The sequence below is a fragment of the Sciurus vulgaris genome, assembly GCF_902686455.1.
Source record: "Sciurus vulgaris genome assembly, chromosome: 5".
Taxonomy (NCBI): domain Eukaryota; kingdom Metazoa; phylum Chordata; class Mammalia; order Rodentia; family Sciuridae; genus Sciurus; species Sciurus vulgaris.
The window spans coordinates 176,824,499-176,946,394 of NC_136465.1; the positions used below are offsets into that span (position 1 = coordinate 176,824,499).

Sequence of the window (121,896 nt, forward strand, 5' to 3'; positions counted from 1 at the left end):
CCATAAGATGGTGGTAGATGCCCAGGTCACCATGGCCAGTGAGCTCCTGCTGGGGGGCTGTGGGGACCAAATCACAGCAACTCAGCTACCTCGGGTTGGGGAGGTGGTGGTCCCTTGCTTTCCATTCACCAGACAGGACCCAGAGGACAGGTCACAGTGCCAAGGGGATGCTGTTCAGGTCAACTGACAGATAACACTGTCCACAAACTTTCACATCCACCCCAAAGCCAGCCTGGCTGGGAATCGCCTTCCCTTTATGAGGGAGGAATCCAAGACTGGTGGGTTTTGAGTCATAAAACTGACCTGCCGCTTCACTTGTGCCATTTGGGATGCGAGCAGGGAGCCTGGCCAAATGGAGCTGAGCAGACTTCAGTCACAGGACCCATCTCCTGGACAGCCAAGAGTGACACGGGTTTCGAGGGAAGCCGGTCCCTGGTCGCAGATACACTGCTGCTTCGTTCTGCTCATAGACTGCGTTACCCGGGGCCAGTATTTCATTTTTTTCTTGGAAAGTTTGGGAGGTGGGTGGTGACATTTTCAGCTGCTATTTTCACGTGTCATTCTTAGTCACTGTGGGCAGCTTAGGAGCCGGCGAGAAGCCCTCCCACCGCCCTGGCTGGTTATTCCCGACTCTCCCACCTGCAGAAGAGAGTGACGAGCACACAGCCCTCCTCTGGGTCCCAAGATGGGGGCCGGAACAGCTCCTCCCAGATCAAGGGAGGACAAACGCTGGTCCCGAGTTGGAGCCCACCCCATGGCGATACCTGGCCTCTGTGAAGATCCATTGTGCAGCTCCCTGCACCATCTGGAACGTTCCTAAGCTTAGAAATAGCAAAGACAAGCCCCCGAATGTTCAAAATAGATGCCCAGAACCCAAGCCCTGAGGTTCATGCATGCGACTCATAAGGCAGCCCCTCAGGCTCCCACTCGAAGGCATTTATTTTATTTTGGATCTAATTTAACAGCCCGACCTTCTCACGTATGGCAGATTAAAAGCACCAGCGCATAATGTGTTGCCCCAGCACACCTGCTGTGGAAGAGATTAAAGCGTCACATGGCCAATTACTGCAGATGATCCTGAAGGTGCCTTCCAACCCCAGAATCTCGAATTTCCATAATCCTCAGCAGAGACCGTCATAAAGGAAATTCACACAGCGGATGCAGTTTTACACTTCATTTCTCAGTACCGAGCAAACCGAACATTTCCGCAAACATTATTTTAATTTCAGGAGCTTTTAAACACCCTCCTCTCATTTCTCTCAGCTTCCTTCTTTGTGTTTTGGGAAGAGAGTTTGGCTTCGTGAAGGGAGCCCTGGACTCAGGTGCCACGCGTGACCTGTAGGGTGTGGCTTTGGATATGTCACGTCACTCTCATGGGTTTGTCTTCTGAGAAGTGGAGACTCGCTTGTTCACGACATTTATTGAGCAACTGCAGGGTGCAGGGAGCCATGCCAGGCCCTGAGGATGTGGGGCAAGCAGCACAGACGGGGTCCGGGTTGCATAATGCTGTATTCCAGAGTGTGGGGCAGGAAGACAGCCGGTGCCCAAGCAGGCAGCTCAGCGAGAGGATTTCAGACAAGGCAAGAGCCGTGCAGGAAATAAAGCAAGTCAACAGGACAGAGGGAGGGGAGCTCCCTTAGACTTGGCAGTCAGCTATGGGAACTCTCAGGAAGACGGACCATGGGACACTATGAATGGGGACACAGGGTGAACAGGAGCATAGTCCAAAAACAAGAGATGGACCACGGGACACCATGTGGACAGGAGACAGGCCACAGGACACCATATCAAAGGAGGATCTCAGGACCACGATAGTGACTACACAGCTTACCAACAGAAACAGGCACCAGCGGCTCCCCCAAGAGTGCTGTCCCCGACCTTTCCAGTCCATGTCACAGCAGAAAGTCACGTGGGCGTGGCGTTTGGCCACGAGACCGCGGAAGGCAACGTTGGCATTGAAGCACCAAGTCCCAGGGGTCTTCTCTGTGTGGTCACATCAAGGTCAGCTGAAAGTCCTGCAGGGTCCTTTTCCTTGGCCCCAGGATCCCTCCTCTGCCATGTCCTCCCGGGACAGGATGCTCAGGAGGGTCCCCCCCAGGCCTTGCTGTGGCCCCTCTCCCCTCCCCTCCCAGCCTCCTTGAACTTGAGACACTGCTGTTTCTGTGGCTCCAGCTGCACGCAGAGCCCCCCAGGGGCTCGATTTGCTCCTGCTCACGTGAGTGGGTGTTAACAACCGCTGCGTGTGACCTCCTGCTGCAGAAGGAGCTGCACCGAGCTGTGCGGAGCTGCTCAGCCACGCGGCACAGCGGAGGCTGTGGAGTCCGGCCCGGGGGGCCTGACCCTCCCCCTCCCCAAATCAGCAATCCCCCAGATAATAGCCCCTCTCCTGTACCCTGGGGCCCTGTTCAAATCAGGTCAGTCCACACATGTGGACTGTGGTCATTCTGAGAGGCAAAAGTCCCATGTGCGAGCTCAAGGGCTCCCTCTTTCCCAGGAGCGAAAAAGGCAGAGCCCAGTGTCCATGGAAGCCAGGCTGCACCTGCCAGCTGGCATTTCTGGGACACTTTCAGTGAATCAGAAGCACCTATCAGGAGTACAGACCCCCGACTGGACAGAGGATCCAGCCCCAGTGGGTTGGAATAGCAGGAAGGGTCTGCCTAAGGCTCTGGTCCGGCTGTGCCATGGTCCCACAGGGCCAGCTGGGCAATGTCCCAACCGTGGTGTCCTGTGGAATGACTCATGCAGTGACCCAAAAGAAAACCAGGAAACGTGGCAGAGAATGCAGCTGCGGGTGTGGCACCTAAGGGGACATCTGAGTGGAGTTAAGGGTCATCCGCAGGCTGTGCCCACCTACTGCGCTCCTCAACCTGAGGCCAGGAGACAGCAGGGGTCCCAGGTCTCCACTGGTGCCAAGACAGGGCTGGGGGAGCTGCCCGGGCCTCCCCAGCCTCAGAGCCCAGCCCCTGGGCATCGTGATCACATGAGGTGCTGCCTCCAAGTCCCGCCCAGGGCTGCCCATACCTGTGGACATGGTATCTCCCGAGGCCAGGTCCTGCGCTGTCACAGGGCAGTGCAGGTGGGGCTGGGACACAGCAGGAGGGCATCTGCAGGGCTGTCTGCCTGTCCTCAGTGAGGCCGTCAGCAGAGTGGCGAGGCTCCCCCAAGACACCACGTGCCATACCCCACCGCTCTCCATCTCTAGAAATGCCACAGAGCACGTGTCCCCAGAGATCCACTCCCGGGAGCCACTGGGACCCTGGCTTTCACGGACACCGCTAGAATTCTCCTTTGCAGCTGGCGTGAGCGTGGAGCAATCCAATCGCTGTGAAAAGCCCCTTGGAGATCCCACGAACGCTGCACGTATGCCCAGCATGGCCCCCAGCCCGCACTGGGAGTCACACCTGAGAGCAGGGACACTTATGTCCACAGAGGCACAGTGTGTTCATGGCGACGTAGGTCATGATAGCCACCCAAGGAAACACTAAATGCCCAATGTGGTTGGAACGTGTACCCCAGTTGGTGTGCAGTGGAAACCCAACCCCCAGGGACTGGGGGTGCAGCTCAGTGGCAGAGCGTTTAGCCCTGGGCGCCAATCCCAGCATGCCAAAAAAAAAAAAAAAAAATCAAACCCCCAAATTCCTGTGTTAATGTTTCTGGGGGTGGGGACTTCGGGAGGTGATCAGGATTAGAGGAGGTCCTGAGGGGGGCCCTGCCTGCATTAGTGGCATCTTGGGAAGAAGAGACCAAGCTAGCATCTGCTGCCCTGACCAGGTGAAGCCGAGCAGACGCCAGCCCGGGCTCTTGGACTTTCCAGCCTCCAGAACTGTGAGCCAAATAAACTTCTATTCTTTATAAATTTCTGTTTTAGGCAGCTTTTTCATGGTTGTGACCAAAAGACAATACCAATTAGAGGAAGAAAAGTTGATTTTGGCTCACGGTTTCAGAGGTCTCAGTCCACAGAGGGCCAACTCCACAGCTCTGGGCCCAAAGGGAGGCAGAACATCATGGTGGAAGGCTAAGGTAGAGGAAAGCAGCCCAGGACGTGGTACTGGGAAGCAGAGAGAGCTCTGCTCACCAGGGGAAAAATCCCTCCCTGCCTCTAGTTACCACCTGGTTAATTCCAACAGGGGACTGGTGCTCTGACTAGGTTAAGCCTCTCATAACCCCATCTCTTCACCTCCACGCTTTGTTGCATTGCTCACATGAACTTTTGGGGGACACCTCACATCTAAACTGTAAAAATTACTTTGTCTCTGGTATTTTGTTATAGCAACAGAAAACGGACTCAGACGATGTCATTGATGGGTCAGTAATAGATAAGCCATGATACATCCATACAATGCACAGGATACAGAGAGACAAAAGAGTGATCTGCTGCTATAGGAAGAAATTAGATGACCCTCACAGAAGTCATGCCTGGTTCCTGCTTCTTAAGCAGAGGCAGGGGTGGGTGTACGTGGCCGAGTCAAGGCCTTACCTGCAGAGGTCAGGGAAGTAGAGACCCAGGTCTGCCCGACTCACAGGCCTCGACCACTGTCCTCAGAAGACAGAACGGTCTCCCACGTTGCAGTTTATGTACGTGGATCAACTCACATTTTGAAAACATTTTATTCCTTCTAAGGCACACTCCTCATTCTACCAATGAGAGAATGACCTTCGAACGAAGAATTCAGGTGTGCCCATGAATGCCAGGGCTGTGGCAGGGAACATCAACGGGGACCTGCCCTTGATGCCTGTAGCTGATGGGGACAGGAGATCCCAAGAAGAAGCCAATGGACATCAGCTGGCCATGGCGCTGGGTCAAAGCTCACAGGTGGAGAGACAGCACTGGGAGAGTCAGGCATGGGGCTGGGGAAGGCCCCTCGGCAGAGGAGAACCTGGTGGCCAGAGAGCCAAGGGGAGGGCACAGTGCAAAAGCCCAGGGAGGGGACAGCGTGGCATACCTCAAGGACAGAGAACAGAAGCCACAGAGCAGAGCTGGGGTGGACCGAGGCATGGGGCAAGCTAGGGTGGGAGGGAGGCCTGAGTCCACGGTGCCACGTCCTCCAGCCAGCCAGGAAGGCAAGCCTGGGCTCTGTGCTGTTCTCCAGGGGGACGTCCTGCCCCAGTCCCAGCTCAGCACTCAGGCCATGCCCTCCACTCACCACCTTCCCAGAGATTCCCTGCAGGCCACCCCTGTGAAGCTCTCCAGACCACTTGCTGGGTCCCGAGGACTGGTTCCATTTTCTTCACAGCAGGACCAATGTCCACGTGAGTCTGGTTCACCTGGCATCTGCGTTCTCTTCTCAGCCACGACGCTGGGCCGCGTGTAGGTCCTATTCTAAGAGCCAGGTCCCGCAGCGCTGAAATGGGACCTGTCACCTGACAGGTGCCCGGGACTGCTAACTGACCCACTGACCTGGCCACATACCTGAAGGAGTGGGTGGCCTTCTCTCCAGCTCCCTGGCGGGACGAGGTCACACTCAGCCAAGAATAGGATGGAGGCTGAAGAACCTGGCTTGAGGGTCAGTCCGATCCTGGCATTCCCGCTGCGTGACTTTGGCTGAGTCTTGGAACCTCGGAGCCTCTGAGGGGAGATCAGGTCCCTGTCACGCGGCCATGGGGGAGTCAATGCTGTCATGTTTGTAAAGAGCCCGGCCCTACAGCTCGTCCTCATAAGCAGAGCAAGGAAAACAGACATGCCCAGAGCAGTGCTCTGAAAAGATTTTAAGTGACATCTTGCTCTTTATTCTCTATAATTGTCACACAGAGAATTTAGAAATATTAGTCACACTGGCTCCAAGCTCCCTTCCCAGCCCACTGCTGCATCAGAGGCATGCGGTGGCATAGGGAACTGTCAACGGTTTGAGGTTAGAAAAACAGAGCGGCCTGCCCGCTCGCAGGTACCGTAAGCCGTTCTCTCCCGACTCCCGATAAAGGTGGTGGTGACTCAGCCAGGCATCAGTGATGGCTGCAAAAACATCTTTCCAGAAGGGCAATCACCTTTGTTCTAAGAGTTGACTCATTCGGCTCATTGTATCCTCCAGAATGCTTAGCAGCAGGTTTGCAGAGAATCAGTCAGGGGACAAAGTGACAGATCTTTCTGGGTCCCTCTATGGGGTGTGGCAGAAATTCTCTACTCCTCCACCTTTCTCTGCACCCAGACCTGTAGCACAGGCACAATGCTGCTCTTCTGGAAAGGGACGAGCTCTTCACCACCCCTCCCTCAGATCTGGAGGGACCACATCACTTACTTTTCCCAGCGTAATGTGGAAGAAGTGACAGTGTGATGGTTCCAAAACTTCCGGAACCCCTGCCTCCACTATGGGCACCAGCCTGAGCCGGCCACAAGACAGACATTATTGTTCACCCTGAGGCTCAGAGAAGTTCTAAGTTGTTGAGTGAGTCTCACACTTTGTCCTCCATCATGGTCCAGAGTCACGCAGCAGGGAGGTAAGACAGCAGAGATCTCTTAGCCTGAACTGGCCCAGAAATCCCCATCTAGGCTGCAGAGCTGTGAGACCCACAGAGACTCACAAAGCCCTGACTCCACCTGAAACACAGAGATGCAAAGGGAACCCGGCTTGGAACAGAAGAACCACCCAGCTGAGCCACAGACTCCTGAGGAAAAGGCATGGTCGTTGTGCTGAGCTGCGGGGCTGTTCCTTGGCACTGGCCAGTGGAACTCAGCCCCCAGAGCAGCCCAATGCAGCAGCTCTTCCTCCCGGAAGTGTGGTCAGGAGCAGCACCCCCAGCAGGCCCCCAGGGCTGGATGGCAGAGGGCCACACCTAGAGGGCGAGACCTGGCTTTTTCCCTGTACATAATGAGAATTTGCAGTCAACAAAGTTCCTTGTAAAACGTGAATTGAGGGGAGGAGGTTAGACCAGCCAGGAGGCTGTGGAGCTAGCCTAGGCAAGGGGAATCAGGACTGGGGCAGGATGGAAGGAATGGAAAGCAGGTAGAAACAAAAATGAAAGAAAGAGCAAGGAATCATGATTTTAACCTGAAGCTCCTCAAGCACACATTTCCAGGCCTGTCACTCCCAAATTTCTGGGAAATCTGCAAATCTTATAGTTATCCTAAGTTCTCCCATTTATGAATATTACCTTGTGCTGTGTTAATTAGCCCAATAAATGGACTAAGAAGGGATGTGACAGTTTAAGAAACCATCATTTAGGGAACTTCCTAACATCGTTATCACCTACCAGATCCGCTAGCAGAGATCACGTGGGTCTGTGGATCCTGAGAACGAGCAGGCTGACGTCATCCCACAATCCTGCCCTGCCCGCCCCTCGCCAAGCTTCCTCCGGAAGAGGAGCCTCAGAACCCAAGCCTCTCTCAGTCTTGATGGCCACCTTCTCCCTTGAAGGGTCTCCTTGCTTTCCTAAATAAACCTGTCTCTGCTGACACCCGCTGAAAACCTTCTCCATCACATACATCAAGGACCCACCTGTCCTGAGTCAATTCCCCCTTCCCTGGGGACTCCTCAGACCCTCTCCTGCAGAAGGGCCCTACACTAAGGCAAGCACCATGGGAGGGAGGTGGGGAGAGGCGAAGGACACGGAGTTGCCCCAAGCTGGAGACGGGGCTGGCCAGGGAGTGGCAGCAGGGATGTTGGTGATGGGAGAGCAAAAGGACGGGAAGCAGACCTCCACAGATTCAGAGAAGCCTTGATTCCCTCCCGGACTTGGGCACCGACGGGGCTCATTTTCCAGATGCGAAAATGGCCATCAGTTACAGAGGGATTTGGGTTTTATAGGGTACGATGAGGAAGGTGTAGTCACTGGAAGCCATGCACGTGCAGTTTGACAGTCAGGGGCTAGTAGTACAGGTTAGAACTTTAACTTAGGAGGGTGGGTGTAATAAGGTCGAAACTCAGTGTTGTCTGGGGAGACAGGAGTCCGGATCCCAGGGATGAGTACTCAAATCTTGCCCATTGCCTTTCTTTCTCTGGGATCCCTTGTTTCCCAGAGTTTCAATATTTGCTGTGCCTCCATTTAATTTGCCTTGGGGGAAGGTCAGAGTTCAGGACCCAGCATTCAGTATCCACCCCTTTCCTTCAGGGCCCCTTGTTATCAGGAAAGGATTTGCTGGCAGGTTAATCCTTGGCTAGTTTCCCCGCCCTCCTCCCGAGCTGCACCTCTCCCCGTTTTCCTTCAGGGGCTATCTTGCAGGAATATTATTTCCCATAACCCTTCAGGTGGGCCTTGGGCAGGGTGTCCAGTGGCTGGTGGAGCCCTTGGCCAAGACACGAGACATGGACGGGGACCACCTTCAGGCGGGATCATCACCTCGAGGGGACCCACACGGCCACCAGCCATTGTGCGTCCCCTCCCTCCTGGAGCACTTGGTGAGTGCCAGGCACATGCTAGCATCTGGAGGCACTGACCTCCGCCCTCAGACGAACCCCCGAGGTGGGGGTGAAGGTGTCGAGCGGGGGCCCCGGCCTCTCTCCATGATGCTCCAGCAGCACCCTGCGCCCAGCTGTGACGACCAAAAATGTTTCCAGACGTTGCTAGGTGTTCCTGGGGGGCGGAATGACTCGGGGTTCACAGGCCCAGCTCCCAGGTCTGTCTCTGAGCCACTGCTTCACAAGGACTTGCAGTGGGGACAGTTCATTCTACAAGGAAGAGGGCGGAGGAGCCAGCTGAACACTAGATTCAGAAGGCAAAGCGTTCTCAACGCCGTGGCCACGTCTTTTGAGCGAGATTCCCTGTTGGGATTACAGAGGAGGGCGGCTTTCTCCTTGCAAATGTGGGGATGCAGAATCGCACCTGCTCTGCAGCGCACTGAGGGGAGAGGCCCCTCCTCGCCTGGCTGAGGTTCAGCTGCAGCGGTGAAGAGCAGTCGGGTTCAAAGCCAAGCACTCGCCAGGTTCTAACTCAGCAGCGGCTGGCGAACAGTCGTGCACCCTCTGATGGCGGAGACTCCTCTGGGAAGCGTGTCGTCCGGCGCTGTGCCATGCGTGGATATCACAGAGGCCACGTGGCCCATAGGGCCACCATCAGGTACAGGGTCCACTGCCTTCCGAACTCGTTTTGCAGTTGACCATGTGGGTTGAGTGAAGAAGGTGGGATCCAGGGCGCTTCATGCCATCGAAGCGTGACCTGCAGCAGAGCTGGTCATCCAGTTGAGCCCCAGCCCCACGAGCCTCGTGTCACCAGCTGCACAGGGACGGGCTCCAGAGCCCAAGCTGGGGACGAACCTAGAGGGTTGGGAGTGGTCTAGCCCCGAAGGGTGGACAGCTGTTCTTCAAAGGACTTGTTCATCTCTGTCCTTTCTCTTTCTATCTAGTGACAATTGTTTCTCAATGTCTTTGTCCCCTTCTGTCACTGCATATTGTAGGACTCAACAGGTATGAAAAAAATGGTTAAGACATCTCCTGGGCTGGGTAGAGCTCACTGGGCTCGGTGGAGAGCTCTGGCCTAGTGCGTGCAAGGCCCTGACTTCCAACCCCAGCACTGCGGGGGGAAAAAAAGCTCATTAATAATTTCTAATTTGCACATTGAGAGGATAAAATTTGGATGTACTGAGTCAAATAAACCAAAGAGTAAATCAATCTCACTTGATTCCCGCCCCCCCATTTTAAATGCAGCTACGAGACAAGGTAAACCGCCTGTCAAAACTTCCTCATCGGCCTCTGCCTGGAATTTCTCTACAGGTGACAAACACGTTTCCCTCCCCCGTCAGTTAAGGCTAAAGGCCAAGCCTCGCGAGCAGAGAGCTGATTAAGAAGTCCGATGGTGGGACTCCATGTGTTCCCCCATCAGCTGGAACGATCTGTTTGCACTCCGCTCTCCTGGGGTCCCGAGCGGCCCCCAGCCCCTGGGCGTCTGTGCTCTCCCAGCACAGCCGGCGCGGTCCCTGCAGCTCTGACGGGACTCTCGATCTGTGGGGATGGCACCGCTGGTCCTTGCCACCAGTCATTCCACCAAGTAGGCAAAGCTCAGCACTCACAGTAAAGATGGAGACGAAGCTAAACAGGGGGAAAGGGCCCTCAGGAGGGGTCTCCTGCAGCTTCTCTCTGCTGATGCCGTCAGCCCTCCCTCGTGTTCACGGGGATCCCAGGGCACCCCCGGGGATCTGCCTTCGTAGGGCGGTGTCGGATTTCCACAGAGCCTGCGCACACGCCCATATGTTTAGTCATCTCTGGATGACTTACCATACAGAAGACACCAGGTGAATGTTGGTCAGTCGCTTAGGGACAACAGCAAGGAAGAGCCTGCGCTCACTCAACACAGGAAAAGTTTTTCTGCAACTGGTTGACTCTGTGGGTGTGGAAGTGGCAGAATCGGAGGGCAGGTCCCCATCTATCTGGTTCTAGCGGCCAACCTTACACGTGCACACCCGCGCCACCCTCCTCACAAGAAATCTGTGAAACTCACCCTCTGAGGAACACTGATTTCCCCTCCGCATCAAAAAGCTTGTCCAGCAAAACTCGGGCTCTCATCAAGAAAACTAGTCAAGTTGCAGAGAAATCTATGACTGCTAAATAAAATCACCCAAATTCAACCAAAACATGAGGGATTGTCTCTTGATTCTCCAAGTCATTGCCGAAGGACTATTTCCTCTTCATTTCTTTTAAGACTGATGGTTTTGTGGACCCCTGAGACATCCGTTTTACACACATACACACACACACACACACACACACACACACGTGCACGCACACAGGCAGACCGAGCTCAGGCCAGGAGGCACCTCTGCGGCTTCCCGGGACAGTGTTGGGACAAGCTCATTGCATGTGGAGGCTGGGACCTGGTGTTGGAGACAGCCACCAATGTAGAGTCAGGAGACAGCAAGCTCAAGGCAAGGAAAGCCACCTGACAGTCAAGAGAACATGCAGAGACAAGGGGAGCACCCAGCTCTTGTCCTCTCTGCCTCTGAGCCACTGATGATGACCCGGGACCAGTTGCTGAGTGGAACGCCCCCCTTTTCCATTGACCGAGAACTGGTGTCCCACCCATCCTTCCAAGCCCTGGGGCCGAGTGCCTGCTCCTGGCCGCTTGCTTCCTGCCTTTCCTCCTTCTATTCCATCAACAAACACAAGCCTGCTGTGTGCCAGGCACCGTGAGGCACTGAGGAGACCCAGACCTGAGATCAGGGAGGAGCACAGCAAAGCGGGAGAGATGCGCTGAAGGAGAATGGAGATGCCCCTGGGCTGGGGAGCAGCAGCTTCTTCCAGACGGCCACCTGGATCCTCGTGCTTGGCATAGGGCCTGGCCCAGAGCGGGTCCTGGTCAACAGGTTAAAGCGGAGCAGAGGTGAGGACCCGCATCCCGAGTCCAGGCAGGTGCAGCACTTTGCTGGGGGTGGGGAGGCACCCAGGGGAGGGAGGAGGCGAGCCTGCGGAGCTCCTGCCACTCCCACCTTGGAATGGAGACAGGATGAGTGAAGTGCGGGCTTTACTTCTTCCTCGTGCTGGGTAGAGTTCACCAGGAAACCTCTCCGGGTACATGTGAGCCTTCAGAGGACTTTAGTCACAAATTAAAGTATTTACAGGATGACCCAGTTTTTCTTTCTTCTCCCTGCCAACCTGAAGCTGTATCTTTCTGGGAATCTCTGTGTTTCTGCTGAACTTTAAGGCTCGTTGGTGTCGTGGTTGAAATTTCCTCCCCGATGGCCCTTTGCACTCCTGGCTTGGAAGCCTGCACCTTCTCTAATTTTCTGCCTTTTGGTATCACCTGGGTTCATCAGCTTTGCTGATTACCACCGCTCTGCACTTCATTTTCTACTTTGCTGCTCTCTGCTCTCCCCTGTATTTTTCTTTCCTTTATTAGGGGGAAGGTCAATTTGATCTTTTTTCCTTCTCCTAATTTCAGGATCATAGCTTAACTCCTTGACTTAGCCTGTTTCTATGACATGCACTCGGGGGCTATGAATTTCCCTCTAGGCACAGCTTTAGCTGCAATCCCACAAATTAGGATAACACTGTCATTTAATTCAAAATATTAAGCTCAAGTATCATTTCAATATCATTCAATTCAAATTCATATTTCCGTTGTTCTTTCTTCTTTGACTCACTGGTTATTTAGAAATGTAGTTTTTATGAGTGGGGAAACTCTAGTTATCCTTCATTTTTTGGTGCTGGGGATTGAACCCAGGGGCATTACCCCTGAGTCACATCCCCAGTCCTTTTTATTTTTATTTTGAGATAGGAGCTCCCTAAGTTGCTAGGACTGGCCTAAAATTTGTGATCCTCCTGCCTCAGGTTCTCTAATCACTGAGATTACAGGCATGTACCACCACACCCAGCTTCTCTAATTATCATTATGATTTCTGTTTTGATTGTACCATAGTCAAATAATGTATTCAATATGACTTCAATTTTTTAGACTTACTTTAGAAACAAATGAGAATTTTGTTAAGACATGTTACAGGTAAGACATGTAGCATGTTATCTACTTTTAGAAAAGTTCCTTGTACATTTGAAAAGAATGTGTCTGCTACAGAGTCCTCTATGGATGCACAGATATTTGGTCAAATATAATTCTGGGTGTCATTTTGAGGCTATCTTGGGTGAGATTAACATTTAATTCAGTGGACTTGGGGTAAAGCAGATTGTCTTTCATAGTGTGGGTGGGTCTCATCTAATCAATTGAAGGTTTTGAGTAGAACAAAAGCCTGATCTCCCCAAGCAAGAGGGATTCTCCCAGCAACTGCCTTTGGGCTTGAACTGCAACACTGGCTCTTCTCTGGGTCTCCAGTTGGTTATTCCACCCTGTATACTTGGGCTTGCCAGCGTTCACAATCACGGGGGCCAGTTTATTGCATTCACCCCTCTACACATACACGCATCCCTTTGGTCCCATTTCTCTGGAGAACTGTAATATGATCATGTTGTTCTGTCTTCTTCCCTGACTAGTTTTTTTTTTTTCTTTTGTTCAGTTATTGAGAGAAATAATTAAAATCTCTCTTTGGTCATGAATTCACTTTTCAATGTTTGTTTCTGTTGAGTCTGCATGTGCAGAGTGGCCACGTCCTCCTGTGAGCTTGAGTCTCTGTCGCTGTGAGGGCTCCTGCGTCTGTGGCAGCACACCCATGCCAGCCTCCTCTTGGCGGGTCCCCTGTGCACCTCTCTCCATTGCCGTCTTTCAGACCTTCTGCATTGTGCTGCTTCACTCTCCAAAGCAGCGTGTGGTCCGGGCTGGGCTTCCTCCCCAGGCTGCTGGTGTTTGCTTTTAGTTGGATCATCTATTCACATATACTGCAATTACTGACATAATTGGGTTTAAATCTACCATGTTACTACTCTCTTCCTAAGTGCTACCTCTTTTTATGTCCTTTTCTGTTACTTGGCTCTCTGATCGCCCCAGCTTCTCCCCAATTAGCTTGTTAGTGATACCATGTTTTCTATTTTCATGATCACTCTATATTATAACACGCAACCCCAACTCATCAAAGCCTAATACAAATCAGAAGGTTTCCCATTCACCAGTCTGCACGACAACCTTAGGATAATTTAATTCCATTGCCACTCCCAACCCAAGGTATTTTTGTGGTATTTGATTTGCTTATGAATTTCCTTCTTTCATTCCTCTGTCTGGCTTTCTACATGCTTGGCATTAATAAAATTTCTCGATTCTATGTCTTGTTTCTATTAAAAAACATTGTCCCTCCAAATATTGCTCTTGTTCTCCTTTCCCTCTTTCAAGGACTCTCTTACGTACACATATGTATTTGTCCATTTTCCATTACTATAACAAAATAACGGAGGCTGAGTGATGTAAAAAGAAAAGAAGTTTATTTAGCTAACAGTTTGGGAAGTCCAAGAACATGGCACTGGCCTGTGTGTGCTCTGGTGAGGTCCCCCGGCTGTGTCATATCATGGCAAATGACATCATGGCAGAAGTATGTTGAAGAAGGAAAGATCCCATGGCAAGACAGGAAGCCAGAGAGTAGGGAGGGGCCAGTCTTCTTTTTGGTCACACCCTCTCGTGACAACTGTTAGTCAGCTCTTCATTGCTGTGACCCAAATACCTGGCAAGAACAACGGAGAGGAGGAAAAGATGGTTTTAGTTCACAGTTTCAGAGATGCTGTCCAGGGTCAGCCAACTTTGCTGCTCTGAGACCAGCACATCAGGCTGATGGGCCGTAGTGGGGGAAGCTGCTTCCAGGGCGGCCCCCAGCCCATGCCGCTGCCACCCAGTCCGTCCATTCTCACAGCCCGGGCAAACCAGCTCAAGCCCTCCCATGCCATCACTTCTCCTCTGAAAATTCCTGCGCTAACAGGAGCTGGCGGAGGACGCCGCACATGCAGACGTGGCCAGAGCCAACCAGGGACCCACAGAGCGACATCTTCCAAGGGAGATGCCCCAACGACCCAGCCACCTCTTACTAGGTCCCACCTCTTAGAGGTTCCACCATCTCTCACGTGCCCCCCTGGGACCAACTCCCAGCATGTGTGCCCTGAAGGACACCCTCCAACCTTATCCCACACCATGGCAGCACGAGAGACCTCAGTGCGCCCGGCTCCGGTGGCCCCTGCTGGGCTTTGGCAGCATCCTCCAGCCTCTGCCCCTCTTGTGAACGGCCTCCTTGTGTGACAACACCCCCCAGGTCCTCTCTCAGAAGGACGCCTCTGATGACCTCGAGGGCCACCCTGTCAATGCAAGATGGTCTCATCTGCAAAGACCCTTTTCACATAAGGTCGCACGCACGAGGTGTGGACATAGCTTCAGGAGCCTTTATCAGCTTCCCAAAGCACCTTCCAGTCACTCCTGTCCAGCTGAAGGTCAGCTGTGTGGATGGTGGGACCCCTGACCCTCCTCCCATGGGCTCAGCATCACCTTTCTGTTGAGCAGCTGCTGTGCGCAGTGGGCTAGGTGCTCGGGGTACTGACCTAGGTAACACTCAGAGAGTCTCCAGACTTAAAGAGTTTATTTAAGAACTAACAGAGTGCTGGCTATGGTGGCATAGCCCTGTCATCCCAGTAACTCCGGAGGCCGAAGCAGGAGGACCACCAATTTAAGGTCAGCCTCAACTCTTAGGGAGACTCTCGGCAACTTAGCGAGACCCTGACTCAAAATTAAAAGTAAAGAGGGCTGGGGTGTGGCTCAGGGGTAAAGTGCCCCTGGGTTTCATCCCTAGTCCCCCCAAAAAGAATAAGGGTGCAGTGGGCATGGGCATGCCACTGTGGGCGGGGCTTGTTCCAGGAGGTCTAAGCCCAGAACACCTAAAGGCACAGTGAGGAGGCTATGTGACCCCTGCTACAAGGATCAACAGGGGCAGTGCCTGTCCAAGGGTGGACAGGCAGTTGCTGGACAGACAACTTTCCTGGCAGAAGGACGTCTGAGTATGGTGACGTTGGTCTCTGCGGGGGTCGTGGTTCGGGCACCGCCTCCAGGGACGGTTCTGCATGCGGAGCATGCGCTGACCCAGCTCCAGGCCTCACTGTTCACTGCGGCCCGGCGGCGCCCCCAGCAGCACGGCACCCTGTGCTCTCCTCGCGTTCTTCTCAGGCTCTGTCCTTTTAAACTTTCGTCAGCATTGACTGAGCCTGCTGTGTGTTGGCCCAGGCACAGAGGTGGACAGGACAGTTCCTGGCCGGAAGTCCTCCCGGGACTGGCTTCCTGGGTCTGTGTGGGGCCTGAGCATCCACGAGCCCAGGAGAAGCGCCGCAGACCAGGTGGAAGCCCGCGGTGCGCGTGTCCCTGGGAGGAAGGCCGCTGTGCAGGGCTGGCCGGGCTCCAGGCGCCCGGGTGAGCAGGAGCTGGGGTTGTGGGGACCCAGCGGCAGCCCTCGGGGCTCCTCCTCTCTCATCGCGGGCTGTTTCCTGCCCCTTCCAAAGCAGGCTCCCGCCAAGGAATGGCTTGTGCCGGCAGAGTTAGATCCGGAACTTTCCACGGGCCGAGGGTACCTCTCCTGGGTGAGCGTTGGAGAAGCGGCCTCCAAGGCATCCTCCCTTCTCCCATGGAGAGCAGCCTCCTGTCCTCCCCACTGGGGCAGAATCTCCAGGGACCTCAGGAGAGGTGGAGTGTGTTGGGTCAGGGTCGCAGAGAGCCACAGAGTCCTGGCATGATCCTGGACAGGATGCTGGGTTCTTGGACCTCAGCATCCACATTTGTGAAAACGAGACTGAGAGCGTCAGAGCGTTTGAAATCGGCACCCGCCCTGGGCGGCGGGTACGATCCAGAGTGCCTAGCCCAATTTTAACGACTTAGAAATAAATGGCGAGGTTTTGTGTTATGTGGGACATATTTATGCCAACAAGTCCTCGCTGTTCATCTGAGAATCACATTGAACTGTGCACCCTAACTGGCATCCCTCCCGCCGCGCACACACCAGCCTGTAAAGCCCTCAGTGCAGTACGGCGTGCAGGTGCCTCCACAGGACACGCTGCAGGGTGACTGAGGACTGATGGGTGGACAGATGACAGCAGCCCTGAGGAACTGCCGTGCCAGCTAACCAGTAAGTTCACTTGTTCCTTGTTATTAACTTACTGTGGTAGCCAGCTATCCATTACTGTGACAAAAGTCCAAGACTAATCAAATTATCAAGAAGAAAGGTTTATTTGGGCTCACAAGCATGGCGGTTTCAGTCCTCCTTGGTTGGCCCCAGTGCTTTGGGCCTGTGGTGAGGCAGCACACCATGTGGGGGAGCAATCCTTCCTCTCATGACCAGGAATGACGCAGAAGGAGGAAGACCTTCAAGGGCACACCCCACTGACCCCAGACCTCCCCCAGGCCTCACCAGCTCCCGGTGACCCCACACGGAATCCGAGCCTTCGACATCTGGCCTTTGGAGGACATTTCCAAACGGTCGCACTTAGTGAATAAATGTTAACAGCTGCCGGGTCCAGTGGGGACAAGGTCTCCAGGGTCCCAGTCACACAGAGCCAGGGCCAGGGCAGAGGTTCAGGGTGACCACAGAGTGCTCTGCTGCACGTTTCCAAGAAGGGGTGTCCACTGACGGGGACAGGTTCCCAAGGCCTGTCCACACCCAGCCACCAGGGACTGTCCCCAGGGCGGCCCACTCACACTCCCGCCCACTATCTGAAGGCCAGCTCCACCCTCAGAAGAGCTGACAGTGGGGAACTTGGTGACGAGGCTGTGTGAAGGTGCCGGCAGGGCTGGCCAGCATCCAGGTGGCCGAGCAGGACGCGGATGCCAGCTTGGAATGGGAGGAGCCATGACAGGAGCCCTCCCCAGCCAGGGCAGGGAAGGCGGCCCCACTGGAGCGGTGGCCAGGGGAGAAAGCCACCACTGTGCGTCCCCCAGGCCACAGGGACTCAGGGCTGCCAGATTCAGCAAACACAAACACAAGGTGCCTGATGAATCTGAATTTCAGGTAAGTGGATAATTTTTGTCTAAGTATATTCCTTGCAATATTTGGGATGTACGCATACAAAAAAGTATCGGTCACCTAAAACTCAAGATCAGCTGGGTGTCCAGCATTTTACCTGGCAACCCTAACAGGAAAGGCACAGGGACTAAAGATCCAGACCACATTCTCCTGCTCCCTGACCTCCTACCAGTGTCCCCACGGGTCCAGGGGAGGTGGAAGCCAGGGGTAAGGAGACCCGGGCCTGACAGTCTGCAGGGGTCAACCTCCAGGCGCAGGGAAGGGCTGTCCAGCAGAGCACATGTAAGGAGAGGGGCCACTCAAGGCCCACTGGGAATGGTGGCCGGAGGAGCCCCGGAGGAGGGCAGGGCCGGGCCTGAACATCATGGTAGGCTCCAATCCCTGGATCAGTAGAGGAGGGATTGTGTGAGACGAGATTTGTGTCTAAGATTCCCAAGATTCCTTCACATTTAATGTTCTTTGAATTTTTTAATGGAAACAAAAGAAACAGATGTTCTATTTAAAAAAAAAAAAAAAGTATGCTTCCTTGGGATCCTACCTTTATTAGTTCACCTCCTTTACTAAAACAAAATACCTGAGGCAGCCTAACTTTATACATAAAGGAGGGTCATGTAGCTCAGAGTTTTGGAAGTTGACAGTGCCAACAGCCTGGTGCACGCTGCAGTCACTCCAGAGCAAGGATGTCACCACACAGCAGGAGCCACACAGGAGGCCAGAGACAGGCGGGGGGCAGCCTGGCAAGCTCCAGCCCCAAGGAAGGCGCAGGACCAGGACCAGAGTGGCAACGCCCAGAGTGACAAGGAAAGGGATCCTGCCCGGGTCCTCTGCCCAGGAATGAAGGACCTTGTGGGAACTCACGGTGATGGAGCCGTTATGTAGAGCAGCATGGTGGTTCTTCACGAAGTCAAAGACAGATGGCAATTCCACCCCCACGTGCCACCCGAGAGCGGACAAGAGGGTCCTGGACAGCTGTCGGTACTCCGTGTCCATGTCCACATCCTCCACAACAGCCAAAGGTGGAAGCAAGCCAGCGGCAGGGCGTGGACGGACCGATCCACCCACCGCGCTTACAGGCGACAGAATGTTTCTCAGCCCTAGAGAGGAAGGACACTCCGACACATGCCCCACGGCACGGCCCGCAGACCTTGCGCTAAGGAAGCTGCTGCAAAAGGACGAAGCCCGCGGCCTCCAGCACGTGAGCATCTACCAGCCAGATTCATGGAAAGCACCAAAGAAAACAAAAGCCAAGCATCCAGCCATGTCCGGAAACAGAGTCCTCAGCACGGACCCCTGTACCTTAACGTGACCTAAAAGCGTACCCGACACTGAAAACCAACAGCCGCGCTTCCCCTCGATCTCCACACCCTCCCCGGCGTCTCCCCGACCTTCCCTGACAAGTGGGGATTAGGTGACTCCTTCATTTCCTTACTCACCTGTGTGGAAGAAAAAGGCACCTCCTTCCTCCTCCCATCCACAAGAGCTGGGAGACTGCCACTGTCCCATGGCCGTCCTCCAGCGGGCTGGGCTGCAGGCCGCAAAGTCACAGAGCCACACTCTGCAGTCTGAGGGCCTCCCGCTGAGCCGGGACCACCGCTGACCCCACCCGGCTCCCGTGCCCGCCAGATGCTCACTGAGAACCAGCCTGTTCCTACCTCAGAGAAATGTCCAGTCCGAAAGCCAGCCATGCCGGCACCCGGAGGAGGGGTGACATGAAGGGGCACCCAGGCTGGGGCAGGAGGCATCCGTCACCAGGGCTCAGGTGACACGAAGGGGCACCCAGGCTGGGGCAGGAGGCACCCGTCACCAGGGCTCCAGGTGACATGAAGGGGCACCCAGCCCGGTGGTGGGCAGCAGGCACCCGTCACCAGGGCTCAGGTGGCATGAAGGGGCACCCAGCCCGGGGGTGGGCAGCAGGCACCCGTCACCAGGGCACACTCATTGCTGGACCCGTCCTCGGCCTGCAGATTAAAACCACGGAGAAGCGTCTGCACACACGGTGGGCAGGTTCAATTTTAGGGAGAAAGTAAAAAGGAATACCAAGAGTTAAAGAGGGTGCGGCAGCTGGATGGCTGTCCCTGGGGGCAGGAGGGTAAGCCCGCCTGCCCAGGGACTCCACCTCCGAGGCCTGCCCCCGCGCAGGAGAAGCCTCCGACTCCTCGACTCCACAGAGGCTCTACTCCCAAGGCCCTAACGAAACCCCCCACGGGCCCGTCTGCAGGTGCACCGGGAAAGCCAGGGAGTCCACACTGGGACAACACGGGGATGAAAGGGGTCAGTGACAAACGCGGACCTCGCAGAGGAACCCGGAGGTCACAGGCCCAGTGAAAGAAACCCGGCTCAGTGCCGGTGCCTGCGACTCTGTCCCACACGACTCGGGGACACACCAGCAAATGGCTGTTGGCAGAAGGAAGCCTGGAGAAGCTTCTCCAGGACCCAGAGGAGCGGGAAAGGAGGAGCGGGCGGGAGGAGGAGGCTGTGGTTTCATGGCAGTTTCCAAGACCCGTCCAACGGCCGGCGGTGTGATTCAAACAGACTTGGTTTAGTCCATGTAGAGTAAACCTCAGTAACCATGCATGATTAAAATGGCGCCAGGGCAAAAGAAGAGGAAGTAAAGCAAACAAAAGACCCAGTGCAGTTTTTCAAAAGGTTTACTGGGCATAATGAACACACTGAAAACTGCATGTATTTTATGTGTGCGATTTGGTGAGTTTGGTGTCAATACAGTTTTTACAAGGAGAGAAAGAGAGAGGGAGAGAGGGAGAAGGAAAGGGGACAGGGGAAAGGGGAAAGGGAAGGGAAGGAAGAAGGAAGCAGGCTAGGCTAGTTCAGGGAAGATGGCTGAATGGGCTGAGCCTGATGCCTGGGCAGCAGAAGCGGAGGCTCTTTCCAAAAGAGCCCGCAGGCCGCTCTGCGCTGAGGAGCCTCTCTGTTAGGATGGGAGTGGGGGTGTGGAGCCCCCAGCCGAGGAGGTCAGGGCGTCAGGAGAGAGGGCCCTCCTCCCCACCGTGTGAGGAGGCGTCCCGGCCAAATGCCGTGTCGCCCTAGATCCCTGGGTTGAAGCCCGAAGCCCACCGCGGCTGTGAAGGGAGGTGCTGACGGCGGAAGTCGTCGAGGTTACCTGAGGTGGGGAGGCCGGCCCTGGCACAACACGTCCTCTAAGAAGAGGCCCAGGGGCTTCGTTGGCACTCTCCACCCTGGGACGCAGCAGGGCGCTGGCTGGCTGTGAGCCTGGAGGGGAGACCTCCCTGGTCCCGGCCGTGTGGCACCCATCTTGGACTTTCAGCCTCCAGAACCGTGAGAGAGAAATGTCGTTGCAGCCACCCAGGCTGCCATACTTTGTTATGGCGCCTGAGCGGACAGAGACAGATGGCTGACTTCCCCTCCACCACTTCCCTTCCAGCCCAGCACCACTCTCCTCCTCAGCCTGATCACCCACGGAGGGTGCAATGGCCGAGGTCACCAGTGACCTCTCACGGCCAAAGCCACTAGGTGTGTCGAAGCCCTGGACTGTACATGCCACTGCCCGCGGCTCTCAGGCTGCTCCCCAGCTGACCTCCCGCCGGACAGCGCCACCGCGAAGGCAAACTGCCCAACCCTCCCAGGCTCCTAAGTCCCATAAGCCAGGCTCCAGCTGCCCAGCTGCCCTGGCTGCTGGTCTGGGAGCCGCCTTTTCAGTCCCACGTCCAGTCTGCCCGCAGTTCTGAGGGCTTTGCCTTCAGGACGTTGCTCCCTCCTCGGCCATCACTGCCAGACCCAGCAACCACGGCCGCCGCTCCCACCCTGGCCCCTCGTCTGCACACGAGGTCCTTCCGGGCCTGCGTCAGCTGTTCCTCCTCTGCTCCAAACCCGGGACACTTCCAGGGACGCGGTCAGAGGCCAGCCCGCGCCCCAGCGCCCCAGCGCCCTGACCCTCTCTGCCCAGGTCTCCCCTCCGCCTCCTCCCTTCCCCGAGCACCTTGGGTTCCTGAGCCCTGGGCCACCACCTCTTCCCGCATCTCGGGAATCAGCTCCCTGCTCCAGTCCCCATCGCCATGTGGCATCCCTCGCCTGGACCCCTGCAGGCACTCCCAACGTGTCTCTTCCCTCCTGCCTCACGGCTCCGCTCCCACACCCACTGGCTCTGAGAACGTCCTGCCGCCCTGTGATCCCAGCGTCCCACTCTAAACCCTGTGTCCTTCCTCAGAACTCCCAGGACAGAGCCTTTGTCTTCAGGCTGTGACTTTGGTCCTATCTCCCTCCCGCGGCTTCTCCACCAGAACGGAAGCTCCCTGGGGACAGGGAAGTGTACCTTGGCCCCCTGCCCCCTGCCCCATTGCCAGCTGCCTGAGGTCTCACGGTGAGTGGAAGAGCCCCCAGCCAGGTCATTCCCTGCTGCTCCCTGCCTCCTGCCTGTGGCAGGTCAGTCACACACTTCCCTCCAGCTAATGAGAAAACTCCACCCTTCTTTGTCTTGCTAACTTCAAGAAACTCTTCTCTGGGGCCACATTCTTGTAGAAACTTTCCTTAGTTAGATGGATGGTTTACTCTAACATCCTTGAGTTCCTAGCGAGTGCCCAGCAGTGTTCCGGGGCACTGGGGGCTCTTTCAGACAGAGCCTGGACCGACGCAGGCTCACTAATTCAAACCAGTGCCCTGGTTCAGAAGCTCAGGGCGCGGAGCGGGGCAGGTGTCTTCTCAAGACTCTCCAGAGTTGGTTCACCCGTGGCCTATGTTTAAGAAGAGCCCATCTAGAAATTATAAGACCAGCTACGGTCTGTGCTGGCTTTGCCCCGGGTTGGGTGCTAGGTGCTACTCAGGTGGCTTCCTCACATCCTGTGCCCTGTGTGACCATAGGTCACATGAAGCTGGGCTTAAAAGCCCATGAAGCTGGGCTTAAAGGGTAACTTGCTCCACGTCATGAGCTGTAGGGACGGAGCCTCTGAGAGCTAGACGGGGCTCTGGGACCATCTAACACAGTGACGCCTGGGAGTCATGGGCATAGCTTTAAAAAACAAAACAAAAACAAAACAACACCTCACCTGGGGGTCCCCATTTGGACAGCACTGAATTCTGCTTCCTGGGGGATTCTCGTGTGGTGCCAAAATTGGGAACTTTACTGTGACTCTTTGATTTTTCAGAAAGGGAAATGGAGGCTGGGAGAGCCCAGTGGCTTGCTCGGTCACACAGAGCTCTTGAGGAGCTAGGATTGGAGCATGGGCACCTGGGGCCACCCAGCCAGTGTCCTCTCCAATGTGCCAGGGTTCCCAGGACACAACCCTTTTAAAGAGCTTAGTGGGGGCTTCCCTAACTGAAGGAATTAGAAACCTGAAGCGGCTGCCAAGTTTCAAGGCAATGTGACCCGGGAAGGGGTCACTGAGAAGAAGCAAGGCCTGGGGAAGCCCATGCCCGGAAGGGGTCTTCCCAGGAAACCAACCGAGCTACTCTCCAGCGCCATCTAGTGACGTGGAGGCGTGCGATGCAGGGTGACATGCCTGGACTGGGGCAGCAGACCCAAGTCCCCAGGCGAGACAGAGGCGGCATGGGGTTGCCCCGGACAGAGACGCAGACGGCCACAGGGTTGTCTTCAGGGAAGAGAGACTTGGGGAAAGGTAGAAATTTACATAAAAGCAAAACATTTCATTGAGAAAGAAAAGGGGTTCGGCCCTTCCTCTGCAGAGTAACGATGGATGCACCACGCGATCCAGCCGGTCCTCCTCTGGGTATGTGACCTCCAAAGAAATTGGAACAGGGACTCGCACAGATATTTATGGGCACCTGTTTAGTACAGCACACTCTTGATAGTCAAGAGGTGGAAGCCATCGATGTCCATCACAGGGGAGTCGATGAACCAACTGGCCCATCCCTATGTGAACGCAGATCACCCTTAAAACACCTGCTACCACCTGAGTGGACCTGAAGCCAGCCCCCAAAGGATGAATATTGCACGATCCCCCCAAAGTGCGCAGAATGGTGGAATCCAAATCCACAGGCACAGAGCAGCACCCAGGCTAGCCAGGGCTGAGCAAAGGGAATCGTGGGGAGTCAGTGATTAACGGGCAGAGGCTCAGCTTGGGCAGAGGCAGCATTCTGGAGATGGGTGGTGCAGAGGGTCGCACAGCAACATGAAAGTGCTGTGTCTGTGGGCAAATGATGAGTTTCTGTAGGGTATGTTGTGGCACAGTAAGAAAGAGAGCTGGGCGTGAGGCCCAGGGCGCACAGTCAGCCGCTGGGCAGCTCCTGGGTCGCCAGGCCTTCGCCCCTCCCCTGCCCGCGTATTCACCCTCCCGCAGATGCAAGACCACCCCACACCAGCGACTGTTCCAGGCTCTGAACATCTGATACCAGACAAACAGACAAAACTCCCACCCTGGTGGAGCCTCAGTCCAATCACAAGCCACACAGCAGGTGGATACTAGCGTGACAGGCGGTGGTGTCCCCTGAAGCCAGAAGAGTGGGACCAGGGGTACAGCCGCTACTTGAAACGGGGAGGGGAGGCTTCCTGGGGGTGAAATTTGGCAGGGGATCCTGCAGAGGTATGAGCCCTGCGGTGTCAGGGAAGTGTCTAGGCAGAAGACCCTCCAGGTGCCCAGACCCGGGCGGGGCTGGTGGCGTGGGAGTCGGGGAGAAGAGGCGCAGGCAGAGCAGAGACAGCCCCACAAATCACACAGGTCAAACCACACCGGCCTTGATCACCCTCGTGAGCACTGAGGCTTCCCCATGGGTGAGATGGGAGCCCCGGGGGAGTGAGCAGAGGAGGGCCATGACCCGACTTCGGATTTACCAGGTGAGTCCTGGCTACTCGGAGAGAATGGACTGGGGGTGGTGCAGGTGGAAGTGGGCAGACCAGCTGGGAGGCCCGAGCGGGAGCCCAGGTAGGAGCCGGTGTCCGGCTGGAGACGGGTGGCCCAGCTCTGGGTCTGCATCAAAGGGCCTTAGGTGTCCCGATGGCCCTGATGAGTGAGAAGGAGAGAAGCAGCGACCCACAGCGTCCGGACTTCGTCCTGAGCCCTGGCGAGGGCGGGCTGCCTGTTCAGCGAGGTGGAGAAGGCTGAGGAAGCGTGGGCTTAGGGACAGGAGGACTGAGATGCACTTTGGGACCTACTGAGATGAGCCATCCAAGGGGAGGGAGGTGGGAACGCGTGTGAGGGGGGCCGCCAAGCCCAGGGGCGCGCCCAGGATGCAACTGAAACCCCCGGGGAGCGCGCTGGATGGCCCCAGCTGAGCTGGAGTGGCCACAGCTCGTGCTGGACAGATGAAGAGGGTCTGCCAAAGCCCAGGGAGGAGCAGCTGGGAAGCAGGAGCAAAGCAGGACAGGGGGGCGTCCTACAAGCCAAGGGAGGGTGCTTCACGGGAGAAAGGCAGAGGGGGGAGAGGGAGAGACGAAGGTCCGCCAAGTGGCACGTGCTGATGGGGACTGGAGCTGACTTTGAGATCGGTGGCCGTGACAAGAGTGGCGTGGGTGGACACATGGGGCTGGGGTAGTGCTCTGGCTCCATCGTCCCTGTGTCCTTGAGAACCAGCACTCCTGGTGTGGAGGGAAAAAGTCACGTGCTGCTAGTCTGAGTGTCCCCAAAGGTTCATGTGTTGGGGGCTTGGTTGGGGGGTGGGTTGGGGGGTGGGTGGACCTTGGGAACTATGGTGTCTCTCTAGCAGGTTCTAGGTCAGTTGGGGGGTGACCTTGAGAGGGCTGCAGGTGTTTCTCATGGGACCCTGGTTAGTTCTCATGAGAGGATTGTTGCAGGGGCCCCAGCTGGGCCCCCCCAGCCTCTCTGGCTTCCTGTTTGAGATGCATCACTGGCTCCAGCACCTGCTCCAGCCGTTCAGGCCACCATGAGGAGGTGCACCCAAGGGAGAGCCTTTGCCAGAGGCTGCACTATGCTGTTTAGACCTCCAGCCTCCAAAACCGTGAGCTAAGTAGACCTCTTTCCTGTACAGCTTAGCCTGCCTCGGGTATTTCACTATGGTACTGAAAGCTGGATGCATGTGAGTGAGGCAGAAGAGGCCCAGGAAGCCCTACGTCCCGGCCTCCTGCTGGTGGAGACACCAGCTTGTCTGTTGAAAAGACACTCACTGACCCAGAGCTCTGAGCATCTCAAGTGCCCAGTGGGCTTCAAATTCACTTCCCACTAAAGAAAAAACAAAATTCAGGGAAACTGCTGATCCCAGGTATTAGGGAGAAAAATTATATGAGATAAGCTTGAATCTGGTTGTCATACCAGATAGCAGGGAACTACCACATGACCCCAAGGGTCTTGTCAAAAGGACTCAGCAGCCATCTTGATTTTCCCACTGGTGAGGAATGGGAAATTCAAACTTCAGAGAAGGTGGCCAATACCATGGATTGAAACCTATCAAATATGTTTAAGCCCAGGAGCTCACAGTGATAGTGAAAAGAAACTACACAGTCAACCTTGGAGAACGAAAGAGGACCGATCTGTTTTCTGTTATCTTGAAGAAAGAATCAGTCGTTTCCTACGTGACTAACCAGCAGGTACCAACAGGAGGAAGAGCTACGCCAGTCAGTGCACCCGGGTCTCGGCACTAAACAACGCCTGCCAGCATCACCGAGAGACAACCAGACCCTGCGAGCACTCTGACTGAAAAGAAAGAAAGCAACCGCTCCTGCCCGAAGTGCTGGAGGAAACACAGGACTGTGGGGCCAACATGCAGGGAACAGCAGCAGAGGAACATTCTGGAAGCTACCCCAGATGCACAGCCAAAGTCCAGACAGTGGAGTCCACTGGAGCGTCCATGCTCACTTGAGTGACGTAATGATTAAAAAATTCAATTTCATTTTCTCTTCTTCATGGAAATAGGCTCCATCTTTGCCTAAAAAGCACCTATGGGTTTGCAAAAGGGACCTCCTAAAGTCCAGATGCAGGTGGCCACTGGGTTACCTTTGAGGAAGCCCTCTGGACTCCCAGGGCTGCAGCCTTACCCACCGAGGCAACGCCCACCTGTCCAAAGCTCAGGCTGCAGTCCCTCAGCACCCGCCTCTGCCTAGGCCCACTTACCCGGCTAACTGCCCGCTCCGTCATACCTCAGCAACCTACCTTGTCAGGCAGGCCCTGGCATCAGCTGCCTCCCGCAGCCAAAGGGCAGAGGTCCCACCTCGCCTTTCCAGTCCAGTGACCTGTGTCCTGCGCCAAATCAGAATCCTGGAAGCGCTTCTGTGCCCTATGCGACGCCTGGACCCTCTCCAGGCCAGTCTCCCTGCGTGACACTTCCGAGATGCTGATGTACCAGAAGCCTCGCCAAGAGCCCCAGCAGCCAATCAGGTGCCAGCCTCTGCCTTGGTCCCGCCAGCCCCTCAGCTCCCACTCCAGGTTTGGGGGCACTGGCCCTCACCTTTCCCCAGAGCTCCTTCCCGGGACTCAGCCTGACCCTCAGTGCATCCACCCTTCCTGGTCTTCCTTTGGAAACACCTCTACCTTGTTCCTCCCAACCAGGTATCTCCAGATCCCAGAACTCAACCAGGACCTGGGGTGCAGCCACAATGTCCCCATTAAGCAGACGAGGGCTGAAGGAGGGCCTCCTGTGAAGGGAAACACCCCTCAGTCTGCCTTCAGGGTCTTTGCCCATGGGCGAGGCTGCCTGAGCCCTTGCTGTGATGTTTGAGATGCAGAGAAGGCTTATCAGTGGAGCAGCTAAGGACACGGGCCACGCCATTTGCTGTGACTCTGGAGAAGCCCCTCATCCGCTGGGAATGAGGCTGGACTCCTGAGGCCCAGGGCCAAGGTCCAGATCCTTGCTCTGCCTTATGGACGGGTGAGTCACTGGGGCTCTCCTGGATCCATTTCCTGATCTATATGACAGGGATGACATTGGCTGGCTTCCACTAGTGCATTTTTGTGCTAAATTGGCTAACAGAGAATTTCAAACAGTGTTTCAGACTGGGGGGTGTTGGGCCCACAGACTGTGTCCAAGGGGTGTCGACCATCGTCATCGACGTTGCCATCATCATCACTGGCACCACGATCAGGATTCAGAGGAAAGGGAAGCAGGGTCTGTGTGTCACCAAGCCGTGGGTCTTGAGTGACCTTGAGGCAGAGTGGGACTTGGCCGTACGCTGGGCCTAGCAGTAGCTGCAGGCACCCAATGGCCCTTCCTCTGTTCTCTGCGTTATTACAAAGGTTTTCTGAGCGTGGGAGTTGGTGTCAGCCAAGCTGCCAAGGTTGTAGGTGGAAACGCAGAATATTTACAAGCTCATTAAAGGCAGAGGTGGTTGAGGTTGAGTTCCAGGAAAACCGCCTCCCTTCTCACCTGCGCCCCTCCCCGCCCCCCATCCTGCCTCCCCAAGCTCTGAATGAACTATTTAGGCCCTAACAACCCTGGAGAGCCATTATGATCCATCAGGTGAAAAAATAATTTACTTTATAAAGTGGCGTGCGTGGTTTCCGCCATTGACTGTAACAGCAACAGAAAATCATTTCAGTTGGCTGAGTGGGTAATCGGCGTGCTCAACTTCTTAAGCCGGGACTTACACAATGGGGGAAACGGCCCCCTGGGGCCCACTGGGCCAGGCGGAGTAAATAGTGTGCAGGCCATAAATGGGCTGGGCATGCGCCAGGTCCGTCACTCGGACAGACATGGCATGATCAGAAACTGTCTTCTCCAGAGTTCCATGGTAAGGCAGGGGGCCTCAGGACCATGTCCTCTCCTCCCATCTGCCCCCAACCAGTAGAAGAGAAAGAGAAGAGCAGTGGCCCCAGGGTGGTGTGACCCCTGCCCATCCCTCCCATGTGCAGGAACACTAAAGCCGGGTAGCAGAGGGAAAGTCACCTGTGTTCCAAGACTTGCTCACGTGGTCACAGGATTGTGGTTGTTATGGTGTGGATGTGAGGTGTCCCTCAAACGCTCACGTGTGAGAAAGTGCAAGAACATTCAGAGGTGAAATGATTGGGCTGTGAGCGCGTTAACCCCATCAGTGAATTAATGCCCTGATAGGGATTAACTGGGTGGTAACTGAAGGTGGGTAGGGTGTGGCTGGAAGAGGTGGGTCACTGGGCTGCACCTTGGGGTATATATTTGGTGAGCCAAGCTTAGTCTTTCTCTCTTTGCTTTCTGATCACCACGCCAGCTGCTTCCCTCTGCCACACTCTCCGCCATGATGTCCTGCCTCACCTCGAGCTTTGAGGAACAGAGCCAGCCTTCTGTGGACTCAGACCTCTGAAACCGTGAGCCCTCGAATAATCCCCTCCTCCTCTACAGTTGTTCTGGTCAGATCTTTTAGTCACAAAAAGGCTGCCTGAAACAGTGGGTCTTGAGGAAAAGCCTCAGGGTTGCAATGGCTGGGTTGTTTGAAAGTATTTCAGGACCTGCCTGGTTCCGCCCAGCCCCGGGGCCAGCTTGTGTTGTCTCAAGGCAGACACTTCAAGGATTCCCAGGACAGGAACTCCAGTTGGGACCAACCAGATATCAACTTGAAGAACTTGTGATCTTCAGTGAAAAGAAGTAAGTAGGAAACTGTACGGTTTTGTACAGCTTTTTTCTTCTTTATACCCAGAAAGAAATGTGCCAACCTCTCAGTCATGGCTTTCTTTCAGAGACTGGATTAGGACTGGGTCTTCCGAACTTTTCTGAATTTCTAAAATTTTCTACCGTGAACATGCAAAAAATAATAATAATATAAGATCTTCAAAACCAAATCTCAATGTTCCCCTCCAGCCTTGTGTTCAAGGTCTAGTAACAGAAATCATGCCCAGAAAACACCGCGATCAGTTCACCTCAAGAAGGGGGACATCCCAGCCTCCAGAGATTTTATTTAAAATACAGGGGGGAAAGCAGGGAGTTGAGAGTCCAGGACGTCTGAGTTCTTGTTCTCCACGTAGCAGCGGAAAGCCCGTCACCGGCTGACGTGAAGTCTCAGTTCACAACCCTGAACGCAGCCGGAAGCTGGCCTCTCCCGCAGCAGGTGATGCCGGCTGCTTCCCATCGGTCACTCCACTTGCCCACCCTGCAATCTGCGAGGACACGGCCGCCTCTCCCAGGTCCAGGTGGCTCAAGCAGCTGGCAGAGCAGGGGCCTAGGCCGTGGTGGGGCCGGGGTAGGGAAGGCCTGCCAAGTGTCTCCTGAGCCAGATATCGGGAGAAAAAGAACCCCCCTCCTTTGGTGTGCTCGGGTGCTGAGGGTGATGGGTGCCCGCAGGGCGGCTGCTGTTGTCTGAGGATGAAGCCAGCGGAGTGAAACCAGAACGAAGAGAAGGAGAGACCCGGCCCTTGGGTGTCCCTTGAGCCTGCGCTCAGCAGGACTGAAGCTGCCCCAGCCCCTGCGCGACCCTTGCCTTCTGACCCAATTTCTGGCCTCTATGCCAGAGTGAGTTTGGGTGGGACTTCTATCCACTTGCCATGGAAACCTGACTGGGTGGCGGTACAGCCGCACTGCTTGGAAACGCAGGAAGGACCGAGCAAGGCAGCAAACCGGTGACCCGCAAGCCACATGCCAGTCACAGATGGCTTTGTTCCCACATGGGATTCAAACTTGAGCCAACACTTTAAAAATCTGGATTTCATTTAAAACTCTACGTTTCCAGTTTTGCTGAAACAAGTTCAGAAGCCCTGGCAGCACTGGGCCCGTGTCCTGCGGGGCAGTGATGGGCAGGCGCTGCGGAGGGGCTGTGGCCCCCGGGGGTTCTGCCGACTCCCCCACCCACCCGCCACTTCCCATTTTCTCATCCCGTGAGGCTGGTGCTGTTTGGCATTTGTAACTGCGCCTGCTGCAGTTTGTCTTCTTACGGAGGAAAACATTTCTCTGCCCGTGCCTCTGTCAACGGTGGTGTGGAGGACCCTGGGCAGGTGGCCTGTGCAGCAGACCACTGGCTCCGGAGCCCTGCATGCCCCGAGTGTGACCGGCATTAGCCAGTGAGGCAGTGGCGCAGAACCGAAGTCCAGCTCCATAGGTGAAGGAGAGGAAAGAGGCCCTGCCCCCGCTGCCGGGCAGCGCAGTGGTAAGCCTTTCCTGCCTCTGCCGCCCAGTGAGTCGCCGAGAAAGGCCCTGCCCCCGCCATGCCTCTCCAGACCCTTGTCACAGTGGGTGGGTGACCATCGTCTCTACCTCTCTGCACAGCTCGGGAACAGAGACTGTGTTCCCCTTTTATCCCAGACCTAGCCGTCACCAGCTCATTATAAAGGCCTGGTCCACATGTGGTGAGTGTGACAGGGCTCGGGGCTCCCGAATTCATTCACGCCGTGAGGTGCCCCAGCCTAACACCCAGAACAGGGGCCAGTTTGGGGTAGTGCAAAACCTGGAACCAGGGCCCAAACCCCTGGTTCTGCGCTCAGGGAAGCCGGAGGAAGCCATGGACCGAATGTGCCCCCATTCCTGTGTTGAAGTCCTGGCCCAGAGGGGGTGGTGTTAGGACGGGCCCGGGAGGGACAGGGCCACAGGGAGGAGCCCTCCTGACTGGGACTCCTGCCCCTATCAAAGGCTCCAGAGCACTGTCCAGCTCTGGCCACCATGTGGGGACACAGCCAGAAGCCTGCCACCTGCAAACCAGGAAGGAAGCCCTCACGGGCACCAGACCTGCTGGCAGCTGGAGGGTGGGTTTCCCAGCTTTCAGAGCTGTGAGGAACCAGGCCCGGCTGAGGCAGTTCTGCTGCAGCGGTGTTCTAATCTGCACTTTTTGCTGCTGTGCCTAAAAGAATCCGACCAGAACAGTTTTAGAGGAGGCAAGGTTTATTTGAGGGTTCACGGTTTCAGAGGTCTCCGTCCACAGCAAGCTGCCTCCATTCCTGGAGGCTCGAGGTGAGGCTGAACATCATGGCGGAGAGAGTGGCAGAGGGAAGCAGCTCGCGTGGTGGTCAGGGAGCGGAGAGACTCCCTGCTCCAGATTCAAAATACACACCCCATAGCTGCACCCCCGTGAACCACCTCCTCCAGCCACACCCCGCCTCCAGTTACTCGCATCAGGGGTTCATGCACTGATTAGGCTAAGGCGATGACCCAGTCCTTTGTCCTCCCAACCTTCCCTCACTGTCTCCCACGTGAGCCTTGGGAGATGCCTGACATCCAAACCCCAACAAGCAGCCTGAGCTGACTAAGGCAGGGAGGCTATGCTCCTGATAGGACCACACTGTCCCCCCTTCTCTTCTCCAGGCTCCTGGGACAAAATTAAAGACCCCCTGCCATGGCACACCAGCATCCACCTCTCTTCCTTCTCATGTGACCTCCTTCTCATGGAAACTGCAGGTCTCTTTTCTATCTCAGGGCCTTTGCACTCCCCGCGGCTCAGGCCCCCCAGGCCCCTGTCTGACCACCCCTCGCACCATCATGTCACCCTCTTGCTCCTCCACAGCTGTCGTCAACAGGTGTTGTCTGCTCCTGTATTGGCTGCACCCCCTCAGACAGAATCAAATCTCCACCACAGGGACCCATTCTGTCCTGCAGAAGTTCAATAAATATTTGTCCAGTGCATGAAAGAAGCAAGAGAGGACGAGCTGTTTCCTCTACAGTGCTCAGCGCTGTCTGATGCGAGTCGCTATGAATTAGTTGTTGCTGTGGACCTCCGCTGACGAGAACATTAACTCCACACAAGCCGGAAACTTCTCCATCCTGGCCCCTGCTGTACCTCGGCATCCAGAGCAGCGCCAGGCAGAGTAGGCCATTCATGAATAGTTGCTGAGTGTTGAATGACAATTGGTGAAATTCTATAATTTTATCAAATTCTTGGAAAGAAATGTAGATTCTAAAATAGAGCATGGTTCAAAGATGGCTCCAAGGTACTTCTTCTCAATGACTTGGTCCATCTACTGCTGCTGGGACAGAATAGCCCAGCCTGTAATTTATACAGAAAATAATTCACTTAGCTCGTGGTTCTGGTGTAGCTGCCCCACCTGGCCAGGACCTGCACGCTGCAGCATAATGCACTGGAGGTGAAGAGGCGGGTGGCCCACGCTGAGAAGGCGGCACAGGGGACGTCTCACCTGTACGACCTCTCACCACAGCACTAACCCATTCGGCAGGCTCCACCCCCAAACCCAGCCACCTCTCACTAAACCCACCTCCCAACACCGCTGCATTAGGGGCCCTAGCTTCCGACACCGGGATCTGGGGGGGTGCATCATTCCAAGCACTTCTCTCTCTCTCTCTCTCTCTCTCTCTCTCTCTCTCTCTCTCTCTCTCTCACATGCCATTCTTGGTTTTGCTTGGAATCCTTTCATTATCCTGCACTATGGATTTTAACAAACCATTTAATCCTTTCAGGCCAAAAGCACCCTCTATGAAATGATGCGCACAGAATGTCTCCTAACCCTCTGCACACTCCTAACAGCAGGGTCTGAACCATGCTCCAGCCCAGGTGCCCACTTCAGTCCTGGGCAGACCCTGCCCCTGTGTGGCTCTGGGCGTTTCCTGGGGCCTCTGCTCCTGCCCGGGGGTGCAAGACTCCACACAGGCATTTCCACAGCCGATCCCTGGGCCGGAAGTTCCACTGGCCTCTGAGTAAGGAAGGTGAAGCCTCCACCAACTTCACCAGCGTGGACATCAGTTGGCCCAGATCACACACATTCCAGGTGACGCACTTGCTTCACTAGTGGTCCAGCTGGTTTCTTCCTGTAGCCAACTGCCGTAGAGGGCAATGGGTCAACCATGCGGCCAAACCCAACGTTCCACAGGACAGAAAGAAGCCATCAGACTGGCTGGTCACCTTCAGCCTTTTGACTCAGCTTGACATCTAAAAGGCCTCACCCAATCCTAAATATGCTGAACGCCTAGAGCATTATGATTGTGAAAGGGAGCCGGGAGGGGCTGGATGTGGGTCCCCAGGTCAGGCCTTTGCGACTGGACGGGACTTTGCACCCCACTGGCTCAGTCCCAGACTGAACCTCCTGGGAAGGGCATGAGCGGCTGCAGGAAGCTGGGAGAGAGCAGGAAGGGAGCGCCATTCCGCTATGCTGAGGGCCTCTCCAGGAGGCCCGGATGCTTGGACTCCTCCGCATCGCTTTCCTCCCTGAAGGAAGTTTGCTCTCGTCACTTTCAGAGAAAGCAAGTCACACTGCACCTTAGTTCCCTAGGGTTGGCAGGTGTGAGGGCCACGGGCAGATGGGCCTGTTAGCAGAGTCCTGTCAGTCTTTGAAATGCCTTGTCCCAGCACCTGGCTCCTCCTCCTCTTGTGTCAGGAAAGGAGATGCTGTGGGACACCGGCAAAGGGGGGAGGAGGGATGGCGGGGCCAGAACACCTGTGCGGCCCTGACTGAGGCTGTTGGCAGTGACTCAGAAGGAAGGGGGCAGAGGTGGCCCCACGGCAGTTCCCTGGAAAGTGCCCTCCCTGCCCCAGGCCGGCCAGCTGTCCCAGGCCCTTGCTGCATGGGCATTGCTAGGCTTCGTACCAACGAGCAGCCCTGGTTCAGCACCCTGGGTTCATGGCTGAAGGACCTCGGGGGACACAAGCAGGGCACATTCCCCCGGATTCTGACTTGCTCTCGGCAGAGTTAGCTCAAGTGTGCCAAAGGCGTGTGGTGACGCCGCTGGCACCCTGCCCCTTCCCGTGGCCCATGTCTACACATGGAGAGCACCTAACTCAACACTGGCTGGCCTTCTGGGCCCCTTTTAAGTGGTGCCAGGGCTGGGGTGTGGCTCAGTGCTGGAGCACTTGCCTGGCATGTGTGAGGCCCTGGGTTCGGTCCCCAGGACGTCCCTCAACTGACGGCACGACAGCGGACACCAGCACATAGGCCCAGGGCGTGAGGGTGACCCCTGCAGACAACCGCAGGGCCATAGCTCCAGAGCCCCGCGGAAACTCGTGTGCGGAGGACGAGGGAGCGAGCCCTCGCGCGCCACACCTGTGCGGCTCACGCTGCCTGGGGGCTCTGCTGAGTGCTCGCTCGCGGTGCTGATCCTCTCTGTCTAGGTGCAGTGGAGACACCCCAAGAGATCCGTGTGGGCCGTGGTGGCTGCACGGGCAGGCACACCCAGGTCTCCACCAGGCAACGTCGTAGTGAGGGGACTGTTCATTCACCCATCAGTATGTCCCAAGCCCTGACTATGGGCAAGTCGTGGGCTGCCCTGTCTGGGGACAGAAAGGAGGGTGGATGGGCAGGTGATTCAAGGGTTGGGCTTCCCTCCCGATGCCTGGCATGGATGGTGGGAATGAAGTCCGCTCAGAAGTGGTTATGGTACAATGGGGAGCAATGGGGAGCAATTGCAGCCTCAGAAGTTCCAGGACATTTCTTAGAAGCACAAAGAGAGTAGGAAAGTGATAGAAATGCAAGATGTGGCACTGGCTCCCTCTGAGGCTGACTCTCAGGACCGTCTGGAAATCGGGAAACCCTCTGCACCAGGTTCAGTGTGCCCTCAGCGTCCCCTGGTCATGGGGTGCGTTTATCCAAATGCACTGTGTTTATTCGTCAGCTCGTGTGGATGCACTGTGCTTACGCTGCGTTAGATACGCTGTATTGATTACGGGTTATGGCGAGTAGATGCTGGGGCTGATTGTGTCAAAGTCGCTGAAACCAGGAAAAAGAACATTTTCAAAGCAGCTGCAAACGTAGAGACACTTAGCCTCAGTGACTCTCTTCCGGTGAGAATGAGTTAAGGCTTTGACTCAGCATGCATTAAACAAAGGTTTAGTGCTAGACTGTGCACCAGACCCAGAAGGAGCCCAGAGGGAAAGCTCAGGAAGCTGAGCGACCCCAAACCACCCGAGATTCTTACCAGTCCTCTGACCTGGCAAACTGCTCAACACCTCTTGCTCAGGTTCCCTAACCTTTTAGGGTTGCTGAGGGATGAAATGAACCATCCGTGTAAAGACGGAAAGGGCTGCATGAAAGTGAGATCGCCTTACCATCTCACCATCTCACATCAGGACCATGTGACTGGCACTGTCCTGCCACCTCCTAGCAAGCACGGGGGCAGGCAGGCCAACAGGCGAAGGCCCTGACCCAGCCAATCTTCCGGGTTGAAGGTGACGCATGGGAGAGCATTTCCTATGGTCCTGAGCAAGAGGCAGGTGAGACGATGCTTACCCTCACCTGGCAGACAGCAGTCAGGAGACGTGCTTGGGGTCTTTGGAGAAAGGGGTGGGAGATGCAGGTGGGGCAGGGAGAGGAGGCACAAGTGCCAGAAGACCTTGGTGTCCCAGAGTCTCCTGCCCCCTGCGACCCAGGGTTGGCACAGCACCGGTGCTCCGCCACCTGTGTCGGACTCCAAAGGCAGGAGCGTTAACCGGATTTGTCCTCCGAATGTGTGGGTTCCGATTGGCTTAGCTCAGGAAGCAGTGGAAAACCAGAAGAAGGTGTGGTGGGATCTGCTGTTGGGCGAATCGGAGGAAATGTTTCTGAAATAAAATAAAACCCCTAACAGGGTCACACACAGAAAAAGACAAAAGTGGCTCATCTGTCACTTGATTGCTTGCACGCAGGAGTTCAAGAACATCTAGGCAAGAAAGCAAGACCTCATCTTAAAAAAGAAAAAAGCCACCTACTTTTTTTATATAGTAAAGACTTTGCTGTGCATCTGATTTGTAATGATTGAATGTTTTCTTTAAAATTTTGATATTAGAGACCCTATAAGACAAATACATGATTCAGTAACCCACGAAGTTACCAAAGGCAAGGTACACTACTTTCAAAAGTATCTTCTGCTGAATTTGTTAAAAGATGTAATATTATACAGCATGTTAGATAAATAATTTTTTAAAATTCTAACTTTCAAATGAAATCCTTAAAGGATGGAAAATATTACAAATATATAAGCCAAATACCAAAGGGCAAATACTACGTACGTGAGCCCACATGTCAAGGTACTGGTCCTGGGCAGATCCATGAAGACAGAGACTACACTGAGGCTGCCAGGATGGGAGAGGAGAAACGGGGCTGGTGCTCAAGGGCACACACTTCCTGTTTGGAATAATAAGAAAGTTCTGGAAATGGATTGTGGAGATGGTGGCAAAGTGCCACAGGATCGTACACTTCCACTTAATACGTGTAAACACAGTGTTCTGGGCCAGGCTGCCAACTCCCATAAGGCCACCAAAACCAGAGGACATCACAGGAAAAGGAAACTGCAGGCCAAAGCCTCTGAATATAATGCAAAAATCTTCAGCAAAGAGAATCCAGCAATACATAAAGGATCATGCACCAAGACCAAGTGGGATTTATCTCAGGAACCAAGTGGGATTCTTATTCCAGGAATGGAAATTTGGCTTGACCTTCAAAAACCAAATAATGTAAAAAATATATATATATTTGTAGGATAAAGGACAAAAACCACATGCTCATCCCAATAGGCACAAAAAGTCATTTGACAAATCCCAAAGCCTTTCATAACAATGTCTAGCAAACAGGGAACACACCTGTGATCCCAGCTACTCAGGAGCTGAGGCAGGAGGGTCACAAGTTCAAGACCAGCCTGGGCAACTTAGCAAGACCCTGTCCAGAGAGAGAGGAGAGAGAGAAGCCTAGGCATGCAGCTCAGTATTAGTGTGCCCTGGGCTCAGTCTCCAGCACTAAAACAACAAAGTTCAGCAAACTCTGAGGACCACAAGGGGATCCCCTCAACTTGCTGGACTATCTGTGAAAACCCTAGCTACACCACACACGAGGACTCAGGGCAGGCGCTGCCCCTGGGGTCAGGCACAGGCAAGGCACCTTCTTGCCACTTCCATTCAGCATTTTACTGGGGTTCTAGCGGGGCCTTTAGGCCACAAAAAGACAAGGAAAGCATCCAGGCTAGAAAGGAAGCAGGGAGACTGTCTCTACTCCTAGGTGACATGACCTGGAGTGGGGAAAGTCCTGAGCTCACAGGACCTGAGGACTAAGTAGGCCAGCTCTCTCAGTATCGAAAATGGAGCCATCTAATGCCAGCAGCGAAAAATCTGGAAACAAAATGAAGAAGCCAATTCCATTACGACAACCTCTGTAAGAATCAAATGCTTAGACGTTTAACAAGAGAAGCCAGAAGTTCTACACTGAGAACTGCAAACACTGGGAAACACCAGAGGCCAAGCAAATGGAACGCGCTGACCCCTCGATGCCGCAGTGGACAGCACCCCCCACGCCAAGTCATTTTCAGATTCCGTGCGATCCCTGTCAAACTTCCAGCTTTTTCCCCCCATAAATCGACAAACTGGTTCAAAAATGTAGATGGATTTGGCAGGGACCCAGGAAAGCCAAAACAACCCTGAAAAGAACAAACTTAGAAGACCCACATTTCCTGACTCCGAAATTTAGTACAAAGCTACAGTAACCAAAACATCAAAATAGAGCTACAGCTACAAAGTAGAACTGAAGGTTGAGAAGTAAGACTTCACCTTCATGGCCAACTGATGCTGATAAGTGTGCCAAGACTACGCAATGGGGAAAGATTCATTTTTCCAGCAACTGGTCGGGGACTAGAAATTCACATACAAAAGAATGAAGTCGCAAGTCCTAAAACTATATAAAATTGTCAGAAGAAAATAGAAGAACTTTATGACATGGGATTTAGGAGTGATTTATTGGATACAAAACTAAAAACACAGGCAATAATAGAAAAAGTAGATAAGTTGGACTACATTAAAATTTAAAACTTCTGTGTATCAAAAGACACAGTCTTGGGCTGGGGATATAGCTTGGGCTGGGGTAGAGCGCTTGCCTTGTATTTTTTTTTTTTTTTTTTTTTTTTTTTTTGCAGTGCTGGGGATTGAACCCAGGGCCTTGTGCTTGCGAGACAAGCACTCTACCAACTGAGCTATCTCCCCAGCCCATAAATGTTTTTAAAAAAAAGACACAGTCTGGGGTGACAGGGCAATGTTGGGACAGGAGGAAATATTTGCAAATCAAATAGATGATAAGGCATAACAGTCAAAATACATAGAGAACTCCTACAGCTCAACAAAATTTTTTTAAATGGGCAAAGAAAGTGAATAGACATTTCTCCAGGGAAAACACACAAATGGCTAATAGTTACATGAAAAGACATTAGTTAGGGAAGCGCAAATCAAAACCACAATGAGATTCCACCTCACACTCATTAGCATGGCTACCATAAAAAAAAAAAAAAAAAAAAAAAAAGAGTAGTCAAGGATGCAGAGAAGTTGGAAGCCCGTGCACCTTGGTGGGAATGTAAAATGACGCAGCCCCTGTGGAATCATCATTGAGTCTCCTCAAAACCATAAACAGAATCACCATGTGGCCCAGCTAGTCCACCTCTGAGTGTAAACCAAAAAGAATCCAAAGCGAGGTCTGAAGCAGAGAGCTGTACAGCCACGTTCACGTCAGCACTAGCAATAACGGCCAAAGGTGGACGCAAGCCAAGTGTCCACAGGCGGATGAATGAATTAACAAAATGCAGTCCATCCACACAATGGAATACTACTCGGCCTTTAAAAGGAAGGAAATTCTGATACCTGCTGCACACAACATGGACATACCTTGAGGACACTGCTGAGTGAAACAGGGCCATCGCAGAAGGACGAGGCCTGTGGAATTCCACTGACATGAGGAATCACTCTGAGTCACAGACAGGAAGTAGAGTGGCGACCTCCAGGGGGCGGGGAGTTCAAAAGGGGTGGAGTCTCAGTTTTGCAGGACAAAAAGGGTTCTGTGGAAAGAGGGTGGTGATTGTTGCAAAATGGCGTGAACGTACTTAATGTCACTGACTATGTACTAAAAATGATTAAGATGGTAACGGTATGTTAGGTGAATTCTATCACGATTTTTTAAAATAAAAAAGGAACTACAGAAATTATGGCTAAATGAGAGCTTAAACTCTAAGGCTCTTGTAGGAAACATAGGTGTGACTCTGTAAGGCCCCCAAAAAGGAAACCCCAACTCTGTCCCATGGATGGACGGCAACCCCAATCAACCGCAGGAGGCGTCACTTGATGCAAACCGCAAGAGGTGTTTATTCCAGCGCGCTGGGACCCGACTCGTGACTCACGCAGGAGTCCAGGAGTCGAGTCCCTAGCAGAAAATCTTGTAGGTTTATAAAGGCAGAAACCACACATCAGGAGGGGTCGCACATGAAAGGGGGAAAAGGGGGAACAAAGCTGCCAGGAAATTCCAAAGGGGGTCTGGGTTTGCTGACAACATGTTTCACAATGTTTTACAACAGGGCGTAGATTCTGGTCAATAGTTTCTGGTAATCCTACTGTTTGAGCACTATCTGGCTATCAGGCTCAATTTACTCTTTGACTCTCTGTTTGGGGCTGTTTCCTGGAACAGCTTTAAGGGCTTTGTTCCCATTACTGGGAGGGAGACCTTAGGGAGTTGAGATAAAACAGACAGCTTAAAAAAAGTCCATTCTTTCAACTCTTTGGGACCATGGATTACACAATGGTGTCTTACTATGACACCAAAAGCATGAACTACAAGATTAAAAGTAGATAAATTGAATTTCAACAGAATTGAAAACTTTTGTGTTTCCAAGGAAACCATTAACAAAGTCACAAGGCAACCCCCAGGTGGGGGGAAATATTTGCCAATATCTGATAAGGGACTGGCATTCAGGACACAGAAAGAATCTCTACAATCCCACCAAGACAATCCAAGTTTTAAATGAGCGAAGCATTCGAATAAACATTTATTCAAAGAAGATGTACAGCCAGGTGCGATGGTGCATGCCGATAATCCCAGGCTTGGGAGGCTGAGGCAGGAGGATCATGAGTTCAGGCCAGCCTCAGCAAAAGCAAGGTGCTAAGCAGCTCAGTGAGAGCCTGTCTCCAAATAAAATATAAAATAGGACTGGGGGTGTGGCTCAGTGGTTGAGGGCCCCTGAGTTCAATTCCCGGCACCCACTCACCACAAAAAAACGATGCCGTACAAATGGTCAATTAGCACACGAAAGATGTTTAAAACCATCAGCATCAGGGAAACGTTAACCGAGCTCACTTTTCACTAATGTGACCAGGACCAAAAAAAGTGGAACTAAGGAGTGTCACAAGGATGCGGATAAACTGGAATCGCTGCACATTGCTGCGCAGGGTGTGAACAGTTCAGCGGCTTCGGGAAACAATTCAGCAGCTCCTTGCCACGCTGACTATTGAAGGGGCTGAGGTTGTGGCTCAGTGGTGGAGCGCTTGCCTAGCATGTGGGGGGCACAGGGTTAGACTCTCAGCACTGCATGTAAATAAATGAATAAAAATAAAGGTCCATCAGCAACCTAAAAAGTACATACAGTGACTATGGAGTTACCATATGTTCCAGAAATTCCATCCCTAAGTTGATACGCAAGAGACCTGACAATACGCATCGACACACAGAGCAGCACTGTTCCTTCTAGCCTGTGAGCAGCCACACTGTAAATGTCCATCAACACACGAACTGATCATTACAAACTGTGACATATCCACACAATGGCATGGTATTAAGCCTTGAAAAAGAACAAGGCTGGGACTCATGTTACCGCATAGGTGATGGCCTGCCCCCAGCGTCCAATGCCTTGGTCAGGGTGACAGGAATGCCATGGCTCTGCTCCCTCCCCTTTCGCCGACCCTCACCCCTTCCATGTAACCTTGGGGCTCTCCTCCCTCCAGCAGGGTGGCTGGATCTCTTACACGGTAGCTCATGGCCCCCAAAGCTCAAAAATACCTTTAAGCTTTACAACACGAACGGGCCAAATGTCCCTCAGGCCTCGTTGTACAGGTTAAAGAGAGTCCCAGGGACCGTGTGAAGGCCCACATGAGGCTGAGTGTGGCGGTGGGTCCCCAGGAGCCAGCACCAGCCAAGATGCCTGTGCCCAGTGCTGTGCCTGCTGCACATTCTCACAACCACAGGGTCTCTGGCCTGGCTACTTCCATTTCCAGGGCAGCAACTGCATCCCACCCACAGAAATAAGCTGCTGTCTCACACTTGGCACGGTAACGGTCAGGCCAAGGATTTTTCACCTGGGTATTTGTGGCGGCTCTGCTGCTGGGACACAGTGGCCACGTGGTTTTTCGAAGCTCAGTTCTGCCGTCTGAAGGTAAGAGAAGAGAGCAATTCGAGTTGCCCTTGCTGTCATGGAGGACTGGATTTAGGACCCCCAGTGACACCAAACTCCACAATGCCCCTGCCAGGTGGCCCTCCACCTCAGCTTCAACTGACTGTGGACACAGTGTTTCAGTTTCAGAGAGCTGACTACCCTGATTTCCCACCTCTTAATCGAGTTATAAAAATATCACTTGGAGGATCTTTGGAGAGCTGGGATGTCACACAAGTACATGTTACTTCAAAACAAAGCGAACGTTTTAGCTCTAAGTCTTCTTTTCTAAACCTATTTCTTTGGAAAATCTGGCCTTCTAAAAGAATGCTGATTCACACACTGTCATGTTACTGTAAATACACAAAAAGTGGGCTCCCGGCATGTGCTCTAACGAGGGCCTTCTGTGCTGGTGGCCATTCAGTCTGTCCAGCTCTCTTTAGGGCCATCCAATCCTGAGTAGTGAATGGACATTCGAGTTCATTCTTGGATTTGTCCTTCTTCACGCAGTGGGAAGCCAAGATGAACTCCAAACTCTCAAAGGGAGATTTTACTTTTATTTTTGACAAACCACAACTCACTGGTGGTTTCTGAGGTGATTACTTGAGGAACGTCCTGATTATAAGTTCTGGCAGAACTGTATTTTGGGCTTCCTGGTTCAGGACAGTCATTAAGGGCTGAGGTCAAAACCCCAGGTCAAGAAGTGGGCTCCGAGCGTGTGCTCCCGAGAAGAGCCAAGAGAGGCCGTGTAAACGCAGATGCAAGGAAACCAGGATGTGGTCTCCTCTCCAGCTGTGAGGCCAGAACCACAGGCTTCCTAGGCCTGCAATGGCATAACGTTTGGCACACCTTCTAAAAATGTCTCTACCTCCTGAGGCTCAAGAACCCTGAAAAACCTGACTAACTGAAAGGTAGTGTGGAAATAGATGGTTCTGTGCTGACACTGAGAGTCCCTGGAATTCTTAGTTGTCCTGTGGACATGTATCCTGGTGGTGGACACGGACTGCTGCTCTCAGGTGAGGGCACAAGCCAGGCCGCAGATGAGTGTGCCGGATCCAGCCCTCTGTCCCTCTCAGCCAGCCCGGCCAAGGGCCTCCAACTCCCCTCCCCTCCCCGTTTCATGCTGCTGCTCGCTCTGCAGGCTGGCCTTGGGGTGGTACGTGGGCAACAGGGAAACGTCCCCCAAGGAACCCAGAGGGAAGGGAAATGCGTCTGCTCGCCAAGATTTCGATTCTCGGACAGGGGCGCACTGGCGACTTTGCAGAATGTCTGTAAACGTGAGATCCAAGAGTTTAGAATCACCCCTCCAACTCCAGGCCAGCACCCAGGCGGTGGCTGACCGCTCTCCGAGGAAGCCCTGCTTCCTCGTGGTCGCCAGTTTCACGGGGTCAGAACTCCCGCCACGGCCAGTCAGGTTACTGCCCGAGGAGACCGGATGAAGCGGGCACAGGGGGTCCGGGCCAGCGCGCTCCCGAGCCCAAGGAGACAGGCCTGGAAGGGACGCAGGCGCAAAGCGACCGTATTTCACCCTATTTGAAGGAGTTTGGGGCAAAATAAATAAATGAATGGTGATCATAGAAAAAGAGAAGAACCGAGAGCCAAGTGAGCAGCACCCTTGAGGGCCGCGCCCAGGACTCAGCTGCCCCTCTCAGGGTGCGCCCTCATGTCACCCGGCTGGCTGCCGCAGGCTGGGAGCTGGCCCTGCCATCAGACGGCTTCTGACCAGAACTCGACTCCCCTGCAGGGTGGTCCGTCTGTCCAGCGGGAGGCGCGGCCTGAAAGCAGCCTTGCTCCACTGGACAGAGCTCCCCCTGGTCCGTTGATAATTGGTCAACTGGAACTCAGACCCTGTCGCCCACCGTCTCTCACCGCGTCCTGACTGCCGTGGTGGCGGTGGCCTCCTGAGCTCCCCAGCACTTGACTGCCTTTCGGTCCGGGCAGTGTGTCCCTCGCCGCGAGGCCCTGTGCGCGGCCAGGAGAGGCCCAGAGGAAGGAGCAGCAGCACGCCGGCTGCCTCAGACGGGTGGTCTGGCACTGGTCAGCTCTCATGGCTTCTCTCAGCAGGAGGTTGGTCGGTTATAGGGACAGAACCTCCGGAAAATTCCTTCTCCACATCTGGTGACATTACCTCCTTCTTCAAGGTCTAGTTCAAAGGACACCTGCTTTTTATAGTTCCCTCTATGCCAGAAAAAGTGCTTTCTCAAAAACGAGCTGTACTCTCAGGCCTTTCCATTGCCCAGAGAAGCGAAGGAGACTGGCATGACAGGACCCTGGCCATGGGACATCTCCTCCGAGAACCCAGGGAGCAGGAGAGAGGATGGAGAGGCCCAGCAGCGAGACCGCGGCCAAGTCAAGGCGCACGTGGGGCGAACGTGCCCTCCCAAGGGGTCACTGCGGGAAGTTAGACTGTGACCGCATCAGCGTCTCACATGCCCCAGGACACTGCTTCCTGGCACGCGGGGCACGCTGATTAACATAGAAAGTGCCATGCGTGGGATGGGAACAGGAAAGACGGTAGAATGAATCACAAGTGACTTCCTGGGTCCATCTATGACCAAACCCCACATCACGGACAACCACAAAAACGGGATCCTGAGTTACACTCATATTTCAAAATGCACTCTCCTGTCTTCCACATCTAAACAGAACAAATTTTTAAAAGGTGCTGTGCATCCAGAAAGTGGTTCCAGGGTGCTTTCAACACACAGACACCCAGCAGGGACAGAAGAGGTGACAAGTAGGGATCAGAAACACTGCTGAGGTGCAGCTTGTTAGGGATCCTCACCAGACCAGGGGACTGCAGCAGCCTGGCCTGTCTCACTGCTGGCTCAGCTGGTAACCACACGAGAATTGCTGTTCTCTAAGGAGTTGGAATGGTCTCCGATCACCTGATGCATAAGTGTAGGACAACATCGTAATTCTGTTGGGGCTTTTTTTAAAAACTTAAAGCACAATAAGTATTTTTAGGCATCCTAGCACGATTGGGAACCAGGCATCCTTTTCTGGAAATCCTGCTTCCTGACGGGCAGTGAACAGCTCCAGAAGACTCAAACCGAAAGGTGACGGACTGTGCCCTTCTCCTCTGATGCTGTTCTTTGTCATTTTATTCATTCTGGGTTTGAGGCTCTTTGAATGTCTTCTAAAGATTTGCAAAAATAATTTGCAAAGTCATAGAAACACTCTATGACTAACTCCCTAGAAGATACGGCGGCCTCTGGTCTGGGGCCCCCGGCTCCCGAGTGGTCCTTGGGGTGCTCCCTGCACTGCAGTGTAAGGAAGCCCCTGGCTCTCTGTAAAGGAGCATCCTTGCTGCAGGAGAGAGGCGCTAAATCAAGGCCGCGGTGCTTCCCAGCAGTGAAAGCTCCTGGGACACGCCTGTGCTCCCAGCTTCCCCGGGAAGAGACGGGAGTTGCTGGTTTCCGGGAAGGAGGCAAGGTGAGGAGCTGACCTCTCCAGGACTACAGAGCCGTAGGGCCTCGGCCTGCACTGCTCTGCTGCTCTGCACAGAGGCTGCCCGCAGGGCAGGGGCCTGGTGTGGTTGGTAACAGCCATACTGCAGGTTCAGGCTAAAGGCAGCTGGCAAACGGGGCTCTGCAGGCACCAGGAATCAAGGTTCCCCCACCTACCCAGTTTGGGCAATGGGGGTCGGGTGACCACTAACACAGATCATGAGGAAGACAAGGTTTCCGACCCACAAGGTGACAGAGGTGTCCCCAGAATATCTCCTACTGGCTCGACCCCCATGGGGGTCTCCCACTTCATGCAAAATCCCCTGTGACGCATGGAACTTGTCTCAGTTTGGGCTGCTGTGACACACGCCAAGATGGAGTGACCTGACTACCAACACTTACTTCTCACAGTTCCAGAGGCTTGGATGTCCAGGTCACCAGGCCAGCTCATGGGGGTGGGGCAAGAACCCACTTTCTGGCCTGTGGTCAGCTCATCCTTGCCTGTCCTTGCATGAGAAGAGAAACAAGCTCACTGTTTTCAGCCTCTAGCTGTTAGGACATTGGTCCCATTCTGATGGCTTTACGCTCATGCTGCAGTTACCTCCCAACTCGCCACTCCTAATGCCATGTGTTAGGGATTAGGGTTTAGGCGTTTGGGGTGTGAGGGATGCAAACGTTCAATTCATGGCACTTTTATTCAACCCTTTAACATACCCAAAAAAGGTAAATAAAGAGGCCTTTATTCATTTGTTTTTGGATTGAATCCAGGGGTCCTCTACCACTGAGCCACATCCACGGCCCTTTTTAACATTTTATTTAGAGACAGGATTCACTGACTTGCTTAGGGCCTTGCTAAATTGCTGAGGCTGGCTTTGATTCTCCTGCCTTAGTCTCCTGGGCCACTGGAATTACAGATGTGTACCACCATGCCTGGCTAAAAGAAGTCTTTAAATAGTCCAGGCCAGGAGTTGTCTGTAATCTTAGCAATTTAGGAGGCTGAAGCAGGAGGATCACAAGTTCAAGGCCAGCCTCAGTAACTTAGTGATACCCTGCTTCTAAATAAAAACTAAAAAGGATTGGGGACATAGCTCAGTGGTAGAGTGCCCCTGGTTTAAGTCCTTGGTGTTCTTCTTTCTCTCTCTCTCTCTCTCTCTCTCTCTCTCTCTCTCACACACACACACACACACACACACACACTCCTAAAGCACAATCAAGTGGTATATATCCACTTAGCCACACAGACCTGTGGAGACAAACGCAAGTCCACCACTAAGAGAGATTATTTGCAAAGTATGTCCCAGGAACTCCCACCCTCGAATGCTTATTTACTAAGTTAGCAGGGCTGGGGATATAGCTCAGTTGGCAGAGTGCTTGCCTCTCAAGCACAAGGCCCTGGGTTCAAAAAACACTAAATTAGCAAAAGGGACCAAAAAAAAAAAAAAAAAAAAAAAAAAAATCAGCTCTTTTCTTTTCAGTTCCTTGACATGTAAATTGGATGGAAAGAAACAGTTATTTGCTGGAGTGAGGGAATGGCCATAAAAGAAGGTGCAATTTTGAGAAAAAAAAGTGTGCCTCCTTGCAACAAAGAGAAGGAAGGCACCCTGCTCCGGTTTCTGCTGCAACAGAAAGGTGAAGGTCAAGTTGTCCTGACCCTGTCCTACTACAGATACCTGGAATTCTAAAGAAAATACAAAGAGCATTCTCCTAATGGCTCCTCATGGCTAGGCTTGTGGAAAAGAAAAGGGAATTCCGAGAAACCAAAAGCAAAGTGGGAGGAATGAGGGGAGGAAAGAAAGCCCCCTGCCGGGCCTCACTCTCCAGCCTGGGAAGAGCTTCAGGACCAGGGGCAAGGCTGGGATGAGCACAGGATGGGCCTTTCGGTCAGAAACCCCTGAGCATGTCAACTGCAGACCACCAGCCCTATGAAAGGGCCAGAAGGAAACAAGTCTGTCTCAGCTGCAACTCCCATAGGAAGAAAGGCTCTCTTGAAAACCCTTAGCCACAGGCCATCCTCAAACAGGTTGTGGCTTCCATTAACACTACCTGCCTGATCAGAAAAGCTCCAAACCAAGCATTTGACCCAAACTAGTCCCAGGTTCGTTGTGTCCCAAGAGCCTGACAGCAGCAAACTAAAATCTTCACCAGGAATTCCCAGTGACAGAGTTTCAATGAGACTGAACTTTCAGTGAGCGCACACACAAGGAAGATGAGAGCAGACACAGCAGACGGCAGCCTAGCAAAGGCACCAGAGTCTGAAAATTTCAGGTACAGGACATACCTGAATAAGTGTACCTGACAGGCCTATAACAGACATTTAAAGAGAGAATTGAAAATATGGATAAAAAATAGGAAAAATAAAATGACTGAATCAATAGAAACTTCTAGAAATAAAAGCATAAAACTTGACTCTTGGAAACTCTGAGTACAGCTGGGTGCAGTGGCACATGCCTGTAATCCCAGCAACTCAAGAGGCTGAGGCAGGAGAATGACAAATTCAAAGCCAATCTCAGCAACTCAGTGAGGTCCTAAGCAATTTGGCCAGATTCTGTCTCCAAATTAAAAATAACAACTGGCTGGGAATGTAGTTCAGTGATAAAGCACCCCTGGTTCAATCCCCAGTACCAAAAATGAAAAAGAAAAAAGAAAGGAAGAAACTCTATGAGTACGTTAAATAACTGATGAGACATAGCTGGTGAAAGAATTATTGAACTGGAAGTTAGAACTAAAGAAATCACTTGGACTGCAGCAGAGAATGAAGAAGAAAAGATGGAAAATATAAGAGAAATGAGCAACTGAGGTAAATTAGAGTGTTTGCTTAGCAAATATGAGGACCTGGAGTCAATTCCCAGCACTGAAAAAAAAAAAAAAAAAAGAAGAAGAAAGAGGAGTGGGGGGGAGGAGGAGAAAAAGCAGGAGGACAAGAAGTTGAGAAACAACAAGAGTTTCCTAAAGGAAATAAGGAGGAAATAGGGGAGAGATAATTGAGATTTTTCCAAATTTAATTAAAGAAATTAATTCTCAGATTCAGAATTTCCGGTGAATTCTAATCTGGATTTTTAAATAATTCATACCTTGAAATATCACTATAAACCTTCAGAGAATTTAAGACAAAAAAGTCCTAAAAGCAGCTAGTAAGGAAGCAAAAAGTATTTTAAGAGAGACAATAATTAAATTGACAACTGACTTCTGAGTGGCAATAATAAAAGCTGAAAACCAGTGGACTTTCATCTTCTGGGAGAGTAAATGACAACCTGGGATTATATGTGCTATAAAAACATCTTCAAGAACAAAATTAAGTCAAATGAAAATGAGAAAGTTTACCAGCCACGTATCCCCTCAAAAGAAGCAAATAAAAGATGACTTTAAGAAGAAGGATAATTGTCAAGAAGCAAAGTCTGAGATGCCAGAAAATGGATAAGCAAAGAATGGCAAATATTGGAAAATATTAATAAGCTAATTGCTGTATGAAACAATAACAGAAATGCATTAGGATTTTAGAGATACCAGTAAGAAGAATCCCTAAAACACATACACATGTGAGCGCGCGCTTGCTCACACACACACACACACACACACACACACACACGTTATTTTTCCATACATGAGTTGTAAATGGAATGTGAAACAAGAAAATACAATAAAGTAGACAAAATACAATAAAGGACAAAATATTATCTTTGTTATTGACAAAACAATATTGGAAAATGTAACTTATGTTTCCAAGAAATTACATTTCCTAATACTGAACCCCAACATGAGGCCAGCTTAGGCCAGTCACCGGCGCTTCTGACCTCTGCCGCCACACCAGCAACTCTCAAGTACCAGGAAGCTCTCTTCACAAAGCCTGTGGCAAGGAGGAAAGACTCACGTGTGTTCTTCCTGAGAGCAACTCACTCCAAAAAGATCAGAAGACCACACAGGCCTCATCGCTTCTGCCAAACTCGGCCATCAGTGTAAGTCAGGGCAGAAAGAGGACAGAATGCTACTCTAGGGTATCTCCCTACTCAGCAAGAAACAGAAGGAATAAAGAATACACACTACTATCCAGTCAATTTTGTGTTATATATATTTAGCACAATAAGAGAAAAATTACTACATATAAAGTCAATCACTAATTTTCAGAGTTATAAGAAAGATAAGATCCTACTTTGCATCTAGTAACAAATACATTATCTAAATTATCTAAATATCTTTATCTATAAAGTAAACATCATAAGAATTACAAGAGTTCACAACTTGACCAGTGTATTCAGGAGATTTTTACAGACCTTCTCCCATGACTGGTAAGAAGAATCCAAGAGATTATATACATGAAAACAACCTTGTGACTTTTCTGTAAATTTGAAACTACTCCAAAACTAAGTTTATTTTAAGTTTACACTCAGTAATGTCATGGTGTCAACTGATCATTTAGTTTGTGTTTTAAGTAGATGTACTGTATACAAGAAAATTTTTCAAAAATTCCACCTAGCTAATTCTGTGTAAATCAACATAACTTAAGATCCTGGGGAAACTGCAGAGGTACCACTGAGTTTCATAAGATGCTTTTATCTAATGATCAATCAGTTCTGAGAAGTTATCCAGATGGAGTTTTCTTAATTACCCAAATAAAAGTCAATTCTGAGTAATTATCCAGATAGGGCTTTCTGAACGAGTAATAAAGCTCATTTTTTATACATAAGAAAGCCTGCAAGACTTCATGATATGCCCCACCCACTTCTCCTTGCCCATCCTGCCCAGCAAACTGATCCAGGGTCATGGGTAACCTCCTCCCTGGTTGTGCGCTCTCTTCTGCCTAGAAGGCTGTCTGTCTGCTCTCCACCCGGCAGACTCACACACCCTCCCAGGCCCAGCGTCTGTGTGCACTCGCCGACTTATTCATGGTGTCACAGGCTTTTGCAATAGTTCAAGGTGACAGCAGAGGTGGTGAGAAATGGCCTGGGCAGTAGCACTTCCTCGGTGGTCTAGTAGACAGGATTCACAGTCCAGTCTCGAGAGGTGGAAATGGAGGCGCACCATGACGAGGGAGCGAACAGCAACATTTTTTGCTTTCTGTCCCTGCACGTTCATGCTCTGCTGCCCTGGAGGCCACCTTTATCTGGAGTACGTACCACAAAACTATTTTAATCATTCCACGTGTACAGTTTTATTCGCTCTGTACCATCACCTCCGTTCATCTCCAGGACTCATCATCTTCCCAAACAGAAAGGAAGGAATCTTCCACCAGGAAACACAAAGCCACTGAACTGGAGCCAAGACTGCTTGTCCAGCTTGGGCTCCTCACGCCTCTGAATCGACATGCTAGCTGGTGACGGGTGATCACCGCCAAGGGGAACCTGAACCACTTCTCCACAGCAGAGGTGTGGAGAACACAGGGAGGGGTTCTCATGGCATTGCCGGGTCCTGTGACCAAAGTCAGTAGAAACTAAAGCAATCCACTGCATACAGGACTGAACAGCCCAGGCACCCCCGGAGTGAAGATGGGCACCCCCGTCTTCAGGAAAGGAGCAGCTGCAGGGCTTCTCAGGGCAAAGGGAACACAGAGTGGGCAGTGAGCAGGCCGCTGTGCCAGTGTGGCCAAGCAACCAGGCGTGGAGACAAGGGCTGTAACTGTCAGGCGAGTGTCTTCTTTTCTCCAGAGACTTATTTTAAGGAATTGGCTCACGTGATTATGGAAGTTGGCAAGCCCCAAATTCTACAGGGAGGCTGGCAGTCTGGAGCCCTGAGGAGGAGCTGACATTCAGCCCAGCTCCAGAGGTGGTCTGCTGGCTGTCCCTGCACGAACATGCCTTCCGCTCTAAGTCCTACCCCAGGTCTTGCATTACTCATGGGACACTGACTACCAGCTGAGGCCCCTTCTGTGAACAGGCCACGTAGACAGTCAGGCACTCCAGACCGGCATGGCAAAAGCCACTATTGTCTCTGCTCCCCTGCCCAGACCCACCTCCCTTCAGAAGAGAGCAGAAAACGGGGAGGACATCAACCTTCCTGCCTTGCAAGCCCCCCAATCACCCTTCAGGATTCATCAACTCTACCTCTTCAGATCAGATCCATGTCTGTCACAGAAAGAAATGGGAGCGTCTGTTTCGTGTAGGACTAGATAAATCCCCCCAAACCCTTGGTTATGCTTTGGTTTTGGGGTGCAGGTGGATAAAAAGTGTAGCTGGTAACTAGAAGCTGTTAGAAAGTGGCATTCACATGTCAAATATACACACTGGAGAGTGAAAGGCACATGAGAGAACATCTGGCTTGAAGTCTCCCGCCTGGCAGAGAAGGCGCTGGAAGCAAGTCCAGGAGTGTAAGTGACTTCACCCAGGCCACATGTTTGGCTCCAATGGACCGACTGCTCATGGAATGTCAGGTGCCTGGCACTAGGCCAGATGCCGGGGAAGTAACTCCTAGACTTGGCAGATCGTGTAAACCTGAGGGTCAGACCAGCACAAGCAGCAGAGGGTGTCAAGTTAGGCTCTGGCCATTCCGCAGGGCAGAATCCATGAAGGCTGCCCTCCATCCAGCCTGCCAAGGGCCAGGTGCTACGCAAAGCAGAAGAGGAAGGAGCCCTCGGCCTCTGATGAGAGCGAGGGGTGGTGCAGGGAGGAGCTGGGCATGGAGGCCAGGCCTTCCACCCTCAGTCCCGTGTGGACACCTGCTACTGTCACAGGGACTGTAGAGAGCCTGGAGTGAACCACCAGCACACAGACTCACGACTAGGTGGAGACAAGGAAAATCCACCTCTTCATCTTAAAAGGAATATGCCGAAAACCCAAGTATCCAGAAAGACTGAGACTGAAAGAAGAGTGTGGAAGGTTTATTAGAAAAATATTAACCAAAAGAAAGCTAGTGTTTCTTTATTCTCAGAAAAACTGAAGACAGGTGGTAAGGAGAACAGAGCTGAATTAGGCTGCAGGAGAGAAGATGAACATCCAAAGCCAACTGTGAGCCCACGGGCCCACAGCAAGTGGCTGGAAACTTTAAAGAGCTATAAAGTATTTAAGTTACTTAGGAAAATATGAAAGATGAGTACAACATTCATGTTATAAAATATAAAACTATTTGAACAACATAAATGGATGAGAAAATTTCACATTTTAAAAACGGGAATTTTAAATGTTAAATGCTAATGTTAAATACAATTTCACTAAAAATCTCCACCAAGCTTTTTTTCTTTGTTTGTACTGGGAGTTGAACCCAGGGGCACTTAACCACTGAGCCACATCCTCAAGTCCTTTTTTAGTATCTTATGTAGAGACAAGGTCTTGCTAACTTACTTAGAGCCTCAATAAGTTGCTGAGGCTGGCTTTGAACTCACAATCCTCCTGCCTCAGCCTTTTGAACTGCTGGGATTACAGGTGTGCACCGCTGCACCCAGCTCCACTGAGCTTTTGAAGAGCTTATAAACTGATTCTAAATATATATGAAAGAACAAAAAGCCAAGGACAACCAAGAATATTTTGAATAATGTGAGACTTGCTTTTTCAGTTATCAAGTCTTACTACGAAGCTACTATAATTAAGATATTGTTACTGAGATATACTTTGAATAAAATGAAGATCAGCAAAACAGATGCCCTCATCTATGAAAACACTACATAACAGCTGGGCTCAAAAAAGGAAGAAGATTTAATAAATGGGTGGGCTTTTTAGCACCATTGGTTTTCTGTATTAAAAAATTAAAATTGAATTGCTTCTTATTAATACCATTCACAAAAATAAATCCCAGGTGGATTAAAGACCTAAAAAGGACTAACAAATTAAATAGGAAATAGAACAAAAATATAAGATCTAAGTAAATAGTAGCACTTCTTTAACCTTAGTACATGATTATTCTTTTTATGAGTTTGGATCAATGTTTTGTAAGTATATATCTGTTCACATATTTACTAGTTTTTTTTTTTTTTTTTTTTTTCCGTCTTAGACTTTCAGCTGGGATCGCTATTCTTCTTTGTCTTTGGTTGTCTTGCAATTTCATTAGGGTATGTTGGGTGGAAGTGGCTGGGTTGTCATTTTGTTTTACTCTGGTTTGGGATCCACTGGGTTTCTTCAATCCGTGAGTATTTACATTTGATAAGGTTGGTTAAAATCACAGCGTTCTCTTCTCCGTTGACTCTGTCTCATTTCCTCTCCTCTTTTTCTAGGATCGTGCAAACACATTAGACCTTCTCCATGGGTCCCTCACATCTATTACCTATTCTGTATTTTCTGTCTTTTCTTCTTTGAGCTGTGGATACTCAGTTGTCCCAGCACCATTAGTTGAAAAGACTACTCTTTTCCTCATTGAAGTTTTGCTCCCTTGTTGACAATCAGCAGGCTGTAGATGTGTAGATTAACAAATGGACTCCCAATTCGATTCCACTGATAACACATCTGAACTTACACCTGTCCTGTACGATCTTGATTAATGTAGCTTTGTAGCAAATTTTGAAATTGGGAAGTGTGAATTCCTCAAGATTATTTTGGCTCTTCTGGGTCTCTTGCAATTTCAGGTGAATTTTAGGATCAGCTTGCCAATTTATTCAAAAAGGGCAGCTAGAATTTTGATGGGAATTATGTTTAATCTTCATCAATTTTGGTAGCATTATCACCTTAACAATACTAAACATTTCAACCCATGAACGTAAGTCTCTTCCCATTTAAGTCAAGTCTTCTATTAATTTTCCCCAAGAGTATTTTGCAGTTTTCAGTATAATAAGCCCCATAGTTCTTCTGTTAAATTCATTCCTATTTCATTCTTTTTATATTCTTGCAAATGGAACTATCTTCATTTAATTTTCAAATTTTTCACTGATAATGTATAGAAATGCAATCTTTTCATTAATCTTGCAAGCCTGTTGAGCTCACTTATTAGTTCTATTTTTTGTGAATTGCTTAGAATTTTTATATATCAGATCATGTCAGCGTAAATAGTTTTCCCTCTTCCTTTCCAAGGTGAATGCTTTGATTTTCTTGCCTAGTTTTCCTGGCTACACATCCACTATGGTGTTTCAGAGAAGCACCAGAGTGTAGAGCCTTGTCTTATTCCTGATTTAAGGAGAAGCACCTGGCACAATGCTCATGGTGGCGCTTGACTGGCCTAAGACCAAGGGCGTCCAGTTGGTGACTGTACTTGGTCCAGGCAAGAGCTTATTAAACTGGTAGCCTAATAGGAGCTCAAGGGGTACTAACAATCTTCAGAGGAGTTCATTCTGTGTATCAGTCAGCTTGGGCTGCTGTAACAAAATGCCAGACCGGGGAGCTTAAAGAGAACTCTATTTCCTCAACATTCCAGAGACTGGAAAGTCAGTTCCTGCCTGCCTTCTTTGGATGGCCACTATCTGACATGGGTGAGGGAGTTCCTGGGTACCTCTTCTCATACACTGATCCTATTGAAACAGGACCCCTACCTTAGGGCCTCAATTAGCCTTAATTACCTCCTCATTTCAAATACCATGGGTTGGGGCTGCAACACATGAAAGAAGACAGGGGGACAGAAGACAGTTCCTAGCACCTTCAAGTCCTGCATTCTCTGAGAATGAACTCTGGTCCTGGGTCTCTTTTGTTATTTTCACTGGGTGGAACGAGCTAACTGAAGCTTGGAGGCAGAGGGAAAAAGAAGGGTCTGGGGTAAAAATGGAGGGGCACTCTAATGCCCAGGCAAGGCCAAGTGGGCACCCTGAGAAGAAGCAGTCTCTGCCCTCCTCAAGATGGTTGCTCAGGCCAATCCCTCCAACACTAGATGAAGCTTGCTTTTGACCAGTGAAAGTCTGTACTGCCCCTCTTTTCAAGCACCAATTGTAAAAAAACCAAAGAAGAATGCATTTTAAAATTGAAGGTCAAAAATATTGATTTCAGAAATGTCAAAGAAATGTCAAAATATACACTTTTTTTTAGCATAGAAAGCAAGCATTTCAAATCTAGCCTTGCCTTGGCAAAACCTTTCTTACTGTCCTGTTGTGGGCTCAGTTGTGTCTAAAACTCATGTTGAAGCCCTAACCCCCAGTCTCTCAGAATGTGACTGAACTTAGAGAAATCTAAGTTAAAATGAGGCAGTTAGGAATCCAGGGCGACTGGGGTCCTCTTAAGATCAGAACTGAGACACACGGAGGGACAATCCTGTGAGGACACAGGGGAAAAAATGGCATCTGTAAGTCAAGAAAGAGGCCTCTGGAGGAAGCAGCCCTGCAGACACTTTGAGTGTGGCCTCAGCCTTCAGGGCTGACACGCTACATCTCTTGTGCAAGCTGCCCGGTCTGTGGGGGTTTGTTACGGTAGATGGTGCACACTAAAACAGCCCCGTCCCTTCTCTCAGCTACCTGCGGCAGCTTCGTCTGGCGCCCATCCAGCCCTGTTTCATGCTAGCTTACTACCGCTCTCTTGCACAGAAACCACTGTTCATCCACCTTTCTTTCCATCCATGTTTTTCGCATTTTCCCAACAGATCCATGACCGAGCGTATGAATACAGACTTTGTCTCACAGATCATACACCTTGGAATCTGTCAACAGCCCTGCTCTCCAGGCAGATGTCACCACGCTGCCAGGCCACGTGGTGGGATGGGGGCCAGGTGAAAAGGTCTGCAAAAGTCGGAACCTGAAGAAAAGGTATCAGGATGGGGGTGAGGGTGCAGAGCAGAAAAGAAGGCCATGTACAAGAGAAGGTTAGACAAAAAGTAGTTGAGAGATCCAAGGTAAGGCAGCAGCCAGGTCAGCGTGGAGAGCGGCCGGAGCAGCTGCGGCAGATGGAGGCAGGTCCAGGCAACTCTCTGATAGGCTCTCCAACGGGATGTTCCGGCATATCAGTCCTCGCAAAATAGGCCTTACAGAACAAAGGCAGTCTCATCTAAAGTTGCACCCGGCAGTCCTGGAAAGCAGTGCAGCACTGTAGGTACAGACAAGGCAGCCGAAGAGGCCCGAGTCCCAAGGCTCTAGGCACGAAGGGAAATGGCAGAACAAGTACATAAGTCTGCCCTGGTGCAGGTGGGATGCTGGCAATCAAATCCAAGGCCTAGCCAGGCCAGCACTGTACCACAAGTGACACCTCCGTCCTGGCTCTGTAGAGTTCTCATACCTTCCTGCCCAACGTCCATCCACCTTGGCCACTTCCCACCCCTCCAGCCTCTGTTCACACCGTTCCATGTCCTGAAGAACACTGCCACCATCCCCACCTCTAGCAACACAAATCCTGTCCCTCCTGGAAGGTCATGTAAGTCCAAGGCACTAACGAGTGCTTTCTTGATCTCTCTGCTGGCAGTGACTTCTCCCTCTCGGGAACACACAACCGGTTAGCCTCTGCCATCATTGGCCTGTGATGTCTCTTGACAACTCTATTCTTTAATCATCCAAATTTGTTCCCAAGGAAATGATAAACCAGGCTATTTCATATAATTCACAGTATTTTGTTTTTTGTTTTTTTTTTTAACATACTATATATCATTACTTTTAAAAAATGATTATTATCAGGCTGGGGTTACAGCTCAGTTGGTAGAGCACTTGCCTCACATGCACGGGCCCTGGATTCAATCCCCAGCGCCACAAAAAAATAAAAATAAATAAATAAATAAACCTCAAGGGAAAAAAAATGACACCAGAAAGTTTTGCCATAAGTTTTAATCCTTTTGCTTGGGAGCCTAAAATATGAAAAATACAAGTTGTGAAAGCTTCTGAGAGCTCAATGGATTGGAATCTCTACGACAAAAAAGTCATGTTTTGTCAAGAGGATCTAGGTGAATCCCAGTTTAATGTTATGGAGCCAAATGTGTTCAGATTTAAAGATTCAGTCTAGAATCCACGAAGAGGGACAGGGAGGGCATCCCTGATCCCTGGGCAACATTTCAAAAAGCCTGCTGGAAATCTGAAGTCTAACTTGAAATGTAACCTCTCCAGTTGAAACACCCCAGCTCCTTTACTTCTAGCTGGGATCACAGGAACCCAGTGCTGATACGAGGGGTGGTGTGGAAGCCCAAATCTCTGGATGCCAATTACTCTTTTGATTAGCCAAAAAGGGGAAACTGAATTAGCACTTCACAAATATTTTTTAAAAATCATCTTTTAAAACAAAACTTTGAAAAATATTAGTATTGGAAAAAATTAATGAAAACCTTCTGAAGTGTTCAGGCAAAAAAGCTCCAAGGGACTTATCACCAGAGGCTGAAGCACAGTCCACTTGTGGGGCCCCAGTGAGCTCTGTATGGATGTCCCTGCTAGCCCCCATAAATGAGGGTACTGCAGATGGCACTGAGCTCAAGGAACTTAACAGCTCGTCCAGGGTCACTCTGCTTGTAACGGCGTGGCCAGGAATGAAAACCCAGGGCGATGGACTCTGAAGCCCCACTGCCCAGGTAACAGCAGAACCAGAATTCAAAATATTCTCTTGCAATTTTCTTTCCTCAGTTAAACTGGGCTTGAATTACGCGAGACATTTCCAACTTGATCACACTGGCAATCTCGCAGTAGCAGAAAGGAAGACCGTATTCTATCACCGCCGACTCATTTCGGTTTTGCTTTGTTTGCAGGGCTGGGGATCAGACCTGCTAGACATATGCTCTATCACTGAGCCACACCCCAGCTCCAACCTCCTTTTTAATTAGGTAAAATAGATTTGCCAATGTGTCTGGCTATTTATTTGATATGAAAATGACCAGCCTGACAATAAAAATCCTTTGGCTCTCAGGATTCAGCAAATTGAAAGGGGGGTTTGAGGGGCAATTTCAGGGGGAAAATAAAAAACTGGTTAACACCTTTGGAGGGACAAAGAGCCTCGCTAAGCAGAAACAGCCAACTCCAGTGGAGGTAGATGACTACATGAGCGCTCTTCCACTCCCTTGAGTTTCAGCCAGTCTAAAGCTGCCATTTTAATAATCCATCTAATAACATGCAAGCCAACTACAGTGCATAAACTACAACTACAGTGTAGGCATAAATCTTTTTATTTGCATTAGAAAGGCAACAATTACCTCATCCTAAAATGTGTAATTAAGAAGTAAATGTTACTTTGCTTAATCTTACAAGATAAATATCATATTAATAAAAGTTATTTTTAACAAAGCCACGTGTCAATGTTGAGAAAGTCTCCCACGACCTAAGCTGTGTTCCTTACACAGTTAACAACCTAGAGTTCATTTACCAAGTTGGTGATGGTACTTAAGTTTAAAATCACCAGTTTATAACAAGGCATTAGAAACGACTTGGAAAGAATGAGTTTCACACTGAAAGAACAAAATCTAAAGATCTAGTTAGTCAGAAAGGAACTCAGAAATAGGGATAATGTATCTCTCAACGAGGAAAAGGTGTGTCCTTGTGGTAAATAGATGAGTGTCTCTTATATACTAAGACAGAAGAGATGATTTTAAAAAGGAAAACGGAGCATCTTTACCAGATTCACAGAAGGTAGTGAAATGGGGCAAGGGCAAGTGAGCAAGCCTGCCTCTTCCGCAAAAGGTGAGGCAGAGGCTGGAGGCAGGCTGGGTGGAAGGTAGGCAGAAAGGCTTGAGGGTTTACATGGTCTTTGTGAAGTACAGGGCCCTGTGGAGTCCGTGGGACCCTCAGCAATGGGTGTGTGCTCCATTTATTCAAAGGGCAGGGGAGGTCGGCTGGAGGTGAGACCTGGGCTCCGGCCGACCTGTCACAGGTCTCTCTGGCAAGGTGTCATTCATTGTACTCTAAGTTCTTCTTGTTGGTCACAACAAGAACACTTAAGAGCATGCACCTCTCTTTGAAATACACTACTTGCTATGGTTTCTCCCCCAGGGTTCATAAGTTGGAGGCTTGGTCCTCAGTGTGGTGGTGCTGAGGTGGTGGGATCTTTACGAGGTGGGGCCTAGGGAAAAGTCCTTAGGTCAATGGGAGCTGCCCCAGGAAGAGATTAAGGTAGTTCCCATGAGACACCTTAATTCTTAGAGAGGGTTATAAAAAGAAAAAGACTAGCTCCATTTTTCTTTTTGTCTGGTCACATGGTGGTTCCCTCTTGTACACGCTCCTGCCATTGTGATTCCATCCACCATGATGCCTTCACCAGCACCAAGCAGATGCCAGCATCACGCTCTTGAGCTTCCAGGCAAAATAAGCCTCTTTATAAAGTTACCCAACCTCAGGTATTTTGTTATAATAGGAAACCTAAGAGTCAACACCCCAACTACAGTTTTCAACTAATTATATAGTTCACATTAATCCATTTAAGTGACAGGGCTGGTGTAAACAGTTGTCAAGATGCAGAAGTAAAAGTGGAGCACAGTGGTATCCCCCTGTAAATCCCTGCTATTCAGGAGGCTGAAGCACAAGATCACAAGTTTCAAGGCCAGTCTGGGCAACTTAGTGAGACTCTTATCTCAAAATAAAAATTAAAAGGATTGGGGATTGGGCTGGGGTTGTGACTCAGTGGTAGAGCACTCGACTCGCACGTGTGAGAGACTGGGTTTGATCCTCAGCACCACATAAAAATAAAGGTATTGTGCCCATCTACAACTAAAAAATATTTTTAAAAAAAAGGGGGGGGGGCGTTGGGGATGCAGTTCAGTGGTACAATCTCAGTACTTCCCCCCGCCCACCTCCCCCCCAAAAAAACCCCCAAATACAGCTGTATAAAATCTAATACAGCTCCCAGGCTGGGTATTACTCTTCACATCTATCCTCAGAAAAAGAACAAAACATCTGTCAGTATCGATGTTTTGGATTTCTTGGGAGAAGTAAATATATAAGTAAATCTGACTTTCTTAAATATCCAACATAGATGCCACTTTTTTTTTTTTTAACCCTTATATGTGTCCATGGGGGACAGGTTCCAAGACCCTCTGCAGACATCAAAATCCTTAGATGATTAAGTGCCTTATATAAAATAGCACACTATTTGCATATAACCTACTCACATCTTCCCATATATTTTATTTACTTTTGAGACAAGCTCTCCCTCTGTTGCCCAGACTGACCTCTAATCACTAGGCTCAAGACCTCCGTCTCAGCATCCTGGGCCTAGCCAGTGCCCCCAGGCCCACGCGACTTAGGGCATCTCGATTACCCACGCTACTAACAATGTTGGGGCTATGTAAACGGTGGTAGTGCGCGGGGAGTGACAAGGGGGGCAGTTTGTACATGTCCCGTACAATTTTCTTCCGGAACAGTTTCGATCTGTTAGTTGAATGCACAGGGATGGAACCCACGAACGGGGAGGGCGGGCTGCCAAGGCAATTTCCCTCCCTAAGCAGAGCTTCCTTCGCAGGCGGTCCTCCGACACCCGACGCGGCGCCACGTCGCGCTGGCTCCATGCACGAATTCACAACCTTTAGGCTCCCAAAGGCCCTCCACGCCCTCTCCCAAAAGGTCAGGAACCACGCTCCTGAAAACGCTCCTTTCCGGAGCGTCCCGATTTCTGGTGACCGGGTCCAACGTCGCAGCGCCTTCGGGCCTCGGCCCTCCAGCCTCAGCCAAGGCAGGGAGAGCCGGCGGGCCCGCAGGCCGCGCGGGCCCAGCCCGGGGGCGCGAGCTCCTCCAGCGCCGCAGCGCCACGCGCAAGGCAAACGGGCAGGCAGGGCAACCAAGGCTCCGTCTCCTCACCGCGCAGGCGGCGGGCAGGCCCCTCACCACGACGGGGGACACACCACGCGCTCCTGAGATCCTCGCCCAGCGCCAGCCCTGGGACGCTACCGCAACGACCCGCGCTCGAACCGCCCCAAACCTACGGCGGCCGACACGTGACCCACGCGTGTGAGCCCCCGTGACTCGCCTCGGCCGCCGGGGCGTGTGCGCATGCGTGCGACGGGCGCGCTCCCTCCCCCACCCCGGCGACCGTTTCCAACGCGCTGGACGCATGCGCCGCGCGACGCCCCGCGGACTGGGGGAGGAGGTGCTGCGGCCCCAGCTCCGACGCGCTTGCGCAGTGTCAGGACGCGGGCGTTTCTCCCTTTTTTTCGAATCGGTTTTGAGGGGTAGATTCGAGTTACAAAATGGCGGCCTAGAGTGCGCTCCTCGCCGTTTCCCTGGTGGCGTCTGGCTTAGTGGATGTCTCCGCGTCTCGGTGCCGAGCTCACAGACACGCGGCCCCCGGGGGACATGGTGTTGGAGACTCCGGGCTTGCTGGCCACCAAGTCCTCCCAGGCTCTCAGCGGACCGGAAGCGGCCAGTCGCCGCTTGGGCCGCGAGCGCGGCCATCGCCGCGGCGGCCCTGCTCACCGCCGCGCCCACGACCCAGCGAGAGCCGCGGCTGCCGCCGGAGAGGTGCGGGATCGGGGCCGGGCCCGGGGCGGCGGGGACGTGCGGAGACGTGCGGGGCCGGGCCCGGGGCGGCGGGCGACGGGGCCGAGCGGGGTGCGGGGCCCGGCCCGGGGCGGCGGCGAGGGCGGGGCCGGACGCGGCGACGCGGCGGGGCGTTTGTGAGCGGCCGGAGCGGCTCCCGGCGGCCCCGCGGCGGGCGGCGGCCTCCCTCGGGGGCGCCTCCGCCGTGCCGGGCCGCGCCTTCCTCCTGCGCTCCCGGCCCGCGACCTCCCGGCCTCCTGAGAAGCGGTGTTGAGATGCGCTTCCTCCGTGGCGTTTCTGCGCGGTCGGCCCCCTGCCCTCGCCTTCCAGCAGGTGCCTCCCTGCCCCGAGGCCCAGCGGCAGGGCGGGCTCAGGCTCGCGGGGACGAGGGTCCGCTGCCCCAGACCTGGCCTCGGGCCGCGCGCCCGGTTCCCCTGCACCCGCGCTCGTTTGCGTACTCGGTCGCAGCGAGCACGTGGGACCCCGAGGTGCCTGGCCTGCTCCAGGTGCTCGACACACAGGTTTATTCCAACCCCCCTTTATTTCTAAAAAGGAAAGTTTTGTCCCGAGCGACATGCTTTGGCAAATACGGATTTGCTAAACTATTCTTTTAAAGTCTGGTGCGTATTGAAACTATCTTTTTTTTTACACTAAGACTTAAAAGTTTTGGAGAAAAAAAAAATATAGCCTGTTTCTAACAAAACTTGTTTCTTAAATTATATTTATGAAGCTCTTTCTCTGTTCCAGGCACTGTTCTAAGCTCTTTATCTCATTCAATGTTCATAATTAACTCTTCCCTGCCCTGTAGATAAAGAAACTGAGGCACAACAATTAAATTACTCAAGAGCTTACAACTAGAAAATGGCAAAATCATACCCCAGCGTCTTGTATTTCCTCAAATATGAAGTGTCCAAGATCACTGATTCAACAACAGATAGAACCTCTATGAGCTGAACAGGTTTGGGGCATTTGTAGAACTTCAGTAGACAGAAACTTCTAGTTATGCTGACTTGATCAGTATGCTAGAAAATGAAAGCTCCTTCATTAATTTAGGTTGTTTTACTATGCCAGTTATCTCTTCAGTTGTAGGTATGAGTGAGATATTAAATTTCTACCTTTCCACCCTCAAAACTGGGTATTGAATCCAGGGATGTTCTACCACTGAGATGAGATTCCAGCCTTTTTTTTTTTTTTTTATTTTAAATAATTGAAGACAGGGTCTGGTTAAGTTGCCACACTGGCCTTGAACTTGGAATCTTCCTGCTTCAACCTTCCTACTCTGGGATTACAGGCAAGCACCGATACACCCCGCAAAATTTTATTTTAAATATTACCTTTTTCATCTCCATCCCTTTTGCCTCATAGTTGGTCTTAACACCATCTTTCCAACTTCTCACCTTCTTCGCCCTCTGGTGGAGAAGTTAATGAATAGGAAAATAACCCAAAGAATCTGTAGACAGTCTGAATAGTTCAGTAAGGGATTTCATTTATCTGGAAAATTAATAGCAGAAATTGACCAAGTGTTTTTGGGGAGGCATTAAGAAGAGAAGATTCTCAGGTAATGCTGGAAAGCATATACTAAATCTCAAACTTCATGTTTTAAAATCTTGGACTTTAAAATCATTCCATAGTAGAAGAAAAGTATATATAAGAGAAATTTTAAAGATTTAGATGTCCTAAAAACTGAAAGCCCTTGGAGGACTTTGGATTGTCAACCTCTGAATTCTATTCTGTAGGAGTAGGTGATCTGTGAATTTATATCTCAATGACTTTGATTTTTTGGGGAGACGTAATCTAGTGGGTGTGGTGTTGAGCACAGATGAAAGTGGGGAGACTCAAGAAGGAATTCAGGCAAATTTACTCAGCCCTGAAGGTACTAAGAATTAAATGGGAATGTTTCTTTGGCCCAGTCAGCTGGTCAATTTGTAAAGAAACCAGTACCACCCTCAAACAAAAGTCTTAGTTTTTTTTTGCTTCTTGTTGCTGTTGCTTTTTTAACCACAACGAATGTGATGTTAGGACCAGAAAATAATTGTAAATTTAAGTGGATGGACACAAGCACACTCTTTGGATAGGTGATTGAGTCCACTGCAGAAATAATACTGTCAGTTCCCCAACTCCTACCCTTTCCCCAAAGGGTATGGTATTAGAAAAGTTGAGCTGATGATTTGGGCTTTTTTGTTGTTTAGTGTTTGTGTGTGTGTGTGTTTGTACACATACACACATATATCTTTAGTTGTAGGTGGACATAATACCTTTATTTTATTTTTATGTGGTGCTCAGGCTCAAACCCAGGGCCTCACTCATGCTAGTCAAGTGCTCTACCACTAAGCCACAACCCCAGCCCTGATGATTTGTTTTTGAGGCACTACACATTCTCAGAATGCTGGAGTACATATTAATCATTTTGAATTTGTAAATAATGTCAGCACAGTTACAGTTCAAGGCAGTTAAATGTTCAGTCTTGGGAAGCATCTATTTCTATCAAGTGTACCGTAATGAAAAGTGCTCAGGTTAAGAGCATTTCCAAAGTGTTAGTAAAATTCTTACCTAAGGATAATTTTAAACTATAAAAATGCTTTGCACTGTGGCAAGATTGTAAGTCAATTTGCATAAAATAAGTTAAGGTTTTGCTGATTGTAGATACAGTACAGTACTTACATATTTTTAAGAATCTACTGATTTTCATTTTAATCTTTCTAAATGGAGTTGGCTGGATGTTAGAAAGAGCGCCAGGGTTCCTCAGGAGTCTTTCACTGCCTCTTCCATGAGTCTCTTATTGATTCCGAACACTAGAACCTTGCAACACCATTGTAACATTCTCATGAAACAGTTTCTGATGGCATTAGGAATTTTTTTTTCATGCTAGGGTGAATTTCTTCAGTTCTTAATTTTTACGGGTTCTTTGTAAGAGCTATGTCTTGGTCTAGCAAAGTATACATTTTTTTTTTGTTTTCTGTAACTTAGGTTCGAAAAAATGGCCAAAAGAATTGCCGAGAAGGAGTTGACAGATAGAAATTGGGACCAAGAAGATGAAGCTGAAGAGGTAAAAGAGTTCCCTAAAAACGATTTCTTATTGTACCTACATTCGGTTCATTTGGGGTTCCTCCTGAAGGCTTATGGTAGAATTAAAGAAGTTGTTTTGAGAACATCCTGAACATGTGAGGCTGTGGTGTCTTGTGACTTGTATGCTTTTCCACCAGTGCCTATTCTGAAACGTTCTCAGTAAAAGCACCTTCCTTGCGAGTTTCATACAGTTGGCAGCGCTCTAAACCCATGGTTTTGAGTAAGTCATGTGGTCACGCCCGAAGAGTGACCTGAGAGAGCTGGTCATGAAGGTGGCTCCGCGCGAGCTCTCGATAGGAAATGTGGTATGCATCCGCATCTCGGCTGCTGTCCCCTCCCGGAGGTTTCACAAGTTGAGGTTGCCTTACTCCAATGCTTCTCTAGTTCCTGTTCTGATGGTGGAGCAGAGATCCCCAGCAGTTGCATTATTAGTAAGAGACTTTCTAGTCTCTAATTTCTCTCCCAGCAAAATGAAAATAGTCTTCCCCTGAATAAATCTCATCACGTTTCTCTTGTGAAAAATAAAATGTAATTGCATTTCTAGTGTCTCACCAGCAATTGATACTGCTAGGCCAGTTTATTCAGGATATCTGTAGCCAAGTTGTTAGCCTTTCAAGTTTATAGCATAGTGCTAAGAAGAGAAAAAAGTAAAAGAATTTTATAAGAGTGTTTCTAAGTTTATTCTTTGACTAATATCTTCTTTTCTGAATCAGTCTTTCCTATTACTAACATTTTTTCCTTTACAAGTAGATATACTCTATTTTTTTTTAAATTTTTACTTTTTATTTATTAGGCTTAGGGAAATCAAAGTCACACTGTTTTAATGTTTTCACAGGACCTTTAACTCACTTAAGGTTTTTCTGTGTGTGTGTTTTGTTTGGGTACCAGGATTGAACTCAGGTGCACTCAACCACTGAGCCATATCCCCAGCTCTTATTTTTTGTTTTACTTAGAGATAGGGTCTTACTAAGTTGCTTAGCTCATTGCTTTTACTGAGGCTGGCTTTGAAACTCTATCCTCCTGCCTTAGCCTCCTGAGCCACTGGGAATACAGGTGTGTGCTACCGTGCCCATCCTATTTATTTCTGGTGGGATTGAACCCTGGACCTCATGCATGCTAGGCTAGTGCTGTACCATTGAGCTACATTGCCAGCCCCTTTTTTAAAATTTTATTTTGAGACAGGGTCTTGCTAAGTTGCTTAGACTGTCCTTACATTTGTGATCCGTAATCCTTCTGCCTCAGCCTCCCCAGTAGCTCCTATTACAGATGTGTAACACCATACCTGGCTGACTTGGAACTTTTTTCTTTTTTTGGTACTGAGGAGTGAATTCAGGGGTACTTAACCACTGAGGCACATCCCCAGCTCTTTTCCATATTTTATTTAGAGACTGAGTCCCACTGAATTGTTAGGGCCTCGCCAAGTTGCTGAGGCTGGTTTGAACTCGCAATCCTCCTGCCTTGGCCTCCAGAGCCACTGAGATTGGAGGCCTGCACCACCAGCCTGGCACATCTTTTGTTATGGATTCCACCAGCCTGGCACATCTTTTATTATGGATTCCCCCCCCCCCCCCCCCAGGTCTAACTACAGTTACATCCAGGGCTATAGAAGATTTAGATTAACTTATAATGGTTTTATTTGACATTAAAATATTCAGAAATGAAAGAACCCCTGCTTGGACAGGTTCTAATGGCATGAGTATGGAAGGATTGCATTAATTACATTTAATTAGGACAAGTGGCCAAATGATCCCTTGTGTTGTGGGTATTAGGATCCCTTTAAATTTTATATGATTTGCAGTAACTATAAATGAGGATTTCTTTACAGGAAATATTTTGCTCCACCCTACAGGGTAAAATAAGAGTTGAAGTAAAGATAAGGATCGTTCACAGATTTCAGTTTGCAGACATAGGACTTAACAGCATGTTATGGAACGGCAATAGTCAAATAGAGTGCTCCTGCCTCAGTCACCTTTTGGACAGTGGGCAAGTTGGGCAGAACTTTCTTTTATGCAGTCCTGGAGATGGAGCCTAGAGATGCTCTGCCACTGAGCTACATCCCTAGCCCCTCACCTCACTTTGTGTTTTTGTGTGTGTGTGAGAGAGAGAGAGAGAGAGAGACAGTGAGAGACGGTGAGACAGTCAGTGTCTTACTAAGTTGCCCAGGCTGGACTTGAACCTGTGACCCTCCAGGCAGAACTCTTCTTTAAAATAATGTGTATGTGGGCTCTGGGGTGTAGCTCAGTGATAGAGTGCTTAGCATGCATAAGACCCTGGTTTCAATCTGCAGCACTGCCAAAATTTTTTTTTTTTTTTTTGAAGTTGTGAAGGGACCTTTATTTTATGTTTATATGTGGTGCTGAGAATCGAAACCAGTGCCTCACACATGCTAGGCAAGTGCTCTACTACTGAGCCATAGCCCAGCCCAAAATTTATTTTTAAAAACTGTAATAGAGTAGATGCAGGCATCTGGGCTTGAGAATGGGCTGCACTATCAGCTGTATGTGATCTTTAAGGTACTTTCCAGTTTTTAGATGATAGCTATATTTCATAAAAGAAACCCTAAATTTTACTCTAAATTTTATCAATAATAATAATATAAATCCAAAATATTTGTAGAATTGACTGTGAATGTTTTTGCACCAATGTTTTGATGGTTTAGTCTTTTTAAAAAAACTGTTGTGGGGTGGCACTTGCCTCATGTGTGAGGCACTAGGTTCAATTCTCAGCACCACATGTAAGTAAATGAATAAAATAAAGGTCTATCAGCATCTAAAAAATATTTTTTAAAAAAAGCCGTTGTATGTATATTCCTTTGAATTGGAATTTGAAGTTTGGATTTGTATATTGTAGAAGATTCATGATATGCCTAGCTAGAATTGGAATCCACAAGAATCTATATATGTAAGCTATTTTCTTTTAATAATTCAATCATATTAGTAGTATAAGCTAATGGTTTCACTCTGACATTTCCATATGCATATAGCATGCTTGGATGGTATCCACCTTCCTCTCCACCTGCTCTCTTGCCCACCCACCCCTCCCCTTTTACTTTCCCCAACCTTGCCCTTCCCTAACAGTCCATCTTCTCTCCTTTTTGACCTTAATCTTTCTGTGTTTAATCTGTATACCCGGCAGGTGGGAACGTTCTCCGTGGCCAGTGAGGAGGTCTTGAAGAACAGAGCCATAAAGAAAGCCAAGCGGAGAAATGTTGGATCTGAAGTGAGTGCTCTCATAACGACTTTGACTTTAAATACTGACTCCTTCTGACTGCAGAGCATTTCCTCCTCTGGGAGCAATCAGAGCAACAAATGTTTTTTTTTAAATGCTTACTCCTTAGTGTAGCTCATGGGAGAGGGAAGAAAATAATAAATGCAACATCCACGCCTTAAAGGAAGCTTGTCCATTTGAGGAAATAAGCAGGGGCAAATTCAAGTTGAGTGACAGCATGAAGAGGAAAGGCAAGGGCTGCAGTGCAGGAGGCAGGAGATTGGTGTCGGACCGGTGAGGAAGGGAAATGGAATGGTATTTTCAGAGTCTTAACCTGGGACCAAGGTATAGGTAGAACGGTGTCAGTGTGCTTTTATTAAGATGTTTCATATCTGTGCCACAGATGAGGACAGGGGTGTAACTCAGTGGTAGTGCACTTGTCTACTACCTATGAGACCCTGGGCTGGATTCCTAGCAGTGCAGAAACAGAAGAGTCGTGTGCTCGGCATTCAGCAGTCACCCATTTCAGAACTCCACCCCAGTGCAGTCTTCACCCTTGACACTCTCCAGACTTGCAAGTTCTTTCTTTTTTATTTTTTTTTTTTATTTATTTTTTTATTTAATTTCTTTCTTTTTTTTAAATGAAAAGAATCGTCAAGGTATATCAGTGTTCACACTCTGAGAAATAGTAAAAGGGAATCGTTAGAACAGAAATATTAGGTAGGCATAGTGGCACGTGCTGTAGTCTCACCTCCTCAGAGGTGGTAGGAGAATCCCCTGAGCCCAGGAGTTCAAGGCCAGCGTGGGCAGCACAGTGACACCACTGTCTCAAAAAAAGAAAGTTTATTATTTGTGAAGATTTCGATCATAGGTTTTAATTTGAAAACATATAAAGGAAGGAAGAAGGAAGTAGTCTGACAGAAGCTTTGGAAAGGCATCAGTTAGAAATTTATAGCTAGAGTGAATCAAACTGTTTCATAAGTGAGGGTGTGTTTTAAGGGGAAAACAGTTCAAGTTTTTAAGAAATTGTCTTTACCTAGACTATATGGACCATGTAATCCAAGGCAGACAAATGCACTCATGGTGAATCATTTTCATGTGGTTCCATGTAGTCACTAATACATATTTAGAATGTAGTGACTAATAAGTATGCGTTCTTTGCTCCTTTTGCCTGCTCTAGAGTAACCTTATTTCCTAGAACTGTAAAAGCCCTTTGATGTGAAATCTGAGGTTACCTAGGGTAGCACTGCCAAGAAAGGAGACAGGGAACCAGCAAGGCTTAGTAAAGGAATGGTGTGCAGGTTTTTTCAGAATGCACCCAGCAATTTGGATTTGGATTTTGTTTGTTGTTGTTTTGTTACCAGGTGTGTTAACCACTGAGCCACATCCCCAGCCCTTTTTTTTTTCTTTTGAGAGGGCCTTGCTAAACTGCTAAGACTGACTTTGAACTCATAATCCTCCCGCTTCACCTGGTTCACCTGCTTCACCCTCTCAAGTCGCTGGGATTGCAGGCATGCACCACCACGCCCAGCAGGACTTCTGTTTTTAAAATAATTTAAGCGTAAAGATTTTTATTTTTTTTAATTGATAAATGGAAAATGTATATATTTATGTTGTGTACAGCATGATGTTTTGAAATAGCCACTCATGGAGTGGCTAAGTTGAGCTAACTGGTATTACCACACTTGCTTTTTTTTTTTTTTTTTTTTTTTTTTTTTTTTAATTTGATAAGAACACTTAAAACCCAGCACGTTAACTGTAGTAAATATATGTCTTGAATTTAGTTATTATATTTTTTGATTCCAGAGTTTTTCTTTTCCTGATCTAATTTCATTATTGCCTTAAAACTGGTGACCAGTTGGCAGTTGTGGGTATGGAGCTGAGTGATGTTTAGTGGTTCTCTCACTGAGAAGATGTAAGGAAAGAGGGAATAACTTAATTAAGGAGATGGTTCCGTTTGCAAATGTGGTGTTTGAAAATCTTGTGGTACGTACAGGTGAAGTTCTCTACAAGACATTGGATACAGAATAGGTGTTAGCAGGATGAGAGGCAGATGGAATGTTGGGAGTTCTCACCATACAGAGGGTGAAGGCGCCAGAGGAGAGGCAGGCAGCGGGAGCACATGGTGAGGAATGAGAAGCAGCAGCTCAGTAGAAGGAGAAGCCGAGGTTAGACGGTCTATCTCAAGGAGAGATAACCCAACTGTGGAGTGACAAAGGTCAAGAAACGAAGAACATAGACCAGGCTAAAACAGCTGAAGGGTAGTGGGAGAGGCAGGGACCCTGGGACTGTGAAGGGCCATGAAACATACGTGGATGCTTGAAGTCCAAATTTAATTTGGGTTATGACTTTTAGTCTCTCGTTTTCACCAGAATTTGGATATTAGAAAAATTAGTCATATGATCAGCTGTGTGCACAAATGTGACTTTTCCCAAATGGTGAGTTTGCTTATTGGACAGACCTGGGTGCTGGAAGTCCATGCCTAAGTAAGTAAATCCAAAATATCTCTGTCTTCTGGGATTTAACTTCCTAAATTAACTTCTTAAGTTTAGTAATATATTTTTTTTTTCCTTCATAAGAACCCTGGAGAAAAATAAATGAGGGAGATTGGAGAGTATCACAGTGTTTCAGTGCCCCACAGAGTCTAACTCAGTACTTAAATCAGGTGCTTTTTGTTTTTTTAAATATTTTTTAGTTGTAGATGGACACATATCTTTTATTTGTTTTCATGTGGTGCTGAGGATAGAACCTAGTGCCACCCGACCACTGAGCTACAGCCCCAGCTCCACATTCAGTTTTTCCTCTCATCTTCTGGAGGTTGGTTTCTCTCTTTCCTTTTTTTTTTGTTTTTGTTTGGTTTTTTCGTTTTTTTGTTGGTGGTGGTGGTGTTGGTGATGATTTTAGAGCTAATTTACTATCAGCAGTTTCTAAAATAGCTATAAATATCATGTAACTTTTAAAGCTACTATGTTTCAGTGGTCAGTAAACATCTGAAATTTTGTAGAGGTGATTGAAACTTGTAGTTTTGGAAATATATGCAGGGCTGGGGAGATGATAGCTTAGTGGGTAGGGTGCAAGGCCCTGGGTTCAATCCCCAGCACCGCAAAAAAAAAAAAAAAAAAAAAAAAAAGGAAAGAAATATTCGCAGTAGTATTTAGGCTTACTGGCTTATTGAGAGTGAAGAGGTTCTGGTTGAAGTGATTTTTAAGCTTCCTTAAGTTGCCTTGGAAAAGTACATGGAGAATCTTTCCTTTAGATTCAGTTGTATTGGGAGTGTTTTAATTTATTCTAAAACTGGGTGGGAGGTACCTGAATTTATTGCATTAGTCTCTATTATCTTTTATAAACACAAGACTTTTTTTCTATTATAAATAACTTTATTTCAACTAGAAGGTACAGTCTTCTGGGTTTCATAGTTTTAAAAGCTACAATCACATCATGTTGAAACTACGGAAAATAACAGTGCTGTAAATGGAACCACTTGTCTTTGACCACACACATTTCTGCACAGCCCTTTTGGAATCTGCACAAAGAAATATCTTCTCCCTTTGCTCTAATTAGTTGTTCTTGTACGTGAGTTGCTTTCTGTTCCAGTATATCCAGTGGTGAATTAACAAGGCCAGCCTTGCAGCCAGAGGTAGCTGCAAGCATAAGGAGATGGGCCATACCTGCCATGGTCTCTCCCAGTCCAGTGGGGTAGGAAGTGCTCTGAGCCATGCTCCTACAAAACTAGAAACCATAGTTACCTGGAGACGTCTCTCAAACGGTGTCACTCCATTTCTGCTGAAACTCTTAGCCAGGCTTTGAGGTCTGGTCCTAACCAACAGAAACAGGTACGGTAGTAAAAGTAGACCAAGAAACTGCAAATGTTTCCCACGTCAGCTCTATTAGTGGTGCTCCATATAGAACAAAAGTCACATGAAAGGAAAAGAAAGACAAAAGAAAGTAGATATGACGTTTCAAAACTCTGGTTACCTTACGTGATAATGAACTTCGTTTAGAAGCCACATTTGGTTTCACTACCAAATATAATACTAAATTGACAGCAGTTACAGAAACAGAACAGATGCACCACCACTCAAGTGTGTTTCCAATATTGAGAAGTTCCCCAGGATACCGATGGAACGAAGATGCTTAGGAGAATAGAAAATATGCATAAAAGATGGGTTTAGAGTAGACTCTTGATTTCTGTCTCTTTCTTGGTTTTGTGTGTGTGTGTGTGTGTGTGTGTGTGTGTGTGACTAACTTCTGCCTGCGCAGGGGAAGGGAAAGCACTGTCTCCTACTGTCAGGTGCGACTGACTGCCATGACCTTCAGACAGGCGCAGGCCACAGGACGTTTTTTTAAATGTTTTAACTGTAAATGCTTACTGTCCTTTCTGCCTGCCTGAGGATGCCAGCTTTGGATTGCCAAGCCTTCAGATACAGTCTTTCCATGCAATACTAGTTGTGCAACCAGTTTTTCATGCAGTACTGATTGCCTCTGGAAGCTCGGTGCTAAGCAGTCAAGATGAGATTGTCACTTCCTTGCTTATTTGGAGATAGAAGGGGCCCTCACCTAACAAGTGTTCTTTGCTCATATTGCAGTCCGACAGTGGAGGAGCCTTCAAAGGTTTTAAAGGCTTGGTTGTGCCTTCTGGAGGCGGAGGGTTTTCTGGATTTGGTAGTAGCCCTGGAGGGAAGCCTCTGGAAGGACTGTCAAATGGAAACAGCACTAGTGCCCCTCCCTTCACTGGTGCAAGGGCAGCAGCAGAACCCAAAGCAACCTTTGGTGAGTAGGACCCCATCCCCCACCACCTCGTGTGAATGGAATCTAGGAGAAGTAACTCTGTAAGGATGTTTCTCTCGTACTAACCCTGGGTCATCTGTAAGAAGAAACAGTAATAATGACAGGGATGGAACTTAGGGAGATTTTGCCTATCTACACAGTAGGTAGATAGGCAGCACACACTTTCGAGCTAAAACAGACCTGGATTCTGTGCTCAGGTCTGCCATTACGAACTGTATGACTTTGGTAAAGTTTCTTAACCTGTGACCTTCAGAATTGACCTAAGAGGTCTGGGGTTGTAGCTCAGTAGTAGAGCACTTGCTTAGCATGGCTGAGGCCCTGGGTTCCTTCCCTAACACAGCCAAAAAAAAAGAATTGACCTAAGAGTCAAAGGTGGAAAGGAAATGCGTACCAAGAAGTCTGTGTGCTTCTCACCACAGCGGTTGCTGGGAATCCCATGACACTGTCCCTGGTCGCACCCTCCCAGGCCATGTTTGAACAGAATGTATTAATTGCCTGATTTTATTTTGAGAGAGTTAGTCAAGAACTCTTGGGATTCACACAAAGAACAGGATCATGGGTGATTCTACTGGTTGTATTTTATTTAGCTAATTATTCTGAAAGTTTATATACTGTTTAATTTTTATCAAACAATATACTCAGCACTTTGTTAGTTTGAACTACCTTAATATATGTTTTTGCCAACAACTTTGGGAATTAAAATCTTTCACTAACAATATTTCTGCCAGTTTTGTTTGAAATAAACATCACTTTGAAGGAAAAAATTTTACTTCAGAAATGTAGAGGTTTAGTGTAAGCATACGATGAATACTGCTCTTTACCATCACCATACCCAGGTCCTCAGTGTATACCTCTCGAACACACCTTGTTGGACTGTAACAAAAAATAGGGTATAATTAAAGCAAACAAAACAGAAGAATAGTGTAAAAATCCAGATGACTTCTAAATAAATTGTTTAAACTTTAATTTCCTATAGGTTCTTTTGCTACAAATGGCCCTGCTGCCTTGGTGGATAAAAAGATTCCAGATCCCAAAACCAATGGCAACGGTCAGCAGCCCTCATCCTCCGGCCTTGCTTCAAGTACAGCCTGTGCAGGGAGCACCTACCACAAACAGCTGGCTGCCTTGAACTGCTCGGTTCGGGACTGGATAGTGAAGCATGTGAACACAAATCCCCTGTGTGACCTGACACCCATCTTTAAGGACTATGAGAACTACCTAGCCACCATTGAGCAGCAGCATGAGAACAGTGGCGGCGGAAGCTCTGGAAGCGAAACGAACAGGCTGTCAGTTGACGCACAGCCCCCTTCCCTGTTTGGGTCCACAAAACTACAAGAGTCAACATTTTTATTTCATGGCAACAAAACCGAGGACACCTCTGAGAAGAAGATGGAGGTTGTGTTGGAGAAGAAGACCGACCCGGCACCAGAAGCAGCGAGTGTCTCGTTTAACTTCGGCAAGAAAATTGATAGCTCCGTTTTGGGCTCATTAAGCTCTGGTCCTTCAACTGGATTTTCATTTTCCCCTGGAAACTCCAGTTTATTTGGCAAAGATATTACCCAGAGTAAACCAGTTTCTTCACCATTTTCTGCTAAAACATTGGAGGGTCAAACAGAAGGTGGCAGTAATGAATGCAAAGGTAAATTTTAAAATCATCATTGTAAGTTTTTTATTTGTGTAAATTTTGTGTTTAGTGGGAAAGCATAGGTTTTGGATCTGGGTGGATATTACATTGTGACTCCATCACATCCTGCTTTTGTTACCCTGGATAAAGTTGATTAGTCCTTACTTGTAAAATGAAGTGGGACCTGTTTTTAGGGTTATTGTAAGGATTAAAAGTATAAAATGAGACTGAGCAGTAGCTCAGTGGTAGAGTGCTTGTTTGGTATGCATGAGGCCCTGGATTCCATCCCCAGTGTCCCCCCCCACCCCCCCAACCCCCCCCCCCCCCCCGGCCCAAAATACATGCGCATGCGCGCGCACGCACACACACATAAAGCGAAGAATACATATAGCCAGGTATGGTGGCACACACCTGTAATCTCAGCAGCTCTGGTGACTGAGGCAGGAGGATCAAAGCCAGCCTCAGCAATTTATTGAGGTTCTAAGCAACTTAGCAAGACCCTGTCTCAAAATAAAAAAATACAAAATAAACAGACTGAGCACGTGGCTCAAGATGGTTAAGCACCCTGGTACTGAAAGCAAAAAAACGTGTAGCATTAATGACTTTGAAAAGTGTCGGACACATGGCTCTGTGTGTAAGGAGCTGACTTTTCATAGCACAGGCAGTGAGCCAACAAGTGGTCCCTGCAGGTCAGGGGCTGAAGTTCTGTGTGTACCACCCATGCCACAGGCCAGGCAGAAAGCCAGAGCTTTAGTCCTTCCACTCGCTCTGCTCTTGGCTCGTTAATAAGTTAAGGTGTCTTAACACCTCAGGGCTTGGTGGCGCTGAGTCTGAGAATGTGCTAGCAGTTAAGCAAGCACTTTGCAAGAGGAAGGCTGTGCTTTCTAATTTGCCTGAAACGTTGCGCTTTTCTACCTCTCACTAGACTCCCAGTATTGTTCCTTCTTAACACTGCCTTCCAAGTACCCCTTGGGGTGCCAGGAGAGTGTAAGGGACTGGACTACCCCTGGCGATTCTTTAAGCCAAGCGGAGAGGCTCCTGGTCCTGAAGCAGCTGCAGGAGCACAGAGATGTTTGTTTTCAGGACAGGGATTGCACCCAGGGGCACTCCGCCCCCTAGCTACACCTTCAGCGTGCCCTGCTCCCTTTTCTTTTTTAAATTTTGAGACTGGGTCTGCCTAATTTGCTGAGGCTGGCCTCAAACTTGAGATTACCTGCCTCTGCCTCCTAAGTCAATGGGAAATGATGTTTAATTTGAATCGAGTCCCAGTCCCTGCAGGCTGCCCCTCAGAGGCACTTGTTACTTACTTCATGATTATCACATTCTGTTAGCAGACTTGAAGGCTTGTTCAAACAACAGATACCTGGCCTTGCCTCCAGAACCCAGTTCCAGAGTTCTGGATCTTGATTTTTCAAAAATCTTCCTAAGAGATCCTGAGACCCCTCAAGTAGCATCTTAAAATCTCTAAATTATGGCCTAAGTTTGTGAGCTCCAGAACCCATTTTCTTAGGCAGAATTGCCTTTTTTGTTTTGTTTTTCTTGGTACCAGGATTTGAACTCAGGAACACTTGACCATATCCCCAGCCCTATTTTGTCTTTTTATTTAGAGACAGAGTCTCACTGAGTTGCCTAGTGCCTTGCTTTTGCTGAGACTTTGAACTCGGGATCCTCCCGCCTCAGCGTCCCAAGTTTTTTCATTGGTGCTTTATAGTTACGCATAGTGATGGGATTTGTTGTTACATATTTGTGCATGCACACAGTACAGAGTTGCTTTTTGATTTAGCAAGTTTTTACACAGCTGCCTTTCTCTTCCAGAGGACCCTTTCTATTTAAACAGTCTTAGATTCCTGGAGGTTGAGTGCTGTGGTGAATGAAAGTACCCTTCTGGCCCATCAGCCAGGGACCTGTGGTAGCAGAGCAGTGAGCCTCTGGCAGTTCAGACAAAGCCTGACTTTCTTATGCTTCTCTTTGGAGCAATTTCTCTGACAAACTTGCTCTATAAAAAATTTTACTTTTCCTATCATTGGCCATTGCTGACATGGTTATTCCTTGGATTACTGTGAATCTGGTCACAAGAGCATTTGGAGATGAAAGTGTTAGAGGATTATCTGAGATTTCAGTTCTCCAGTCGATAACCTGAATATATTAGTTGAATGTTGACTGGTTATTTTTCTGTACATGTCATAAACATGAACTATTTTTGTTCTGGGACTTTCTACAAATTAGGAGTTACTTTAGAATAATAGAGAAATATGTTCTCATTAAAAATTATTTTTCACACAATAATTAAAATTTAGCACTAGCCTCCCCCCTCCAGAAACACAAAACAAAACAAAACAAAAAAATAAGATGTGTGTTTCAGTCTCTGTATTGGCTTGCATGGAATATTCTAGGTGGAGGTTTAAAATGGTCAGTAGCAGGCTTCTGCGGCTTTTCTAGTCCTTGGTCTGAGCCTGACTGAGTTGTCCTTTTCTACAAGGTGGAGATGAAGAGGAGAGTGAGGAGCCTCCCAAGGTGGTGGTCACTGAAGTGAAGGAGGAAGACGCTTTCTACTCCACCAAGTACGGGATGGCCACCTGGAGCTGGCTTCGCAGTCCTGGGGGCTGTGGGTCAGCTTGTCCCCATCCAAGCCTGAGCGCTCACTGAGCAACTCTGAACTAGGAACACGGAGAACTCCTGGCCTGTTTTAAAACAAGCCAGGTCTAGAGATTTCCTGCTGAGCACATCGATCCCTGCTTTAGAGACAGACTTCTTCATGATCTTCCACCTGCCCCTCATCTTCCTTCCTTTTTCTCCATCCTTCTCCCTCTTCCTCTCCTCTCCTCATGAAGAAAGTTGGCTTAGTCACTGACCCCAGGTTTGGTTTTGCTTCTTTTCCTTCTCTGGAAGCGGCCCTGACCCCGTCCTGGCCTTTCTGGATTTGCTCACAGACAAAATTTTCAGTGACCCACCACCCGCTTCTGTTAAGGGTATATGAGAACTTTGTCCTCTGGTAATAAGGCTATTACTGGTTTTTGGTAACAAAAAAGTTAGAATAATGAGTCTGTAGTTTTCCATTTAACAAATCACCACATCCTCTGAAATTCTCAAGTGTTTATTTTCAAGAATTTTTAAGGGGCCAACAATTACTTGGGCTTATTTTTAGTTTTTTGGGTTTTTTTGTACTGGGGATTGAACCCAGAAACTACATCTGGGTCAATCTAACCACTGAGCATCATCCCCAGCCCTTTTTTTATATTTATTTTGAGACAGGGCCTCGATAAGTTGCTGAGGTTGGCTTTGAACTTGTGATCCTTCTGCCTCAGCCTCCCGGGCTATTGGGATTATAGGTGTGTGCCACCACACCCAGCTTATCTTTAGTTTTAATTGTATGGTGACATAAAGGAGTGACCCTGACTTTTTTTTCTAAGGAGAATAAATCAAATGAGCAGACTGTTGTTTTTTTTTTTATTAATACCCAAAGGGTGCAGATGACAGGGGACGCTAGGGTGACATTTCATTGCTCTGTCGTTGGGGCCTGCCTGAGAATGTTTCCTGATTTACCTCAGCATCTTGGGAGATCAAAACTGAAGGAGCCCTAAAGAAAATTTGAAAAATAAGAAATACGGAAAAAGATAGGGTAGGGGTGATGAAGGACAGTTGGTTTGTCCCGTGTCTGGTCCTTAGAGGACCAGCTAAGCTCTTGAGCTCAGGGTTGGAGGTGCAGATCAAGGAGCCATGGGGGTGTCTAGGTGAGATTTTACTGACTTGAGAAAAGATGGTTTTAGGAAGTGTTATTAAACATTTTATGGGGGTCTAGAGGTGTGGCTCAGTGGTAGAGTGCCTGCAAGGCCCTAGGATCCGTCCCTAGCACTGTAAAACATAGACAGGAATTTTATGGTAACCACTGTTCAGTTTGAAAAAATGAGGAAGGATTCTAGAATGTCCAAGTAGATTTTCTTCTAATTTTTTTTACCCAGACCTGGTTGATTTGGATCAACAATATTATCCTCTGCTCTCAATTAATACAGACTTTCCCACACAAGTGTCAATAGTGATTATTAGAAAACTCTGACTTGTCACTGCGTACCTAGTTTTACTTGTTGTCTTTCCATAGGTGTAAACTGTTTTACAAGAAAGACAACGAATTTAAAGAGAAGGGTGTGGGTACCCTGCATTTAAAACCTACAGCGAGCCAGAAGACGCAGCTCTTGGTGCGGGCTGATACCAATCTAGGTGAGTGCTTCTTTCAGGTGGCACAGTATTGTCACAGTCGCACAGTGTGTAAAGCCTGTTCCTTGCTGATCTCAGTCCCTGAGGTTTAGGAAATGGAAGAGCTCGTTCAGGCCGAATCGTACTGTGTTTACTCATTATTGACTTAGTTTTTAGTGCTAGGAAAACGGTGTGTAAGGAAATGGAGACATGTTAGAAACGAACCAAAAAGTTAACAGTCTCCTTTGTCTTTGTGTACGAGGTGGCTGAGGAGCTAGGGAGAAGTTGGGGAGTTAATAAGCACCCAAGGAAACTGACCATCCGGAGGAGGCCTCCTTGTGGACCAGAGCACACTGTCCACACCACCCGCCCACCCTCAAAACAGAGTGGGAGTGCCAGGATCGCTAGACTCCTGTGGCCACAGGTTGTGTCATAGAAAGAAGCTTCTGGAAAGCAGTTTTCTTTTCCTGTGGCCTGAATTATTGTCATAATATCACTATAATGTCACTGTTGCCCAGTAGGCTGTGCTGTCCGCTGACAGATGTTGTTCTTGTGTGGGTCAATGGTGAAGACCCTGCCAGTCCATGCGTGCACGGTGTCACGGGGCTACAGTTGGCCATGTGGTTGCCTCTGAGAGGTGTGGGCGTGAGGAGCCTTGGGCAGTGGGCAACCAGTCCCAGCAGAGACCTCTCAATTCTGTCCGGGACACTCCTGGTATCTGTGAGGGAACCAGTGCTTATTTTTGTGACATTCTTGATGGTTCCAGTTTTGGATCCACCCAGTATAAGCTGCTTCAGTGTCTCGTGCTTCCTAGCCTGTGTGGAACCCTCCCGTGCAGCCCTTGTTAATATGACTTTGATGTGTATTTTCCTTTGTTTTAATGCAGGCAATATATTGTTGAATGTTTTGATTCCACCCAATATGCCATGTACCCGAACAGGGAAAAATAACGTACTTATTGTCTGCATTCCAAACCCGCCACTCGACGAGAAGAGTGCCACCGTCCCTGTCACCATGTTGATTCGGGTGAAAACTAGCGAGGATGCAGATGAGTTGCACAGAATTTTACTGGAGAAAAAGGGTGCCTGAGGGCGAAGTCGGAGGAGGCATTGCCAGGTCGCTGCTGCCCGTCTCTCCTTCACGTTAGTCAGTTTTCTTTTCTTTGACCTTCTAAGGACTTCTAGATAACTTAAAACTGTCGTGGGGAAGATTAAGGCCAATAAAACCTTTCAATGTTTTATTTCAATGTCAAGGAACTGTATTCTCCCTTCCTAAGAACTGACAACTGTGCAAAATACATTCGAATGAAATTTTTTGGAAGTTTTTTTTTTTAATGTTCATTTGTTTATTAAGCTAACCGTTCGTGATTTCTTAATGGACTGCAGTCAGGGTATGGATTACCTTTCCCAAAGGCTTTTCTGATCCATGAGTTTCGGGGTCGCTGCCAGCACTGGCAAGGCTTCCCAACAGCAGAAGCAGCAGCCAGGAAGAAACCTGCCGGTGTGGTTCTTACCTGTGGGCGCGACCGGTGTGTGAGACCAGCACTCTACCAAATGAACCATGCCGCCATGCTGTGACAGACGTTTGCCTTTTGCTCTGGTGTATGTTTTATTTTCAGACTGCCATGTGGCTGCTGAGTGTTCACTGACAGTACATCATCAGCTTATGATTTGCAAACATTGGCCTTTAACCCTGTGGGCTGCTTTAGTGCAATTCAGGAACTGCATTTCCATTTTAAGCAGGTTGCTCGGGGAGGAGTTCTTGGTTTTTGCATATCTGGTTTTTGTAGTTTTTATTCATGAGGTGCTATTATTTGTTTACCCCACAGAGACAAGATAGAAGGGGATTATTGCCAGGAATGGGTTTTAAAAGCACAAATTTGGTAGCTTATCATTTCTAGACCATGGACATCAAACCCTTAGGGGAAAAGTGAAGTCAAGTGCCCTGGGAAAGAAAAATGTGTACATAGCCACTGCACCTTAGGTGAGCCTGCAGAGGTAGAGTAACAGATGAAACTACATAGGAGGAGCTGGGATTCCCTGGGAAGGGTGGACTTAAGGTAGTGGAAAAGGAAACCATGTGTGGACGTAAGAATAAAATATTCAGTGTGTCCTTTTGGAGCAGTGGTTATACACAAGAATATCCACGTCCCTTCTCCAGAGCTGTCAGGTAGCTCTAACTTGCTCTGAAGGCTGGGCATGTGCATTACTTGCAAGACTTAAGGTCTAGATTCCCACTTTGTGCGAGTCTTTGTGCGAGTGCCAGCTGATGCTGTTTCAGGGCTCAGGGTCACTGCCCACTGTACATTCTCATCTTCAGTATGTAATGTGTCTGACTTAGAGTAATCAAAGTAAGTATGGGTGCTTTTAGAAACTAGTCTTCAGGTGTGAAGCTTGGGGCACCTTGGATGATACAGCTGCTCTTGAGCCCCTGCAGTAAGGAGATCATGAGATTTTGTATTATTGCCCATTACTAAGTGGTTTTCTGATTCCATTGGGAGACTCTGGCTTAGTGGGTGGCTTTGAATAAATACATGCAGAGAAAAGTGTTTGTTGTGCTGTTAGGGATGCGGTTCAACTTTTACTGTATTGTGCAACCTAGGGAGGAAGTGGCAGTTTTGCATTTACCTTTAGAATTGAGAATGCTCAAGAGTTTCTGTTAAAGGTGATTTATGGTAAGCCAGTGGTTGATGCTGTTGAATAGGGCAGGCACCCTGCCGTGTTCATATTAAGTTTATCCAGCTTTCTAAAAACAAGAGGAAATAGGAGAACAAATTTCAGGATGTGACAGCTGAGCTTCACCTGCTCCCCTGGCACCAGCCGGCATGGTAGCTTGCAGGCTGCAGAGGAACGAAGCAGTGTCTGCAAGGCGGTATGGGGCGAGCTCTGCACGTGCGTGGATGTGTACAAAGATGGCGTGACAGCTTGCGCGGCTCCAACCTCCCTTCAAGCCTGGCTGGTTCCTGAACTAGTGGATGCGTGTGGCTTTTTTTTTTTTTTTTTTTTTTTTTTTTCTCCTAACATTCCCAGCAAATTTTTGCTGCTAAGACTATCGCTATTAAAGTGAGAATTACAGGGAAAAATGATACGTATACCAAGACTCAAAATGTGATATTTTCTTAAAAATTTTTATGCTGTAGGATCTTGTTGGACCCACTTAGTGTTTTCATATAAATGAATCCGAGTATGAGTGGATTTTATGATAAAATCCAACACCTTATATATTGCTTGGGGGAAAGGGCTCCTGGAGGGCTTACCCATTTTTTTCTCCATTGTTAGTAATTAATTTTATCCTGTGGGTTATTTTAGTCTGATTTTTTTTTTTTTAAATGTTAGAAGTTAGACTTTAGAATGTTCAGTATAGACTGAAAGTTTCCATCTTTAGTTTGAAAACCTGTAACTTGCATCCCACGTGAGGCTCATGTATATGTGTGCACACATACACATGCATGTTTTTTAAATTCTAAGTCAGATTGCATCTTGATCTCATTCTGGAAGTGGGAACTTTAAGAAAAACATTTTCTGTCATAGCTGCAGAGGACAGCAGCGTGTCAAGACTGGTCTTTTCCTCCAGTCCTGCACTGAGCACAGGCCTCTGTTCCTGGCCAGTGGCAATCATGGTAAGGACTAAGGACTCTCCGTTTGATGCAGACACAACTGTAAGGGACATGCAGAACTTCTTAGCAGTCAAATGGATAAACTGTTTGCTTTTTACTTTATGCTCTGTATCCCGTGGCCTTTTCACCCCAGAGTAATGGGTCCTTGCCATTCCCCATAAGCAAAGCGCGAGTGTTGTGTTGCCTGTCGTACTAGAATCGCACTGGAAACACTGGTTTTAAGAGAACTTTAGTGTTTTACATGGGAGGCCAAATCTGACTGTGGACTGATTTTCTCAAAGAGAATTACTGTTTTTACAGTTTCAATTATAAACCATATTCTATGCTGCATGCCAAAAAAAAAAAAAAATTGCCTGTTCTTGGAGAGAGAATAATCCCTCTTAGCATTAGAATTCAAAACAGGTTTTCACCAAGAGCCTTTCAGTGTGTGCTGGAGGTCAGCAGGTCTGGTCCTTGGCATCCTCAGTGTCGCTCACATCTCTGCAGAGCCAGTGCAGGGGCCACGCATTGGAATGCTCTGCAGACTGGCTCTCTCAAACCCGAGTCTTCTCAAAGTGGACACTTCAAAGGAAATACGACTTGCTCTGTAGTACTGTGTAGAGGACAGCAACGTGTCAAGACTGGTCTTTTCCTCCAGTCCTGCACTGAGCACAGGCCTGTGTTCCTGGCCAGTGGCAATCATGGTAGGGACTAAGGACTCTCCGTTTCATGCAGACATGACTAAGGGACATGCAAAACTTCTTAGCAATCAAATGGATAAATTGTTTGCTTTTTACTTTGAATAGGAAATGGTTTTCTAAGACTAAAATACTTGAATTGTCAAACAATCTCAGTTTGTATTAGTTTTGAATGATCCCATTGAGGAAGTGTTAATCCATGAAATGTGAATAAATGGAAAGTAAAAGTCACAGTGTTTGACACTTTTTATGTTCCTCCTTGGTGCACTTGGTACGGATACAAGTCAGGCAGAACAGAGGGAAAAGTATCACAGTAGCTGCAGGAGCCTCCCAGAGTACTCTAGAGACCAGTGTCACCAGACCCCGGTGTGGGACAAGGCCATCTCCAAGCCATTCAAGCCTTGAGTTTGTGTTGTGCTTTAAAAAACAAGAATGGAAATAGCAGATCCTTAACTGGTGACCTGTGGGCATCGTGCTGGGGTCCTATCTTCTGGCAGCCTCAAAGCAAACCATTGTGTTTTTCCTTGCAAAGGAAACAGGCTGGGGCATCGCTCCATGCCAGAGTGCCTGCTTCACATGTGGGAGGCCCTGGACTCAATCCCCAGCATTGCAGAAACAAACAAGGATCAAGAAAAACATTTTGAATTAATGTAACTTAAAATTTAGGTGATTTTAAAAACATATTAATGTTAAATCCTACAACTAACAGTCTTAGAGTCATGTGTATACTTTTGAAGTCTCCTAAGTAATTCAGCATTTATTTGGAAGGTGTTTCCTTGTTTAAAAAATATATATTGAAAGGAGAGAATCCATCAGGTTGCTTTTCCTGAACTGCCGATATGGTATTAAGGGAACTGACTGCAAGGCAGGGTCATGCACCAGCCCCACCCCACCCCCGCTGGAGGTGCTCAGCTCATGGCTGGCCTACCACAGGGTTTCCACATGTGGCCCTGGGGCCAGCACCACCTAGGAACTTGCCAGAAATGTAGACCCTTGGGCTCCAACCCGGGCTGGCTGAACCAGAATCTCAGGCAAGGCCCAATCATCACTTTAAATTGCATGTCATTCACAACAAAATCCACCCTCCTAGAAGTACTCGGAGCAGTGGCTTTAGCCCAGGGTGGCATGGCCAGCATCACTGCTTTCAAAGCATCTTACCACCAGCGTTAGGTTTGAACAGCTGGTCCTGATGCGAAGCTGAGTTTGGCAACCCCTGTGCTGCGCACGCTCCCTCCCTGAGACTCGAGCTCAGACGGTCCACGAGCTGCCTCCTGGCACATTCTGGAGGGAACCAGCAGTAATTATCAGTGGCCAGGAGCTGTCAGCCTTGGTACGGAACCTTGTCTCTCTCCAGCGTCACCGTCCAGGCAGGCGAGTGGTAGTCCACGTTTCCCTTGAGGAAACCCACGCCCTGGCTTTGCGGCCAGCCTCGGTGATGTGGCGTGTCCAGGTGTCATCCCCGTGACTCCTCCCAACATGCCCTTGAACACACATGTGCCCATTAAATGACTAAATTGGTTTCTGAAATTAGCTAAAGTCTTGAGCAAAATTGTTTATTCAAAATATAATCAAAATTATTTCAAACCTAGTTGTTTTACTAAGTCAGATTTCAAGATGAAAGACCCTTCATTCACATCCAGAAAGAAGTCTTGTTAACCCGTCGCTTACACAGAGGCCAAGGCAGAAGGCAGGTCAGTGACGCTGTTAAGGAGACACCTCGGTCCTGTCTTCAGTCACAGGACTGCCTTGCTCCTGTGAACTTCCCAGCTGTTGGTCATTTTAGCAGCCAGGCGCAAGAGTCCACCTCCATTGGCGTAGACTTGCCCGAGTCCTGCTGCTGTCGGCCCTTTTCATTCTTTCTTCCCAGTACCAGGTTCTCCAGTGAGCATTTGCTGCAAGGTGAGAGTGTGGCCCCAGCTCAAACTACCAGTCAAGAGAGAAGCCCTGCATATCTTCAAGAGCCATCCAGGTGGCAACTTTTCAAAGGCTATTTAACAAGCAGGATTTGATCCTGGTGGCAAGTCCACCTCCCTCCTGCTGCCGCCTTGTAGTCGGTCCTTGGGGAGGCCACATTAGAAACGTTCCAGTCTGGTGTTTCTAAGGCAGAGGTCTAGATCTTCCGTTATTCCTAAATGTTTCTCAGACCCTTTCTCCATCCCTCCTTTCCATTCTGTAGCTCTTCGCAGTCTTTTGCGCCTTATTTATGCCCAGCACCCTGTGACAAGGAGTTCATCTGACTGTGCTAAAAACCCGTTGCCTGGAAGGTGGCTCGGAGCCTTTCTGCCTAGGAGGAACACGAAGCAGGCCCTGGGAAGCCCAGAGCGTGTGGGTGAGCACGCACAGCAGCCTGCCTCCTGTGGGTGCCAGGCACTAGGGAACACCTATTCCCAAACCGCCCCTTGCTGGGAGCCTGCCAAAAACCCAAAGCCAGCCCCAGCTCCTGTTCCAGGCATGTGCCCATGTTTGTGAGGAGTTGGGAAGTTCCACAGCACACCCGGGAGGGTGAGCCGCTCTGAGGGCGGAGAGCTACGCCTGAAACTGGCAGCTCTGGTTGCAGATTCCTGGATGGCTAGCACCAACAGCCAGAGCACCAGGGACTTCTGCAGGCCTCAGCACACCCATTTCAAAGAAGTGCCTTGTGAAAATCCCCCAGACCACTTCAGGACTGTGGGGCAAACTGTTTCCATCATTAAGCTATTGCTTTGCTCTAAAATCTATAATTATCCTGAAATGAGCAAGACAGAAAAAAAAAAAAAAACCAGTAAACCAGGAGGAAATAACTTTTTAATATGTAAAGCAACTTTCCAAAGAAACATGAAATCATACAGCAAAGCTGAAAGCCAACTGCCAAATCCTGCCTAGAGATATTTCTGCTGGCCATGGAAGAGGCTCACCAATTAGCCAGACCTTCGTGGAAACGCCACAGTCAGCCAGCATGCCAGTATGTTCACTGTACGCCATCAGGGCGTTTTTTCTAAAATATATTTTGTAAAAACCATGAGTTATGCCTCCAAGTGGCAAAAGCACTCAGCATTTTCTTTGCAGATTTAATTACCGTCATACATCGTTAGTTTGGAAACCTCTAAAGATTCCCATTTACGCAAACTTTCTGAACTCTGCAAGTGGAGGACCCAAGTCAAAAGAGGGTCTAACGAACAGGACTCCCAGCTACTCGATGGAGCTGGAGGGTCGCTGCTACTTCTGACTGAAGGAGGTCATGGCTGATCACCGGGAATGCTAGGAAGCTGTAAACAAACTCTCCACACACCCACTCTCCCCTTAGGGGCTCCACCTGCTGCAGATGTGGCCCAGCCACAGGCCACAGGTGTCAAATGATCTGGCTTGTGTGGTGGCCAAGAAGTGGGCTCAGAGAAAGGGCTGGAGGATTCTGTTTCCACCGATGATCATTCAGTATCAAGTCAGTGACAAGTGAAGTAAGAAAAGCAGGTCTGTCATACCCTAACTCCCAGGGGTTGTCTGCAGAGGGACAGGGTGGCACTTGGAGCAGCTCTCCCTGGAGGGGGTGTTGCCGACCCCTCCAAGGGCTGCTTCCCTTCAGGCCCAAGGGCACGTGCATGTGCACTCTAGAGTCCTTGTCCTGTTGGGATGGTTTTCTTGAGCTGTTTTCTGGTACAAAGATGAGAGCCAGCCTGACAGGGAGAAGCCACGTGATGTTGAGGGACCTGATTTTTGAGGCTGGATGTGAAACCAAATTCCAGTTAACCTGAAGGGAATATATTTCCAGGTGAAACCCACCAAGTTCAATATCAAGTTGGCAGATTTCTAATATAAAGGCCTTTGAAGAATGTTGGCCGACGATTTAAACCCACCAGGAATGACAGTCATGTATTTTCAAGATTCATTCACTAGAATCAGGGATGGAAACGTCTTCTAATGCCTCCCACTAACTAATGTACTTGTGATTAAACAGGAAAAACATCCTGTTTGGTTCTAGCTGGATTTTTCGAGAAAAATCCCACGAGGAGCACGCCCTCCTGGTCTGTCACTGCTGCACAGAAACTGAACCCTGCAAGAGCGGCCGGACATCACCCCTCTCCGCCATGCCGCTGGCTGGGGGCTGCCTTGCTGTTTGTTCTTGTGACCACTTCTCTGCTAAGGTGTGTCTTAAATAATATTCTTTGACAAGCAAGCCTGGCTGCTTTTGCAGGCACCCAAAGGTTCCAGTAAGGCGGGAAGGCAGTGCCACCGCCACCTGCACTCTCAAGTGCTGACAGGAGGCGAGTGGGGTCCCTGCCAGAGCGTGGGGTCCCGTGATGATCTGAAAACAATAAAAATAAAAAGCCCAGTTTTCTTAATGCCTAAAACCTGGCACCTAGGCCTCCCAGTTAGGACATATGCTTGCTTCTGTCACCCTGTACTACTCGAGGGACAGGCATTCCCAGAAAAGTTAAGGATGGCCTTCAGGAAGCAGCGCTGTGCGCCATCAGGCTTTCGGGCTCCGGTTCCGGTGAGCTCGTCACTTGCACAGAAGTAGTGCAGCACTCTGAAAAAGCTAGCCTCGCCGAGCAGGGCGGCTTCGGCCTGGCAGACCTCTGGAGAAGGGCTTAAAAGATGAGACCAGCAGATGCCATCAACCACCCATGTGTCCAAGCTGCAGGCTGAAGCCCAGCTCGACCTGTCACCACGCTGACCCTCCAGCGGCCTCGCCAAGCCTAAGTGCTCCTTCGCACCTGCTCTTACACTCTCGGGCGTGACCTGAGACACCTGCCCATCTGTGACCTGCGAAGCACTTTCACGTGCCTTCAGCTGGTCCTCAGCCACCCCATCTCACAGCAGGGGAACCACCGCCCACTGCCCATCCTGGACTGCTTTGTCCCTCCGGGGAAGACACAGCAGGGCTTTATTTCTCCCGAGACCCAGTTCCCAAGTCCACAGACCCCAGAATGAGCAGGGGGAAAGTTCTTGAGGCACCAGGTGTACTCTGGCTGTCCTGGACACAGATGGGGAACGACACCAGGCACCCTGCAGAACAGTGTGCAGACTTGGGCCAGCTCCCGGGGGCACTCCGGGGCCTGACCTGACTGCCGCCCTAGATGCTGGACAGCACATGCAACCAGCAGAGCTGAGCTGTGCTTCCCGCCTGGGTCGGACACTGGAGAAGGTCCACATCCACATAGGTAGTCATGAAGGGGACAGGCCTCCCGAGCAGTCACCCAACCACCACCCACTCCAGGTGGAAGGACGGAGGGACCTGGCCCGGCGGCACACTGACCCTGGAGACTCGGCTGAGGTAGGTGGAGTCGCCCCGTCGCAGCGGCAGACGCAGGCAGAGTGCAGCGCGACAGCTCGTCTTTAATACCACACACAAGATCCAGAGGAGGCCCGGCAGGAGGGCCCCTCCGGGAGCCCGCAGAACGCGGACAGAGGGGAGGGCGGGCTCCACTCTGCCTCTGCGGACTTCAGAAAAGCACGGCAACCAAGAGCCAGCTTCCAGTCTGTTCCCTGGGGTGGGGAGGGCACACTGCGCGTCACCGGATGCGGCTCCTTCGCGCTAGGGAAGGCCAGGCTGGCAGCCCGAACACCGGCGGCTGGCCTGCCCTGCACCTGCTGTGCACACCCAGCTGAGCATCCCCCTTTGCCCAGGGAGCTGGTCGGAGAAGTGGGGCCAGCACCCTAGCCAAAGAAGACCAGGGGAGGGGAGAGGATGCCCAGCCCCTCTCCAGCCTCAGGACGGCAGATCTGCCAGGCCTTCCTGAGAGGAGCCAACCCCGCCCACATCAGACACTGGCCACCAAGCCCTCCCACCTGCCCAAAGAATCCAGATTCTGCGGGACCCTCCAGCCGAGGCCTGGGGGCGTGTCCGAGTTGGGTGTGTGGGTGGTTCTTTGGCTGGAAGCGGAAGGCCGCTCTGGCGGAGTCAGGGCAGCCTGCTTGGTCCAGGCTGTTCTGGCCCTGGGCGAGTGCAGTGCTCCAGCCCAGCACAGCGTCCAACAGCATGTCCCATCGTCCCCACCTTCCTGCGTGACCTCTCGTGACACGGTAACTAGGGAGGGTGAGCTGTCAGGCTGGAGGCCAGTGTGTTGGTACTGCTTTGGGATCCTCGCTGGGCTTCCCTAGGACCCTGAGCACCGCGGGGTGGGTCCTGCCCATCAGCTGTGAGCCAGGTCAGGGGGTCTGGGCACATTCCGACACTGGCTGCCCCTGTGGCCTCTTGGCATCTCTCTCCAGAGGTGGGCTGGGGGTGGCGAATGGCGGCACAGGGCGGGAGCAGAGCCAGGAGGGAGGAGTACGAGGCACTTCAGTTTGGGCTGGTGTTCTAGAGTCGGCCCTGGCCCCGGGAGTTGAGTGGCCCCGCCTGGCTGTGGCTCCAGAGCTGGCTTGTCACAGAAGACCCGGTGGCGGTGACAGGTAGGCACTTGGCAGCACTCCCAGGGCTGAGCAGGGCCGGGGCTCCGCGCAGGCTCCACACACGCTAGGTCATCAGGATGGGCTTCTGCCGTACTTCCAGGATGTCTAGGGCCAGCAGGAGGGGAGCAGGGGGTCAGGGACTCTCAACCACCATGCCTGGCCACGTCGGATCAGAGGAGGAGCCCACGGTGGCCACACACCATCACCTGCCCGGCAGAAAGGCCCCCGGAGCAGCTGCAGAGCCTGGATACGGGGCGAGGAAGGAGCAGCCCCACTCCAGAGCCCTCGCCTCAGTGCGGCAGGCCCGAGAGCAGAGCCAAGCCCTCAGTGACACCTGGAACTGCAGCCACTCGAGGGGACAGCAAGAACTGCAGGCAGGCCTGCAGAGGGGCACCCTGGTTCTGGAAGAGCTGCGGGGAGACAGCCCCAGAGTCACAGGACCAGGGAGTCCGGGCGACTGCGGAGAAGGGGCCTCACCTGTTAAGATCCGGGGCAGCGGCAAAGTGACGTATGTCAGGTGTGCATAGAGAAGGAAGTTCCCGTCGGCTCTGTTCAGCTTCAGCCAGGACCCCACCAGCGACCGTCCCGTGCCAGATAGGGACCGGGACCGCAGATTGGTTGCATTGTGCAAGTCAGCTGGAGGTCAGAAAGCCAGGTCAGAGTCCCAACTGTGGGGACCCAGGAGGAGCTGCAGGACAGATCCCCCAGGCCAGGCCAGTACCAGCCTGACTATGTCCTGGGCACTCCTTACGGCCCCCACCAGCACCCACACAGCCCAGAGCTGCTGCCCCTCACCTTCGTCCTTCAGCACCTTGTCCACTCCTCTACTTCCAGGGAGACTCCCCTGACCCTCCCAGCTTCCCCTCCTCTGTGCCAGCTCTGAGTCCCCTGGAGGGGTTCTGCTTCCCTGTGCCCTGTCTGTGCCTAGACTAGGCACTGCCAACCACAGGCCATGGGCGCAGCAGGACAGACCTCTGGGCCCGGCTGGGACAACTGCCCCTGGGAGGCAGGCCAGGTGCTGTGGGCACTTCCCACCACAACAGGGACCAACCAGCGCGGGGAGGCTTGCCCAAGCCCCCTAAGAGCAGGTCGAGGTCAGCGCTGAGTCCCCTGGCCCTGGGCTAGGGTCGGGAGGAGCCTGCTCCCTGCTGGGGCCCATGGGATGATGCCCAGGAACTTCCCCTCGTTCACTCGACACGTGGGCGGGCCCACACCCGCTGGCCCTGGGGTCGGGGAGGACGCCCAGCCCTCACCAGCAGAGCGCACCAGGACTTCCCGCCCTGTGCCTGAAGCCCACTCCCCTGCCCCTCTGGGGCCTTCCCTGACCCACAAGAGAGAAGAGGACCGGTTTTCTGGTGGGGCAGCTCACTGGGCAGCGGTGATCACTGCGTACACAGAGAGGGGCCAGCGTGTGGGAGACTCAGAGATGCCCAGGTGGCCATGCGGCTGTCTGCACAGTGCCCCCAGCCCAGCAGCGCCTGCAGGTGGCACACCACTCACTCCTCTAGACCAGGAGAAAGAGAGGCAAGCGGCCAGGCCTCGGGCAGCACTGGGCCAGGCTCACCTCCACCATCGTCCTCCCGAAAAAACTCCTCGCTGTCGTTGGCCGAATGAGACTTCTTCATCTCGGTGATCCGGTTCCGGGGCACCTTCCTCTTGAGGGACGGGGAGAAGAAGGCAGGCCGGTTGTTCCTCTCCGGGGTTGGGGGAGTGCTGAAGGAGGTCACCTGGGAACAAGGAGCCCAAGTCACTGGAGCAGCAAGAGCAGCTGGGGTCACGGGGCCCCAGGGCCACTCATTTCCTGCCCTCAAACAGCTGGGCTCCAAGCCCCAGGGGAGCGGCCAGTGGGCTGTGGCCACTGATCCTGGCCCAAGCACAGCCATCCTGCCAAGGACGGAATGCCCAGGCAACCGTGTGGTCCAAGGAGGAAGCCCACTGCCACCTTCCTGGCCTCCACCAGTGAGGGTGCTGGAGCACAGGGTGGCGGTGTGACTGGGGTCAAGCCCAGGAGCCTTGGGCTGCTGCCGGGGGCTGGCACTAGCCCATTGGACGGCAAGGAAAGAAGACAGGACAGCGACCTTGACTTGCCTCAGGTCAGCCGGCGGCCTGGGGGCAAAACCAGGACTGCAGCCAGCATCCCGTGTCCTCCCAACCCACGAGGCCTCCTCCCTCCTGCGCACAGCCCCTTCCCAAGAAGTGCTACGGCTGAGCAGCTCCGAGCCGGGTCTCCACTCCTCCCTCCAGAGCATGGCAGGTTCCACTCGCCTGCCAGCCATGCCCACTCAGGCCAGGCTGGCACACCCAGGCACAGACTCAGGTCCCTGCCCTCAAGGAGCTCACAGTCTGTTGGGGTGCAGACAGAGAGTGACGACCACAGACAGCATGCTGGCTGCGAGACAGAATGGGAAGCACAGGACACAGGAGACAGAGGCAGAAGGGATCAGCAGCCTGGGAAATCAGGGTAGGCTTCCTGGAGGAGGTGCACTTGAGCTGGGTCTTGAAGGACGAGTAGGAGTTCGCCAGGTGAAGAAGGGGGGGAAGGGCGTTCCAGGCAGAGGGAACTTGGCCCATCTCCTCCCTCCTCCCCATGCAAACAAGAATCAGAGCAGCAGGACGAGCTGGGACCGAGACTTCGAGACCGCATCGGCCTCCTCGTCACAGCTCCGACATCCACCAAAGTCCCGGCGGCTGCTGGGCTCCAGACGGTCCTCCCACAAGCCGGGAAGGTTTAAAAGATAAAAAAACAAACACCAGAAGCTACAATACACACAGTCTGCATTTGTGGCCCGCGCTAGTTACAGGTGGCCTCTGGGTACAGGAGGACGTGTGACAGGACAGGGAGTAAAGAGCAGGGTCCCCAGGGCTCAGGCCTGGCTGCCCCGTGTGACCCCAGGGCCCAGGGCTCCTTGCAGCCACACCACCTGGGAGATGAGGAAATGGAGGTTTGGGCAGGTCTGGTGACACATCTGTGGTCTCTCAGCACCCAGTGTCCAGCCCAGGGAGCAGGCCACAGCTTCACACGAACTTCCACACACATCTATTCAGGGTCCCAGTGGGTCATTCAGGGCCAGAATCAGGCCCCTCATCTCAGAAATATAAGCCAGCTCCATTCCAAAGGCAAGGGGGCCGCCGTCCACCCACCTTCACAGAATGCGGCACTTGCTCGTCTTAAAAACACACTGACTGAGCAGACTTTTAAAAAAATCGTGCGGAAAAAGCAAGAAAACCAACGCTTGAGGCCCTGGAGGTAATCAGTTAGGATCCTTTTACAGAATCAACGCTCAGGCACACGCTCCCTCGCCACAGGTCCCTGGGCAGTGCCGCACATGCCTAGCACACCAGCAGCCAGAGGCCACCAGGCCACTCTGTCTGAGAAGTGCCTCACAGGCCAGTCCCTCCACGCTGGCCAGAGCGATCGGTGAGGGGTGCCTCGGCGCCTCCCACACACACCTGGGAGGCAGGCGTTTGAAGGTGAAGCTGTGGCTGGAAGGAGAGGTGCCCGTGGTCCCAAGCACACGCATCTCTCAGCCTGCCTGTGTCCCGCCAGGGCCCAGCTCTGGGCAGCCTTCCTTCTGGAGACCCAAGTACAGCAGGAAAGCCAGTAGGCAGAGGCCTTGTCCACCTGAGCCCTGGGGGTGAAGCTGCTGCTAACCTCAGCTCTCCACCCTAGACAGGGTGCCTCGGGCCCAGGGCTGTCCCCAAGAGCTGTGTGACCTGGGCAGTAGCCTGGGTTCCAGGTCTGTGGGCAGGGATTCCTACCCCCACACAGAGGCCCACGAGGAGCCGGTGCTGCGGGGCTGCTGGGCTCTCTGGCCCACGCTGCAGGGCCACAGGAAGGCCAGCTCACCATCCTCCCCGTCCGACTCAACAGCCAGAGCTCCCTTGGCCACCTTGCCCAGCAGGTGCAGCCAGGCAGGCACCAGGGCTAGGCCTGGCTTTCTGGTCAGACTCTCCTGTGTCCACAGCCAGTGGGGACTCAGCCTGGCTGCGGTGGCAGCTCAGAGAAGCAGAATGAGCTCTGACCCAGGCCCAGCTGCTGTGTGACCTTGGACAAGGCGCCTGCCTCTCTGAGCCTCGGCCTCCTGCTGGGTGGGAGTGATGGTGCCCACCTCCCAGGGCTGGGATGGGGACAGGAGGCCCCGCCCCCTACAGTTAGCCCGTACCCGCTCATGCATGGGTGACGCTGGGCTGGAGTCCTCTTCAGTCCCGCAGGGGGACGTGTCGCCAGTGGACACACGGCTGACGGCCATCTCAGCATGGCCCTTTCCCTGGGGCCCCTTCATGCGCACAAACTCCATGTTGTTGTACTTGTAGAAGCCAAATGACATCTTCTGGGCCATGCGAGCAGCCACGCTCACCTACGGCAGGCGAAATGTGGTCTGAGCCAGGCGGTGGGGACTGCGCCACAGGCCTCCCCCTCGGGGCACAGGCAACCAGGGTGACCAGCCCTGATGTCTCCTGGGGAGGGACAGGCCCAGTGACTCTAGCCCAGTCTCACGGGCAGTGCGTGCCCTGAGCGCCCGCACCACAGGCTAGGGCAGGCTAGGACGGGCCAGCTCACAGGCCCGAATGCGAACCCCACCCCAGGCTGGGAGAGGCGCTGGCCTCAAGACGGCCCCACCACACAGGCGCAGCTGGGCTCCCTCCCTGCAGTCAGGGCCAGTTTCTGGGCTGGGCTGTCCCCAGAAACAGGCAAGGGGAAGCCAGGGGCTCATGGGACAGAGCAAGGAGGAGGGGAAAGGAAGACCCCCAAGGCAGGCTAGGCCAGGGCCAGCTGAGAGGTGCCTGGGGGGCAGTCGCAGCACAGATAGCTGCAGGTGCGCAGGACAGAGGGCCGGGCCAGCATGGGCTGCACTCACCCGGTTGTCGTACACTTTCTTCAGCGCCTCGTAGCGGATAGAGCCCTGGAAGATGACCCCCTGGAACGTGTTGGTCTTGTCACTGGCCACCAGCTCCACACACACCATCTCTCCTTCCCCCACGGTCATGTCACTGAACACCTGAGGAGGGGCACAGAGAGGAGAGGGGGTGTAAGCATCACCTGTCACCACCAGGCCTGCCGCCCACCCAGTGCAGGGACGGTCTGCTAGCAAAGCCCCACTTTGCAGGTGAAGATGCTGGCAGAGAAGGTGACAGCTGTCCACAGACCCCCAGCTCCTCCCAGCCCATCAGAGACCCTTGGGACAGTGCCCACTGGGCAGGGCTGCAGCAGGAACTCTAGGACTGGAGGGTGCAGCCCCCACTGGGCCATGTGGAGGGCCAGGCCCTGCATACGCCTTCTCTGTAAGCAAGTAGGACAGGCCACAAGCCTGCCTGCCGCCTGGGCACCTCCCAACACCAGCAGTGCAGCACAGCCCTGCCTGGCCCACCGTGCCCTGAACTAGGCCCTGGGCTCAAGTCAAAGGCTCGGCAGCACTGACACAGTGACCACATGTTGCCTCTCTGAGCTGCTATTCCTAGGGGCTGGAACGCAGATGCAAACAGCTTTGCTGTGTGAGCTAGGGAGGGCACGTCACCTCTCTGAGCCTCAGGTGCTCAGGGACTCCAAAAGCCATGTCCGCCTTCCCCATGGGTTCTCCCAGGGAACCTCGCCACCACTGGGTGAGCACAGGGACCAGTCCCAGGGCCTCGAGTGGGGCCGCAGCTTCCTTCCTGCTCCGCCTGGTGCCCTCTGGCCAGCAAGCCCCATTTTCCCAGCCTTTAAACACAAGCTTGTCCCAGATAACTTCTGAAGCCCCACCCTGTCCGACACCCCAGGATTCCAAGGTGGCGTGGGCATGAAGATGCTCATTTGTGGTCAAAGGAAATGACAGAGTCCCCCTGCCCAGGAGGCATGCACCCAGCAGCTCTTGCATCATCCACCCTGATGGGCACGTAGGACGCACAGTGACATCATACTCACTCTGTAGATGAGGCTGGGTAAACTCACCTGCCCCAAGTCAGACACCAGGAAGAGAGGCCATACTGGCTGCCTCTGGACCAACCCAGGCGCCCAGCACCTTCTGTGCCAGAAGGTCCTGGCCCTGCGCCTCCTGGAGCGGAGCCAAGGGGAGAGCAGCCAGCTGCAAGCAACTCACCTCCTCGAAGTTGTCAATCATGAAGAAGATGTTGGGGTAACTCATCTTGGATTCTTCCCCTTTGCTGTCCATGGGGTGCTTGCTGGGGGATGCAAACACTTGCTGAAAGAAAGCAGATTCCGAGAGCTGAGAGAGGGCCCGCCTTGCAGGCAGGCCTAGGGCTACTCCAGGCACGGGTTGTCATGGCCACACTGCTCAGAGCCTGTCCAAAGCCACAGAGCCGCTCTGAAGGAGCTGCATGCCAAGACTCTGAAGGGTGCATGCTCCTTGCCTGGGACACAGGACCCCATGCGCTGCAGTCATGTCCCTCGCCTCAAGGGCAGGGAGATGAGGAGGAGACATGTCCTCCCCACATACACATGAGCAGCCCTGGACTGACTGGCAGATGGGAGGCCCAGGGGCTCTCGAACCAGGGCTCACCTGGGATTTCTTCTTATGGATGTGAATGTCACCTCCATCGGCACGCGTGCACACTGCACAGGTCACCATGTAGTCCAGCTGGAACAGAGCACAGGTGAGTGTGCACAGGGTCACTTCCCTCAACCCACGCAAAGCCCGCCCTGCCATACCCGTACCTTCTGCAGGATGAGATTCAGGCACACGCTCTCCTCCCAGTCGATGTCAGGGTCTCCCAGGCCCGGCAACTTCTTGGAGTCCCGCCGGTACACCTCCACCTCCACCTCGGGCTCAGCCTCAGCCTGCTGCGGCACGGGGCAGAGGTGAGTGTGCGGGCACCTGTGCTCCCAGCGTGCAGAACCAACCAGGCCTCCCACTCCCGCTCCCCAGCACTCTAGCTCTGTGACCTCCAGGTCATCCGTTCTCCTCTTGGAGCCTAGGTTTTCTCATCTGTACAATGCCAACATCTTCCTCTCAAAGTCGTTGTGATGATTAAAAAAGATCATGTCTGCCAGGTGTCATTAATGACAGCCAGGAGCGGTCGGGTTCAATGTTTTACAAATCACATATTTTTTGGACCTAAAGATATCCCTGGAAGGCAAGAATTGTTAATCCTATTGTAACAGATGAAGGTCAAACTTACTGGCAGTGGAATAATACATACGCACGAGAAAGAAACGAGAGCTCCACCTGCACCTCCCGTGCACGGAGCCGCGCACTGGGGAAGTCAAAACCGGGGCTTGGTGCGCCTGTCCTGCCAGGGCCTCCTGTCCGGATCCTGGTGAGGCCCAGGAGCGCACCAAGGAGCACCAGCCACCCCAGCGAGGCAGTGCCGGGGCCTCTCAGTGTGCAGGTCTGTCCACCCAGAGGCAGAGCTGGGACCCATGCAGAGATGGCCTCCTCCTGAGGGCAGGACTGCCACTTCCCATGGCCTGTGCAGCGAGGAAAGTCCCCCGAGCTCTGAGCTGGGTCCCCGGGCCCCAGGCTGCTCGAGGCCTCACTTCATAGCCCTGGCTGGTACGCTCAGGGGACCGGCATGAGCCACCGAGTCAGCAGGCATGGCCCCAGATGACACAGAGGAAGCAGCAACTCCATGACCAGGGGTGCGAGAAGCCAGGTCTGCCCCAGAGGAAGGAGGTAGCTGAGGGCAGCTAGGGGCCTCAGGTGTGCCTGGCTTCTGGGGGCTGGTGACCCTGGGTGCTCCCACTGAGACCATCCAGCTATGCTGCTCTGTGAGTGTCGCCGCGTGCCTGATATGCTCAAGAAAACCTACTGAAGGAGCAAGGGCAGCCAAAGCAGAGCTGGGCCGCCAGGAGTGGGGAGATCCAAGGCAGGATCTGCCCTGTCCCGGAGCTTTGGCTTTCCTGTGAGAGGGTTTAAGATCATCTGTACCCCTGGATTGCTCAGGGTGTCAATGGGAGTGACAGTAACACACTCATGGGCCACAGCAGAGTAGGCCACTAACAGATGCCAGGGCGCATCACTGCCAGGGACAAAACGGGCCACTGGGAGTACTTCATCCAGGGTGGTGTGAACAGTGTAGAGAATCCAGGACACTCTCTGGGGGCAGGCTGGGTCAGGATTCCCAGCATGTCCCTGCAGCAGGGGGCAGAGATCCCAGCATCCTGTGCCCACCCACACTGCAGCACTGGCTCTGCCTATCCACCCTCCTCCACTAGCCCATCTGATTACCATGGCAACCGGGTACCAGTGGGATGGGGAAGAGTGGGAGGGAGTGGGATGCTGCTCCATGCTTGCCGCAGAAGGCTCTCAGTGCGCAGGCTCCCCAAACAAAGCTAGTCTGCCATTTGTTCTCGGCGGGGCGGGGCTCTGTGCTTGTGCTGCCAGCACGCCCCCTGCAGGCCGTTCTCTGCACTGCCACCTGGTGAGCTATAAAAAATGCCCCGTACAGGGGAATTCTGGGCAGATCTTGGCCCTCCACATACTGCACCAGATGCCACCCAGGCAAGGCACTATGTTGATGCCATGTCACACATTGTCACACCCTGGTCACAGGTACCTGGCACCACCCTCCCATAATACAGGTGCTGGTCCCTCCCCAGTGACTTCCTTCAGTCCACAGCTGCCCTCTGTCCTACGACTCTATGGATAGATGTCACTTCCTTTCTGCAGTCCCCCGGTCTCTGTTCTGCCCACCACCAGAGCACTAGGGGCTCTGTACTGGCCATGGCGCCTGCTGTCCCATCAGAAGGGGGCCTTCCTAAAGACAGTGACCAGCTCTGGGTCACTTCTGTGCTGCGATGCTGGGGCAAAGGGCACTTGCACACAGCTCACCGTGGATGCCTTGCTCCACTGCCTTGCTCACTTGGGGCCTCAACACCCCCAAGTCTTCAGGAGCACAGGCACGCAGCCCTGCCCTCCCATTCCAAACTCCTCAGTCTAGGCCCAGGGCCGCGCCTGCCCTGAGGAGAACTCACACCTCTCACTTCTCCACCCGCTTCTCCAGCAACCCTCTCTCTCCACACCGGCCTCTCCAGGGCACACAGACCTGTCCACCCCTGCCCTCCTGACCAGAGCGGTGACCTCTCCTGGAACTGAAGACAAGAATGGGTGCATGTGCCCATCCTCTTTAGAGCCTCTGGTCACAGCAGCATTTGCCTTGAGGAGGAAACCAACATTTCACAAAAAGAATTCCTTGCAACCTGACTCCAGCAGAGACTGATAGGCTGGCGTGACCGGGGCCACCCCCGGCTGCTCCCTGCTGGGCAGACAAGGGCATCCACCTCCTGAGTGTGACTATGGGGCAGAGGTCCCTGCACCAGGGCCACTCTGAGGCTGGAGCAGGGAGTGCTCCACACACCAGCTGCGTCCTGCCAAGAGCACCTCTGTGTCACATCACCCAAACCTTCCAGCCACCCATGGATCCAAGACAGCAGGGCCTACCCTTATGGAGTAAGGCCTGAGCCTAAGAGATGACTGTGGACATGTCACGCAACAATCAGGGGCCACGCTGGTCCAGGAAGCTGATTTTGACTGCCCATCAGGACAGGTGAGGTGGCAGAATGAGAGGTCCACCACCAACACCTGCTAGATGGCGCCACCAGTCAGGCCTCCTCCCCACCCCACCACGGGGCTCCCTGGCCCTGCCCTGCCCTGCGCTGCTCACCCACCACTGCAACTGCTCTGCCAGGCCTCCACACCCTCCCTGTCCCCAAGTCCCATCCACTGGCCATGCCACTTCTCCAGGCCCTCCCCCGCTTGGCTCTTCTGCTTCTCTGGCTAGTGGCTCATGATCTCCTGCTGGTCCCTCCAAGGTTAGCCTGGGGGGAAGGCACAATGGCTCCTTTGCCACAGGCTCCCAGGCCTGTCCACTGGCCTGTCCACAGGCTCTCAATGCAGACGGGTGGCAGGCCAGGGCCGCAAGCGCTGGCTGCACAAGCAAGCACGGCTGAGAGGCTGGGCAAGCCACAGGGCCCGAACCTGGCTTTGTTTTTGAGGAAAGCGAATCCCTTCCACGCTTGGCATAGGGCTGCTTAAATATGTGACCAGCCACTGACGCTGAAAAGCAGCTAAATTTGTTTCAACTCCTGCACACACTTCCGCTCACTGAGGAAACACCTCAGTGAGTCGCTGCATCTCCAAATCCCAGTTTCCTCGCTGCCTACCCTGCCAAGTCACTGGGAGTCACTGAGACCAAGAGGCACAGAGGCGGCCTGTGTCCTGTCTATGGAACACGCGCGGCCAGCGGGAAGCAGCAGCGGCACCTTCAAGGCAGGTCACCCTGCCGGGTCGGGCCTGTGCGCCTCTGTGGCGAGAGGCTGGCCGCACCTCAAAGCTGCAGTGGTGCTGACCCTCACGGCCTTCGAGGTCCGGGTGAAGACACGGGAGCCCAGGATGGCTCAGCCCCGGATGTGGCAGGGCTCGGTGAGCACTCCCCGACCTGCGCGAGGGCCGCAAGGAAGCTGCCGCGGATGCTGGCTGCAGCAGGGCTACCCACCTTCGTCCCCTCACTGCCGCTCTCGCTGCCCGCGTAGGCCAGCTTCCGGCGCACGTAGAAGAGCATGTCGTCCTGCCGGGGTGCCCACTTCTCCATGAAGTAGGTGGAGAACATCCAGGTCCAGAAGACGATGCGGTCATCCTTGAAGCACCCTGCGGGGGGAGGCCGAGGAGCCGTGAGAAGCCACGCCGCCTGGCCCTGGCTGTGTGACCCTGGACACGCCGGCCTCCCCAGGGCTCTGAGAAGCGCTGTCCCTTCTCCGCAGCACCACACCCCCACCCACAAGGCACCCAGAGAGACTGGGAGGCCTCCCAGGAAGCCGACTCCCCCTGGGCTCCCGGCCCACCGCGACCCATCCCAGCCTGTGCATGAGTCAGCAGCTGGGCCAAGGAAAGTGGAGGACCAGAGCCACCGCAGCTGGCTGGGCAGGGAGCCCGGCCTGGCTCTGGAGGCGGCATTCCTGCTGCTGCGGACATCCCCACCCCCACCCGCCCCCCATGCTGCGGCAATTCCCATGGAGAATCGACTTAAAGGGACAGCTGCCCTTTGCCAGCTGCTTCCCAGGCAAACAGGAACCCTACGCAGGTTGCTTAATTGATTCTCGCACAGATTTCATTACGGATGGCATTTTTTTTAATAAGCATGTATCATGTTTTTTGCACAAGAAGAAAAAGCCCCCAGGTTTTGGTAGGAGAAACCTGGGTCACCCTTCCAGTACTTCACTATGTGACACTGGGCAGGTGGTTCAGCCTCGGCTGTGGCTCCCTTTGGGAAGATGCAGGTTAACTGCCCAGCAGGGAGCAGGCTCAGCAAGGCGGGCTTCCTCCCTCCCAGTCGGAATCGACACACCTCCGGGCCACCTTTACCTGGCACGCTCACTGCTGCTGGTCCCCTCCTGCCCCACTCACCACGCCGAAGGGCCCAGTCCCTACGCTCAGACAACAGGGAACCCAAGAACCCAAGGGCCCGCGGGTCCTCTTCCCGCCTCCGAGGCGGTCAGCAGCACAAGCAGGACTTGCCCAGGTCCCTCCTCCAGGGGGTCAGCCATGATGCTGAGTCATAAGCAGAAAGTCACAGTCACACCACTAGCCAGAGAACCAAGTTCTAGACCAGCCCCGGCCCAGCCAGCTCTCAAGCCTGGCCTGGGAGCAGTGAGTGGGAGGATAAAAGCAGCCGCCCTCCAGGAGGGGTCCAGGTCAGTGAGCCTTGTCAGCCACAGGGGCACAGGCCAGGAGACCCCAAAGCACAGAAAGCTGCCCCTTCTGAGGACTGGGCCTGTGGAGGCACTGCTTGAGACCCCTCCCACTGAACCTCACAGGTGGAGCAAGCCGAGGTAAAGCCAGTAGAAAGGATGGTTGTGTATTCACAGGGAGAAAATGCCCCTATGCTCTTCTAAAGGACACTGGAGCAGCAGCCAAGATGTCCCCGAGAGCAAGTCCATCAGGTCTCAGATGGTTCCAGGGCCACACACACATTTTTAGAGCCTCAGAAACTTGCAAATTCTTTTTAACAGCATGCAAACTCTAATTCATAACCTCATTTCCAAAGATAACATACACACACTCAGATAAAGTTACACATTAATCTCACTCATTGACAGCAACATAAAAATTTTACATACAGTAGCCATTAAAAATATATGCTGATGGCCAAGCAGAATTTAATCAGGAATACAAGAATGGCCCAATATTGGAAAACCTACTAATATATTTATATCTATTTGTAACTCAAAAGAGGACTAACACACAATCATCTCACAGAGATTGGGAGACCACTCAATGAAACCCAACAGCCATTGTTAATTTTTAAAAACATAGTGTGCTGGGCATGGTGCACACCTGTGATCCCAGCAACTCAGGAGGCTGAGGCAAAAGGATCACAAGTTCAAGACCAGCCTGGACAAGTTAGCAAAGCCCTGCCTCAAAATAAAATAAAAAAGGGCTGGGGTTGTAGCTCAGTGGGAGAGCGCTTGCCTAGCATGTGAGGCACTGGGTTCGATTCTCAGCACCACATAAAAATAAATAAAGGTCCATCAACAACTAAAAATGTATTTTTAAAAACAGGGGGGCTGGGAACATAGCTCAGTGGTAAAGCACTTCCCTAGTACATGCAAGGCCTTGGGTTCCATCCCCAACACTGCAAGTAGCAATACTAGGTAATAATTTTAAAATCTTTAAAATTGTCTCCATAAAATAGGAATAAACAAACACTTCCTGTTTTAGTCAGCTTTTTCACTGCTGTGACTAAAGGATCTGACCATAACAATTTTTTTATTTTTTGGTGCTGGGGATTGAACCCAGGGCTCGTGCATGCGAGGCAGGTACTCTACCAACTGAGCTATATCCCCAGCCCTTAAAGGATCTGACCATAACAATTTTAAAGGAGGAAAAGTTTGAGAGCTCACGGTTTCAGAGGTCTTAGTCTGTAGAAGGCCACTCCATTCCTTGGAGCTGGAGGTGAGGCTGCACATGATGGGAGAAGAGTGTGGCAGAGGGAAGCAGCTCACGTGGTGATCAGGAAGCAGAGACTCACTCTCCAGATACAAATATAGACCCAGAGCCACGCCCCAGTGCCCACCTCCTCCGGCCACACCCACCACCTCAGGCACCACTCAGTTAATCCCAGGGATTAACTCACTGAGGGGTTAAGAGGCTCACAACCCAATCATTTCTCCTCTGAACCTTCTTGCATTGTCTCACACTTGAGTTTTTGGGGGACACCTCGCATCCAAACCTTAACACTTCCTTAAACATGATATATATTAACTTTCAGAGTTAGAAACAAATTAATTATCAGAGTCCACTATTATTAACATTGTTCTAAAGATACTGGACATTGTAATTAGACAACAAAAATGTCCTGAGACCAACAGCAAGTGCACCACTGTGGGTGGTGCCATGTGGTGTGGACCCACCCTGGAGACACAGGGAAAGCAGCTGAAGACTCACGCAGCCCACCACGGAGCACCACGCCCGCATGGCACCGCCAGACACGCGGGCAAGGGAGCTGACACCAAGCAACTCTCCTAACTGGGAGGGCCAACGTTCTGTTCTTCAGAATTTAAAAACAGAAAGACCTGAACAAATGAAAAGGTCTATAACATCTTCAGCTGGGAACCCTCAAATCATAAGGGGAGCAACTCTATCTAATTTGACCTATTAACATGCCAAGAGAATGGCTGGTTTTGTTTTGTTTTGTTTTACAATGCTGGGAACAGAACCCAGGGCCCCACATGCTAGGCAAGTGCTCTACCACTGAGACACACATGGCCCCAAAGAGAATAGCTTTTAAGAGCCTGTACAGCCAGGAGAATTCAGAATTTTGTAGGGCTTCTCATCCGATGTTACGACACACTGTACAGCCACACCTGTCATCCTGGTGACTTGGAGGCTGAGGTGGGGGACCACAAGCTCGAAGCCAGCCTTAGCAACTTAGCAAGACCCTATCTCAAAAACTAAAGAAGGAGAGAACGGGCCAGAGAAAAGTGGAGGAGGAAGCTGGGGGTGGACGCCAGCTGTGGGTCCTGGGAGCTGGGCATTCAGCGCTCAGCCTTCAGGCGGCTGGATCTCTGGCCAGGCTTCCTTTCCCTGAGCCTTTCGGGATGGGCTCTGCCACTTGTGACTGCAAGAACTGACCATCCTACATCCTAGGCGCACCGCTCTTAAAACCAACCCAAGGCCCAAGACCACCCTCTGCTGTGTCCCCCCAGACAGCGACCCCACCTCCGGGGAGACCTGGCAGTTCACGGATTGTTGGTTCCCGCCATTGCTTTCCCCATGGTCCCACCTCAACTGCAGTCAGCCACACCACACGTAAAGAAACGGGCAGGGCTGGGCTTCCCGCCCACTTCTTTATGGATCTACACAAAGGCAGCAGTCCCAGCCACTCGGGAGGGAAGCACCAGGCCAGCCGGGCAACTCCATGAGAATCTGTCTCAAAAACCAAAAGACCTGGGGACGCAGCTCAGTGTGAACTGCTCCAGGTGCAGTGCCCAGTACCAAAGGAAAAAGGAAGAGAGTTCAGTGCCACCACCTGCCACCACCTGCCACCGAATCCATGGCCTCAGGACGCCGGCTGGACCTGCAACGCAAGCTCAGGGCTTCTCCTGGAGGGTCCTTGGGCTCACCGCTGGGTGCTTAGTTCCTGCAGCAGTGTCTGCTGCCTTGGAGGCAGAGAACGTTCCTAGCCCAGAGAAGCCACAAGGCCAGCTGAGTGACTGAGGAAGGCCAGTGGCCCAGCATGGGAGTGGACAAATCAAGGGCAGGAATACAGCACAGTCGCCCAGGTTGTGAAGACTGTCCTCCAAAAAGAAGAGGTTTCAAAAACTGAACTCAGGAGCAGTAGCCCATTGAGGAAAAGCACAAGTCGGGTCTCTGTTCAAGCTGAGACAAAGTCCATCAGGACCAGAACTTTCAACAGGAAAGGAAAAAACAGAACATGGATTTTTAATTTTTTCAGAGAAGGAAAAGCCTTTTAAAGTAGAACACAAGAGGTAAGAAAGACAGATTGATTAAAAACATGGAAAATAGAAATTATGAATATACAACAACAAACACACCATTATTATGCACCAATAAAAATATGAAAAGGAGAAAAAAAGAACCACACACCAAACTACATAAAAACTTGGAAGTTCTACAGGGGAAGAAAGCACGCAGACCCTCCAAAGCCACGCAACTACGCAAAGCAAGTAAAACCACGCTGGAAAAGAAGGCGGCTCCTGAGAAGACTCTCTCAGTAAGAACCAAGTCCTGCACACCGCCTAAGAAAACCCGAGGACGCGAGAGAGGCGCGTCCCCCGAGAAACGCCAACCCCACTGCTACCTCTGACCTATCGGGCCTGCAAGGACAAGAGTGCCGGCCAGGGCCGGGGCTCAGCACTGGCCCAGCACGTGTGAGGCACTGGGTTCCATCCTCAACACCACGTAAAAACAAACAAATAATATAAAGGTCCTGTCCATCCACAAAAAAACAATTAAAAAAAAAAAAAAGAATGCCTGACAGGTCTCAAGTTAATGAGGACCAAGGACACCTTGCCCTCAGTGGGGACATCCACTGGTAAAACATCTATGGGGACAATGGGCACGCCTCAGGTACTCGGGGCTGGCTGCAGCTCAGAGGTGGAGCCCTTGCCCAGCATGCAGGAGGCCCTGGCTCCACCTCAACCCACCAAAAAAAAAAGTGGGGCAGACGGATATTAAAGCCTTTAAAATTAAAGAAAAGAGCTTCCGGTGACTTAAATGCACATGGTGCACAGGGCAGGCCTGGAAGTGGGGCTGAAGGCTGGAGAGGGCAGAGGGCGCCTCCGGCCCTGCAGGGCGGCCTCTGGCGCCGTCTCCTGACTGCAGACTGCTGTCACAGTGTTCCCAACTCTGGGATGGTCGGGAGTTCAAATTAGCTGACACACCTGAAGCCCTTCCAGGTCATCCGAGTGTCACTGCTACCTTTGGAGACAGAACCAGAGAAAAGGAAGACTTGGTTTTCTCATTTGAATTTTCGTCACCTTTTCTATTTTGTGCCTTATAGCACATTTAACCATTCAAAAGGCAACCAACCAAAAGATGTTTAGACCAAGCAGCTAATTGGAACAATGCTCCGACGGGGAGGAAGTGCACAGAACCATATGTACATTCTGTATGAAGGGCACCTGTCTGTGAAGGAAGGCTGAGGGAGGCACGCCACGGGCCCCCAACACTCTGCAGCACAGCCCCGCCACACACACAGCTTCCCTGTGCAGATGCCACGCCAAACTTCCTTCCTGATCCACGATTCAACACTGCAGAAGCGGGAGGCCACCTGGGGACACCGCTGGCTCCAGCTGGACCCTGCACCAAGCACCCACACAGCTGCTGGGTGGACACTGGCAGGCCCGGCACTCAGGCTGGGTGAGGAGGCCGAGCAGAACCGGTCCCCCCAGAGCTCTTCTGGAGCGGGTTCACCACTGAGCAATGCAGACTCAGCCGCAGCCAGAGCCGGGAGGGCAGCAGCTCCCCCAGTGGGGCTCAGCAGAAACTGCACGCCGGGGAGGCAATGCGGGTGGTGTCCTCAGCACGCAGGGCCCACCTGCAGGACTGCCAGGCCAGGGCAGGACACAGCAAAGGTGCCAGAAGTGGGACACAGAGCTGGGTTAGTGGCTTGTGCTTGTCCTCAGGGGACTGGGGAATCTGAAAGGTCTGGTGCCTGTCCTTGCCAGCGCCCAGCCTGGGTCCATGCAAGGCTGCCTGGATGAAGGACCTCCCGGGAGTGCACGTGCTCAGCCACGGACTCTGGTCAGCTCTGGCCACCTCCCAAAGGTGGGGGTCAACTGGTCTCTGGGGAAGAGTGCAAGGCAGCCCTTGACTCTCTGGAAACTTCCCCACACTGCAGGGCCAGCGCAGGATGAATAGCCCTCTGTGGCCCCTCAATGAGCCCTTCATCAGCTGTACCTCTCCAGCTCAGGGCCCCTCCCTCCCCGGGCACAAAAGACAAAGGAGCTGCCCAGGGAGGGCCCGGGCTACCCTGACAAGGCCCTTGGATGAAGAACTGGTCAGTCGGGTCCCCACGTGAGCAATCCAGAGGGCCTGGCCCAAGGGCAGCATGGGGTTTCAATGATGCAAGGAGCCAGGCAGGCCTCAAACCCGTGCCTGGCTCCTCATCACCCCATCTCCTTCGGGAAGAAGTTCAGGCTTCTTCGCCAGACAAGCCAGGCTTTCCTGACCCCCAGGACTGCTGTATGGTCCCCCAAAGCTGAAGCCAGCCTTGGTTCTTCTTCCCTGACCAAATGCCCAGCAAGTCTCTGTTCTGGCACGGCCCGTGGGAGCCAGCCCACACCTCCTGGGGGGCCTCCCCGCCACCCACCCTATGCCAGGCTTCCCTGAGCAGTGGTGCCTTGGAAGTGTGCCACAGGCTCCCTGTTCCCAAGCACCTGGATCCCCTGTGAGCGCCCACCCAGAGCTCCTTGCCTGGTCCCCCTGCGTGCCCACCCAGAGCTCCTTGCCTGGTCCCCCTGTGAGCACCTACTCAGAGCTGCCTCACCCCTCTGACCTTCACTTGCCTGAGGAGGAAACAGGCTCAACCTGAGCCACGTCAGCTGGCAGGACCAACCCACAAGCTACATCTGCCCTCAGGGCCACTTCCTCAACTCTAGGCTATGTCCTGCTGGCTCTGTCTTGCCAGGGTCCTTGCCCCTTGCTGAACAGGGTGTCCTGGTCCCCAGCATAGGGCAGGCCCACGACAGGAAACCTGTGGACATGGAACAAATAAATGTGGGACTGTAGGTTTGGGGCACTCCAGCGGCCTTACCTCACCAAGCCATGTGAGCAGCAGCCTCGCTCACGGCCGCATCTGAGATCCACAGTGTGAAGCGCGTAAAGCACAGTGATCACCCCAGTGACCCGTCTCATGGCTAAGAAAACCAGGCTGCCCGGCAAGTCCTCAGTGGCGGCTGGGATTCATATCCAATCCTGTGCCTGCTCTATGCCAGCACAGCGTGAGGTCCTGGGTCCAAGGACCCCGAGACCCCTTTCAGGGGCTGGGGCTTCCACCAGGGCCACCACAGGCAGGCACCAGATCACAGTTCCCTCAAAGCAGACTTCTGTGCTCCCTTCTCAGTGGCAGTGCCAGCAAAACCTCCCTGGAAACCCAGTGAGCAGCACTGCCGGGCACCCACTACCTCGCTGCCCAGAGTGCCCATGGGCCGGCGCGGCCTTTCCTGAGCACAGAGCTCAGGTCGGATCGGCAGCTCCAGATTCACATTCCCAGCTATGGGCTCGCCACGGCTGCAGCCAGATCCAATTCCTAACTGCTGCTTCTCTCTGATACGGAAAGTGGCCCCGATGCCTGCCCAGCTGCTGTGTGTGCTCCTGAGTCATTTCTTGGGCTGACACTGACACTCAGAAGCACCTGTCCCAGATAGACAGCAGCAGCAAGCGCCTGGGCGGCCACACCACCCACAGCCACCACTCCCCAACCGCCAACTAGTGCACTATGCTCCTCCTCCAGGCGCGACATGGCCCAAGGGAGTCGCACACCCAAGAAGCCTGGAGCCCACCACCTGCACCAGCTGTGGGGAACCACAGAGGGCACCCGGGCCCAGGAACTCCGTGCCCGCTGGGGAACCATCTGCCCGCCCAACTCCTGCTCACTCACCAGCTCTGGGTTAGAGCCAGACTGGTCCCCAAGGCCGTGAGCCCACATCACATCCACACTGTGCCCTGCACTTGCTCTAGGTTCCCGGGTCCAGCCAGCATGTGCAGGGCACTTCCCATGGACTTAGACACAAGCTAGCACATGCTCCCAGAACGAGGGCAGACCCCAAGGACCAAGGGGACCTTCGGCTGTGTTATTTCAAGGTCGTCTAGCCTACTCCCTTTGGAGGCTAGAAAACGCAGATACCCCACCTCAGTCCCAGGTGGCCCTTCAGACCTGGGGTATCCTGGCCCCTCGCTCAATCCCTGGCCCTCTGCTGAGCACGGGTCCTCTGTCACACCCCTCCTCTGCTCGTGCTCTGTGGCCATCTCCACTGGATACCTGTGCACCAGGACCAGGCTACACAGCAGGAAGGGAGGCCACACCTCTCCTCAGAGAAATGGACCTGTGCAGCTTGAGATGGACAGGCCACAGAATGGAGTCCAAGGGAACTGGGTCCCAGCCCACTGCTGCTGTTGGACCCTGAACCAGAGCCTCCACCCAAATCACGCTGGCTCCGTGTGCCCACAGGGTGACCCCCCAACCCAGAGGCGCCGTCAAGAGGAAGCGTGCATGCTGCCCACACACCTGGCACTTGGGGGGGGGGGTGCTCTGGGAAAGCTTCAGCTTCCTGAGACTCAGGTGAGGCTCCTGCAGGCCACAGGCCTGGACAAAGGTGACCTCATCCCCACTCAGAAGGCAGCAAGGGCTTGCTGCAAGGGAGGACTCCCCAGGGCTGCCAGGCAGGAGGAAGCTGCCAACCCAGTCCCCAGCACCTGGGTGTGCAAGGTGGGCCTGTAGGACAGGGAGGCCAACGGGAGGACACAGCTCTTCACGGAAGGTGGAAGCAGGGTCTCAGCTCCATGTCCCTGAACCCAGCATGCATGTGGCACTGATCACCTGAGCAATCGGCCGATTATCAAAGGTGCTTTTCGCAGGCGGGGTTGTTTTAAGCCATTAAGAGCCTGTACGGCAGGCTGGTGTCCCAGAGCCCGGAGCCTTGAGCAGTGACCCAGGTCGACTTCCCTCCATTTGCATAAGAGGAAACCCAGAGCCAGGGAAAGGGCCTTCTTCACAGGCCTGCTGTCACATACAGTCTCTCTGATGCCCGAGCCCCCAGGTCTGCCCCTCACTCCCTCCTAGGGAAAGAAAGAGCAGTGTCCAGTCCTACTCGGCCCAGAGAGCTGCAGTGATTTCCCCAAAGCAGCACAGCAAATGAATTGCAGACCTTTCTCTAGCCTTACCTGGTAAGGCCCTGTGAGGAAGGCCTCTCTCTAGGGCCACCTCCCCGAGACTTGACCACTGTCCCCACTCAGTGGAGCCCCTCCACCAGCCTACCTGACAAGCCCATGGCAGCTTCCTCTGCTCCCATGGGGTTGTCTTGGGCATCCCCCACGCTACACAGGGTCCACAGCCAGCACCAACACTGAGGGGAGCTCAGATGGGCGAGGAAGGGGAGACCAGGCCACACAAGACTGGCAGCAGGAACCCCGCAGAGAGGGCAGGAGCCACAGAGGTGAGACAGGGGTACACGCAAAGTCATGTGGTTGCTGCTGCAAAGGTGCTTGGGCAGCCATGTTTCAGAAAGAGCTGAAGCCCAGGTCAGGGCCCCCGCAGGACCTCCTTCTCCTGAGCCTCTGTCCCCTGTGAAGGGGCCAGTGCCCCTGCACTCTGCCATGAGGACAAACGAGAGTGCAGAGAAGACACACTCACAGAAGCTGGGCTTCCCCCAGTCACACAGGAAACGCAAGCTTCTCACACACACACACACACACACCCCAAATCGTTTTGTATTCTGCTTTCCTTCCTTTCTCTGTCAATAGTTTTGCTCCCAAGAGTGAAAAGCACTTTTCGACATGCACAGCACCTCCAAATGCAAGGGGTTCTCCCACTGACAACATCGGCACTCCACCTGCCAGTCAAGGAAACAAAAGCTACGCCCCCTTTCACATGCCACTGACATTGCTCAGGGCTACACAAGCCATTGGACAGCAGCAAGATTATTTTAAAAACTCAAGCAAGCTGGGTGTTTGTCTCACATCCTGTCAGATAAAAAGTGTTTGTTTAGAAGGAGGGGGTCCCCCAAAGTGAGCTGCTGTCTCTTCTCCAGACCTGGACTGCACAAGGGTCCTCCACCAGCTGGCGGCCCCAACCCTGTGAGCCCACACGAGCCCGGAACCGGTCTGCAGGGGCGATCAGCGGACACAGTCCATCTCCCAGTCCCTGGAGGGGCAAGCTTGAGCTCCTCTACCCTACACGCCCTCCCCGATGTTGCCCCGCAAATTAAGGAAACTGCACCTGCTCTGATGGGCCTCAGCCTCCTCGCCCGTGCAATGGGCTGCAGGAGGAGGGGTTAAGACAGGGCACCTGACACATCCCTTTTGTGCCAGCCAGGACCCCCTTGGAGCCTTCCTACGTGTCTCTACCAATGACATTCCGAGATGCTTTCTGAGCCACTCCAGCTCCCCCAGGATGGGGCAGGTCCTGTAATCCAGGACACATCTCCTGCCAGGAGGCAGGGAGCAAGTTGCCAAGGTCACCCTGTGCCCCCAGGTGGGGCAAGGTCCCCAGGCACAGGGAGCCCAGGCCTCCCAGAACACGATGGTCAGGCAGACTGGCCACTGCCTCTCCACTTGATGGGCAGAGCAATTAATCTGTACCCCACAGGAACCTGTCTTCCTGTAGGCGGAGGCCTCTGTGTCAGAGGCCCACCTTTGCAGAGCACGACCTGGCCACCCACTCCTGCCAAAAACTAGCAGTGAGGCCACTGAGGTCCATGCTGCTGGGATTCAGTCAGCTGACCCAGCTGGGTCCATGAACACTGGCTGGGAGTGACACCGGTCACTGGCTGCTGGAGGGTGGGGGATAACTGCACTGGGGGAGGGGTGGCAGCCAGCCCCTCCCCCTTAGGAGCTTTGGTGTCCATCTATAAAATGGAGCAAGGTGTGGTAACTGGACAGATCAGTGGCCACTGACCCTGGCTGATGCCCCCAGCCACAAAGGGAACACGTCAACACCACAGACTCAGGGTCCCAAGGAGCTCTAACTCAGATGCCCAAGTGGGGCAGAGGAATGGCAATCCTGGTTCTAAAGTTCCTGGTGGTCCTTTGTGAAGGTGCCCAACGTGGGCGAAAGGGGAGGTTAGCTGAGACGTGGGAGGAAGAGGTATGGTACCAAGCGGGTACCCCGAGGCACACAGGCTGGCCGGCCAGGAAGCCGGGGCTCATGCTGCAAAGTGAACCAAGCATGCGCAGTCACTGGGCCAAGAGCGACACAGGCCAAGCACCCTTGGCCCTTCCCCAATGCTCGGCACAGAAGCCCGGTTGGCCCAGAGGCAGGGACACTGGGGACCCTTGGGGAGATCATGTCTAGTCAGAACATGCCTGAGAGTCTTCAGAGCTGGGTTTAAAACAGCCCAGCCCCAGGGATGAGCAGACGCTGAGGCTCCACCCTGCAGCCTCCACCCCACATCAGGGCTTAGGTACTGGACAGTGAACCTGGTCCTCCTCGGGGAAGTCAACCAGCAGCTCCGCTCAACTCTCCTGTAAAATATGGAATCACAGCTCCTACTTTCCTGGGGCTGAGCATTCAGTAGGGTCTGGTTTACAAAGCTGCCCACTTAGGGGCCCAGAGTGAGGGGTAAGAGGGGTAAGGAGGAGTGGGAGGGGCAGCAGCCAGCCGTGGTGAGCAGATGGGATACAGGTACTGTGGGAGCCAGCCTGGCCTGTGTCAGAGGCTCAGCTCAGACCCCCCTGTCCTTGGCTCAGAACAGAGACCTCTGCCTGTGGAAGCAGGGGCAAGCCAAAATCCCAGGGGCTTCTGGCGTGAGCAGACGAAGCAGAGAACGAGAGCCTAGAAGGGTGCGTGGTCAGAGGCCTCCCCTGATGCTGGACCCCGAGACCCCTCTCAGCTCCACAGCCCCTGTATGGGGAAGCTCTTCACTACGTCCTGCAGTCACCTTCCTGTTCTGTACCAACTGTTTAAAGAGCTTCCCCTTAGCTGGATGTGATGGCACAGGCCTGGAATCCCAGCGACTCAGGAGGCTGAGGCAGGAGGATCACAAGTTCAAAGCCAGCCTCAGCAACTTAGAGAGGGCCTAGGTAACTTAAAGAAACCCTGTCTCAAAATAAAAAATAAAGAGGGCTGGGGATGGCTCAGTGGTTAAGCACCCCTGGGTACCAAAAAAAAGCTTGCCTTAAGCTTGGTGGACATCTGTCCACACTGTGGAGGTCAGACAGCAGCCCCTGAGAAATGGGGCTCCCAGGTTACCAGCCAACACAGAAGCCTTTCATGTACAATGAGGTCTGTCACGAGTTATTGAAGACAGCAAAGAACTGGATCCACGCTGAGCTTCCAACACGTCGAAACCAATTAAGTAAATTATGGCATATCCACTCAACTGTCGTGTAGTCATTTAAATCATGTTTGGAGTTTGAACAACATGGAGAATGTTCTAGGAATTTTAAGTGAAAAAGCGTGATTAGGAAATTTTCTGTACAGAATATCAAGTATTCCTAAGGAAGGCTCTGAAAAGACTGGAGGGCGAGATTTTGCCGACGTGATGGTGGGCTTCTGGGAAACTGGACTACAAGTCACGTCCCCCCTTCTTTTTCCAAGTTCTATAATGTAACATTTTTAATTGGAAAAACTTGGCTTTGGGTTTTAGGGACATTTTAAACAATATTCTGCTTGGAGCACCTCAGCCTCCTGGCTCAGCAGTTGCTCACAAGCCTGCCCTGCCCAGTGACGAGTCGGGGAGCCCCCTGCCCCACCCCCAGAAGGCGGAAGGCCCGAAAGGGGACACCCAGGTGGAGCAGTACAGCATTCTCACCCAGGCTGGGGGGTGCCAACGCAGACTCAGAGATATCCCTGTGGCTGTGGCCCTGCCTCCTTAGAGTGCGGGGCCCAGAATCCTCAGGTCCTGAACGACACGGGTCTCTGCCTCAGCAGCGCCTCCTGGGCTGCACCAGCTCCAGGAACAGAAGCCAGAACCCACAGACCTTAAAATAGACCCAGGAACCGAAAGGGGCCCTGCTCCCACTCCAAACAGCCAACTTCCTCCCCCCCATGCTGGCCCCCAGCCAGCTGAGACTGCCTTAGTGCTGGGGCCCCTAGAGGCCCAGGGACCCAGGGAGACCATCCCCAGTGATGCAGTGCAAAGCAGTCTGGACTTTGTTCTGTGTGCAGGCACTGGGCAGGGGTTTGCATCCTGGACGGTGACAGCTGCAGCTGGGGGACTGCACCTGACTGCCCAGTGCCCGTGCCCACCAAGCTCACTTGCTCCTGCCACTTCCCTGTGCATCCCATGTCCCTAGACAGTCTGTCTCCAATTCACAGACAGGACACCGAGGTCCAAAGGCTGCGGTGCGTGGCCAGAGCCCATAGCCTTGCCTTCTACCACATCTCCCACTGAATCCGCAAGCCAGCGTGTAAGCCCAGCTACGTGGCCTGTCCCTATTCAAAGGGCAGTCCTGGGAGCCCAGCACATGGTGGGTGCAGCCAAGGGCAGTGCTCCCTGGAAGGCAGCACCCCCTCCTGCAGCCTCTCCAGGTCACATCTGAATCCCAGCTCTGCTGCCCCCCAGCACAGTGACCTTGAAGAGTCACTCTCCCCTTAAAGTTCAGCTTCCTCACCTGTCAGACAGGGTAATGACAGAGCCTACCTCCACAGGAGCACAAGTGAAGGACAGCTGCAGGTGCTGGGCAGCTGGCCCGCAGCAGGCAGAGTCTCTGTGCTAACAGCTGGCCCACAGGTCACACCTGCCAATCTCCCTGAGACCAGGCACACAGGGTCCCACCAGCCACCAAGCCTCGGGAGTCTCGGCTCCTGCATCCGCCGGCCAGGTCCCACCCAGCCTCAGCCCTGCTCCAAGGTTTTGCCCACCAGGAAAACTGCCCCTGTGCAGTCACATGGCTGCAGTGCCTGCTCAGTGGCCCCTCCAGTTGGCTGGGAGCTCACAGTCCTACTGCCTCCATGATCTTCCTCAGCCAGGAGGCCCACCAATGGAGTAAGCGGGCAGTTGGCACTCTGAGGACAAGACTGGGCAGGCTGCAGCTCTGTGCGGCACCCAGCGCCTTCTACCCTTGTGGCTGGGGGCACAGTACCCTACTCCAAAGCTGAGTTCTCTGTCGGGACAGAGAACATAATGAGACCTGCCTCAGAGACTTACTTCAAGTACAAAGAAGGAATGCAAAACACGCCTTTGCTGGACACAGTGGTGCACGCCGGGAATCCCAGCAACTCGGACAGAGACAGTGGCTGAGGCAGGAGGATCCCAAGTTCAAGGACAGTCTATGCAACTTAGTGAGACCCTCAGCAACTTAACAAGACCCGCTCTCAAAATAAAAAATAAAAAGGGCTGGAGACGTAGCTCAGGGGTAAAGCACCCTGAGTTCAATCCCCAGTACCAAAAGCAAACAAGCAACAAACAAAACTCCACTCCCTTGACCTGCAGCACTCTACACGGGGTGAGGACCCCACACCACTAACAAGAGGTGAGCCCCAAAGGCCAGGCAAGGCTGCTCTGCCAGTCCTCAGTCACAGCAGGACCCAAAGACAAGAGTACAGCACAGGCCCCCCTCGCAGGACTCACACCCAGGCAGGTCCAGAGAGGCACACTGTCCCTGGAAGGGGGGCCTGGCTGCCTGGCCTGCTTGATCTGGTGTTCAGAGCCCAGGAGAAGGCTCACGTCTTATGTCTGCACTGCACATCTGGACAGGAACCACAGGTCTGTCCCAGCGCAGAGGTCCTGAAGCCCTACAGCAGCACCTCAGCCAGCGGCTCCTCTTCCACCTGGAAGCAACATCAACCTCCCGCTGGGCGTGGCCACAGCGCTGGTGCCTCCAGCAGGGTTTTCACTTCAGCTAGCAGTCCCCTGTGCACCTGGCTTCTCTCCGCCAGAGACTGTGCCCTCTCACCAAGCAGGGCCCAGGGTCAGCCGCACCTGGCACGAAGCAAGTGCTCAAGAGGCGCTTCCACCAGAAGCCCCGGCAGTCGAGAGTCACACCAGGCCTTTCATCCTGAGAGGAAGCAGCGGCCTGGTGCGGGAGGCCTGGTGGCTTTGTTCCATCTCCCAGAAACTGACTCAGAGGTGACAGCAGCTCGACCAGAGACTCCATGGACACCTTCAAATCACCTCAGTGGTCACAACCAGCTCTGGGTGACCAAAGCCATGATTAAACACAGCAACATCTGGAAGGTTTGGACGGGGCTGTGGCTCAATGGCAGAGCACTTGCCTGTCACGTGTGAGGTACCAGATTCGATCCTTGGCACCACATCAAAATAAATAAAGGTATGTGTCCATGTACAACTGAACGTATTTTCTTTTTTAAATCTGAGAGATTTCATTCACGCGAATGGGCCAGAGGAGACACAGCGTGCACTTTGCACGAGGCAGCCCTGCATGCACTCCCAGTCCCAAAGAAAATGAATGATCCATTCATAAATCTAACAGGTTATCACCACTGTAAGTGGGATGAGAAACGTAGTCCAAAGGAATACAATAGAAACAGAATTTTAAAAGCATAAAAAACAAGAACAAAACCCTACCCCTGACCCCACAGGCAGAGGCTAAAGGAACACTGGGTGGGTGTGCAGTTCCCACACGCCGGGTGGCTGGACCACCATCAGGCCCTGCTCTGCCTTGGGCACAAGTCCCTGTTAAGTTCCTCTCTGAACATCAAATTTCTCAGGTGAACCCTGAAAGAGGCGGGCCTCCTGAGTCCAGACTCCACTCTCCTGGGCATCCACACCCCTCATTTGCCAGTTCAGAAGTTCTTCGGTGTGTCTCGAGGTGTTTCCCAGGCACTGGCTCTGTCATGCCTCATGGAAGCACTGATGAGACCAGACCGGGCAATGCCCTCGAGGAGCTAGCTGGCGCCCGTCTCTGGGGCACAGTCGCACAGCCCCTTACAATGCCATGGGCATTGTAACAACAAAAAACCCCTAAGCGTCTTGACTGTCCCGTAGGGAGAACTAACAGCAGCAGAACAGGACTGTCTGCCAGGGGTCAAGGAAGGTCCCGCCTTGGAGCCGGGACTTAAAGGAAGATTGGTGGTGCTCGGGAGGCACACCAGCAAGGGCAGTTTTCCATGCAAAGAGCGCACAAAAAAGCCCAGAGGGTGACAGTGCCATAGGGACTGAGCTCAGGAGCAGGTAACAGGAGCACATGCGTGAGGGAGCTCGTGGGCAGGGAGGGGAGACATTGAGGTAAAGGCTTGAGCTGTAAGCACAGCAGGCCTGGCTGGGGACACTGGGTGGGAGGAAGCTGTGGGATCAGACTAGCCAGGGGTCAATCAGCTGTGCCACTTCCTCAGTGCTGTCCCTGGGCAAAGCTACTCACGGGTGACACAGAGCTTATATTCCCACTTGGCAAAGGCAGTAAGCAGTATGCCAGGATGAAGCTGTCAGAGCAAAAACAAAGCACCTGCACATACTAAGTGCCTCCTAAGTGCTAGGTGCCATTATTACTATTCTTGAGGTTCCTAGGGGGCAGGGTACATCTAAGAGGGAGAGATGCTCCCAGGTCAGGGCGACGGTGGACAGTGGAAGTGGGGAGGGGCTGCTTGGCGTTGCTGAGGCTACAGGGCTGAGGATCTGCAGCAGATGGTCCTCAGACCCCTCCCAATTCAGATATTCCATGCCAGGTGACAGGTGGGCCTGCCAGGCTGACACACAGTAGGTGCTCAGGGAATGTTTGCTGAATGAATTAATGAGGACCTTCCCATTTCTATTCAAAACTGGATCTGGATACTTTTTCTGAGACAAAACCACTGAAACCTGTTCTGTCCGTCCCCACTTCAGAAGCCACCCCCACTGCATGGGTTCCTGTCAGGAGAAGTGCTCACTCCCAATAGACTGGGCTAGGACCTGCCCCCTGAGAAGCACCTGGTGCTAAGCCTGCCTCCCACAAAACACTTCACAGGTATCCCCTCTCCACCCAGCTTCGGGGCGGGGTGTGGCTGCCACGTCCCTGCTTCTGTGTGACCTTAGTGGGGATGCATTCCCTCTTTGGGACTGAGAGTCTGCAAAGATGAATGAAAGGGGCACTGGTAGAACCTGAAAAGCTGCTGTCCCTTCAGAAATCCCCAACCCAGGCAGGGCGGGGGCGAGGGGCTGCTGACAATGTGGAATGAAGTCACTCCCTGCCTGGAGAAGGGAGGGGTCTCTTCATGGAGAAAACGACAAACCAAGACTACAGGGGAGGGGGCTCCTTCCGGCTTGGGTCTGGGCCCATCCATCAGGATGGATTACCTCACACCGGGCTGGGCCAGCAGACCCCACCCACACCTGCAATCCCAGGCCCTTTTTCAAACAATAAGAGGCATCCCCACCCACACCAGCCAGCAATCCCACTAGAGAGGCAGCTATCCCCTAGCCCCGAGCCAAACCAGTGGGTTCTGGGCACAGAGGCCAACAGGTCCCTGGTAGAGCGATTGGAGAAGGCCAGGCAGGTACAGACAAAGGGTCAGCAAGCCAGAGACGTGGCCCTCCATGTGAGCTGGGGAGGTCCACTGCCCTGCCTGCTGGGTAAGGGTCTCCCCAGATCTCACTCCGTGCAGCAGCACTGAGGCCCCCAGGAGGTCTTCCTGGAGAAGGAAGGCCACTGGCAGAACCATCAAGAGGAAGAACAGAGGAAGACATCAGGATGGACAGAGGGAGACACCAAATGATCCGGGAAGCAGAAAAAGAGGGGGACGCAAGGGTGCGGGACACTCGAAGTATCAAAACAGAGCTGGAGACCCAGGGACACAGGAAAGACCCAGATGCAGGGGAGGAGAGCGCGTCGGGAGACTCAGAAACACGGAGATGGACATGCAGGGACAGACACGCAGAGCCTCTGAGAGGGACTTGCAGAGGCACACAGACACGGAGCTGGACACGCAAAAAGGGGCACACGGAGGCGGACACGCAGGGACCCAGAGGCAGGCACGCGGGGGCGTAGAGCAGGACGCAGCCCGCAGAGCCGCGCGGAGGCGCACCCGGCGACGCTCGCGACCGCGCCGGCCCCCCCGGCCCCGGCCTCGCCCCGCCGGCCCCGCCGGCCCCGCCGCCCACTCACCGAGGCCGCAGACCTCGCGGCGCAGGCTCAGGCGGCCGCGCTCCTCCGCTATGGCGCGCAGCATGTGCTGCAGCGAGCGCTCCTCGGCCTCCGCGCCGCCCGCAGGCTCCGGGGACGCGGCGGCGGCGGGGAGGGCGGGCGGCCCGGCCCGGAGCCCCGCGGGCGGCGCCGAGGCGCAGGCCCGGCCCGGCGGCCGCGCGGAGGCCATGCCGGGCCCCGGCTCATCGCCCGCGCCGCGCCCGCGGGGGCCCCCGGCGCGCCCCGCCGCCCCCGCCCCGACGCCGCCCGCCGCGAGCACCAGTGAAGCCACAATCCGCCTTTGTGCGCGTCGCCGTCGCCGTCCCCGCCGCCCGCCGAGCCCTCAGAGGCGAGCACACTGCGCGGCGCCGCCGCCGCCCGCGCGCCCCAGCCCGCCAGGCCCCGCCCCCGCCGCCCAGGCCACACCCCCGCCGCCAGGCCCCGCCCCGAACCGCCCCCGGGGCGCCTGGCCCCGCCCACCGCGCCGGCCCGCGGGGTCCTGCCTAGCACGCCCCCTGCGCGGTGGCTCCGGCCTCGCGCCGCGTCTCCCGAGCTCCCCGTCACCTTCCCTCGGCGCCCGCCTCCTCCAGGCCCTTCTCCGAGGTCCGGAACGCCCGCGGCATCGCCCCTGAGCCCGCCCCAGCCGCCCGCTGATATTGTCACCGCCTCGGCCTTGCCCTCCCGCCCCGCCGAGCCGCCTGGGCTGCTGTCCTCCGGGAGCCTTCCTGGAACCGTCCTGGTTTCTAGGAGGAAGTGCCTTCGAACCCAGCAAAAGGTCTCCTGGGGGACATGGTGGCGAAGTCCCTCCCGCCGCGCACTGACCCCTCGGCACCCACGCGGTGCGGCAGGAGCCTCGGTTTCTCCGCTGGACGGCGACGAGTGTGGGGTTCTCCCTGTCCCGACAGCCTCGGATGACTGCGATGCGGGGCCAGAGGTGGGCGAGGTCTGCGGGGCCTGTCCTCTTGCAGGCTCCTGTGCCGAGAGCGGAAGACCCCCAGACCTCGCCCGTGGTGGCTGATGGCCCGTACCAGGACAGGAGGTGGTGGTGGAGAGACCAGTGCTGCCCCCACCCCCGCCCGTGTCTGGGGTACTCTTCTCCCATCCTCCTAAAACTTGCTTCCTCCTTTCCCTTGGGCCCCAGATGTCACCTCTTCATAAGAGTCTTCCTTGACCACCTTTCCTAAAACGCCACCTCCCCTGCCTGTCCCCTTGCTCTGCTTGTTTTTCTACGGCACAACACCCTTACCTCCTCCGCAGAACGCATCAAAGCAGAAGTTCTGCTGACTGCCTGACTCCCCCACAGGGAAGGTCTGTTTTCTGCATAGCTGTGTTCCCAGGGCCTAGAACCGTTGCCTGGAATTCATATGCTGAAGCCCTAACTCCCATGTGACAGCTTTTAAAGATAGTGCCTATCAGGAGATAATCATAGTTAAATTAGGTCATGGACGGGCCCGGATCTAATAGGACTGGCAGCAGGCACTCTCCTCTGAGCTCCACAGGGCAGGACCCTGTCTGACTCTCCAGTCCTCAGTGCCAGGCACAGGAGGGTGAGCACTTGGCCTTGGGTGTATTTCCCTTCCCATCTGGGCCTGCATCCCCAGGACTCTGTGTGAGGGTGAGGGCCTCCAGTCCTGCATCTAGAGCTCTGGGTTTGCACTGGCGGGAGAAGGAGATGGGAGGCAGGCAGTGCAGTGGGTCTTCCCTCTTTGCCTCCCAAACCTCCCAGTATCACCTCCTTTCCACTGCTGTTCCTCTGCCCAGGCTGTTCCCCACCTGAAATCTTGGGACACTGACTGCCTGCAGACTAACTTTCCCTGGAAGCCCCTTTGGCTAACTTGACCAAAGCACTGTTTTTAGCTGCTGCACAGACGTCCTGTCCCATCCCTCACAGTTGCCTCCCTAGATTCTGAGCCAAAGGACCAGCATCTGATCATTCATCCCATTTTCCCTGGCAACCAGCCCAGCGCGGGTGCCAGAAAATATTTGTTGAATGAACAAATCACTTGGACTTCCCCCTTTCTTATGTCAGTAATACTCCAGGTATTGCTCAGGCAGGGGATTTTCTAACATCAGCAAAGGGAAAGTTATATTTGGATGGAAGAGGGCAGAAACAGCGCTCAGGTCTCCACATGCCAGTTCTTCCATCTTTGTGCAGCTTAGTGGGTATGTCAGTTCATGGGAATTAAGCAGGTTGTAACTTGGAGGTGTCTATGCATTTTTCTGTATACAAATATCAGAATATAAAATAGAATCAGAGAAAATATTTAAAAGCAAAAGGATTTGAAACTCTTGAAAAAATTCTGGTTTAGCCATATTTCCTATGATGATAAAAATGTTCTCTATGAAAGATGTGAAATCCACTTTTAAAGTGTTGAGCAAAAACTATAGAGGTTGGGGGTGTAGCTCAGTGGTGGAACTGTGTATAAGGCCCTGAGTTCAAGCCCAAGCCCTAAATATATAAATAAATGTAAGGAGAATTCCATGGCTTTGTTTGTTAAAGGTGGTGATGTTTTATTGTTTCTACTGTACAATAAAAGAAATGCTACATAGCCTTGCCTAAAATTATAGATTAACTGTTCAGGGTTAACAAGAAATAAATTATTCTGTAGAATGTGCAACAATTAGCTTTGTAGGAAACTATTTTTTTCCTTCATCATTCATTATTATATAGCATGTAAGGAAAAATAAAACTGTCTTAAGATTTAAAATTTGAGAAATCTATGGCAAGATTTCTGAAGTGCATTGATTGAGCTACACTTTCAGATGTAGCTGGAATGTACGTATGAATATGTATGGAATATACATATTCCATAGCCTGAATCTACTTAAAACGAGCATTAGCCTGCCTCACTCATTCCCCTCCTCCCTGAAATATGGGGGAGGCCATTGTTTTGGCCTAGGCTCCTACACTGGGCCCCAACAGAGTAGGCTAAAAACCAAAGTGGACTTACTCATCCCAGAGTTCCATGCCACCAAACCAAAATTAAACTGTTTATCTACCCTTCTGAGAAATCGGAATTAGAGCGATAACAGCCAAATTCCCAAAAGACTGGTTTTTAACTGGCATGAATATGAAGTCTCTTTACCCTTTATCAAAAAGATGAGCTGGGGATATGGTTCAGTTGGCAGAGTGCTTGCCTCGCCTGCACAGGCCCTGGGTTCGATCCCCAGCACCACACACACGAAAACGGTTACTGAAAGAGCCTATTAGCCAGCTATTTCTCTGTTACCCTCTTCCCTCCACTCCACCGTACAAAACCCACTGTTCCACTATTGCCGGGCAGGAGCCCTGCCTATTTCCTAGGATGGAGGCTACCCAATTCATGGATTGCCACAAAAGCCAGTTAGATCTATAACTAAATTTGTTTTCGATTTTGTCTTTTTACAAGAGACCATTGAAAAGAAAAGATTATGTAGGCAGAACGATGATCCCAAAGATGTCCACATCCTACTCCCTGGAGCCCTGATAATGTATACATTACCTTAGCTGGAAAAATAGACTTTGTAGGGTGATTAAGAGCATGGATTTTGATCCCATTATGTACAATTCTAACGCATCAATTACATAACGCATCAATATGGAAAACGAACAAAAAAAGAACATGAATTTTGAAATGCAGAGGTTATCCTGGATTACCAAGGTGGGCCCAACCTAATCACATAAATTCTTTTTTTTTTTTTATTGTAAACAAATGGCATACATGTTGTTTCTCTATTTGTACATGGAGTCAAGGCATACCATTTGTGTAATCATAAATTTACATAGGGTAATGTTGTTTGATTTATTCTGTTATTTTTTCCCTTCACCCCCACCCCTCCCACCCCTCTTTTCCCTCTATACAGTCCTTCCTTCCTCCATTCTTACCACCCTCCTTATCCCTAACCCTAAACATAACCCTAACCCTAACCCTAACACTAACCCCTCCCACCCCCCAGTATATGTCCTCATCCGCTTATCAGTGAGATCATTCGTCCTTTGTTTTTTGAGATTGGCTTATCTCACTTAGCATGATATTCTCTAATTTCATCCATTTCCCTGCAAATGACATAATTTTATCATTCTTCACAACAGAGTAGTATTCCATTGCATATATATGCCACAGTTTCTTTATCCATTCATCAACTGAAGGGCATCTAGGTTGGTTCCACAATCTGGCTATGGTGAATTGCGCAGCAATGAACATTGATGTGGCTGTATCTCTGTAGTATGCTGATTTTAAGTCCTTTGGGTATAGGCCAAAGAGTGGGATAGCTGGGTCAAATGGTGGTTCCATTCCAAGCTTTCTGAGGAATCTCCATACTGCTTTCCAGAGTGGCTGCACTAATTTGCAACCCCACCAGCAATGTATGAGTGTACCTTTTTCCCCACATCCTCTCCAACACCTATTGTTGCTTGTGTTCTTGATAATTGCCATTCTAATTGGGGTGAGATGGAATCTTAGGGTAGTTTTGATTTGCATTTCTCTTATTACTAGAGATGTTGAATATTTTTTCATATATCTGTTGATTTCTTGTACATCTTCTTCTGTGAAGTGTCTGTTCATTTCCTTAGCCCATTTGTTGATCGGATTATTTGTATTCTTGGTGTAGAGTTTTTTGAGTTCTTTATAGATTCTGGAAATTAGTGCTCTATCTGAAGTATGATTGGCAAAGATATTCTCCCACTCTGTAGGCTCTCTCTTCACATTACTGATAGTTTCCTTTGCTGAGAGAAAGCTTTTTAGTTTGAATCTATCCCAGTTGTTGATTCTTGCTTTTATTTCTTGTGCTATGGGAGTCCTGTTAAGGAAATCTGATCCTAAGCCAACAAGGTGAAGATTTGGACCTACTTTTTCTTCTATAAGATGCAGGGTCTCTGGTCTGATTTCAAGGTCCTTGATCCATTGTGAGTTGAGTTT

General features: G+C 51.9%; 2 protein-coding genes and 1 pseudogene across 4 annotated transcripts; 1 reads left to right on the forward strand and 2 right to left on the reverse strand.

The window, feature by feature from the left end:
- The first annotated feature begins 60,402 nt into the window (after positions 1 to 60,402).
- NUP50 (nucleoporin 50) lies at positions 60,403 to 82,184 on the forward strand. Its single transcript, XM_079143124.1, has 8 exons — positions 60,403 to 60,766; positions 63,752 to 63,830; positions 66,986 to 67,069; positions 71,644 to 71,827; positions 72,822 to 73,484; positions 75,949 to 76,030; positions 77,566 to 77,684; positions 78,547 to 82,184. Exons 2-8 carry the CDS (start codon positions 63,762 to 63,764, stop codon positions 78,747 to 78,749), a joined length of 1,404 nt encoding a protein of 467 aa, XP_078999250.1. The 5' UTR covers positions 60,403 to 60,766; positions 63,752 to 63,761; the 3' UTR covers positions 78,750 to 82,184.
- On the reverse strand, positions 70,178 to 71,493 carry LOC306662300 (phosphatidylinositol-glycan biosynthesis class F protein-like; annotated as a pseudogene). The gene is made up of 2 exons: positions 71,428 to 71,493; positions 70,178 to 71,309 (listed from the first exon to the last, which is right to left on the reverse strand). The product of its transcript is annotated as a phosphatidylinositol-glycan biosynthesis class F protein-like (transcript).
- Positions 82,185 to 87,246: 5,062 nt separating the features above from the next.
- KIAA0930 lies at positions 87,247 to 117,228 on the reverse strand. 2 transcript variants are annotated; one of them, XM_079141698.1, is made up of 10 exons: positions 116,981 to 117,228; positions 98,754 to 98,905; positions 94,975 to 95,100; positions 94,820 to 94,897; positions 94,400 to 94,501; positions 93,182 to 93,322; positions 92,486 to 92,680; positions 89,887 to 90,049; positions 88,800 to 88,958; positions 87,247 to 88,427 (listed from the first exon to the last, which is right to left on the reverse strand). In XM_079141698.1, the coding sequence occupies exons 1-10, from the start codon at positions 117,186 to 117,188 to the stop codon at positions 88,387 to 88,389; spliced, it is 1,365 nt and encodes a 454-aa protein (XP_078997824.1). In that variant the 5' UTR covers positions 117,189 to 117,228; the 3' UTR covers positions 87,247 to 88,386. The 2 variants fall into 2 exon arrangements, with proteins under 2 accessions (XP_078997824.1, XP_078997825.1); XM_079141699.1 differs by having other exon boundaries at positions 94,975 to 95,097; positions 116,981 to 117,227.
- Between the last annotated feature and the right edge of the window lie 4,668 nt (positions 117,229 to 121,896).

Coding starts and splice junctions, on each gene's coding strand:
- NUP50 (XM_079143124.1), top strand. CDS start 63,762: ATGGCCAAAAGAATTGCCGAGAAGGAGTTGACAGATAGAAATTGGGAC. Junction 73,485..75,948: donor TGGCAGTAATGAATGCAAAG/GTAAATTTTAAA, acceptor CTTTTCTACAAG/GTGGAGATGAAGAGGAGAGT. Junction 76,031..77,565: donor GACGCTTTCTACTCCACCAA/GTACGGGATGGC, acceptor GTCTTTCCATAG/GTGTAAACTGTTTTACAAGA.
- KIAA0930 (XM_079141698.1), bottom strand. CDS start 117,188: ATGGCCTCCGCGCGGCCGCCGGGCCGGGCCTGCGCCTCGGCGCCGCCC. Junction 94,898..94,974: donor TGAATCTCATCCTGCAGAAG/GTACGGGTATGG, acceptor GCTCTGTTCCAG/CTGGACTACATGGTGACCTG. Junction 94,502..94,819: donor TCCATAAGAAGAAATCCCAG/GTGAGCCCTGGT, acceptor GCTTTCTTTCAG/CAAGTGTTTGCATCCCCCAG.